General features: G+C 44.0%; 1 protein-coding gene across 1 annotated transcript; it reads right to left on the reverse strand.

Moving 5' to 3' along the window:
- Positions 1–29,055: 29,055 nt before the first annotated feature.
- On the reverse strand, positions 29,056–110,406 carry PLPP3 (phospholipid phosphatase 3). The gene is made up of 6 exons (XM_065877007.1): positions 109,669–110,406; positions 68,514–68,671; positions 54,098–54,378; positions 53,635–53,692; positions 42,580–42,756; positions 29,056–29,316 (listed from the first exon to the last, which is right to left on the reverse strand). The coding sequence occupies exons 1-6, from the start codon at positions 109,805–109,807 to the stop codon at positions 29,191–29,193; spliced, it is 939 nt and encodes a 312-aa protein (XP_065733079.1). The 5' UTR covers positions 109,808–110,406; the 3' UTR covers positions 29,056–29,190.
- Positions 110,407–144,179: the final 33,773 nt, after the last annotated feature.

The raw sequence follows: 144,179 nt of genomic DNA on the forward strand, positions 1-144,179 counted from the left end.
ACTACCACCTTGTGGGATAGTTATTATTGTACTCATGGTACTGATGAGGAAATTTGGGTCTGAGGAGGGATACTGGCTATACACACTATTCCCACTGACCACATTCTAGGCCTCAATTCAACTGGCCCAATTCAAATTGTCAAAGGAGCTAGCTGAGCAAAGTCACCAGTTGGGCCCAAGTTCCTTGACGTGCACAGTCCTTTACAAATTACCCTCTGACATTTCCATTTGTTCCTCACTGACAGCCTGAAAGTACCCAAATAGGATAATTGTCTTTATCTGACAGATAGGCAAATCCTAATTCAGGGAGGTGAGCTGAATTGCCCGGGGTCTCAACAGCCGGCAAGAAGAGCAAGGGCTCCCAGCTCCCTGCTTTTTCTGTTCATGGTGCTGCCACCCCACCTCACGGACCCTCGGAACCATATCTTAGATTCTTGGACCTAAGAGGACTCGGACTTCATCTAGGCCAACCTCTTATAGACAAGGAAGGAGTAGCTCAGGGCTGGCAACCCCCATGCTCAAAACGCTTCCCTCAGGCTGACCCCACTTCACTCGCTCTAAGAAAATACCAGAGAGATGCTACTTTGTCCAAAGACAACAGGAAACACCTGCCCTTTAAAACAAAAGGAACACAACGCAAAACAAAGGGAAAAGGGAACTATTATCTAGACAGAACCCTAAAACCTGCTTTTCCCTGAGAACGGCACTCTTCATCAAAGCCCCTTTAAGACCATAAGCTTTTCTGGAGGATTAAGTTGGAGGAGGACAGAGTAATGATAAATCCACGAACCACAGCGGCCCCTCCATCAGCCCTTTAATGAGAAACACGTGGAGGTGGAGGGGCACGGAGGCAGGGACGGACAGGGTTCACACTTGCCGCTGTGGATGGAGAGTGGTTGTATCTCTCCAATGGCTCCACATTCCTAGCGGGAAATGGTAGGGTGTAGGAGTCCCACTGAAGCCAGCAGCCTGCGGGGCAGCAAAGGTGACTGGTGACTTCACTCCCACCGTCCACGTTTCCCAGCAGCTCTCTGTTCCGTTCTGGGCCTCTGTGCCCAGTTCAAAGTTATGGATTCAACCCAGAGAGGTCGAGGTCAGATCCAGGAGGTGCAGGCAGCCCCAGTCCGCCATGTGAAGAAAATCAAGCTTACAAAGCATTTGGGGGTATAACATCTCAAAAGTGGTCTAAAACTGAAGGCTCTTCTTACCCCAGGAAGCCCGCTTCCACTCCTGTGTTCTCAAACACGCCAACAATATCCACATTCAGCTGGAAAAAGCCCAGCCCCTTCGTTCCATCCTTGGATCGTTCCCATAGTCAAATGATGAGCAAAGGCAGCTGACCCTGCTTGAGAAACGTCTCCCCAGGCGCCCTTCGTCCCCATTCCTGGAGCACCTGGCCCAGGTCCGGCCTCATCACCTCTTGCATTGGTATTCTTATTGGAGCAGCCCCTCCCTCCCCTGACAACCTACCCCATCTGTGGGCGTGATCTTCCTGCACAATTAACCTGATCAGGTCAGACCCCTGCTCCAAATGCCGGGTTCCTGTTTCCCTTGAGATACATCCGGACTCTTCATCAGGGAACACGAGGCTCCGTGTAGCTACAACCAACCTCACCTCCTTCTCTCCTACCACCTCCCATTTTTCTCTCCGGCAGCTCTCAACTGCTTGTAGTTACAGCCATACTGTGCCATTTACATCTCCATTCATTTCCTCATGTTATTCCCTTTTCCTGGAATGACTCTCTTCCCTCACCATCTCCCACCCGCTACTGCCCGGCCTTCCTGCTACTCATTCTTTGAGGGCCGGCACAGGTAATCACCTCCTGGAGGAAGTTTTGCTAGTTTTCCCTCACACCAGGCCAGCCACCAAGCTGGGGCAGGTGCCTCCTCCATACTCCCACAGCCCCCTCTGGCTACACTGTGTACCCAGAGTGACAGCCACCTGTTTATGTCCCTTTCTTCTGACTCCTCCTCAGGGGCCAGGGTTCTGTTTTACTCATCTCCACATCACCAGCTGCTGGTCAAAGTCAGAACTCCAGAAATGTCTAGGGGATGAATGAATGAATGGTTGATGGACTTGAAGTGACTCATGAAGGAAAGTAAGGAGTCCAGGAGAGTTCCAGGTCAGAGACTACAACAAGGGGCTGGATATTGATGCTTTTCATAAGATTGGAAATACAGAATGAATGACGGTTTAGAGAACAAAGGGCTACCCCCATTGGGTAGAGACATCCATTAGGCAGTTAGATCTATGTACACATCTGGAGTTCAGGAAAGAACTTATCTGCATGAGGGGTATCATTTGGGGAATCACTGCAGTGGGAAAATTGCTCAGAGAAGGGTCTAGAGTGAGAAGAAAACAGGGGAGGAGAACTGGTATTAAAACATGGGCAGAGTCGTGCTTTGTGACCACCTAGAGGGGTGGGATAGGGAGGGTGGGAGGGAGACGCAAGAGGGAGGAGATATGGGGATAGGTATAGCTGATTCACTTTGTTCTACAGCAGAAACACAGCATTGTAAAGCAATTATACTCCAATAAAGATGTTAAAAAAAAAAAAACATGGCAGAGAAAGATAGTTCCATATAAATAACAGAGGAGACAAGGCCAAAGAGGTAGGAGCTACTCCATCAGGATGTGATGTCACCCAGACCAAGGGAGGAGCGCATTCTGAGAAGAGGATGACCAGTGCTTCCAAACGCAGCAGTCACTTCTTAAACGATGGGCAAGGCCCTTTATAATCTAGCCCTTGCCTAGATTTCCCACCTCATCCCCTCACACCATAGATTCCAGCCTGTCCGCATGGCTTAGCGTTCCCTGAATATCCTATGGCATTTCACCTCCCGGTACCTTTGTTCATTCATTTCCTCTTCCTGTAAGGTCCATATCCACCTATCCTGAAATTGTCACCACCAATCAAATGCCATCTTAAGCTTTTCCTCCTACAAAGCTTGCCTAACCTGTTGACCACTCCTTCCTCCAGGCCTCTACTCTTCTGTGAACTTCGCTTTTACACATCACCTGTAAGACTATATTTTTATTGCCATGCCTCTCTTACCCCGAAGATTGAGTTGTCTGGGGGCACAGGCTCTCTATTTCTTTCTACAATGCGGAGAGCAGATACAGGTCTCGCATAAAGTCAGCAGCTCATATATTTTACTGAATGAGAAAGACTGAACAAAATACTTTGCACGTCAACATCACTCATAGAACAAATCAGTAGAAGTGCAAAAATCAAGATCCAATTAATTGAGGGTTTTCCTTTGCTGGGTTTTGGTTAACTGAAGTTCCCCTGGGTTAATGCCTAGATTGATGTTATACAGAATGCATTGAATTTTGCCCTGGCCTATATGAGCTCCTGAATATAGTTGCAAATGAACTAATCTGGGGAGGAGGGATCACCTTCGTGGGGTTACATAGAAACATCTATTTGTGTTGAGGCTGCCAAATTGGCTTTCCCTTAGCCCCACTGCACAGAGGGTGTCTCATAAATGTTAAATAATCATATTAACCGTGCTCAAGGGGGTGTCAGTGGTCATAAAAGCTGGATTTTATGGATGCTCCTCTGTATCTCCTGGTGGGTGGCTACAACTTATACAGGCCTGGTGGCCAGAGGTCTCCATACAGCCTGCATCTAAGAGACCTGTACGCTTGGGTGGCTTGGATCCAATCACAAGCTGGGACGCCCAACCATTGATTGATTGAGGAAGGCCACCCACACTGAGCCTTCTGGAATCCATTGGTGAGTCACGGGCCAAAGGATTATGTCTTCAATATGGGCCATCAGGCCTGATACCAAGGCATTTCCTGCTTATAGCTTAGCAGAGCTGTCCTTAATGAGGGTGATGACCTGTAGGTCCAAGAAATAACCAGATGAGAGGAAAACCCTAGCCTCATTTACACCTCATGGGACATGGCTTCCTAAGCCTTTTCTGTTTGATTCTATATTCTCCAGCAGACCTCAGTTTATACTCATGCTATCATTTATCCGTTGTATTCATTCATTCCATGGACATTAGTTGAACACCTGGGCTAGATAGATGTTAGAAGTACAGAGATGAATAAGACACGGTTCCCAACCCTTTCGGTTAACTGTAGAGAGATAAGTAAGAAACCATTGCCATGCAATGTGTTATGTTTATATGGCCGTAAAGGTATGTACAGAGGGAAGAAAGGGGACCATGGAGGTGACATTTGTACTGAGTTTTAAAGGATGAATAGAATTCCAGCTGGCAAGTAAAAGGGAAGAAGTGAGGGTGCCAGGTATCCAGGGGGGTGGAGGAGGCATTTTAAACAATTAGATACATAGAATGAGCGGGGTGCTGAAGTGGGGGTCAAGAGCAGGATCTCTGCCTTGATAATTCCAGGGATACGACTCACATCAGAGTCTACAGAGTAAGCTGGTGGTTACACGCCCCTCATGGCCCTCGTCGGGAGGCTTGGGTTCAATGCCTGACTCTGCTACTAACCAGCTGTATGACCTTGGGTGATTCTCTTCCTGTTCCTTGCTCCCTTCAAAAGTGGAATCAAGAAACTGAACTGGGGCTTCCCTGGTGGCACAGTGGTTGAGAGTCTGCCTGCCGACGCAGGGGACACGGGTCTGTGCCCCGGTCCGGGAAGATCCCACATGCTGCGGAGCGGCTGGGCCCGTGAGCCATGGCCGCTGGGCCTGTGTGTCCAGAGCCTGTGCTCCACAACAGGAGAGGCCACAACAGTGAGAGGCCCGCGTACCGCAAAAAAAAAAAAAAAAAAAAACAAAGAAACTGAACTGGATGGTATCTAAATAATCTCTTCTCTCTAGACTCCTCTATGAGTCTGTGAATCCAGGGTGAGATGAAATGACGTAGGAGTTAAAGCTTGTCATTTCAGGACTGAATTAGGCATTGTCCTTGGAAATAAAACTCTAATCTTCTCCAAACTCTTGATTTGTGTACATTTTTTACATAATGTTAGTTAAACATTGACACATAAAATATGAGCACTAAAAGGGAATTTAAAGATCATTTAACCCAAGTGGTTCAGTTTTGAGAAGGTGAGACTGAGGCCCAGAGACAGTAAATGATCCACCCAAAGGCACATGGTGGGTTAGGTCAGGACTAGGACTCGACCAGATTCTTTGCCCCAAATTTGACCCCAACTCCTTCCAAGACATCAGGTTTATTAAAAAAAAAAGAAAAAGCAGCAGTATTCTGTTAAGAATCATAATGTTGGCTGCCTGCTGATCTTCCCCTGTGCCTCTTGGACACCCTATTCCCACTCTGCTGGCTCCCAAATATCAGAGCATCCAGTTGACCAAACCTGCAGATCTAGGACCATAGCACACTTCCACCTAATATTTCTTTGAAATACAAGAATTCCAAACCCTTTTCCTCATAAGTAAATTAAATCTATGTATATATTCAAGTCACTTTACATGTGATCAAAATATTCCAAGCACCATCCACCCAGATACCCAAATGAGAAACCCGAGTATGATTCTAGCTCCTCTTCTCTCTCCCATTCTCTCCTCCTAGTTCCAACACATGCCCTCTCTCCAGCCTCACTGACCTATTTCATAGCCTCACCCTTTCGTACCTGGACTATTACATTAGTTGCCTAACTAGTCTCCTTCCCTCTCATCCATCTTCTTCCTCCTGCCACGATGATGGTTTTGATTCTGCCCTGCTCAAGGGCAAACTAGGGGTACTCCCACACCTATCCAGTCTTAAGCATGGCATCTCACATGGTTGCCACCTCCTCCCACCCACCTTCACTGTTTATCTCTGCCTTCGTACTCCACCAGAGTATGTACAGTTATTATTTACGGTTCTACAGGTATGCTGTGCTACCTCAGGCCTCCACACCTTCACTCAGGCTGTTTCCTATGCCCGGAATGCTTCCCCCATCCTCAAATCCATCTGCCTTGTACCTGCTTCCTGTTCAAGTTTGCTCAGGATACCACAACAAAATACCACAGACTGGGTAGCATAAATGAGAAAAATTTATTTCTTCACTGTTCTAGAGGCTAGAGGTCCATGATCAAGGTGCCAGCAATCTCAGTTTCTGGTGAGAGTGCTCTTCCTGGCTTACAGACAGCTGCCTTCTCTCTGTGTGCTCATGTGGGCTTTGCTCCATGTGTGTAGGAAGAGAGAGCTCTCTGCTGTCTCTTTTTCTTCTTACAAAGCCACCAGTGCTATGGGATGAGGGCCCCACCCTTATGATTTCATTTAACGTAATTGCCTCCCTAAAGGCCCTCTGCCTATATACAATCACATCGAGGGTTAGAGTTCAACATATGAATCTGGCAGACACAATTTAGTCCATAACACCTGCATTATAGCACTCATCTCTATGTATTATGATGTTTTATTTTCATGTCTTTCTCCTCCATTGGATTCTAAGTTCTTGAGGAAAATTAGAATCGTCTCTGAATCCTTATGTTGGTGAAGCCTGGTCCAGGTTTTGTGAAGCCCGAGGCTTATAAAATGTGATGGGCCTTCACTAAGGAAGGGATTAAAAGTTAGGTCCGGGGCTTCCCTGGTGGCGCAGTGGTTGAGAGTCCGCCTGCCGATGCAGGGGACACGGGTTCGTGCCCCAGTCCGGGAAGATCCCACATGCCGCAGAGCAGCTGGGCCCGTGAGCCATGGCCGCTGAGCTTGCGCGCCCGGAGCCTGTGCTCTGCAACGGGAGAGGCCACAACAGTGAGAGGCCCGCGTACCAAAAAAAAAAAAAAAAAGTTAGGTCCGAAGTGACTTGAAAAAGTGCTCACGCAAGTGAGGAGCCCTGGAGCTTCAGCTTCATAGCTTCACAGTCTACTGCCTCTGGGCTAACAATAAAAAGCTTCATTGGGTCTTACAAAGACCACAGGCTGGGGCGCATTCAAATTTCTCATGTGACTTTGGGCAGGTAACTTCATTATCCACACTTCAGTGTTTCTGTGTGTGTAAAATGGGCTTATAATACCTGCCATGAGGTTGTTTTGAGGATGTAATTAAATAACCTGAAAATACATTAAATATTTGTTTACTTGCTCATTGTCTGTGTTTCCAACTACGATGTAAGCTCCTTTCAGAAAAGAGACTCTGCCTTGGTTGTGGCTGAATCTCTTCCAAGATGGTGCCTGGAAATGGGTGGATGCTCCATAAGTATTTGCTGGGTGAAAGAATGCAGTGCCTTGTGGGACCTGAAAGAATGGTGCTCGGTAAGTTCTCCCAACTGTAACTATTGCTACTATTAATGAGTCTTAGTTAAATGAATAAGGAAGAGACATAAAATACCAATGATCAGAAGACGTAAAAAATCACTGATAGCTAGACTCTGGAGAGTGTTACCATTCAAAACCTCTTATTGTCTTAAATGTTTTTAAACTGAGAATAAGAATACATCTGGAAGGAAAGAAGGAAGAAAGGAAGTTGAGGGAAGGAAGGAGGGAAGGAGGAGAGAGAGGGAGAGAGGAAAAGAAAAAGGGAGAGAGACAGACCAAAAAATAAATAAAACAAAAGAACACTGAAAACCATCCAGGCAATGGGGAGAGTCAAAATAGGAAAGCCCCAGAAATTTGACATCGTTTCTTCCAGGACCAAGATAGCTTACATCAGCTCCTTCTGTGCTCTCCAGGGAGTAGGGAGTGTTGCTGGGTGCAGAATGCTCTCCAATCAGCCTTCTAAGAGGGGGCAGGCAACCTCAAATCACGTCAGGCCCCAGTCTCTTCCAGCTTGGAGCTGAAAAGCCAGTCCTCCAACTTAACTCTGAACTCCTCACCCCAATCAATTAAGAGAAATCCCATCAAAAACCCCAAGTAAGTTTGCTTGGCCTGACCTAGCGAAAGAGGCATTGCTCCTGCTGGAAAAATCTATCATTTTTAAATGGCTCACACTGATGGTTGAGGAATTCAGGGAGAGAGGATGAATCCCAGCACCTCAAGAGCCTAGAGGGACCCCCATACTCACAGAGGGCCCCCTTCATTAGAGATGGGGAAACTGAGGCTCCAAGACAACCAGCTACTTTGTCAGGGTCACAGAGCTTCATTATTACTATCGTTAAAGGGAATCCCTGAGATAGACCTAGCCTCCTACACAGTGCATTTAATTCTCACACTTGACTGTGTCAGTAACTCTGACTCATGGTTCAAGAATAAGACCCTCACCTCAGCTTCACAGATCTTGTTTCCGTTTCTCATTCTGCTTTGTGTGCGCTGTGGGAGCTCGGACAAGTGACTGCACCTTTCTGGGCTCCAGTCTCATCCTCTGCAATTTGTCTCACACGTGCACGGTCAAGATTAAGTGAGGTAGCATTTTCTTAAAAGCTGGTACTTTTCATGCTTAAATGCTGACTTCCCACCTTCTCCCTTCCTCCCCCTTGCCCTACCTTCTTTCTCCTTCCCTCCACTCCTCTTTCCTTCCTTTGTCCTTCATAGGTGCTACAATGAAGGCAAAGAAGTAGAACACAGGGTCCTTGATCAGAGGAAGTTCATCTCCAATCAGGCTCCAGTTTTCACTTCTCTAACACATGAAGGCTGGGATACACAGATGTCCATTCCCTGTCCTCAAGGAGCTTATAGAAAACCAGAGCTAATTACAAGGGGGAGAAAACCCCACAGGAAGCATGACATTTTATAAACATTTTCAAGCGTTCAGAAGTCATGAAGAAGGGAGGGAATAGCCACGTCAGGGTCCAGCAGTAAGGTGTCAGAGGGGGAAACCCAAGAGGTACTATAGTTCTCCTTGCCTGATGCAAAAAACAAGCCAAAAAAAAAATGTTAAAGGGAAGTAGAAGTTCACCAGTCAGGGCAACTATTTCTGGGCACCGCATTTTCTGAAGAGAATCTGGTACATACCAACTACTACAGTTTTTTTTAGTCCTCTGGGTCCTATGATTATTGAACCTCGTGGGAAAAAATCTGAACTTACATGAAACTGAAACAAGAGAAAGAAAATGAAAGGAGAAGAGGAAAGAAGAAGGAAGAAAGGAAGGAAACTACCTTGGGCTTTCACTTCTAAGTACTAAGTCCCAGACCAGTTGCCTTTATTTATTCATTCTATGAGTGACAAAAAGGAGGAAAAGGGGCGGGGGACGGGGGGGGGAAGGTGGAAGGAAGAAGGAAGGGTGGGAAGAAAACTTGGAGATGAATATTATCTTCTGTTTAAACAAGAGGAAACTAAGGTCAAGAGAAAATGCCTTGCCCAAGGCAGCAGAGTCATAAGAAGAAGAACTAGGACTGAAAGCCAGCTCTGTGTGACTACAAAGTTTGGACTCCCTCAGGACATCACGATCCCTGGGTCAGAGTCCACTTTATCCCCCAAATGATAGCATCAGCGGTAAGGTATGGTCTGAAGAGCCAGGACATCATGGAAGCAGCAATAAAAAGCACAGAGCAAAGAGCCCTCCCAGGTGCCCAGTGAATCCCACCACTCCTGCAATTACCTCCACAAGATTAACTTCTCCCTGTGCTACTGACCAAGTTAACCCTGGGTGGGTCACTTAACCTCTCTGGCCCAAAGTTGTCTTCTCTGTAAAATGGGTCCATAACATCTTCATCATTTGATGAAAGAGACTGGATTAGCTGAAATCTTGAGCTCCTGTCCAGGTTGAGGTTTTTAGATGTTACTCACATCACAGAATTTCACACCTAGAAAAAAAAGTGTAGAAATTCATGTGTCTCAAGCTTGAGAAATGGCTAGACTCTTGGCAGAGATGACCATTTGGCCCATGTGTCTGTTCTCTTCTTTTGCATAATGATAGAATTTTTAGTTGGTCACAAGACTGCCCAACTAAAGAGATTTCTTGGCCTCCCTTGAACGTAGGGGTGGCCATATGATCAAACTATAGGTAGTGGATGTGGAAAAAAAGTGATTGTGTAACTTCTGCCCTTAAAAAGAAATGGTAGGCTCTCCCCTTGCCTCCTTGCCTCCTTCCTTTTGGATGAAACGCACACTTGATGGCAGGAACTGGGGCTGCCATCTTGGATCACAGGTTGGAAGGCACATGATGGGGACTATAGAGCAACATGATGGGAAGAGCTCGGGTCCTGACGCTCAAGTAACCATCATTCTATCCCTGGAACGCCTACCTGGACTTCATATATGAGAGAGAAATAAATTCCTATCTTGTTTATGCTACTGTCTTCTAACAAATACATCTTTTTTAAGGAAAAAAAATCACAGATTGTCCAATTTGGGAAACACACTGCATGGAAAGTGAAATGGAAAACATTTTAGACTTATTCATGGTGCTGCCATAGTCATAAATAGAAAGTCAAATGGGGCCACTGAAATCTCACATCTATACATAGAAACAGAGATGGGGGGAAGGTCAAGTAGATAATCCATATTATGTTTATATGGAATGGGGAGAGGGCTGGATAACCATTTCAATGGATACACAAAATTATCACAAAACTTTTTAATTGCACTCACCCCTACCCTGAACCCAGGGGCCAGAGGAGCCCAGTTAGAGGAAAAATGATCTAATCCATTCATTTTCAAACCAAATTCCACTCTGACTCCAGGACAATATCCGGTAGCGGGAGAAGTCCAGGGAGGATGAGGCAGGACAAGATGAGATCAGCGGATCTCCAGGCCCCACCACTTACCTTAACCGTGGCATCACTGCTTTTATCTGTTTTACATACTGAGGTCCCACAGAAGAATTCAAATGACTCTGTTGTTCAGGTTTGAATAAGTTCAACCTCCTGGTTAATAGAGGAAGGAACTACTGCCCAGAAAGGGGAATTGACTTGTCTACAGCCACATAGTGAGGAAGAGGACAATTTCCCAGGCCTAGGAATCAGCCTCTTTCACTGAATCAGACCTATTTACTGATCAGGCCAGACCCAGCTTCTAGCCCGGGGATAACCCTCTCTTAACTAAGAGTCAGAGCTTCCCTTTTGTTTGTGATTTTTAAGTGACTCTCTCATCCACACCAGTGCTTCAGCCAGAAGAGAAACAGCCTTTGACCACAGCAGATGCTCATAGCCTGAGAGCGAGCCAGTGAATTCCTATACAGGCCCCAGGAAGTCACAGGCCATCCAGCCTGCTCAGCTGACCCAGAGAGGTTGGATCTTTCCTGGTCAGGATGGGCCTTGAGAGTAGAGCAAGTGAAGGCGTCACATTTCCTGTCGCATCAGGACCATGACAAAAGGTGTCTTCTTCTCAGAAGGTAGGATCAGGTGGGTGCCAGGAACAGGCCCCCAAATTCCTGGGCACAAGTGTTGGTCACTCAGATTAAGATTAAAAGTGATTGAGGGGCTTCCCTGGCGGTGCAGTGGTTGAGAGTCTGCCTGCCGATGCAGGGCACACGGGTTCGTGCCCCGGTCCAGGAAGATCCCACATGCCGCAGAGCGGCTGGGCCTGTGAGCCATGGCCGCTGAGCCTGCGCGTCCGGAGCCTGTGCTCCGCAACGGGAGAGGCCACAACAGTGAGAGGCCCACGTACCCCAAGGAAAAAAAAAAAAAGTGATTGAGAATTCCCTGGTGGTCCAGTGGTTAGGACTTGGTGCTTTCACTGCCAGGCCCAGGTTCAATCCCTGGTCGGGGAACTAAGATCCTGCAAGCCACACAGTCCGGCCAAAAAAAAAAAAGATTAAAAGTGATTATTTATTGGAATGATTCAGAAGTTCCCAGTTCCTAAAGGCCTTTTATACACATTATCTTGGTTGGGGGCTCATACAGTGCTAGAGGGGAGGTGGGTCAGAAATCAATATGGCCTCACGATGCCATCACAGACACCGGAGGCCCATCGGGATCTCACTAGAATGTGAATCCCTCCAGGGAAGGGCATTGGGTTGATTTTGTTCACTATTTCCCTAGTATTTATGGCACTACACTTGGACTGATACCCACTAACTGTTTGCTTCATAAGTGAAGAAACAGCCTCTGCCAATCTTCCCAACCTCATCTCTCCTCAATCCCCCCATTAATACACCACCCACTCGTCCCTCCAGTCACTGAACCACAGGCAACTCCCCAAGCGGAGGCAGCATTCTCTCCAGCCTGCGGGGTTTATACACACTCCTTTCTGAGCCTGAAATGGTCTCTGCCACCTTTTCCTTCTACCGGACCTTTCTATCTCAATCTTGACATTCAGGGCTGCTGTGTTCAGATACGCAAGTTGTTCACCAGGCAAGAGTGATCAGCCTAGGAGGCAACTGGGGACACAAAGATCTGCTTGGGCTCTGCTTGCCAAGCTGTACATCCAGGTATGAGGCTACATTTGTCCAGAAAAGGAGGAGCCTTTTTCTAATTTTCACAGAGCTTCCACAAGGGCTAGGGTCCTGTTGACATCAGTTCTTCCAGGGGGCATTTACCCATATCCCAGAGCAGCTTAGAATCCACTCACAGTCTCTAGCCTTGATCATTTCCCCCCAGAAGCAATGAGGTCTCCCACTGCAGAGGCTGTCTTGCTAGAAGCTGTCTCAACCATTAAGACGGTGCCAGGCCCACAGTAGTGCTTCCAGAAATGTGTAGGGAATGACAAAATGAGTGAATGAATAACGATGGGCTTAGAGAGGTGAACTGCCTTTTCCAGGGTCACACAGTCAGTCATTGGCAGAGCTGGCTCGAGCCCCCCAGACCTCCTGGGATCTGGTCCAGAGCTTCCTTCCACAGTGGAAACCCATCTTTCAAACATCCCTTCTGGAAGCCAAACCCTCAGAGACACCTTATTGAGCAGTGAAGACAAGCCAGATAAACCTAATTAATTTTGAACACTCTCATGAAGCTTATTCACTCAGTCAGTGAGGGTTACTAGTGAATGGAAATATTTGGGGAGACTCATTTTTCCACCCCCAATTCATAATTCTGTCTACTCGTCACTCTTCACCCAGATGTAAGAGGTGCTAACGCAGTTCAAGCAGGCCCCAGGCCTCCAGCGCCGCTGTCCTGACCGGGCTTTGCCCCTTGATGCTTATCCTACAAACTTAAACCAAAGGGGCTTGACCAAGTGGCTTCTCCAAAGGACCCTGGAGCTGAAAGCATCTCACACTTTGGTCTTTGGGGGATAATGTGATCCAGATCCCCTGATGACAAAGCTGCACAGGAGAAAGTGAGGAGGAATGCAGAAAATCACCTCACTGGCCGCCGGGAGACCCAGGTCCCTGTCTTGTTAGGATAGGTAATTCCTCATTGGAGAAGTAAGATTTGACCAGAGCCACTTGGCCTGCGGAGGACGATCCCAAGGCAGAGCTGTCTGGAAGATGTGAAAGATGATCAAGAGACAAGGGGCTTTGACTGCTTCTCTCTCCAAGGTGGGGGCTGTGATAGGAGTAGAGAGAACCCAGGAGTAGTCACCACTGCCCCCTCCACCACTTTATTGCTCTGTGACCTTAGGCAAGTCACTGACGGTCTCTGAACCTCAGTTTCTCATCTGAATATGGGAGATAAAAATACATACGTTGAAAAGGGTTTTTTTTTTTTTGGTCACACCCTTCTTTCCGTATCTGCTTATCACTACTAGAGCAGAGAGGAAAGAGCCTGGGCTCCAGGCTCAGACTTGCAGTGTGATCCTGAGTAAGTTACTTCCTTCAGTCTCAATTTTCTCCTTTGTAAAATACTGTCTACCTCATAGAGTTGTTCCAAGGATTAAAAGAAAGGAATACATATAAAGTACTTGTTCAGTAAGTGCTGAACAAGTGTGAACAACTCTTACATCGTGTCTTACTACTAAATTACTAATAAAGACAGACCACAGATTAAAGGGCAGAGTACTGGGGTTCCAGCCCCAATTTGGGCACTTGCGTTTCGCGATCTTAAATAATTAAGTCCCCTCTCTGGGCCTCCATTTATTCCTTCAGTAAAATGAAGGGCTGGGGTCTCCCTAAGGGCCTTCCCCCATTACATTCTGTGGATGCCAGAATCTCTTCCCCTTTGGACCTTCTGCTCCCAGGGCCTGAAATGTCCATTGTCAGCGTGTGGAATTCCCTGCTCATCCTGTAGGGCCAGGTTAAATGAACTTCCTCTGGGCATATTTCCCTAAAGGGCACAGAAACAAGCAAGCAAACAAAGTAAGTCATGGTGCTTTCCCTTGCTTTTAGTGGTCGCCTGGGGTCTGCACTTCCGGCTTTACTTACTTCTCTTGTCCTCTCCCCACCCAGCAAACCCAGTATCACTGGAGGGCATGGCTCTGGTAGAATAATAGATTATACCTGGGCTTTGAAGGCAGATCAGGGCCAAACCGAATTCTGTCCCACCTATCTAGATGATATCGGTAAATCACTTCATCTCTCTAAGACTCAACTGCCTCATCTGGAAAATGGGAGACTAATGTCGACATCACAGGTTGTGAGAATTCAATGCAGGAACCACCAAGAGCTGGGACGTGAGAATGAGAGGCAGTCACTCCAAAGGGCTGGAAGTTGTCCTTCTCTTCGGAAACGTCCCCGGGGTGTGGCACGAACGAAGCACGAAATAGTGTTTGGTGGACAGCACTCTGTGCGTGGAGCTGCTTGGAAATCCAAATCCTCCGGCTGCCAGGCCTCCCTGACAGATAAACTGCCGCCACAAAGAGTTAATGTTCAATCACCCTTCCGACCCCGTGCCTTTCAAAAGGAGGACTGGCTGGAAGCCCTGGACTGCTCCCGCTGGGTGCGTGCCTGCCCACCCGAGGAAGTCTGGAGAGGGCGGGGAGTGGGCGGGGAGGCAGGCCAAACAAAATCTGTCTCTGTGATGTCACCGCAAACACTCTCCCAGATAAATGCCCAGCTACAAAGCATCTGCATCGCGTGCCAAAACGTCCGGCTGGGCAGAAAACAAGAAATCAGGTCCCCCGTGGCCCGCACAGTCCCGCCCCGGGAGCCCGCCTCCCAGGCCCGGGATGGAGGGACGGCAGGAGCCCAGCGGCCCAGGGAGAACCGTGGCTGGCTCAGCTCTTGGCCCTCCCCGCCCCCCGGCGACAGGCCCCGCACCGGCTCGCAGGACAACCAATCAGCGCTTCCTTCTCCCCCAGAACCTGAAGGGACCGCCCGGATCCGCCGCTGCGGGAGGAAAGCCGGCGACCAAAACAAACAGAAACGCGAATGCCTAGGAAACGCACAAAGCGGGCCACGCAGGCGGCAGAGGTAATGGTGAAAGAAACCGCGACTGACCTCCTTGAAGATGTTAGAAGATATTCCACCTGTGAAAACGACGACAGAAATATTGAGGACGGAAGAGGAGGAGAATCGGAGAGTCAGTGCCCTTGGGGGGGAAAAAAATAAGACGGCTGAAATTTTAAAAGGAAAGTCAATACTCCAAACGCAGCAGTTGGCCCCCCACAGGGAGTTAATTATTCATGGATTGCATCACCCATCCCTGTGGCCGTCCTGTCCCTCCTTCCGCAGCTTAAAGTCCAGGCTCCATCATTTTAATGACTCGGCCTCAACTCCCTTGCACCCGCACCCATCAGCGTGTGCACCTGCACATTGCAAGCTGGGTAAATACAACTCTCCCGCCCGCCCTCACCTGCGTCCACCTGGCTGCACGTGGCAGAAGAAGCACACCGCCTGGCTGACTCCTCTCAACAAACTCCTGAAACCAAGCCCAAGTCCTACTGCACTTCCCGAGTGAATTCCGTTCCACTCCTCTAAAGGACCGTTCGACATCTTCTCTCTTGTCGTCCCCAACACCTCCTCCCGCGCCCTTCCTCACTGCTGCTAATCTTGCTTTGATTTTACTGAGGAAATAGACTCAGTCAGAGAGAACTTCCTCCAGCCACCACCCTGTCCTCCATCCCACACGGATATCCGCGCTTGCTCTTCGCCCATCCTCTCTGCCCTCCCTCCCGGCGTCGGCCACGTCGCTCTGCCTTGTCCTTTCACGGGCCTCACGTCTGCTGGTACTCTGTGCCCACGTCCTTCACTGCCCCAAGCCACCGTCTCTCCTCTCCCGCACCATCACTTTCACCTTCCTGGCTAAATCATTCTCCTCGGCACATAAACATTCTGTAATTTCTCCCATCGTTAGAAACAGGCGCAAACCCAAACCAAACAGGTCTTTTGAGGTTCCATATTTTCCTCCCGCTACCTACCCATTTCTCAGCATCCTTTACAGTACAACTTATCAAGGACAGTCTGCGCCCCCGGTTTTCAAACTGGTTTGGTTTACACACCCACAAAAGAATTCTGAAAAATTAGGTACTCTAACACACATTTTACACTGACGTCTAAAATTGTTCATTGTAAGTTTACATAGTTGCGAAGAAATTTATGGCAATTTGTAAATATTGAAAATTTGAAATAAAGGTACTAAGTCACTTTTAAATGATCTAGTTGAAAGTGAATATCAGTGTTCTGATGCCTACATTTACTTTAAAAAATGTATAAAAGAACTCTTCTCAACAATCAGAAATTTTAGTTTCTTTTATTCCTTGAACTCATATTTTCATTCCATTTACCTTTCCTCCAGAATCTTAACCTAATACAGATTGTAAGATTGAAAGTCTTTTATTGATCACCATATCATATATCTCCAAAATGTATATAAATGCTATATAAGATGTTTTGTTTCCTCTAACCATATGGTTCTAAGCATTAAAAAATTCCATCTGCCTTGAGTTATCATTATAGTCTAGTGTAAGTGTAAAGTGGATTCATTCTCCTGTCCTATCTTTTCTTCCATCAACCAAGCCTCTGCATCAGAATATCAAGTTGGCATCACAATCCCAGTATGCCAATTTGTAGCCCCGAGACCACCTAGTTCCGTCCTCCACACATACAGCACATCTCCAGACCCTTCCTCACAACAACCCAAACCTCTGCCCCGCTTTGATTCACTCCCTTATAATAGCCGCATAGGTGTCCGTATCTCTCATGAGATTGTAAACTTGTTTGCAAATAAGAAGCAAGTAAGATTTCTGTATCCCCAGCAGTTTAACAAGGTACTTGGCACATAGAAATGTTCAAGAGTTGTTTATTAATATTTGCTCATAGAGCTGGAAAATCCTTCATTTGTTCAAAATTATTCAAATTCAAAATAATTCAAAAATTACTGCTTGCCTACTACATGCTAAGCTTTCTTCTAGGAGATTGGACTATCACAAAGAACAAGGCAAGTTTGACCCATACTTTCATGACACGTTCTGGTTAGGGAGTGCAAGAATCAACAATGAGTAAAAAACAGTAAAAGAAATAGCAGACAGCGATTAGAATAGGGTGCTTGAGTATCAAGGGCCTGGGTTTGCACTGCTTTATCCTGGAGGGTCAGGGAAGTCCTCTCTGCAGGAGTGTTAGTGGGGCAGAGATCTGATGAGAAGAAGGAGCCCAGCAGGGGAAGGTCACAGGGAAGAGTATTCTAGGCAGAAGGAACAGAGACTGCAGAGGTCCAGAAGCAGGAGAGTTATACCGATGCAGGTTAAAGCCATATTATTCCTAGTTTAGAGATAAGACCATCAAATCTAAGATTCAGTGACTTGTCCACCTCTCACAGAAGTGGTAGCTAGACTGGGAGTTGAGTACAGTCAGAAAGTAATCATATTTAAAGGGTGTGCAGACATTTTTCAAAGCAGTTCAATCCTCTAAGCCATAGAAAAGAAATAGTTTGACTGAACTTGATCCAAAACAAGCCCACGTTTCTCATCCTACACAACCCCGCTGGGCCATCCACCTCATCCACTTCCCACATCTTTCTCCACCTCTACCATGTCCAAGCTGTTGATTCTTATAGGTCTGTCTTCAGCCCAGATGTCTGTTATGTCTATTCTGAGCTAGAGACCCTAGTCCCCAACTGGAATGCAAGCTCTATTTTGTTTTGTATACTGCTGTCCAAAACCAAAGCATTGCCTGGCACAGAGTAGGTACTCAATTAATATTTGTTGAATGAATGAATGAGTAACTAAATGAACTGCAGGCCTATTTATCCAACTATTTACTGGACACATCTATCTCAACATTTTACAAACAGGTGAAGTTCAGCATATCCCAAACAGAGTTCCTCATCTCTACTACTCTCTCCTCCAAACTACCCTTTCCCCGTTTTCTCTCTCTCTGAGATCACTACACACTCCACCTGATTGCCCAAGTCAGAAACCTGGGCACCATGTTTGATTTCTTCTCTCTGTTTTCACCCATATCTAATAGGCAATGAAGTCTTCTCAATTCTAACTCTTTATATTTCTAGAATCCGCCCTCCTGCTTGTACATCCCTTCTGGCTTTGCCTTGGCTAAAAATCTTATCACTTCTCTCCTGGGTTATTGTAATAGTCAACTAACTGTCTCATTTCTTTCTGTCTCTCCTACATAAACCTCTATTCTATACAATGCCCGTAAGAGTGATCATTTTTAAAAATATTTTTAATTTGTGAAAGCTACATATTCATTCTAAAGATGTGGAAAGTACAGAAAAAACTTGAAAAAGAAAACAGAAATCACCAATATTTCCACTATGCAAAGATAACTATAGTTATTTTTTGGTTTTGGTACAGCTCCTCCCAATAGTTTTGCATATTTATTCATTTGTTTATTTATTTTAAATCAAAACCAGAATCACTGTATTTAAGCTTTGAATTCTTCTTTTTGGCTTGGCATTTCATTTTGAATGCCTCCCTATACCTTGAAATATTGCCAAATGTACTTGAATGCTTTAAAATATTGCATCAACTGGATGTATTGTGATTTATTTAATCGTTTTCCAATTAGTCAACATTTAGATTGTTTCCAATTTCCTTATGTGCCTTCAGCACACATTCTTGTACATAAACTTTTGTCTTTATTTCTGATTTTCTCCTTATGATAAATTCCTAGAAGTAACATTAGTAGAGCAAATTATATGTCCATGCTAAGGCTCTTAGCACTTTTGTCAAGTTGCCTCAGAGAAACTTCTTAGAAATGCAAATCTAATCATGTTACTCCCTTTTGAAAAGCTCCAGAGATACTAGTTCAGACTTCTTAGGTAGGTATACAAGACTGCATGATTTGGCCTCAACTTACCTCTCTGACTTCATCTGCCATTGCTTTCCCATGCGATCCCTTTATTTCAACCACATCAAGCTATATATCAGCTCATGAAATGCGTCAGCCCTTTGGACATGGTTGTGTTCTCTGCCAAGAACGCCATGCTCCCTTTTCTTTATGTAGCCATCTCCTACTTCTTGTTTCAAAATTTAACATTAAGCAACATCTATATAAGATAGAAAATATCTTCAACTTAAATGCTTCTGGTGAGTTGGGCTCTATACTAAATATCATTTCATTTAATCATTATAACCATTTTGCATAAGTATTATGTTATCTCCAACATCCAACTGAAGAAACAGAGGTTCAAGAAGTGAGGGGTTTATGTAGTTAAGTGGCAGACTGGAGATTTAAACCCAAGTCTATCTGACTCTGAACCCATGTTCTTTACAATTTGCTTCCTCTCTGATCTTCCTGTCATTTAGATTCCTCTTTTTTGGGTTTCCAGAGTATCCTGGGCTTACTTTTGTCTTTCTGTTTGTCCATCCATCAGTCTCCCTCGTTAGACTGTAAATTCCTTGAGGACAAGAACTATGTCTTATTCAAAGTGTAGGGGCTCAGTGAACATTCACTGAATGAATGAGGAATGGATAAACAAACACTGGCTGTACTCTTATAACTCTGACCTCAGTTTTCCTTAATTTCCTTTGCTGTCACTGATGATGATTTTATGAGCTTGTCTCCTTGGGGGATCACCACTCATTTCCTCTGATGTCTTGATTCACGCTGGGGTCCTCCAACTGAGCAGAGGTGACATCATGGTCGTGGAACTCCCCTACCAATCAAGGTGGACCCCCAGACAGCCTCCCGTGAATCAGGCAGAAAGAGAAAGTTGTCGAGTGAGAGTGCCAGTAGAAAGTTTCTGTTTGCCCACACATGCCAGAGTAATGAGAGGGAAGGAAACACAGAAATAGAAGGCAGAGGCTTAATGGGATGGAAAGAGGCCCCGCTGTGAGGCAGGAACTGGCCTTAAAGGATTAAAAAGAAAATGAAAAGTGAAAACTTGGCACATAGCTTCTACTGGAGTTAAAGAGATGAGGTCCACAGGAGTCATTGTTCACTGAGGCTGTACCACTGATGTCAAAACTCCTTCCAACCCCTCGTTCCAACACCCTGAATTCAAGGGCAGTGCAGTGCTTACTTAGGTACAATGGATTCCACCCCCCCACCCCCCATAAAAGGCACCTTCCATGGGGCGAGTTTCTGAGAGCTGCTTGGACCACATATTCCACAGTTTGGGCACCAAAGTGGCAATTATCCTTTATTCCCCTTCTCCGCCATCACCACAAACATCATAGCATCCCCACAAATGCCACCTAAGAGTTTGTGTCACCCACTCAGAAGAAGCAGAGTGAACACTCACGTACATGCATATACTTGGACACACACACACTTGCGTGCATGCCCAGAGATACACAATTGTGTATTGGCAAATACGTGTACATCCTTGCATATATAATTCACACACACACACACACACACACACACACTTCCAAACATATACTAAAGAAGGGACTCTCTAGTCATCTATTCAATCAAAAATAATTAATTGAGTACTTACTCTGTGCTAGCCACTGTGCTCCATCCTAAGGAAATGAAGGATAAGACATTGTCATTGCCTGCAAGGAGTTCACAGTCAATAGGTGAGATAGTTGGACTTCTAGTCAATTGCAGAGCAAGAGGACAGTGGAAGGCCAGCAAAGCCATCCAACACAACCTCTGGGCTCAGAGTTTTCCCAGGTAGGTGGAGGCAGATCTGATTCTTGACAATCACTAGGAAGAGGTAGCTACATATGCAAAAGTGAAGTGATATGAGTTTGGGAGAATTGCAAGCAATTCAGCATAGCTGGATTTTAGGGGACAAGGGGAAAGGTAGGTGTATCACAAGAAATAGGGGTTGAGGGATAGGAAAATCCCAGATCATGAAAGGAATCCCATGCTGAAATTCCAATTCTAGCGACATGGCAGACTTCATGAACGTAGAACTACCTCTCCCAGAAAAAACACATAGAAATACTGAATAAAATATAACAGTTTTCTCCACTGAATATAGTTCCCTTCCTCTGTTAATACATGGACCAGATCAAAAGACATTCCATGTATCAGAAATAAAAGGAGAGTATAAAACCAAGGTAATAACTTCTGGCTGAAGTTGAAGTTGGAGAGGCACATAAAAGCCAAATCACACAGTCTTATATATCCATCTAATAGGACTGAACTATTTTCTGAAATCCTTCTTTAGAAAGTTTAAAAAGAGAATAACATAATTTGATTGCATAGCCCAGGGTCTATGAACCCCCTGGGATTCCTTCCTGGTGGCAGCAAATACAAAACTGCTTTTTAGAGACCAGGATGCCTGGGACTCCCATAGACAACAGAAATCCTGCTATAGATAAGCTCACAATAAAAAATTATAAACCACACACACTCAACCTATTTAGTGTGTAAGATGAAAATTAAAATTCAGAGGGATTTTACTTATCCACACTTATCAGATTGTTAAAATGTTAAAGTCCAACAGTACCAGTTGTTGAAGATGGAAATCAAATAGAAATTACATATGCTGCTAGTGATAGTATAAATTTGATACAACTACTTCTGAGAGCATTTTGGCAATAATACCTGTTAAAGTGGTGACGCATATACTCTACCATCTAGCAATTCCATTTCTTTGTGTATTGGGACTAAAGGGAGAAATACATAAAGGAGTCTACTTCTGCACCGTCTGCAATAGCAACAAACTGGAAACAATCTAAACGTCCACCAGCTTTATAGTGGATTAATAAGGTGTGGTTTACCCACACAGAGATGCTAGTGTTAAATGAACATTACGGATCTGTGTGCCATCATGTATAAATCGCAAAAACACGATGTTCAGTGATTAGAGCAGATTATAAAAAACATACTACTTTGATACTCTTTATGTATATGCTTATTTAAAACTCACTAAACAATTCTATATAGGGCTCATGGATGCATACATATGTTGGGTCAAGTAAGAAAACCTGATTTGAAAGGGCACGCACCAAATTCAGGATAATAGTTACCTGGCGGAGAGACTGTGTGGAATGAAGGGACTGGGCTAAAATTGTATCTCAACCGCTTCTTTCTTAACAACAACAGTATCTGATCTGGAACAAATAGGGCAACATGCTAATCTCTTATAGTTGAGTGGTAGGCACACGGTTCTCGTGTTATTCTCTGTATTGTATTACATTTTTTGAAATAAATTCAAATTTAAAAAGAAGAATAAATACCATGTGAAGGATTTTATTCCCTGAGCAGGTGAGTGGCATGGTCAGATTTGTGTTTAGAAGGTTCCCTTTGGCCGCTGTATGGAGGAATTCTTACAAGAATGTAGACTGAAGCAGTGATACCTGGTAAAGAGGCTATTGCAGTTGGTTAAAAAAGACTTAATGGGGCCTCACATAAACAAAGGGAATAAAGGAAAGGGATGAGTTTGAAAGCTATTTAGGAAGTAAAAATTGCCAATATCTTGTCAATCTTTTTATTTTCCTTTGGTATTGAACAACTTTCCTTCTGTTCCCTTTTTCAGTTGAAGTGTGACATAGCAATAGACAAATACATGAATCGAAATGTACTGCTTAATAAATTTTCACAAAGTGACTACCACCCACACTAAGTCCACCTAAGGCACTGGTCAACTGCTCTGTGAGGTTCTGGCTTTTTCCTTATGGCTGGCAAGGTAGCTGCCAGAGCCCCAAACACCATACCCTCACAGCACAATGCCGAGGGAAGGAAGCAGCAATAACCAGAATAATGAGACATCTCAAGTGCTTTCCTGTTTTCTCAAATACATAGAACATGATCAGCTGAATGGGGGCTGGGAAAGTCAGTGATCCCCTTTTTTAGAATCTGTGATAGGACATGAGTAGAGAAAAACAAGGTTGAGTATCATTATGACAGTCAAATAATTTCCTTGGTTTCCTACCAGGCCCGATTCAATGCTAGGAATCAAGTGGTACAAATATTTATTTTGGTTCAAGTGTGTTTTTCTGACCAAGGTATAATCATTGCTCTGGAATTTTCTGCTCTTACTGAACTCCTTGAAATGTATTGTTTTTGCTTGCTTGTTTTGGGTTTTTTCTTTTTTTCCCCAGTTTTATTGAGATATAATTGACGTACAGCACGGTATAAGTTTCAGGTGCACAGTATAATGTTTGACTTCCATATATTGTGAAATGATTACCACAATATGTTTAGTTAGTATTCATCATCTCTTATAATACAAAAAATATATATTAAGAAAAATATTTGCTCCTTGTGATGAGAACTCAGGATTTATTCTCTTAACCACTTTCCTATATGCCATACAGCAGTGCTAACTACATCATCATGTTGTACATTACACCCCTAGTTCTTATCTTGTAACTGGAAGTCTGTACCTTTTGACCACCTTCATCCAGTTCCAGCTCTCCACAACCCCTGCCTCTGGTAACCACAAATCTGATGACTTTTTCTATAAGTTTGGTTTTTCTTTTTCTTTTCGTTATTTTTACATTTCACATATAAGCGAGATCAAACAGTATTTGTCTTTTTCTGTCTGACATTTCATTTAGCATAATGCCCTTCAGTTCCATCCATGTTGTTGCAAATGTCAGAATTTCTTCTTTTTTATGGCGGAATAATATTCCATTGTATCTATATTCCACAACTTCTTTTTAATTTATTTTATTTTTTGCGGTACACGGGCCTCTCACTGCTGCGGCCTCTCCCGTTGCGGAGCACAGGCTCCGGACGCGCAGGCCCAGCGGCCATGGCTCACGGGCCCAGCCGCTCCACGGCATGTGGGATCCTCCTGGACCGGGGCACGAACCCATTTTCCCTGCATCGGCAGGCGGGCTCTCAACTACTGTGCCACCAGGGAAGCCCCTCCACAACTTCTTTATCCATTCATCTGTTGATGGACACTTAGGCTATTTCCATGTCTTGGCTATTGTAAATAATGCTACTATAAACATGGGGTGCAGATATCTCAACACAGGATTTTCATTCCTTTCAGATATATACCCAGAGGTGGAATGGCTGGATCATATAATAGTTCTACTTTTATTTTTTTGAGGAACCTCCATACTGTTTTTCCACAGTGGCTGTCCCAGTTTACCATGCCGCCAGCCGCGCACAAGGGTTCCCTTTACTTCACAGCTGCACCGGCAATTGTTATATCTTGTCTTTTTGATGTTAGTCATTCTAACAGGCATGAGGTGATATCTCATTGTGGTCTTGATTTGCATTTCCCTAATGATTAGTGATGTAGAACATCTTTTCATGTACCTGTTGGCCATTCATATACTTCTTTGGAAAAATGTCTATTCAGGTCCATTGTCCATTTTTACATTGGGTTATTTGTTTTTTGCTATTGAGTTGTATGAGTTCTTTACATTTGGGGATATTAACTCCTTATCAGATATAAGGTTTGCAGATATTTTTTTCCCATTCAGTGGGTTGTCTTTTCATTTTGTTAATTTTTCTTTTGCTGTGAGTTTGCCTGTTTTGAACTTCATAAAAATGAACTCACACAGTATGTATTGTTTGTGCCTGGTTCCATTCACTCAATATTCTTTCTGTGAAATTCAGTCATATTGTGCATTGCAGGGGTTTGTTCATTTTCATTGCTAAATGGTATTCCTCATGTGAATATTTAATTACACTTTTTAATGATCTTTTTAATTTTCACTTTTTAACTCAATTGTTGATGGGGATTTGAGTTGTTTCCAGTTTTGGTGAGAACACATACATCCCTCTGTTGGGTGTATATTTAGGAGTGGAATTTCTGGGGGATGGGGTATGCATATTATTGGCTTTAGTAGATACTGCCAAAGTTTCCAAAATGGCTGTACCAATTTATATCCCCACTTGCAGTGAATGAAAGTTCAATTGTTTCACCTCTTCACCAACATTTGTACTGTCAACGTTTGTACTATCTCACTGTGATTTTAATTTGCATTCCCCCATGACTAATAAAGCTGAGCACACTTCTGTGTTTATCTACCACGTGTATATCCTCTCTTAGAAAGTTTAAAAAATATGTTGTCTCTCTTTTTCTTATTCATTATTATTTACAAACTGTTTGGGTATCAAAAGAAAACTACCAAAGCCTCCCTAAGCCTATATTCATCTCTGACAACTGGGGCCATTCATGCCTCATCTTTTCTCCTAAGGAGGTGAGGAGAATCCAAATGTGATGTGTGCACTCAAGTTTTTAGAAAACTGCAAAGGGCTGTTGAAGGCACAATTATCGTCATTGGAAGGGTTGGTTCATGCAGAAGCTGGAATGTTTTTTCAGGGTTGAATGTCCTAGAAGGGATGCTTACCAGAGATAGGGAGAGGGTCCACATGGAGGACGTCAAAGTCTGACTCATTCTACTTATGACCCTGCAACACCTCCCCTCCTCCCCTTATCACACTACCGTAATTACTTGTCTCTTCTCCTAGACCTACATCTGGCAGAGCTCTTTTCATTCATGTCATTGGTGTAGATAAGTGGTACACACAGGCTTTGGCCCTTGGTAGATCTCAGAAAAACCACCATCAGATAGGACAGAGTCCTCCAAATGACGTCTCTCATAGCTTCCTGTATTCTTTCTTCATGACGCTCTTCTTACTTCTTAATTACCTATTTGTGTGATTAGTTGTTTTTTTTTGCATTCTTCTCTAGCCCATAATTCCCTTGAAGCTGAGACCCCGTCCCTTTTATCCACTGTCCTATCTCATGTGTTTACAAGTGCCCGGTACAGATTACTTAATTAGTATTAATCAACAAATAACTGAAATAATTTATATCTGAATCCCAGAGCTGCGCCATACTATGGCACAGCCCCATCTTTCCTTAAGCGCCCATGAAATGGCGTTCTCCCTCCTTGAGACTAGTTTAATTCACCAAGTGTTATTGGAAAGGTATAATGGGAAGACAGGGAGACAAGCAGTATGGAATGACCTGATTTGGTCTCCCCGGCTCCCCCACTAACTTGCTGTGTATCCCCCTCCTCCTGCCAGGAAGTTATTTCGTCTATCTGGAACTTTGTTCCCCTAGATTTGAAGGAAAAACTTTGGACTCTGGCCTTAAGAATCTCCCTCGCTGCATCGTGGGGTCCAAAGTTACAACTCCACTTACAGGAAAATGCTGAGTTAGGACAGGGACCTGAGTGAGGCTTGTGTAGCAGCGAAGAGCAGGCTGACCTTGGTGGCAGAAAAGAAGCCACAAGCCACATGGGTTTATTCCCAGGCCCTGAAATCAAATGGGAGTTTGCCTGGCTGCATTTTAAAATTGCTTGAGACCAATGATTCCCTCTTTCCTTCCATTTTCTCTTTTGACTAGGAATGTCTACAACTGTTATTCTATGCCTGAATTTTGGGAGCAGATAACTTATTTCTTAAGTTTCACGGATTCATAGATGGAGAGGAATTGTGCCTCAGGATGGATTAAACCCAGAACCTCATCCTTACCTTATTTAGATGATGTAGTTTGATAATGAGATTTGAGATTTTGAATTGATGCTATAATGTGTTGAGACTTTGGTGAATGTTGGGATAGGGCGAATGTACTTTGCATGTGGGCTGGATGTGAATCTTTGGCGGCCACAGGTAGGCAGAATAATGGTCTCCTCAAAGATGCCCATGTCCTAATCCCTGGAACCTGTGAATATGTTATGTGACATGGCAAAAGGGGAATTAAGGAATTAAGGTAGCAGATGGAATTAAGGTTGCTAATCAGCTGACTGTAACCTCCAGGAAATGGAGCCCCTAAAGACTCCAGAACGAGAAGATAGTACATTTGTGCTGTTTTAAGCCACAAGTTGGTGGTAATTTGCGACAGCAGCAAAATAGGAAATGAATCCAAGCTCTGGCACGCAGTTTACTCCTCTACGACCTTAAACATCATCTTTGCATTCCTTAGCAGTCCTTATTTCTCAAAATAAGAACTGCTGGAAGGATCAAAAGTGACAAATAGGCCACAGCGCCTGGCACGCAGGTGCTTAAACAATGTGAGTGAACGTCCAGCTTCCCCTCTTCTTCCAGGCTGGGGAGACACAGGGAAGGAAAGCAGGGGGCAAATACCATTCTTAGCGGTGCAGCCTCCTTCCTTTGATGTCGCCGGCTGGGTGAAGGACTCCCTTTGTTACCTCCCGAAGCACACCTTATCTACAGCCTGCTCCTTGTCTGCTTTCGGGGACCCACAGCTCCCCCTGCCCCGAGGAAACCCCCCTTTTGATTACAGAAGCTCTTTAGAAGACCCTGAGAGGAGAGCAGGACCGGAGCTCTCTCTGTTCACTCTGCAAACAGGCTCTCAGAGATGAAAGAGCTTGGGGCATCCCTATCGACAGTACCATGGCCACCATATTTTCCATTGAGAGAATCCCACAGTGATGCCCTAAGGCGAGGCGAGGCCCCTCGAGGAGCACAGCCTTCAAGTCCCCCTCCTCCCACCCACCCAAGACCAACCCCCTCAATCATTCCGAGCTTCCAACTCCCTCCTTAGTTGTTATGAGCTTTTATTTAAAAAGCACCTTTAATACAAGTATAGTTTCGCAGATACAAGTTTTCACTTTGTATTCTACAAAAGTCTTTGAATATTATTCTCTTTACAAAATGGAACCTTACAAAAATACTGACAATTTAATGTTTTTATACAGTTTTCTCTAGTTGCAGTTATTTCTTTCATTGTAAAAACAATGTCTAGCACAGAACTACAATATTTTAGTTGATATTAAAAAAAAAATGAACTCCATGCTTTTGAAAGCAGCTAATGTAAATAACACAGGTCGAGACACAGTTTATAGTCATAGTGGATATAGCTAAAATTGTTTCAGAAATAATATTTTACATAGTTAACTTTTAATGTTTTATACATTATTTATATAACATTTATATATAAAAATCATAGCTTGCTATAAGTTGAAATGAAAGGACGGCTTCTGTTGTAAGGATGTACATGTGGTTGACCCATGTGGTTACATTTAGCCCTTTGAAAGGTTTGCATCTGAGATCTGAAAGCATTTCTTCCTTCCTCCTTTCCTCAAAGGTTCAGTAGAAGCGGTCCCTGTCTGCTGCCTCGAGTGGGACCTTGCTTGGAAGGGCACTTACGGAGAGAGGATGAGGAAACTCTACGGAGATTTAACCCACGTGTTCTGCCCAGCAGAACCTACCAAGAACTGCCCTAGAGATCAACCCCAAGACAATAGTGCTTTACACAGCTTAGCAAGAGCGGCTCCCCCAGAGACCCCCACTTTATCTGGAAGGGCAGCCTCTGGGATGTGAGACTGTCTGCTACTCTGGCTCATTCAGACTTTGAGTAGCCAAAGGGTTGCTTCACTTTTCATTCTGCCCCCTCCACTCCTTCATCTCTTGCATGGAAGGCTGCTTTCCATCAGCTGATGGCAGACCACATCTTTGCTCGTCTCCGGGCACTCCCAGGCAATCCCGGTGGGCACCCAGCAAGGGTTTCCAGGAAGAAAGCAGTGACCGAAGCTAACCATCACTACTTGAGCGTGGCAGTGCCCTGGTGATTGACGTACACAACATCAGCATCCTGTAATTGACATCACAGGCTGGTGCATCAAGAGAAGACACGGGAGGGCCTGTGCCCTCGAGCGCTTCTGAAATTGTGCTATTTGTGAAATTCACTCATCCACAAAGAGTCACCTAATCACTAAAGTGAGGGACTGTGGTTGCTGGCCTACCGGCTGAGGAAGTGAGTGATAAGGCTTCACAACTGGAAATTTGGATTCAGGATCTGATCGCTTAACTGAGCAAACGTGCTCTCTTCTTATAGTTAAAAACAAAAACAAACAAACAAGATTCCTGAACCAAAGTCACAGTGGAGAATCGAGTGGTGTGGACAGAGAGACACAACAGGGGAGCCCCCGATGGCTATTTTCTTGATTCACTGCTATTTCTGGCATTGTGTGCTACAAGGTGAATTTGAGCTTTTCCAACAGGCCTGGGATTCCTCAGGTCACACAGGTGACCGGCAGGCTCTACTCAAATCATCTTAGTGTTTGTTCCAGAACAAGCCTGTGTTCACTAGAACATGAACACTTAAACCAACTGCACATCCAGCATCCCCGCACTTGCTGTTACTTTGCTGTTGTTTCCATATAGGTGAACACTACCTATTTTGGAAGGCCACAAGGTAAGACTTTTTTTTTTCCTTTTTAAAAATCAGTCGGGCAAAAAGTTTTTCCCTACATTCTACTGTCTGATGAGATAGGAGAGCAGCAAAAACTTGCTGTCAGCAGTCATTTTCCAAAAACAGCTCAGGAGGTGGGTAGTACCTACACCATGTTGTGGTGATTGTTCCTGTCGATAATGTCCACAGGTGAAAGGATGTCCTTCCTGATAGCAGGAGGAGGCAGGGAGAGTGTCGTCTTGGTCTTGAAGAGGTCAGACACGAAGAAAACCTAGAAGCACAAAATCAGAGATCCCAATCAGTCACTGACATCTGAGCCTTGGGGAGAGGCAAAGGCAAGACCATAGGAGCATAGACTTTAGAGAAAGGCGCCCCCAAACTGTAGATCTTTGAATACGGAAGGACCAAGGAGACCACAGAGTCCAATTCTTCTTGTACAGAGAGGAAAACTGAGGCCCAGAGAAAGGCACTGACACGCCCGACGTTGCACAGCCATGGCAGGGGCAGCCCGCACTTCCGTGGGCTCTCAGTCCAGTGCCCCCTATGTGCGAGCCCCACTTCCTTATTTCTCAAGGTAAATGAGTAGCAGTGAAAGATAAGTTCTCACACAAAGGAAGCAAGTCATAATTAGTCACCATCACTAGTCCGTGATACTTTCCCTTTCCTCACAAAGGAATCTAGGGTGTAACCAAAAGAGATCAGCCAGTATGAATTCCTATCGGCAGGCGCTGGAGCAAGGAAGCAGTCGCTATCACCTTTTCCTGAAAGCCCAGTGATGTCAACAATTTGATGAGGGTCGAGAAGCCAGGGTCTCCTGACTGAAGGAGTCAGCAACTAACCCTGTGGAAAGGTCAACAAAAATTCTCCTATCGCTTATTCCCAACCTCCTTCCTCCTCCTGAGCAAGTGCCCTCACGGAGTCGTTCTTAGAATCGCTGAGAAACGTTTACTTGAACGCTCACCCACAAGGGTATAAGGATGGCTCGGGCAGAGTTCCGGTCTCAATTAGCTTATGATGAAAGATTCAAGAATTTGCTAAGTTACCAGAGTAAGAAAAATTTATGCTTCGTATTAGGTGGCAAAATAAATACACAGATATCCATTTGAGCCATTAAGCAACAGGCGTTTGTACTAAGTAGCCATAAGAGGCAGCTGTCAGTCATGTAATTTAATAGGAAACATATGGCTGAGTTTAGCCACTAGTGTTTTAATGGCTAAAACACTTCAAAGGTCCTATGGCTAACGGCTCTCTGGATGGAAGAGTCTGTCCTGCAGATGGTCACGTGCTCACTAATAATGACGGCCCTGTGACTTCATTCAGGGCACATTATAGGCAAGAAAATGAAGTTCTTAATAAGACTGCACCAATACCAAGGCTCTGCAGCCAGGGCCTGGCCACAGAAGTGACTTGGATCCTTTGCTGAACCAATTTCCACAGTGTTCTCTCTGTAGATACAGCCATCAGCAAAGTGCAATCAAAATCACAGCAAGACACAGGCGATGCTGGTCACCCCAGGAGAATGGGGTGACTAGAAGGCAAATGGGAAGCAGAGGCTTATTTACTGGCCACCATAAAATCCTTTGTATTGTATGTTTTGAATTTTTGTACCCATTATATATATATTACTTAAACATTTCATTACTAGTTTTTGATTAAAAAAAATATATATATATATATATATATATACAGAAAGAAGGCTAGGCGATTTCTATCCTACAGCAAGAAAGTGAAGTGTTAGCCAAGAAATGGAACATTTTAAGACATTTGCAGCCTGAGTGCTATTAAATGTACCATTTTGCAAAGGAAAAAATTAAGCCTTTTGTCTCTTTCTTTTCTAAGGAGGTGTGAACAGTGAGAACCGTGGCACAGAAAGGTTTGTCTCGTAGCCAGGGCCAGCTTGAGAACCAGGAGAGAAAAGGTTTGTACCCAACCCTGCCAGGAGGCCCTAGGCTCCCCTGCACGGGAACCCTTTACAAACAGGTGGGGAAGGGGGGTTTCAGGTGGCCCCAGTATAAGGAAATCTGAACAAACATGATTAAAGTTATAGGAGATCATTAAACTTTTCAACTCTTCTCTGACAGGTGGAGAGCCCATGTCCTCATCTCTACCTGGAAATTACCTTCCCCTTCCTCCTTCACTTTGTCCCCGAGGAAGAGATTTCGGTCAATCTCTCCATCGCTGGCTCTGAACTCCACTTTCTCCAGCCTAGCAGCGAGCACCACCAAATAAGGGTTCTTACGGATCTCATTTCTTAGAGATCTTTCTCCCAGCCTGTGTGCCATGTGCTGAGGGCAAAGATGGCAGGGGACACCCTCACACAAACATCCCTCCCTTCAAGATCCCGATACCACCTCCATCTACTGGCTGACTTCCCAATTTAATTTCCTGAGCTCATATCCACTACATGTTAAGAGTTTCCGTTTCCGAACTGCAAGATAGGAATGAAATGAAGGTTAAAGGCAAGAATGTACTTGATAAGAACTAAACCTGCATCTGGCACATAGTTCAATAAAGGCGTTCCTTGTGTGGGTACCAAGGTCGTGTCTGGGCCTAGAGTAAGCCACGTCCTCTCGTGTCTCCAAAACTTTGCCCATCAGTCTTTCTTCCTAATGAGAGGCTTCCTGAGGATGCAGCCCAGCCCTAATCATCCCACATCACCCACAGCCCTTTGCATTGAGCCTTGCACACACCAGGAGCTTATAAAATGTTTGCTGTTGAATTCCTCCATTTCTTTCCACTGGAAACAAACGCTCTGGCCTTGGATCTTATCGGCAACGGAGAACGCCTACGGATGTCAGGGGGACCACACCCTCCCACGCCACATGCACACACCCCAGCGGCAAGATAAAAAGTGGAGTCGGGTCCAGCAGGATCCCCCCTTAAGCTGTATTTTGCCTTCAGCATGGCCTGAGGTTACGCAAACACTTTTTGGGGGATCATGAAACACGATCCCGTCAAGACTCAAACAGGGCTCCGTCTTCATGCTTGAACAGCAGAATACAAAAAGAACTAGGAAAGGCCAGTTCTATTTCCTGCAGAAGATGATTTCCACCTGGAAAGAAAACCCAGAGGCCCAGGCTGGGAAGGGTCTATACGAATTAGGTGGCTACCCCAGGTCTGAGGGACAAACCCACTCCCAGCCCACAGCCCCACTGCACAGACCTCCTCTGTGGTGTGAAAGAGCCGATCAGACGACAGTCTTGGCAAACACGAAATCTAGGCGTGAAGCACCAGGGAGAATTTTAAGTTCTCCTATCCTGAGCATATGCTTTCAATTCCATTTCTCTTCTCCTCTACCTTTACAAATTGCTTTTTTGAAAAGTGCAATCTGTAAACACTTATTGAACATCTGCTCCGTGCCAAAGCCCTGAGATGATAAATATACAGAAGAGAGAGAGTTCTTTGCCCTCCAAGAGCTCACAGGGCAATGAGGGAGAGATCCGGGTAAATAGAGCAGTTACAATAGTGTTCTGAGGATTATGACAGAGGGAAGCCGGGGTGTTAAAGCAACACAGAGAATGTGGCATCTAACCCAGGCTGAAGTGGAGGGGAGAGGGCCTTAGAAGGCTTCCCCCAAAGGAGGTACATTTGAGCTTAGCTTTGAAGGATAAGTAGGAGTAAGCCAGGTGGTGAATGCCAGGAATGTTATTCTAGGCAAAGGGAGTAGCGCGTGCAAAGGCACAGGAGTGAGGGAGCCCAGCTCGTTCAGGAGCCGCAGGAAGCTCAGTATAGGGAGGGCTGAGCGGTCAGGGAGGCTGGAGGGGGAGCCAGATACTGAGAAGGGGTCTGGCACAGCCCGAGGAGCCACTGTCAAGGCTGAAACAGGGAAGCAGCACGTTGGGAAGACTTGCATTAAGATCATGATTACCTAAGAAGGAGAAGGCGTCAGAAAGGGAGCAGAGGGCCCGAAGACAGGGGTCCCGGTCAGGACACTGTTGCAGAATCTAGGAGAGGATGAGTCCTGTAAGATCACCATGCAGTGAAGACAAAGAAGAGATGGGTGTTTGAAACGTTGAGGACACAACTGCCGGTGATGGAGGCGGCATGTATGTGTGCAGGGGGACATAATGCTTTCATTTCTAGTTTTGTTTTCAACTCTAGAAATCTCTCACTTGTTCCCAGCGAAACTCTTAAAGTTTGGGTAACTACGCTAGGGGGAAAATGACAGCTCTGCTTTCCTCTGCCTTCTAAAATTCTGACTCCCTCAAATATTTGCTTGGGAAAGTGGTTCTGACCTTCTCGCGAGTCAGAAAGGCAAGCTCTTCTGTGATCTGAGGGTGTAGTAATCTGATTCAGACAAGCACTCAAGACAATGAAGCCCTTCCACCAAGAGCAAACACACAAACAAGGCAACTCCTGGCTGGAGGAATCCTGTTGGCGGTAATGAGATGAGAAATGTACAGGAGTCTCCTTCTAAATGGCGACTCTTGTTACTGTGCCATTGGGTCACCACCTCCCACTCTCCATCCTACACATGTAGCACAGGCTTTGCTCTTGGTAGTGGGACAGACTTGTCTTTAAATCCAAGTTTTGCCATTTTCAGCAAAATACCTGAATGAGGGATATAATGCCTACCTCAGAGGTTTACTCAAAGGATTATATGATGTCACAAAATGAGCAAGTGGGGCTTGTTAATAAACAGAGCAATGATCACTGGCTTGCATGTTCAGTGCCTACCCACATCAAGTCACGTCTCTTCCCCTGCCCCTTGGGTGGAAAGAAAAGAAACAAGAGAAGGAACCAGAAACAAGGAAAATTAGAGAGGGGAAAATTGAAATGATTGAGAATATGGACAAATAGGTGAAAGCCTGTATAGATTCAAGCCAGACATGAGATGGGAGTTTTCCACAGGGCAGATAGGATATGCTCTCAAAGTCCAATAATTTCTGGGGCTATTTTGGGGAATGAGTCAGCACAATCAAAAAGGAAGATGCTTCCAATGTCTCGTTGCCAGCATTCACCAGCTCTGGAGATGCCCAGAGCACACAGCCCAGCCTGGCCTAGGTGCTGCCTGCCTGGAGCTCACCAAGAACCACTGGCCAGAAACAAAAAGTCTCGTCTGCAGCCAGGTTTCCACTCCCATTGCTGCAGACTGCTGAGTCAGCAAGCCCTGAGTGTCATTTTGTTAAGGGCAGATTATGACAACAAAATTGTCCTTTAAATATTTCTGGAGTCCCTGAGTGTTTCAAGTCCTGAGAACTCCTTGAGAGAATTCCTTGAAGACAGGCACCACATCCTTATATATTAAAATTTTTATAAGCCCTCGTTGAGCTTAGATGCCAACACAGAGCAAATAAACATAAGAGTGGAAGAATTTTGGAATCTCAGAATCAGAACAGAGTTGTCTATTCCAATGTTTCTCAAGGTACAATCTTCAGATCGTCTATCTCCGAATCAGCAGGGTGCTTCTTGAAAAAGCGGATTCCTGGGCCCACCCAGACCTACTAGAAGTGTGGCCTAGAATCTGCATTGAACAAACACTAGTGGTGTTTGTTATGTAGGCTCGAGTGAGGAGAGCCATTAGTGGACAGTCCATGGAGATGAACAGACGGGCTCAAGCCATACACTTGCCACTCACTGGCTGTGTGTCTTAGACATCTTGTAATCTCTCTGAGAGCAGCTTCCTTATCTATACACTGGGCTCCATGAGCCCTATCCTTAAGCTGCTCGAATCTGCTCTCTTTGGTACCCATGCTGAACTTTTAATGAACTTCTGTCTTCGCATGAGGCCTACAGGCTCGAGTGCAGACATAATGCTATAAATGCTATGTCATGCTTCCCCTTTAGACAGTGAGATACTCAAGCAAATGAACTGTGCTCAGAGCCCAGCAAGCGTAGCCTCAATGAATCTAGTCCACCCCTCTGTGAGGACAGAAACCATGGGCTGCCCCTGTTGCATACACCCTGATGCCCTGGTCTTGGGATATCCTTGGGGCATCCTGCTCTACCGTAATAAACAATCTCATTGATTAAGGAATAATTTTCTTTGCCTTGGGTCTCAGCTCACTCTCATGCCCTACGTATAATAAGTGCCATCTAAAGAAAAGTCATCTTTGGCAGCCCTGTCTTTTGACCAAATGGGAGTTACTTGATTGCAATAATTAGTTTTTGACCTCAGTAGAGGCCTTTCAGTGATTTTCTGGCACGGGAACTTGTCAGTGTCCATACTGAGTAATTTCCTGGTATATCTGAAAGGGCACTTGATGAGGTAGAAAGTGTCATACGAGGAGTCAGGCAGCAGGATCTAGTCCCCAAATTGCTACTGCTCTATGACCCAGGCCAAGTCACACTCTCGTCTAGACTTGCATTTATGCAAAATGAAGAGGTTTATGATTTCAGAGGATGGGTCTGCCCTGCATTTGTGTGCTACCATTATTTAAAAATCTACCTTCTCACAGTTTCTGTCAGGCTTAAATGGAAGAATTCACATGAAAATGCTTCTTACCTATAAAGAGCTCTTCAAATCCTCCCTCAGTTACCATCAGTCATGACCATCACTGCTACTGAGGGTCATGAAGGGAGCTGGTCCCGTTAAAAGAAGGAGGGTTTGGAGCAGCAGAAGAGAATAGGCGTCTGAGCCCTGTAAGGAGTCTCACAGGAAGGCACTTCTTGGCTAATACAAAGGAGGGTTTCTGGTAAGGAGGACCCAGAGGGCTGATGGCAGTCACTAAGATGCTAGATCCAGTATTAGCTAGAGTTCAGGAACACGGTACCCAAGAATAACAGAGGTTAGAGGAAGGCAGGGGCCTACTTCTAGAAGTCCCACCTTTTGAAGCTGAAAGGGTAAAGAGATCTACTATCATTGACTTCCCCCAAATATTCCACAAGTTCCAACATTCTGAACTTTTTAGGGTCAGAAGACATACCACGTTCCCATCCATCTCCATGTCTTTGTGTTATTCCTTCTGCATGAAATGTCCTTCCTTATCTTTTGTATCTCAGAAAATATCCATTCATTGCTCGAGATTCTCCTCCTCCAGGAATTCTTCCAGTCTTCCAGCACCCTCAAGAAGAATGAGCTCTCCCCTCTCTCAAGCCCCCACTGTCCCCAGGACTGGATCCCATCCTAATGGCTGTGCCCTTCTACCGCACTTGTGTGTTTACGTGCCTGTCCCCAGTAGCCCAGTGTTTTTCAAACTGCATGTCACAAGTCATTAGTAAGTTTAAAATCAATTTACTGGGCGGTTACTACCAGCATTCTTAAGGGTTAAAGTTAAAATGTTAGAATGTATCACATACAGTAAGCCTAAGTCTTATTTTGTGAAATATTTTAGTTATGTGTGGGTACCTCTATTGGGTTATAATGTATTTCTTATTACGGATCATGGCTGGGAAACTACTGCACTCAAAGCCCTTTAAGGACCAATTCTTTTCAGCTGTGAATATTTAAAACAAGGCGCCATACTTAACACGCAAAACACATCTGATCAATGCGTTGCATGTGTCAAGCATGAGGCACCTTTAATTCACTGAATCCTCCATCCAAAGATCAGGTGATGTTAAGACGTATCATCCCCACATCGCGGGGTGGGAAAAGGCAGCTTGAGAGGAAGTGACTTGCCCAATGAGTGGCAGGAATACAACTCCCCCTTCTGAGTCTGCCTCACCATCTACCCCATTCATCTCAGCAGGGGAATGAGAAAGGAGATTTTAGAAGAACTGTGCAAATTGTCATTATCTATTGGGGGGCAAAGTTTACCCCCGCCTCTGCTTCCTTCCCTCTCCCACACCCAGGGGTTCCTGGCACCCCTGCCCACCTGAGAGTAGAGGCCCAGGATGACAAGGTCAGCCCCAGGGCTTCTGGGCAAAGAGCTAGGCTTTTGCAGGGCAAGAAATGATTCGGGAGGTCATTTCATCCATTCCCCTGTGCCCAGGCAGTAGTGGAATGAATCCACTGGAAATAGATGGGAATCTCCTGTTACAGAAGATCTCACAAATTCAGGGCATAGACTACACGTGTTTGGAGTTTACTAGTTTAATCCTTTGAGATAGGATCAAGAGAGCCGAGATCTGGTTCCTACTCCGCCACCATGAGTCCTTGGGTGTGTCCCATCCTCTCTCTGTGCCCCATTTTCCCCTTGGGGGGCTGTCATCACTGAACCCTTCTTCCATTCACATTCTCACTTGTCCTTTCTCCCAGGGTCACCTAACTGCGGCAGAGACAAAGAACATCCTCGCCCTTCCCCACATCCTGGAGGAAGATAGCAGCACACAAAAGAGCGACTGCTGGCTGAGCCACACACCCTGCAAGAGGAAAACCAGGAAAGACGCTGCTGCATGTTTATGAAATTCACGAGCAGCTGCTTCCTCTGTTGCACCCACAGCAATGGCGGCCTGGCCCTGCCCTGACCCCTCCCAGGGCCCCACAATCTGCCATCTGTTGGAGGGTCAGGGAGGAGGTGGACAGATAGTCAAGTTGTCACCAGATAGGAAATGAACCGAGGTCTGTCGCTTCGTCCAGGTCCCTGGGTTGCGCCAGGGGTGGGAATGGTGAGCCCAGCTGTAGAGTTCACATCTTGGGAGGGGTGGCTCTGTGTGTGTGTGTGTGTGAGCATATGCCTGTGTTTGCCTTGGCCTGTCTGTGTATCTGTGATTCTGAGTGCTGGTGACGGAAAGAGGATGGATGTCTGTGTCTGGGTACGACTGGGTCTGTCCCCGTGCCTCTGTCCTGTGCACCTCCGTCCACGTGTGTGAAGATGTACATCAGTGTGCCTTCCCTTCTGCCCCTGCGTGTCCGTGTCTCTGTGTTGAGTTCACGACACTGTGTAGGTTTTTTTTCTGTGTTGGCTGCCATTGCCCTCCTCCTCTGGAAAGCGTTCAGCTAGTAAGCAGTGAGGGAGGGGACCAAACCCTCTCCTGTTTGGCGTGTGATTTTTGTCTAGACACGTCTTTTTGCTGTGACAGGACTTACTCTCAACAGACCCGGGTAAAAGTGCTTGGCTGTCATGGCCTGTTGCCCAAGGCTCTGCAGTGGCTGAGCCAACATTCTGGACTGGTGCACTGTACTCCCTGGGGACTTAAAGACATGTCATGATCCCCAAATAGAGGTCACCTACATGGACATTGCATGGAGACAGTTCCGACTGAGAAGGCGGGTCCAGCTCAGTTACTACGAAGTCCAAAGTTGGCTGTGCCTCGGAATCTCTGTGGGAGAAGGTCATGGAGCTAAGGGCCTCCAAGATCAATTCAGATGAGAAAACTAGGCTCAAGAGGAAGTGTCTTGCCTGGGGTTACAGGCTAATTCATCACTCATTCTTTAGCCAATGCTTATCAAGTAGCTATTGTGTGTCAGCCACTGTACCAGGCACTGATGATGAACAACGAGAGGGTTAAGCCATGGATTCTGCTCTTAAGGCACCCATAGTCTAGTTGGGGAGACAGACATCTGAACAATTATGACAGAACCAGGCTGAATGTCATAGCAGGAAAAACATGCAAAGGACTATGGGAGCATTAGAAGACAGTTAGGCAATCTGTCGTCAGAAAAGACAGAAGAGAAGGTATGCTAGACTAAACAACAGCCCCCCAAAGATGCCCACGTCCTAATCCCCAGGACCTGTGACTATGTTACCTTACATGGCAAAATGGACTTTGCAGATGTGATTAAGTTAAAGATTTCGAGATGGGGAGAGTATCCTGGATCACCCAGGTGGGCCCAATGTAATCACAGGGGTCCTCGTAAGAGGGAGGCAGGAGAGTCAGAGTCACAGAAGGAGATGTGAAGATGTAAGCAGAGGTCAGAGAGAATGAAAGAGAGATGAAGATGCTACGCTGCTTGTTTTGAAGACGGGGGAAGGGGCCACGAGCCAAAGAATGCCGGCAGCCTCTGGAAGCTGGAAACGTCAAAGAAACAGACTCTCCCTAGAGCCTCCGGAAGGAATGCAGCCCTACCAACACCTTGATTTTAGCCCATTGAGACCCATTTTGGAATTCCGAACTCAAGAACTCTAAGAAAATTAATTTGTGTCATTTTAAGTCACTAAGTTTGTAGTAATTTGTCAGAGCAGCAACATGGGGAACTAACACAGGTTTCATCAGAGACGGGGTGAAACTGGAACAGTGTGCTCCATCAAAAGGGGACAGCTGTCTAAGATAAGAGCTCAGGGTGTCGAAAAATCTTGATAAGTTTCATGTGCCTGGAGGTGAAGGGACGTGAGAGGGGCAGGAGATGAGGCCTTATAAGAAGAGTCTGGGGTCTTCAGACCTGTCTCTGCTGGACCGCCCTGGGGTCGACCCTCTACCCTCTACCCTCTCCTTGTTACTTCATCCTCCTTAGTCCCCGTTTTCTCATCTTTTTAGTGAGGACAGTGATGGGTTCAAAATAGGATCTTTGGGGGCTGGAGATGGTCTATGTAAAGTGCTTAATGTAGTGGCTGGCACGTGAGCTCTCAACGCACGTCAGCAAATATGATTTCCCCGTTGACGGGGGTCCATCGAAGCTTGGCTCAGGAGGTTATCAGGCAGAGTGGGAAATGGCTTCTGGGTTCCTTGACCTCTGTGCGATGGCCTTGTACCTCACTGGGCTGCCTTTTCTTGGTCCTCCTAACCAAGCTCAGGTAATGTCCCTGTGTTAAGATCCATTCATAGCCCCATTCACGGGCGAGAAGAGAACTTGGCTTTGCCTGGTATGTGCCAGGACAGCCTTGATTCTTGGGGGCAAGTTCTGTTTCGAGACACAGCAGAGCAGAGACCGCAGGCTCCTGCCTAGGCTGCAAGCTACCCGGTACCGCTCTGGAAAAGCACCCGATAAAGCTGCAAAACCCGTGAGGCAGATGCCCTTCAGCCACCTCACGGTCCCCTCCCCCAGCACGTGGTGTCCTCAGATGGCCTCTTGGTTCCCCAGACCCGTCTCTGGCTCAACTCAGGGTCTTGATCCTTATACTTCCTTTGATGGGAAGTGACCCACTGCCTTCTCTTCCCCAAGCTGAGCATCCTCAAGCTCCTAGGCTGACTCCAGTGTCTTGCCCTGGCCTCTCAGGTGGCTTAAATGAAACGGCTCACTCAGCGCGGGAGTGCTGAGCCAGCCAGGACCATGAGCCCCTGAGGACCAGGCTGGAAGTCAGGCACTGGGAGAAAAATGATAAATATCGAGTCCCTACCTTCATGTGTTCACAGCTAAGCGGGACAGGGAAAGATGTTTGTAACCCTTTTCTAAGCCATCTTGACACTGTAAAACAGGCTTTCAAACTGAAAGCAGCAACTGGATCAGCCCGAAGGGTTGGGAAGGCCCCCGACACCCTTAAATTCCGCTCTGTAGGCAGCTGCCGAGGCTGCTTATGCCTCGGGTGACTCCGGCCGCTTCAGCTCCGGTGACCATGCCTCCTTGCCAAGCACAGAGGGCAAAGCTTTGGAGTCAGTGATCATCCCGGGAGCCGCTGTCGACTAGCTCTGACCTCAGATGACTCGAGTCATCTCTCTGAGCCTCAGTGACCTCATCTGTAAAATGGCCGCAGTATACAACGGCTTCGTGTCCCTAAAAGGAGCCGATGAGTAAAGGACCCAGAGCAGAGCTAGCATAGAGTAGATGCTTGACAAACACCAGGACCAAATTCCTATCCAGTGCTCCAGTGCACCCGAGCCAAACAGGATAAAAGTCAGACCCATCATTTCCCTTCTCGAAAATAAACCATGGTCCTCCCGGACACTTTGTCTCATTGTGCGTAGAGAGTGCTCTATAAAAGAGGGGAAGGCTATGAAGGACCCCCCCAACCTTTCAATTTTTTTAACTGGGGATTCGGGAGACTTTAATTAGGGCAGTGGCGCCGAGAAGGAAACACCACAGCAGGTCCCCGTGGGCTGACCTCCTGCCTAGAGCAAAGCTCAGAGGGCACGGTCAGCAAAGGGTTACCCTGTCGTGCAAACACCCATCCCCCACTGTCACTTCACATTAAAGGGCCAAGCTTCAGAGAACAAGCTCTCAGTGACAGCTGCTCTCATTAACGGTCTGCTCCCCCAATTTCTCTCCCTTCTAGCCTTGACTGAAAAGAAAAATGAAAGAAAGCAATGAATAAAGCCCTCAAAACAGCCAGTCCCTAGACTAGGGTTCCTGGGATGAGGCTGGCCGGCAGCTCAGATGCTACTTTCTTTGTGGTGTCCACTCTGATCGCCCCAACTCCCTGCCCCTCTTCTTGCCTCACCTGCCTGCCGAAGTGCCCTGGCCAGTCCCCGTGACAGTCCCTCGTTGTACTGTAGCTCCTGTGCTTGGCTTGGCTGTGAGCAACTAGACTGGGATTTTTTTGGAAGTAAGGGCTGTGCCTTATCCATCCCTCTGCCTTCAAGAGAACGTTCTCAAGAGTACTAGCTTTGTGTTGATTACACACGCATTTCACTTACTCTGAGCTAGAATCTCTGAGAGGCCTTGGTGACACAGGGAGAACAACATATATGTTAACTAGAGTCCCTGTCCCTGAGAAACAATTGAAAGGGAGACACACGTCCACAATTTCAACACAGGGTGACGAATGCAGGAAAGCAGGGAGGTTATTGCAGGGAGACATGGGGCTGCAGCCAGGCTGGAAAACCAGGAAAGGACCAGGGGCTGGCCTAGATCTCACTTCACGATTCTTACTGGGAATGAGCAACGGTTAAACTAACAATACAAGCTGCACTTGTGGTACTCGAACACGGATTCCTGCCGGACCAGGGTGAGTGCCCCTGAGTAGGGCCCAGGAAGGCACAATGTCAGAGGAGGTGCTCAGTTGTGTTTGCTGAAAAAAAACCCTCAAAATTTTAGCGTGAAATGTAATGTTGTACAGATTCAAAAAAAAAAAAGTTTCTCTGTTTGACTCTTAAAAACAAAAACTTAGCAGGCCAAGAAAAAAGCAGAGATTCCTGAAGAGATAGCGCCTCAGAGGTGGAACGCCTCATCCCCCCTCACTGGGAGTCAGAGAGGAAGTACGTGAGGGGTAGGTCATTTGAGGCCAATCGGAATGTGGTCCATCCCAAGGCCATTCTCTAGGAAGCTCTGTGACTTGATTGTACAAAGCCCTCAGGCTAGGAGCGGGCTTAGCCTTCGCCATACTCCCACCTCCCCAGCCAACACCTAGTTTAGGGTCTGACCAAGTCCTGTAAAGGTCACAGTGGGAAGGGTAGATGTTTTCCAAGCAGCTGGGAAGTGCTTCTGAATAGTAAGTGATCACCAAAGCAGCATGTGAACAACCTATGCATCAGAGACTTAGACTCCTGACATGTGACCTGAGGCAAGTTTCTTCCCCTCTTGAACCCTGACTGCCCGCATGGATAGAGTGAGCGAGTAGAATAATATCTAAGACCTCTTGCTATTGCAACTATGAGCACGAACCTTCCGTATTTCTGGAGAAAAGGATTCACAGAATCTGTTGGATTAAAACTCCCAGGCTGGAAAGAAGCAGGAATTATCCTCATTTCACTGAAGGGCTGCTGGGGCAGGATGGCTCCTCAGACACCAAGCAGAGAAGAGGACTGAGCTCCCTGGCTTTGGTCACTGAGCTGGAAACATTTAACAAGCAAGCCATCCAGGGCCCTGCTTGTGTGCTGAGGACAAGAGGCTACTTACTATGCAGCAGGCCACCAGGGCTCCTTGAGCAAACCCCGCCAGGACATCACTGGGATGGTGCTTGTGGTCAGACACGCGGGACAGTCCTGTGTAAAAGGCCATCATGATCAGGGTGAACTGCAGGAGGGGCCGGAGCAGGCGGGCCCCTCGCCAAGTGAAGCGGGCCTGCAGGTACAGCTGGAGGGAGGAGACAAAACGAACAGACACTGAGTGACTGGCCGCTCCCCTGCATTCTAGCCCCAGGTTGACACACGGGACATTGCCACACATGGAACGGTCTGGAAGAAAGGGCATTCAACTTGGACTTGACCTCAAGCCCATGTTTTTAAACCTTGAGCCTTAGTTCCTCTACTAAACACTAAGAAAAATGGAGCTTTTCTAGGGAGGTAAGCTAATAAGAGCCAAGGAAAAGAATTCATGAGAATGGCCTTAGCACGCTGCCTGGCATGTACTAGACCCTCCAGAAACTTGAGTTTCCTTTTATCATCTTCTTGATTGAAACCAACTAAAGAATAGTAACTGGGGTTAGTAAAGGTTTCTTTTTACAATTGATGACAACTCATTCAATGCGCATGTGTGTTTTCCTGGAGATTACGGCTATACAATCCCTACACTACCTGCCTCTCAGGAGTGTCATGGAAACACAAGCATGATGATGTGGTGGGGGAGGGTGGTTTATTATGATAGTCACAAGGGAATGCTTCTGCTTCAAAAGACAGCAACTCTATCAAAGAACAAGCTTCTAAGTCACCACTTGGAACTAGGGATTTTGCATTAGAATATGAGGAAACACATAAACCAACCAGACAATGCCAGAGAGCTTTCAAAGAGAGGTTGACAGAGACTGGACTGGGTGGGGTAGAAGAGTAACCTGAAGAAAAATGGAAGAAAAAAACCAAAAAGCCGCTCTGGCGGAGGCAAAGAAGTTGCAATGACGTCAGCTGGGCATTGTCCCTTGGAGTTATCTTGATGCAGTTTCCGTTCTAACCTCTGGGCACAGCAGACTTCTCAGGTTCCTGTGGGAACTTGGGAAATGAGGGGGAAGACACAACGGGACGAGGGGAACTTCCGACTACAAATCAAAGCAAGGCACTGGGAGACCAGAGAGAGGGGAAGAGAGCAGAGGGAAGGGGCTGACAGCCTAAAGATAGACCTGGACAGTGGCAAGGGAGTGACTCTGCCCTTCCTGAGACAAATGGACACCTTCCTTTGGGTGGTCAGGATTGACAAGCCAGCAGTAAACCTGAGGAGATAGAAGAGTGGAAGATTCCAGAGTCACTCTTGCCCGCGTAGGAAGAACCTCTAGCACTGAAACCTCAACGACTTGGAAGACAACTGCAAAAAAAACCCAGGCCCGGAAAACAGCAGGCAACTTTATAATCACTACGAAATTATATAAATGTATTGTTGGGAAATGTAAGAACAAATAAAAAATAATAAAGAGAACGCACTGATGATGTTGGCCACTAAACAAGTGATAAAAACCAATCGTTTTGCAAGAATAAAAAATACCCAGTTAAAAATCTAAAAGAAGAGATAAAATCATCATAATGGGGCCTTCCTGGTGGCGCAGTGGTTGAGAGTCCGCCTGCCGATGCAGGGGGCGCGGGTTCGTGCCCCGGTCCGGGAAGATCCCACATGCCGCGGAGCGGCTGGGCCCGTGAGCCATGGCCGCTGAGCCTGCGCATCCGGAGCCTGTGCTCTGCGACGGGAGAGGCCACAACAGCGAGAGGGCCGCATACCGCAAAAAAAAAAAAAGTCATCATAATGGCCAAGATGATGCTATAAATAGTTATTAGCTTACCAAGAACTGCATAGAGCCTTTATGAAGCCAAGGACATAAAGGACAATTTGAATAGATCGCTAGGATTTTTATTTATAAGAACACCCATTTATAAGAACCCTCAACTTATAAACTCAAAAGTTAATATGTAAACTTAATCAGATTCCTAGGAACATCCTAAAAAGGTTTAGAGAAAAAAACCTTAAAAAATTATTCTAAAATTAACCTAAAAGGCCAAACCTGTGGAACTAGCCAATAAATAAATAAATAAACACACACACACACACACACACACACACACACACGCACGCACGCACGCACACACAGCTCAATAAATAAGCCAGGCACTATGATAGGTGCTAAGGACACAGAAATGAGAAGTTATAATTCCTGCCCTACGAGCATACAGTTGGAGGAACATATGAAAACATGTAAGTGCACTTATGGGCTTTATAGAAACTAGGAAAGAAGTTGGGGGGACCAAGGTCAGTTACTAAGGGGAAGGTATACTTGACTTGAATCCTAAACATGAATAGGTATTTTCTAGGAGTTAAGGGGATGGTGTGTATGAGGGGGTGTGTATTCCAGGCAGAACAAAGGCTTATGAGGCAGCAATCAGAGCAGCAGAGAACTTCTTGAAGTTCTGTTATAGCAGAAAAGGGGGTATGGGGCAGGGGATGGGGGATGGGGTGAAACACAGGGCTACAGAGGCAAACACAGGCAGTTCATGAAGGGGACTGGAGGTCAAACTAATGAACGTGGCCTTTATTTAGTAGGTCAGTCTTTCCCAAACCATACTCTATGGAATACTAAGGGTCTTTTTAAAAAAGATTGGTAAATACTAAATGTTTATTTTCATCACTTACAAGACATTATTTTTACAGAGTATCTACCTAATGAATCACAATTGGGAAATGGTACCGTAGGCCATGGTGTAAAATGATTTTAAGCAAGGTACTCAGTCCCAGAAAATAATCTGCAGGTCAAAGGCTACTCCCTCATTTCTGCTGAAATGACCCAACAAACAGCAGATTCTACAATCACGAATCAAAGAAATCTCTTCCTTTTTGAGAGTGAGAATGATGTGGATAGCTCCAACTCAACCCGGTCTCTAAGACACTAGCAAGTTCAGGGAAGAAGGACTAGGCCCTATGTAGCGTGACCACCATGGTCTGGCCTTCCTCCAGCCAGTCTTGGCCATGGACAGGGGCGGGGTGGGCAACGGAAGGGGCACAGGTTTTCACCAGAAAAACCTCATTGGGGAATTCCCTGGTGGTCCAGTGGTTAGGACTCCATGCTTTCACTGCTGAGGGTGTGGGTTGGATCCCTGGTCAGGGAAGTAAGATCCCTCAAGCTGCGGGGTACAGCCCAAAAAAAAAGAGAAAAACCTCATGGAGCCTCAGTTTTCGCCCATGTGAAATAAGTGTAACAACCACTGTTTCACAGGCTGTAGCACAGATTGGTGCTAAGTGCCTGGCACCATGTACTGCTCAAAAAACAGATGCTTTTATCCTCTAACCATGGGTTTTTTTTCTCTTAATTTGGACCTAATAACCTCAAGGTTTTCTCATTTCCCTCAATTTAAAAATCTGCAGGTCCTCAAAAAATGACTGTTCAAAATCCTCCATCTCTCCCTGCCCCCTCCATGTAGACTTTAGGTCACGGGCCCTGGAGATCAGGGTGGGACAGAGGAAGGGTGGGTTTCCCAACCGGACGAGGCACACATCTCCCCTTCCACTGACTCAGATACTGAAGGCTGGAGCTTAATATAAGGAAAAAGCAAATACATGAGAGGAACTTGAGGAGGGAGGAAGAGACTTGTCATCAGAATAGCTTCAGAAAGGGAATGCTCAGGAATAAGAAAGAAGTGAGGGGCCATCTTGGGGAAAGAATCCCTTCGGGAAGCAGTCAGGCACGGAATGAGTGGGCAGATGGAAGCTCGCGCCCCCAAATCCATCAGCAACTGACACATTTATTGAGAAATGTCTCAAGATCTCAGGGTGGATCCTGGTGTCTGTAGCTGGGGCACAGCAGTAGCAAAGTGAATTTTGGGGTGAGACAGCCCTGATTCCAGTCCCAGCTCTACCACTCACTAACTTCTCTAGGCCTCAGTCTCTTTCTCTGTGAAACCGGTAGGACAACATCTTCCTCTTAGGGTTGCCAGGATCAAATGAGACATCACAGGACCCTGCCTGGCGTGAGACAGGGACTCCAGGCACTCTTTATAGAAATCGATGTCACCCTTTCGCTTTGATAGATGAGATTGACTCAATGACTTTGTTCATTTCACCAAAACAAGCGAATTACTAAAGAAAGCGATTGCACAATGACCTTTCACCCAAGGACTACTTTAGATTTGAAAAGTCAGCTGAGGGCAACAGGCTTTGAGGTTGACCAAAGGATCTGCTAACACCCTCTGCCCTACCCTAATCTAAGTGCTGAATGGATTGGATTTTGCCAGTTGAAAGCCCAGTTCACAAGAGCCACTCACTCCAGGCCAGAGGCTCGGGCCTCACCAGAATCAGTGAGTACATTCTGGAACACCCTGCTCCCTTGGAAACCTGACCTGGGGATACTATGTGGGTCAGGAGGCTCCATTCATTCCCACTCCACAGGGGGCAGGTAACCCTTACTCAGGAGAGGGAGTCAAACCTTGTGGCCCCAAGGATGTAATGCCCTGTCCTAGACCAAATAGCAAGGAGCCTCTCCCAGAATCAAAGCTCCTGCAGGGGCTTCAGCAAAGTCCCAGGTACCCTGAAACGGGTGGTTAAGAAAGGCGTGAGCACAGCTGGACCTCTCCTGGCCATCTGCAGCCCTGAGGTCCTGTCCTCTCTGTCTTCAATTCCCCACCTGTGTGAAGGTCTCTGTGTTCAGAGAATCCACTTCCTGTGTGTCAGTGCAATGCCACAGAAAGTGCCTGACTTGCAAACAGAGCAACTGGATTTGAATCTTTTCTCTGCTACACACCAGCTGTCCGACCCTGGACAAGGCACTCTGCGTCTCTGGATTTCTGCTTTCCCATATGTCACATAAGGAGATTCGTTCACTTAAAAAAAAATACTGTGAGCATCTATTCTGTTCAAAACTGTGAAAGACACAGACATGAATAAAACAAGTTCCTTCACACAAAAAAAGAATATAATCTTTCAATCCCTTTCTGGGACTAAGATTTTTCTTCCAGTTGCTAAAATAAAACTGCTGATTGTAGATATGGAGTTTACAATAGAAAGGTGTATGTCTGTCCCCCCCACCGCCCCCCGATGTATATGAAAGTCCTCGGCACACAGAACTCACTCCAGAAATGGAGCTCTCTTCTTCCTGGTCTGAGCTTCAAAACTGGGATCCTGTGGAATTCTAACAAAACCTCCTTAGAAAGATCTGGCTGAGTTCAAGCCAGCTTGGGGCTGAACCAGCAAGTCAGACTGGGGTGAGTTTCACTGGGTCTTGCTAAGTCATTTGTGTTTCATTACACAATTTGCATACTGGTGAAACAGGTCTGTACTGTCCTCTGGCTTCATTTCCATTGCTCTTGGGAGCTCTCTGCTAAGAGTGAGAAGGAGGCTTTTGTCCTTCCCCTGTCCCTGCCCTCTTTCTTCCTGGAAGTCTGTCCAAGATCGCTGACACCCATGGGAGAAACTTTCTCCCTTCTCCCATCTCCTCCATGGCTCAGGTTCACGTGCCTGGTGACTCTACGTGGTGCAGAACTGGGAAGTTATTCAACTACGTTCAGGACAAAGAGGAGTTTTTAGTTGACTTTTCTCCTCCTTTAGAAGGGAATCGGATCTTGTTTTCTGCCACTATCAGGGGGAGAAAAAGAAACTACTGGTTTGCTGAGCTCTTCGACACCGAGCGAAGTGCTTTAAATTATATCCCCTGCAATTGTTACAACCATCCTGGTAGGCAGACACCATTGTGCCCATTTTACAGATGAAGAAAGCAAGGCCAAGAGAGGCCATGTCACCTGCTCAAGGTAACAATGGGCCATGATTTCCATTGAGTAAGATTTGCCTCTTTTAAGTCCATGCTGTAACCACAGAACCACCTGGCTTCCTTAGGGAATTAGTGCTTTGCATGTCAAGTATTGGTCTTTTGTATTGGACTTCTGTCTCTGGAGAAGCAATCTGAGGGGACTATACAGGCGTCATGGACTAAAGGACAACCCGAATGGGACATATGGAACTTCAGGCTCCTCTAATTCACCTGTCACACACTTTTATAGCACGCACGTCTCAAACACAGGTGTATAGCTTTTGTAAGAGTTAGAATAGAAGAGTCTCTTACCAGATCTTAAGCTCAGGAGAGCCTGTAAACTGACTCAGAGCAGAGTTAATAGTCCTTTCCTCCGGGCTCCGATCCCTCAGTCCACCACTATCAGAGAACTTAGCCAACTGATTTGCAACTATTTAAATATTTTTCAGGCTTTCCTCACAAAATGTGAGCTCTTTTGGTGTCCCCAGGTGCTCACACAAGGTCTGGCATAGAACAGGTACTCAGAAACTGCTGGATGGATGGATGGATGGATGGATGGATGGATGAGGCAGGCAGGAAGAAGAGGAAAAACATCTGGTGCTGTGGTTTATCCCCCCTTGGAAACAACAATCTTGTTCCCGGAAGGGGTTTCACCAGACACTCCCAGGATCTGTGGGCATGTGTCGTGGGCATACCAGACCCCACTGCTCCAGGATTCTAAACATGTTGAACAAAAGCCCAATGACTAACAACCAGAGGCCAGAGAACATGGCTATCAGAGCACAGCCACTTCCCTGGTACCCAACAAACCCTCTGACACATCAACAGTATTCACGGGCACCACAGTGAAGAGTCCAAAGGTAAACAGTTCAGCAAAGAGGCAGCAAAGGCCTTCCCTACATCACACAGGCCCTTTGTGATCTATCAAGTCAGTGATGAGGAGATGAACAAAGTTCTGATTGGAATGGAAAAGGAGCACGGCCTGGGAGTGTCAAAAGACGCGGGATTCATCCATCCATCCATCCATCCATCCTTCATCCATCCATCCATCCGTTCATTCGTTCATCATTCATTGCATACTTAAGTATCAGACACTGGGAAGTGAGAAACAGCAGTGAATCAAGAGACCAAAAACCTCTCCTTCATGAAGCTTATAATTTATCTGGTGGAGATACACAGAGTATGTCAGATGGTGAGAAATTGGGGGAAAAAATAAGGCTGCAAAGGGAGTTAGGGAGTATAGGAGGGGGCGTCCAGGGAAGGCTCCTCTGACAAAGTGTCCTGAGGAAGGGGAGGGGCGAGGTGCAATTCCCAGGAGAGGAGCTCGGCAGTCCAGGAAAGGGCTCACTCAAACTTGCTGTTGCCTGATCTGAGTTGCAAAAGGAGGAGCCGGGGCTGACGACCCCCAGGGTCTTCTCAGCTCTCACTGCACCCTCCACGCCCTGCTTCCTACCAGCCATCAAAGCCCTACTCAACTGAACGCCTGCAGATCCCACATCACCATCCTCCTTTCCACCTGTGCACCTGGCAGTCCTTCCAACCCTCCCACCATCCCGTGACTACCTAAGGGAAGCCTTCCCCGGCTTCTGCTCTCCACTCCAGCTTAGCCAGGGTGCCACAATTCTGAGCTTCCATAATAACCTATACACCCCGGGCCCTCCTGTAGCATGGACCAGACTATCGTTACTGTCCACCTGTTCCTCTAGACTGAACTCCCCAAGGGCCATGCCCATGCCTTGCCAATCGCTATATCCCCACCCCTGGCATGGGGCTTGGTGCATAATAGCCACTCACTAAATACATGCTGAATGATGAACGTTGAAAGCATAGGTGAGCTCCTTGAGGGCAGGGCCCATGTCTGATTCATCTAGCAGCCCCAGAAGGCAGCAGCATGCCTGGTACAACAGAGGTAACTCCAGGTGTGCTATGTGAATTGGTGCCTGGCTCCTGTGTTGCCATTTTATCCAGACAGCCAGGCCATCCTCAATCCCTGACCATGGAGGCGCGGGGCCAATCCAGATGTGGTCCTCTGGAGTTCAGACCAGGGCTCAAGGGTAGGAAGCACCGTTTATGTTTATATAGGCTGCGGGATTTCTCTGATTAGAATTTGCATTAATCTCTGACAGGCCTTAACCTCATCCTTAAGCTTCCATGCCCAGAGATAATTTGGTGTTTGGAGCATGGTTTTTCCAAGCTATCCATTTTACAAATCAAAACCTAATATGGAGCGCCCTCCAAAGCCACGGGAGGCTCTAGATGGTGGCTGGAACTGAAAGGCCTGGTGAAGGGATGGCTGGCGCTTCTGGTCCGCCACTCTCTGAACTCCGTGGGAATCTGGGCAAAACTGTCTCTGAGTGCCTCCCATCTTCTCTTTCAGCACGTAGTCCAAACTGCTTTTAAATAGAACCACAGAGATTGAGAATCAGAAGACACCTTCTAATTCCACTCTTACATTTGACGGATGGGGAAAGCAGGGCCCAGAGAAGAAAACTGGCAACAACTCTGCAAAAACAGACACAATTGTCTCCCCTTGACAGATGAGTATACTGAGGTTCGAAAACCTAAGTAATCAACTCCCGGTTCCACAGCTAGTAATTGGCATGGCCAGAGTCACCCAGGTCTGTCCGACTCTAAAGGCAAACATTGTCAATGCCATGCCCAGCTGGTTCAAACGGGCTTCTCCCCAAGGCTCCAGAGAAGCTGTGGATCACAGGCTGCCTTCATAAAAGCCCACGGGGCTCTGTGGGAGGCCAAGTGCTGCTCCGGCACTTCCTGCAGCCCAATATAAAAGCCCTGTCGGAGGAGTCTAGGGGCTTCTCTGATGGACTGCAGGATTTCCCACTTCCCCAGACAGGAGGCAACGGTGTTCTTCAAAATTCCTTTAGAAAGCTTTGCAAATTGGACTTTCAAAGAGTTGAGATTTCTGTGTAATATCACATAAAAAGGAGCCCTGGTGAAGGGCACTGTCCTCCTTACTTCTTAGCCCTTACCTGCAGAGGTTGTTTTAAGACAAGATAATCTTCGAGCTAACAGGAGAGCCCTGTGTTTGCACGTTGTATATGTGGGTGTCTGTGAGTTGTGAATGTATGTTCGCAAGAGCTCTGAAGAGTGTGCGGTGTGTGCACGGGGGAGTGTGTGTAAAAATATGCTTCAGAGATGAAGGATTAAGGAGGCTGTCTTCTTTCTTCTTTCGTCCTCCCCTCCCTCCCTCCCTTCCTTCCTTCCTTCCTGGAATATAAAGGCACTATAATTTTTTCCTCCCTCAAAGATGCAAATAAACATTCAATCACAATCTACTCCTCACCCATCACCCCCACAGAGAGCTCTTGCTATGATCATAACTTCCAGGAGGTGATGGGTGCTGGGGGGAGGGGGGCATCTCACCCATTAAAGTAGATCTGAAGAAAGGCAGGTCACCTTCAAGCGACATTGAAATTAGGGTTGGAGCTTATATTCTGTAAGTCTATCCTGCAGAGGTTTGTTTGGCCTTATTTTTTGTCATGCAGCACAATGAAAAGAACATACAACGATGCTGGGATCATGAGGACCAGCCTTCAAATACCTCTTAGATTCAGGTTTGTTTGTTTGTTTGAAACTGAAAACAGTGTAATCAAAACGCATCTCATGGGCTTCCCTGGTGGCGCAGCGGTTGAGAGTCCGCCTGCCGATGCAGGGGACACGGGTTCGTGCCCCGGTCTGGGAAGATCCCACATGCCGCGGAGCAGCTGGGCCCGTGAGCCATGGCCACTGAGCCTGCGCGTCCGGAGCCTGTGCTCCGCAACAGGAGAGGCCACAACAGTGAGAGGCCCACATACCGCCAAAAAATCAAAAAACAAAAAACACATCTCACCGGGTTATTGAGAGAATCGAAAGGTATAGCTTGAGTGCGACACAGTGCCTGGCACCTAGAAGGTACCAGAAACCTGTCAGCACTTTTACTTTACAAAACACTGAATTATATTTTGTAAAATTGCTTCCAGCCCTGGGTAAAATATAAATGGAACAGGAAACAAAATATTGCTGCTAAATTGTCCTTCCTAAGAGCAAAGCAAAAACTAAAACAACAACAAAAAATGAAGAATGGTGGGAAGTGCTCTCCATGAATTTTTAAAATCCACATTTAATGTTTTTAGAGGTTGGGGCCTACCTCTTAGCTCTGTATCCTAGGTAACAGGAAGCCTGGAGGCCTCCAGACTTGGAAAGGATTCGGGGGAAAAAAAAAAACAAAACAAAACAAAAAAAACCTCTCTGTTGATTTTCCAACTCCTAATTATGCTTTTCAAATAAGTTGAAATCAAAATGTTCTTTTTCCAAACAGCTTATGCTCCTCTGAGCTACATCTGACCTTTCAGCGCCTTCTCGCTCTGAACTCCATCAAAGCAGCCAAAAGCAGGAAGTTCTTTGGCACACGGACCTCATTCAAGGGGAAAGGAACGGCAGTGGGACCATATTTAATTGACAAAAAGAAACAGACCAGCGGCTGTCTGTCTGTGTGGCAGCTGGAGGGGAGCAAGGCGCTTCACCTGCACCATCCTGGCATCTCCAGGAAGCATGGCATGGCGAGGGCAACAGGGGACTTCAGACCATGGCTCTACCACTATCTGAAGGTCCTCCAACACACTACTGATCCTCTCTGGGCCTTGGTCTCTGGATCTGAGCAATGGGGCCAAGGATTTCCTACTTCACTGTGCTATTATGAGGTCACATGTGCTCAGGGATGCAGAAGGATTCTGTAAAACTCAAAATCACTCTGTAGTCACATAATGATTTTTAAAGCCCTTCCATCAGTAGAGGGTGGGGGAGGAATGGCACGGAGAACATTACGAGGAATTCGAGCACAAGGCATGGATTTGAGTGATAGTTCTGGTGTCTACGTAAACTTTGGCAGTTTGCTTTAATTCTCTAAGACTTACTGAGTAATTCTTTCCCACAGTAGAGATAATATTACTTATAACATAAGGCTTCTGAAAGGATCAACTGAGTTCATGGATTTTCAGAAAACGGTGCTTATTACCATAAAATGTTATACAAGTGTCTTTATCACTTAATCATTCCAAAATGGGTGCTCAATCCTTATCAAGCAGCCATGGTAAATATTATTTTTATTTGAAACATGGGAAAAGTCTGGAAAGTGAAACAACTTCTGCTAACTCAGTGGCAGAGCTCAGAATAGAAGCTAATTCTTCTATCTAACTTCTTTTTCAAAGATTTCTCAGTGAAGTCTGTCCCTAACAATTCTGATGGCTCTTTGCACAGACAGGATTGAAGCTGGGGCTGGACTCCACTGGAATCAAAGTACTTACCACCAAATACAGCATGGTGTACATGGAGAAGGAGGCGTGGCCAGAGAAGAAGGACCTCCTGTAAGAGCAAGAGAGGGCAGTGTAAGGGCCGTATTCATATCCCCGGTACATGTCTGTGCATCTTCCCTCCCTAGACAGTGACCCCGAAAGCAGCACTGCCTTGTTCATTTTTGCATCCTTGGTAGTGGTTTGCCTGGAACCTAGCAGGCACCCATGAATGTGTGAATAAACGAAACAAAGAAAGAAAGAATGAACCAATGGACTTAGCAATGCTCTATTGCAACTGTTTATTTACTATCTGTCTCAATCATCTGACTGTGAGTTCCTTAAGAATGTGGACTCTGCTTTATTCACCCATCTAAACCGGGGCCCAGCTCTGAACTTGGTACCCTACTAAGTAGGTGCTCACTGAACTGCCTACAGCAAAGGCATGGACACAGTTCCACGGGAGGTGGGGTCTCACCTGGCTTCCTGGACTTTGCTGTCGTCGCCTCTGCATTTGTAGTTTTGAATGTAGCCCTCGGAGCAGTTGATTTGACTGAAATCAGGGTTGCAGACGTTCAAGAAGTGAGGACGCAGGCGCCCTATGGAGACTTTGGCAATGTCTGTGAAGGACTGACTGATGGCACAGCCAAAGAGGAAGCAGCCCACTTGCTTATAGAGGGCTGCCACATAGGGATTCTGAATCGTGGACCGGGACTTCTCCTTCAGGTAATAGATGCGGTAGAATTCCCCTGTGATGATCTGAAAGACAATGGATGGGGGTTAGGCAGTATCAAGACCCATCAACAAAAGTGAGGCGTAAAGGATATCTACTGACATAAGAGATATTCAGTACATAACTCCAAGTTATAATCTAGAACATCCCAATTTTCTATTTAAGAAGTATACAGACATAAATATGCACAGGAGAAAAGATTAATGTGCTAACACAGTCATTTTTTCCTTGTTTTAAAAAGTTCTACATGGCCATATAGTAGTTTTGTGACAAGAAAAATATGCAGTTGAATTATTTATATGCAAATATATAATATATAAAAATACATAATATATATAAATATATTATACACACACACGCATATATTTTAAAACAAAGAGAGAGACAAATAATGACTTAGCTATTGAAGAATCAAGGTCATGGTCTGAGGGCCTAAGCAAATTTCCGGATTCTGGGATTTGGGGTAAAGGATCACCAGCAATGATCTAACTTTACACCGGGCCTCAATCTGTGCCATGTCGAGCCACGGCCAAGGTTTCTGTGGGAAAGGGCGAATGCCCCCAGACCCAGTCCTGGGTTTGAATCCAGGCTCTGCCACCTACCTGGCGTCCTTCTGAAATAACTTAAATCTCTGCAGTCACTGCTGGAAAGGTGGTAACATGGATGGGAAATGCCCTGTTGGGTCATAGAAAGTGATTCTTTCATTTTACTCTTTAGAAGTAGCGCATGATGAAAAGAACACTGGCCTACAAACCAAGAAACTTTTATACAAGGCCCTTCAGATCATACCCTTCCTCCATCCCACAGTGCCTACTCCTTAATGCTCAGGGGCGAGTTATCACTACTTTAAAGAGAAAAAAAAAAAAGAAAAAGAAAAGGGCCACCAACTATTGATTATCTATTGCATACCAGTATTTATTTTTTATACACTTTATTTTATGAACTCCTCAGGACCACCAGGAGGTGGACTGAGGCTCGGGGAGGGAAAGCACCTTAACCAAAACTGTCGGGTTTTACATTAAGAACGGGGGGTGGGCAGCTGACTCAAAACGCCTCTGCTGCCTACACAGCCGAGGACCAGTTCTGCGCCAGTGATGTACCACCACACAGCCTGCTGCCCTTGTCTTAACTCCACGGCACAGCCCTGGCCACTTCCTGGATGCAACCAGAGTCCAGGGACAGCGATGTTCAACTCACCACTCACCACAAAGTCCCTTTCACACTTCCTCACGGGGTTAGGCCACACTGATGAGACACACTTGCCCTTTCAGGGAACAGAGAACATGTTCACAACCACAAGGGAAGCAATAGATTGACACATCCGGGCAGTCCTTCTCAAAGTGTCCCGTCATTCTTTTACAGCTAGGGAAGGCGTCGAGGCTAGGGATCTGATCCAAGTCCAGGGCTCCCAAGTCTCGGGGGAGGATGGCCACGAAATTCCAGCTGGGCCCAGGGGCGAGCAGGTGCAGTCGTGACAACAGCTACCAGCACCGCTAACATTTATACAGTGATTCTGTGTTTACAAATACTTGATATTTCTAAGTGCTACCCTTTGGTTTCCTAGATCATATTGAGTTTCCTAGATCATATGACTCTATATTAGAGAGAGCTGATCAAAGGCCAGTCTGGTCTGGCATCCTGGCGTAGCCACTTAGGACGATCAGATGAAGGAACAAATGAATGAAAGGGAGCAGGATGGTGGTCCTCACAGTTGCTTTATTGCAAAATTGGAAATGTCATCTAAACATTACTAAGAGTCCTTTGACAACATGCTGCAGAGATTAAAATCTGAGAAGCCTAGCCGGTCATAAATGAAAGGCTCCATTATATACGGAAGAAACCGAGGTCCAAATTAACTCACATCTAAAGATTAGACCCAGGTGTTCTAACCCTCCACCCAGCATTCTTTCCTACCATTCATGGTCTAATTCCCCTTTTGAACCTGTTTATACTTTTACCCTATGTAACCTTACAGGCTAACACATTCCAGATGTTTGTTACCACCATCATGTTCTCTCTTTCTTATTCTTCTTTATTTATAAATCACGTGATGTTAGACATGGGGGGGAAAAGCACTAAACTAGGAGGCAAGGGGCCAGGGCTCGAGTCCCTACTCACTGAGTGACTTGGGATAAGTTAGTTTCTCCATTTGCAAAACGAGGGCACGAGACTCCGTGATTCATTCCTTCATAACGGCAAAGACATTTATTCCCAGCTCTCCTGTGCCACCTCCGCCAGTAGCCTCCCAACCAAACAAAGGTAATAAGCAGTAGCAGAGGAACGGTATACCCTTCCCTGGAGATGACACCACAGGCAAGGAGCAGAACCAAAGCCCCATGAATGATCCCTGCCCTTGGATTGCTCCTGAGTTCCTTGAGCCATCCACTGCCACAGATTAAGAAACTGTTTCTAAATCTGCATGGCCTGAGCGTGATTTCCTATCTGATGCTGAAAAAGAACATGTGGGTTCCCACTGCGTATCAGCATCTCTTACATCATTTTATTGATGAATCTCAGGGGAGTCACCTCTCTGCGTCAGCCGTCTTAGGGAGAAAGGGTTTGATTACACCTCAAGGACTGTTTTCAGCTCTAACATCCCTTCATTCTAAAACTGCAGTTTTCAGTGCCACAGACTTGCAAATAGCAAGCTGCTAATTAAAATGCTTCCTCCTCTCATGGGACGATGAAAAAGAGAATATGTGATGGCCCCTCAAATTCCCAATAACAACCCTAATAATACTAGCAATCGTTTATGTTTCTTTAGTAACTTACAGTTTCATTTAATCTGCAACCTGTGAAGACAATACACCCAGTTTACAGGTGGGAATACTAAGGCACTGAGAAATAATGACTTATCTGAAGGACGTGAGGCTAGTAAGGTTACAGTGTTAAGAACAGAGCCCAGTTATTCTGACTCTCAAGTTGAAAGACACACAGAAGAAATACATCGAGATCATTTTATTATTTCTATTGTTATTAAAAACAATTTCCACTGTAGAATGGCAACTGCGTATTTTCGAGGACAGGACCAGGCTGAAGCCATTTAGCAGACACATGACTCCAGGACCACATGGCTTCTGGGGCAGCCCTGACAGATCTTGGAGTTAATGAGCAACAAATTATGTATTTTCTCCATCCCCTTGTACAGAAGGGTCGGGGAGTCGACAACACAGCCATAAATCATCATTATGAACCAGCCGGGTTTGGCTTCTTGTAATCCTAACCCTTAAAAGACCATTTAATGAAATTCGGGCTGCCCAAATACCTCGCTTCTGCAGAAGAGGCGAGGGCTTAAATTGTTCTCCAACACGTTACACACGTAACTCTGGAGTTCCAGATTTACTGCTTTCGGACTTTATTCATTACTCACAATGTTTTTATTCCCGGGGAATAAAATAAGCCCTTCCCTCCCCCTCCCTCTCCCCCCTGCAAAGGCTCTGTCCCCACTCGGGCCCATACTCCTGCCCCTGGAGCCCTCATTTCTGCTTCAGTCAGCAAGGTTATGATATGTAAATTTCACGGCTGAGAAAAATGCCTTCAGTGTGGATCCCTTTCTGAAACAGCAAGCAACAGATTCGGGGGGTGATGGCAGGCTGCCAGCGAGCAGAGAAGAATTCTCCCCTACCTGCCTTTTAAAGCGCTTGGCACGGAATCTGGAAACTAATAAAGTGGGAAAGCATTGCAATTAAGCTACGAGTGGAGAGAAAGGGATCCGTCAATCAGTCCTTGCCCGAGAATGGCCGCAGTCTGGAGGGAGGGAGTCTCCAACTCTCAGACAGCTCCTCTTCCTGTCTTTTCTGATGTACAAGAGCTCAACTGGCCACATATTCACAAATATTGAACTGTTCCGGAGGGGAAATTTGGAGAAACATTAGGAGAGACATTTTGGAAAGAAGAGAGCACATGGTGGTGAAAGAAGCACTGACTGTGGAGCCAGAAAAACCTTGGTCTGAATCCCATCTCTTACCTTGGACCTAGATAAGTGACTTCACCTCTCTGGGCTTAGGTCTCCTTGTCTATGAAATAAGAGTAATATCTTGCCATGTACACACTACTATAGTTAAAATAGATAGCCAACAAGGACCTACTGTATAGCACAGGGAACTCTGCTCAATATTCTGTAATAACCTAAATGTGAAAAGAATTTGTAAAAGAATAGATACATGTATATGAATAACTGAATCACTTTGCTGTACACCTAAAACTAACACAACATTGCTAATCAACTGTGCTCCAATATAAAATAAATTTTTTTTTAAAAAGTTCAAAAAAAAAAAAGAGTAATCTCTACCTGACAGGATTGCCAGGGGATTCAAGAAGGTGGTATATCAGGGGCTTCCCTGGTGGCACAGTGGTTGAGAGTCCGCCCGACGATGCAGGGGACACAGGTTCGTGCCCCGGTACGGGAAGATCCCACACGCCGCGGAGCGGCTGGGCCCGTGAGCCATGGCCGCTGAGCCTGTGCTCCACAATGGGAGAAGCCACAACAGTGAGAGGCCTGCGTACCACACACACACACAAAAAAGAAGGTGGTATATCAAATGCCTAGCACCTAGCAGAAGAGCCATGCAAACATTGTTCTTTTTTTCTGCCCTTGGAAAAAAGAGAAACAAAAACTTAACACAGGCATACCTCATTTTATTGTGCTTTGCAGATATTGTGAGGTTTTTTTTGTTGTTTGTTTTGTTGTTGTTGTTTTTTACAAACTGAAGGTTTGTGGCAGCCCTGCGTTAAGCAAGTCTATCGGCACCATTTTTCCAGCAGCATTTGCTCAATTCGTGTCTCTGTGTGTTACGTTTTGGTGATACTCGTAATATTTCCAACTTTTTCATTATTTCATTATTTCATAATTATTTCATTACTAGTATATCTGTTATTGTGATCTGTGTTCAGCGGTCTTTACTGTTACCATTGCAAAAAGCTTATGATTCCCGCAAGCCTCAGATGATTGTCAGCATTTTTTTAGCAATAAAGTGCTTTTTAATTCAGGCATATACATTGATTTTTAGAGATAATACGATTGCACACTTAATAGACTACGGTTTAGTGTAAACATAACTTTTACATGCACTGGGGAAACAAAATTTCGTGTGACTCGCTTTGTTGCAATATTCACTTTATTGCGATGATCTGCAACCGAACCGGCAATATCTGTAGGAAATGCCTGTACTTTTATACAAGACATCTTTTCCAAGATAGTTCTGAGAGCCCCTTGGAAAGGAACATTCCACACTAAAGAATGTGGAAGTACCACCCCTCCAGGGTAGAACCAGAAAATATGGGTGTGGAGATGTTGGTTTTGACCATTTTATCTAGGATGTCTCTTTCAGGGGAACAAAGCAGAAGGGAAGTCTAAAATCCCAGGCAGCGAGGGCTATTTACAACAGTCCCCTCTATAGATTTTCCCAAGAAAAGACTTTTGCACACAGTGTCCCAACAATCCTTCTTTCAGAGCCTGAGAACTCATCTTCTTCCCCTGCTGAGTTCGAAGGACAAACTTCCCTATATTCTGATCTGCTTGAATGATAACATCTGCACAGCCTGTTATGGCTTACAAAACATTTCCCTATCCACTGTTATCTGCTTCTCACAACACCCTATGGATTACTAAATTATTATCCATACTTTATGAGTATGACGAAGGCCAGAGAGGCCATTGAATCACCCTCAGGTACAAGGCAACGGGCAGTGGCAGGGCTGTCGCTGCAGCCTGGGCCTCCCGTGTTCTGTCCAACGGCGTCAAGCTAGCTTTCTCTTAGAAGCCCTAGCAGGTGGTGGCAGGATGGATGTCTCCAGGGGGACAGACGTTCCTTGAGCACCTGGGAAGGTCATGTAACCCTGTCAGGCACGTGCACGTCTAGATCCCTGCCAGCCACAGAGCACCAAGCTCCCCCTTCACATCTCAGCTCTGTGGATTAATGAACTTCTCTCAGTCCAGAAGAGATTCATTCATTCAACAAACATTAAATGATGGAGAATAATGGAGAATCCTTTTCTTCACATTATTTCTCAGTCCCAAGGGAAAGGAAAAATGTAACGTATCTGGGTCCTGCTTCTAAGGATGGAGATACATGTAGCTGTGCTTTCTTTGAGCTGAATGCTCCATCTACCACAATAAAATGCAGTATCTTTCGTGACGAGAAATAACTGATGAGAAATTTAATATCCCATTCTTCTCCCACTAGGTTGTCTTCAACCTCTTGGCAGGAGATCAGCACCTGACAAATCGGGAAAGGCAATGGGAACCTAAAGCTGTCCGAGGCCACCGGTGGAGATTCTGGGCTTTATGGGTAGGTCAAAACTCCAATATCTAGAATAATGGACAGCAAAGAAGCCAGAGAGAGGTCACCACAGAAGCTATGAATGGTTGAAATCAGTAGTGGCTGCCCTAAGCCCACAAGCTTTACAAGGCAGGCAGTTTGAAGCATGAAGCATCGTATTTTCCAAAGTCAGGGACTCACGGCCATGTGTCTCCTAGATGACCAGCTCTGCCTATCCATGCACGAGTCTCCCGACTGTTCTCTCTGTAACGTTGCCTATTGCCTACCTCTCGTTCCTCTTGACCTTGAATTTCCTAACGTCCTTAATATCACCACTGTGCTTTTCTTCCTATTTCTCAAACACCCTTCTTCTTCCAGTAGCTCCACTTTTGGGTTCTACCAGGTAAAGGTAGGTCTTCCTAGGGTTGTATCCTTGCCTTTTCACTGTGATCTCAGCTGCTCCAATAGCTTCAATGATTACCTCTGTGAAGATGACCTTCAAAAGGGCACCTTTCTCTCTCTAGTTTCAGCTTACCATTTACCCCTATCAGTCTTGTTCCAATCTTCTGCCAAATCATCCAACTAGTTAGTTATCAAACCGATGTTATCAGCAAGTCAACCTGACCAAGGCACACTCATTGCAACTTCTGCCCCAAACCTCACTTCTCTTCCCTTCATTTCTACTCAAGATGCCACCAAACATAGAACTGCAAAGACAGGAAATCTTAGACCCCTCCGTCTCCTTTACCCCACTGTCATCAAATTCTGTTCATCTCACGTCTGCAAGGTGTCTCACATCCATTCTTGTTTCTCTCTTCCCCTTGTATTACCACCACTGTGGTTCAGGCCTCATCCTTAACCTTGGCTGGAAAATTGGCCCAGTAGGCTGAAAATACTTTCATCAATCTCTAGGCAATTAACTGGAGTAAAAACTCCTCAGCACTCAAGGAGTTTCACAGTCTTGCAGTTATCTCTTCCTACTTTATCTTTGTCTACTCCCTTACACTCTAGTTCTCCAGCCAAACGGGTCTGGCTCGACTACTCTTGAAAACACCCTATTGTTTCGGTCATGGTGAAGCCATCCCCTCTGCCTGGAGTATCAGGATCTCTGATGAAAGTCTCGCCTCTGCTTCAAAGTAGAGCTCAAGTGCCGACTAGTGCACTGGGTTAGAGTTTGGGCTCTTTTACTCAGGAGTCTTGGACAACTGAGCTCTATGACTCTCAGCCCTCTTATGTGTACACAGGGGGATGATATGATGACAGTACCAAGAGCTCAAGGGTTGTTGTGATATTAAATGGGACAAGTGTTCCATGAAGGAGGATGATGATGAAGCCTTCACCAATGAAAACAACCCTCAGTGATCTTCCTCTCAACTCCCATAGCACTTTATTTACACCTTAGACCATCTATAGCATTTGGCCTGTTTTGTCCTTGAAGCTCTCACCTCTCTGGGGCCCACCCACCCTGCACAGCCCTGACGCTCTTCTAGTTCTCAGACCAATTCTTTAGTCTCCTTGAGGATCTAATGGTACAGTCAGTCTTGTACTTGCCCTGCTTCCCCTTTATACCATAAGCTCCAAGGACAGTATCTATGTCTTGTCTATCAGCTTCTAGGCCAAGAGGAAGCCTAGAAGCTGCCTGCTTGTTCTAAGGAAGGTCTCACCCAGAGATTCTGCACAAACCACTCGCTACAAAACACCATCCCACACTGTCAATCTCGGGCAGTCATCTGCCCGGTGCTCTAGATGTTTCGTCTTCCTCTATACATTGAGCTCTCTACACCAGGAACTAAAGATTTTCTAGCTCACTAAATAAAGAACACTCTGCATAGCACCTAGCACTGAGGGGGTCTTCAATGTCAGTTCACACGCCCGGCTCTGAAGCCAGACAGACCTGGGTTTTCATTCCTGCTCCCCATTCATTAAGCAGAGTAACCTCACACTAGCCACATCCCCCTTGTAAGCCTCAGGACCTTCCCTCATTTGTAAAATGGGGTAAATAATCTAACTCACGCAAACAGATTTCCCAGCCCCCTGAGCGTTATCACTTAAAGTGGAGAATATCACCACCTTCATATTTGATACATATTCCAAATAAACCTGAACCCTTAAGAGTGATAGTAACTAAGGAAGAATTTCTGCAGAGTGTGGGGTGTGGAGGGGAAAGGGAGAAACCTAAATCCTAACCTCCATGCCTGTGTTTGTTACATTGCAAATAGGGCCCCTCCCCCCACCGCACCCCCAGGGGTAAGAAGGTCTCAGAAGAACTCTGTAGCTGTCTGATCCGGGATGACACAGTTGAAGGATTAACACGGCCACTCTCTGTTGGTGGTCTTGGTAATTGCACAGATGTAGTGGATTGTAAACTGGGGAACTGGGTCTCCCACCAAGGCACCACTGGGCCAGCTCGACTTCATGTTTTTCAGAGTTGAAGACTCGACTAACCTTTAATGAGGAAGCAATCTTGGGGAACCTTGTTTTCTTGGCAGTGCTCTCTCAGATAAAGGGAGATGGGGGGGTGGGGAGGAAGTAATGAAGTCCAGATGTGGGCAAACTGAAGCCTGATCCTGAATAAACAAGTCTCGGAGCTATAAGCTCTTCTTCTTGTCTCTCCAGCTAGAAATGTGCATATGGTAGAGAGCAGGCCCCCACGTGCATCACGGACCACAGAAAAGATTTTAGGGAGATAAACAGGACACTTGTCCCTGCTTCCTAGGTCCTCTGACATCTTTTGGCCTAATGCTTGTGAGTTTCTGCCCAAAATGCATGACCTCCTCTGTGATTTTTACAAACGTGTATATTGAGCACCCAAGTCTGTGCCTTGCACTAGCAATACAAAATCAAATCAGACCAGTCCCTACCGTGATGCAGCTAGCAGGATAACGAGGAAATAGACAATCAAACAGACATGACAGTTCAGCAGTGACTGCAACGATAGCGGTGGGCCCGGGGACCTCTGGGACCTTTGGAAGGTCGGGGGAGGAGGCAGCCAAGGGATGCTTCCTGGAGAAGAGGTGATATTTGCTTGGTGTTTATTTAGTACTTACCATGTGCAGGAGGAAAAGACCTGATCCCTGCCTTGCAGGAGCCTGTTATCTAGCTGGGAGACAAGATGTGGACACATTACAAGGCGATGTGTATTGAAGGTGCTATTCGTCTGCTTGAGATGGGGCAGCTTCTGGAAGTTTAGCGACAAGAGACAACACACAGATTGTTGGGCTGAGAGGTTCAACACTGCATCCCCAGCACCTGCCACGCCCTGGGGGCTTGATAAGTAATTGTGGAAGGGGAAGCAGCCTTTAGAAGGTAGCAGTGGTGTCCTTATTTTTCTTAAAAGCCTCGCCTTAGGATCCAGAGGACTACTGGTCTGGCCCCGCCGCTCCTTAGTTATGGGAAAGTCACTTCATATCTTGATTCCCAGTTGCCTTAGCTGTACCAATCTACCCCCTAGAATCACTACCAAGTACAAGTAAAAGAATATGCGTACGAAGGTTACTTTGTATGCACAGTACAAAGGCTACGGTACGACACTACAGAAAAGAAAAGGCTGATTCTCACTGACGACACACATAATGTCACTTGATTTGACTCCCAGAACTAGCCTATGGAGTTGGTGAACTCCTGTCACCAATTTACAGTAAAGGAAGGTATAGCTCTTTTCCAAAGGGGTCAATGGATTGCTCGAAGTTGACGGACAAGTCACAGAATGGATAAGCTCAGAAGGTAGGCCGTGAACCTCAATCAGAAGATGCCAAAGCCTGAGCTTTTTCTCTAGTTAGGAATGTCATGACAGAGGTCAAAATCAATGGGATCTGAGGAAAAGTAGTGCTTTTACAGCCAGAGGGAGAAGGGGATTCACTCGGCATTCATCATGCTTCAACTCCTAGATATCAAGAATCTTTATTAAACCCCTTTCAGGGTCTGACCAAGGCAAGCACTGAGCTCATGTTTATTTAAAAAGAATATTAAGCATTTTTCCATATTAAGATCTTTGCCCGTAATTCTCTTCACAGCGCGGTACAAGGCAAATCGAGAGAAGGCTAGATAGGAAATGATATGTACTGCTTTCGCTCCTGATCTCACTGCTGTAGAGTCATTAAACCCTTACAAGGCAGGGATAGGAACCACTGCCTTGTGGATTTAGAAGGAATTCCTATTATGCTATAATTCCAGAATCTGCGATACATCTGAAAAAGAGGTCAAAATGACTAGATTTTTCCACATCTCCTGCCATAGAAAGGTGTCTGCTTTCTCTATAACTTCTGATTCGTGCATCTCTAAACCACACTCTAAACCCCACTGGCATGCGATTCCTTTGTTGTGGGGACTCAGACTGGAACAAGGGCATCCTAATCAGTAAAGGCTTCTCGTGTTGTTTTAAACAAACCTGACATTCGGTGGGAGGAGACCGGGGCAGCAAGTAGCAGGATGATTAGATTTCCAGCTCTGGGTACCCCCTCCACCCTCCCTGACTGTCATTCACGCCCTCTGATCAGAAGCAGATTCTGGCCGGGGCCAGCCAGGCTCTCTGGCCAGTCACAGTGGGAGAGAGTGCTATCGTTGTTGAATTCTAGTCGTATAGCTTTTCCAGAACTGAGAATATATATGAATGGGAATTAGTCACTTTTCCTCCGAGGTCTTTGCTTTTCCTTTTTCCCCTGAGTGCTCCGGTCCTTAATGGCAGGTGAGCAGGCAAGCAGACCTCATTAGGAGCCCACCTCTCACACATGCCTCCAGCTGAAATGCAGGGGCAGCTGGACCAGGAGGTAAAAGTTTTCTTGCAAAGAGCACTGGAACGAGAGTCAAGAGCCCCGGTTTCTGACGAATAAACTACAAGGAAAGAGCGGGAGATGTGACGAGTGCAAAGGCTGGAAGTCATTTCCTGATTCCACTTATACCGGGCATAAGGTCTTGGCTAAGTCACTTCACGACTTTTTGACTGTTTACTCATTTACAATAAAAATAGTGAACATTTACCTACTATACCGCTTGTGTCGGGCCCTAAGTGACTTTCCATACTTTAGCTCATTTATTTCTGAAAACCTTCATAAGTAGACATATAATGTCCATTTCACAGATGATCCCACTGAAGTGCAGTGAGATTCATTAATTTGCTACACGTTCCATAGCAGAGGAGCTCAGGGATGAACCAGCGCTTACGACTTTAACCCCATGAGAAACTGAGACACCAGAAAACCTCGTGTCAGGGTGGCGGGGCTTCTATGAGGGCAAAAGGCTTGAACACGGTCTCAGGTTTCCATGGCACAACAGTAGCCCCTGACAAAGGACACCAATTATTACCGCATTTGCTTGGCTGGCCTTTTTCAGAACCAGAGGGAAGCCCCACCAAACCTATTTTGCTAACCTTGTGTGGGAGAAGGAAACATCGCTGCCGCCCATCCTATATAACCAAGGCCACAGCACGTGACCATTTCCAGGAAACCTGGGAGGTCAGGGAGAATTTTAATTAAAACATCCACGTGACATGAGGAGAGAGGCCAGCCACAGCTAAGCTCTTCAAAGCAGATTTTTCTTAGAAACACTAGCATCTCGTGAGGAAGAAGGGGCTCTTGGCAAACAGCAGGGAAAGAGCTGCTGACCAGGAATTTCGCTTGAGGAAGGAAGGATGGAAGAGACACGTGGACCTCAAAGAAGCCACTTGAGCACGCTGGGTCCACCCAGCCCACTGCAGCCGAGCATGTACCCACGGAAGGGATGGCATTTGAGTCCCACAGCAATCCCCAGGAGTGAAGTCAAAGAACACTCTCATTTTACAGACGAGGAAAACGAGGCCTAGAAGAACCAGCGATTCACCTAATTCACGCAGCCAGAGGGGCCCAAGGCCTCTGAGGAGTGTCTCTCTCCAGGGCGCCACGTCTAGGAGCAGCCCACTAGGCAAGCCACTGATAATCGCACGTAAAGAGTACGAAGATCACAGAACATCCCTGTCACTGTGCTATTCTTATCTCAAGCCCTCCCGGGTTAGAGTCGGCTTCTAAAAGCATTCAATTAACGGAGCCTCCAAGTGTCAAAAGACACCTGTTCAAACCTTAGCACAAGATACTGTATTAAGTATTCGAACGCTTTTTCCAGGCAAAGCCATTCTTCCCAGAGAACTCAACCCCGCACTGTTAATTTGGAGTAAAGAGTAAAATTAGATTTCATATTTCTCAGCTTTTGAACACAAAGATCCTTAGTCCACCTTTAAGAAACTACTGCAGTTGCCAAATGGACTGTTTTTCTTCTAAAGGCTGGAAAGAATTCTACTAGCCTCCCTGCCCCCTCCCCAATGTCAAACTGTCGATTGCGCGCCTCGTTTACGATGTTATTAAAAAACAAACAGGGGTCTCAAAGTTATCACAAACCCCCAGAGTGGGGAAGTCAAAAGAAAAACTTCATGCACTGTGCTCCATGACCATCAGCAGCTTGCATTTGATGCAGAGAAGGCAACAGTCGCTAACTGCCCATCCCACTGAGCACTTGGATAGGACAGCCAACCTCCAAGCCTAAATCAAGCCTGCAAGATGGACAGAGGGTTTGGGAATAGCCAGGTTTAGGCTTGAATTTTTACTTGCTTTACACTTTGAGCATGTCACTGAATCCCTCTAAGCTTCTGATCTTCCATTTGAATGAGGAGGATACTAAGCCCTTATTTCACATGCAGTGTTCTTAATATTAACTCCTTCCTTCTTGGCTTGCTGTTACGGGCCAAAGATAAGCTTCCAGGCTAGGATGAACACAAAGATGGCTCAAGGATTTGAAACAAAGATTTTCGATCTTGGTGGATGTGATGCCTATCCCTTTGCCCATTTGGCTAAAGTTCAAGGACAAAGAAAAAATTTAGAAAGTATTGGAGGTGTGGAATGGATGGCTGTGAAAATGTATGAACTACAAATGATAAGACTGGAACACCCTCAGTTACTCTCCCCCTCCCCTGCCCTAAATGGACACATCTGAAACAGGGCAGTGACCAAGTAAAGCCCAGATAGACCATACCCTGATTCCCATGAGGCTACCATTGCTCAAAGTAATTCTGGACCTTGTCAAGTCGGTGGCACATTCTGGCATCTTCAATGAGGGCTTCATCCTCTAAGGGAAGATCTGGACGTAAGTCTAGATTTTACACTGGTGTATGAGCAACCTGGCCGGAAATTAAGAGTTTGCCAGTGACTTCAATATTCACGATCTCTTTTACTTCTGACTGCAAAGTTTTGAAGCAAGATGGTCACCCCAGATTTTAAAGACGTACAGCACTGGAACGAGATTCTAAAGACGTACAGCTTGGCAGTGGAGGGCCAGGTCTAGAACCTGGGTCCCTGGATTGCAAGTCTCCTTCTATTTTCACTTTGACACTACAGTCCCTGGATGAGAGAATTAAACAATATGCCAGAGAATGTCAGTGGTATTACCACTGTCAAAGCAGCACCACGAGAGTGTGGAAAGAACACAGAAAAGGCCTGAGATATTTGGTAAGGTATTACCCCCGTCCTCTGGGGCTCAGATTTATAGAACAGTGGCTAAGAGCTCAGACTCTGGGGTAAGGGACAATAGGTTGAAATCCCAGCTCAACCACTCATTACCTAAGTGACCTTGGACAAATTATTTTTACTCTGCGGACCTCAGCTTCTTAATTTGTAGAAGAAAGATAAGAGCGATATCTAGACTTTGTTAGATTGTTGTAAGGATAAGGTATGCAAAGCACTGTAGAAGGCTGCTTGGCATACTTTAATAATACTTACAGTATATATATAAATATATATTTAGTATTTTAAAATACTTATAGTAATAGTATTAACTGCATGAAACAGTGTTAATCAAATGAAATTCTACTTGATCTTCCAAACCTATACTAGCTCGGACAGTCCACGATGGGCTTTGCACACGGCGGTCTGGGCGCTTACCGCGAGGATGGCGATGACAATCCCCACGGCGCAGAGCACAGCATCATTGATTGTCTCACCGGTTTTCAGCGGGTACTTGATGCTCTCGTCATTGCAGTAAAACCCCCGGTGGTAAGGCTTGATGGTGCTTGTCTCAATGATGATGAAGGGCAGGCCCGCTGGTCCAGATGGAACCATCATCGAATATACCAGAAAAAAACAAGAGAGAGGGAAAAACATCAGTGCGAGGAGGCCAAAGAAGAATGACCTACAGCAAAGACCACCCCAGATAACAACATCGACGGCAATGTTAATTCCTTGCATTTGATCTACAGCCTACAGAGAGCCTTCTCTACATGCACCCCCTTTCCTCCTTTAGTTGCCACTAAGAAGGGTGTGGTGTGATCCTCTTGCCTTGTCCAAGAGCACAGAGGGAGGCGGTGGAAGCGGCAGGGCAGGAGCTTTTCCACTGCTCTACAGCATCCTGCTAAAAATCAAAGCCCGATTTGTAATTATTCCTAACAAAGCCCCAAATCTAATGATGCCTCCAAGTGCCTTCCTCTCTTAAATCAATCATTTCCCCCTTGAGAAGCTCATCCCAAGACTTTGTGGCTTGGAATTCTGAAGACTCTGGAATCAGACAACCTGAATTTGCACCCCAGATCCACCACTTCCTAGCAATGTGACTTCTGGTTCTCTCTCCATCTTCCTGAGCCTCAGTTTCCCCACAAATGAATTGTGGTGATGACTAAAGGGGAATAGGAAACAAAGCACATAAAACTCCTAGTACAGTGTTCGCACATAGTAGCTGCTTAGTGAATGCCATTTCCAGTGCTTTTCTTTCACTGTTCAAAGAGTCTTTGACAAGACTCAGCAGAGCTGAGCTGGGCCCTCCTGCCTACAGACCTGGAGCAAAGCCCAAGGGCATCAGGGGTACCGAGGCACTCTTGCAGCTGCTGCTAGTTTATCAATGTCCAGCTCAGATGCCATTCTCTTAAAGGTCATGGAAAATGGATTCCATCACCTGCCAGGAAAGGCCCTCATAAGCCTGAAGCAAAAAGTGAAGGCCCACAATATCTCTTTCTTGGACACGGCGGCAGCTTCCAAATTGGTCTCCTGGCCTTCTGTGCCTCTTACCCACATCCACCAGTCTGCTTCCTGACCGTAAGTATGTCATGGCCACGCTCAAGCTTCTTCAATGTTTCCCCATTGCACAGGACAAGATGACATCCCTAAGTATGACCTCCAGAGTTCCCCACGACCTGAACCTTGATACACCCTCCAACGAAACAGGACACAGAGCCTCTGTCTTGGTTCATGGTCTTCTTTAGGCTGGAAAGACACTTCCTCCCCTATATCCAAATTCAATACCTAGCCCCAAGGCCACCTCACAATGGTGAGTAAAAGGTAAAGTAAAAGTGCAAGGTGAGCCACTGAATGTCAGGCTAAGGAAGACCATGAAAACCATCTTGTCGATGATAGCAGCCCACCACTGCTGTGCACCAACAACAGGTGACGTATTTTGCAACCATTTTTGCATTGACTCATCCAACAACCCTGAGCAGTCATTTTAAAATCACTTGAGCGCTATCACTCATCTGCCGGTGGAGAGAATAGAGGCTCAGAAAGAATGCTTAGCTCGCTCAGGGTCTCTCAATCCACCCCGAAGTGCCTAAATCCCTAATTTAACTTTGCAAATTGGTTTCATCCATATATGAATTTTATTAGTGGAAAAAAAAAAAAACCCACGATAAGCAGCCGTTTAAAAGATAAGATTCCATTTTCATGTTTTTCAAAAAGAATTAAGCTCACGTCATGTGGCTCGAAGGCCCGAACGGCCTCTTAAAGAAAAAAATATATATACCGTGAACTCTGCAGTTTTTCAATGACTTTGGTCCTGACTGGCAGCGATAAAAATGCTCACTTTCTAAAAAGTGTATTTATGTATCACTGCATACACACATGGATTTATTTGGTTTTATTCTTTGGATTTATTTGAATTCTACGGCTATTTATTTTGTGACCCCCCCCCCCAACTGCTTCCTGCTAGAACAACAATTTACTTTATCAAATTCATACTGGTGCTTTGAAAAGAAAGCCCAGCCGCACACCACAGCGTTGTGCGGAGAGTAAACACAGAGGGGCCCTGGAAGGCAACAACTATTAGCTCTGCGATGGAGAGAAGGAAGAAAGGGAAACGGGGAATCCATTATTCTGGCTTCGAGATGGCAAGTGTAGTTAGCTGATCTTCTTGGGTTGGGGGCTGGGAGAGAAAAGATATCACGTGGGCCTGAGCCGTCTTCATTCCACTGCCTAAACATTTTGAAATGTGGCCAAGTTGGCTATGAAGAGGAGCTGTGAAGCCAGCAGCATGATATTAATAGTCCACTTTTAAAGTTCCACACATCGTGATAAACACCGTTAGCTTCACATCTGAGCCCGGTCACAGTCTCTGTGGTGCCAAGGAGCCAGAGCGTTGCTAATAAAAGGAAGGGAACAGACCCCAAGTTCCTTACATTTGTGCTCCGCTCCTAAGGCCCCCAGCTTCTATTTTTACTAGTGTTCACATGATAGGCCTGTAAAACATATGTTCCTAAGGACAATAAAACACATATAAAAGAGCTGTGGAGTCAGACTGAACTCGGTTAGTGATCTCAACTCTGCTCCCTACTACCCGAGCAAGTTACTTTTCAGCTCCAAAACCCCCCTCTCATCTGCTCAACGGGAAAAACAAAATCTTGCTTTGGGATTGCTGGGAGGATATAGTAATGTATTCATTCATTCATTCGCTCAACAAATATTTATTGAGTCTTAAATATGCCTACTAAGTACGAGAATTACAAAGATGACACAAGCCCTGCCCTCAGGAAGTTTACAATCTAGTAGGGGAAGACACATATCATGGAATAAAACCAGTACAGGAAGTTGTTTTCGTTGGAAGAAACCAGGCAGCAGCACGGGGCAGTGTCAGCACCGAGTCTGGCACACACTGTGGACACTCAAAAACGCTAAAAGGAAGAAGGAGGGGAAAGTCCCACAGAGAAGGTTAGGAAAGAAAATCTGTCTGGTCAGTTCCTCTGTACTCTTAACCTGGGAACAATCCAAATCCTTTTCCTTCCTTCCTTGTCCAAGGCCTGGGGAGGGTTTCCGGTTCCAATTATGTGGATGATGGCCACAAACAGACAAGAAGTTGGATCGGAATATGGTCCATTTTATTTTCTTGAAAGGCGTGGAGACGGCATTTAGAAAACCCGGTGGCCTTTTCTGTCTCCCCTACAAACTTGTGGTATGATTGGGGGTGATGCCAGTCAAATCTTGACTTGGCTCTGGGAAAAGAATAACCTCAGATCCCCTTCAGTTGATGGGAAAAGCATGAACATGTCCCCCCAACGGGACAGCCAGTCCTCAAGAGACATAACACCATGCCTTGCCTCTCCACGACAGAGACGAGGCGTTCTTTTCCAAAACGGGATCTCCATTTCCAGCGTTGGCACCATCTTTATTACCAACCACTGCAGTCCCTGATCATTTCATTATAAGACCATTCCCAGGGCTAGACGCTGGGAATCAAGGGGTCAGTACATCAAAGTACAGTACCTGCCCTCAAGAGGTGCATCGTGTTGTAAGATCATGAAAACAAGTGCACTAAAACGTTTTTAGTGTGAGGACTGATGGATGTAGAGAGTACAGCACAGGCACAAAAGAACACTACTAGAGATACTAAAGATGGCCCGGATGGGAGGCTTAATTTGACCCTTATGTGAGTCAGAGGTTTTTCTGGGGTCCAGGGGCTAAATACACTCATAAAAACAGTGTAGTTTAGGGACCGCAATAGGGCATCAACAAAACTGATGGCCACTGCCATCACGAGAATACAGTTTTAAGTTTGGCTACAGAGCTGGGAGAGATACACAAGGTACCGAGGATCCCCACGTAAACTGTGGCAGATCTGACAAACCTGCTGCCTGTTCTGTTCTCAGCACTGATGGGGCTACTGAGTTGGAGTCCCAGCCTTCCAGTGGCCCAAAGGCCAACAGGAGGAGCAGTCATAACAGCTGACACGTTAAGTCACCCTAAGGTTCAAAGGGATTAAAGTGACTTACCGGAGTCCCCCTGTCCGTGGTAGTGGTGGACAGGGCTCCTGGGTGCTTTCTAAAGTAAATGAGTCACTTAAAAGAGAGGGAAGGAAGCACCTATGAGTTTAATACATTGATTGAAGCCCAGCAAATCTCATGGGCTTTGAAGAAGAAAATACTTTGTTTGGAACAGTCAAGGCAGCAGCACTGGCTCCTGCTCTCTGAACATTCACTGTGCACCACACACGACAGTACTGAATATAATGAAGACTCCGAAGCCAATATCCTGGAATTTAGATTTATCTATAATGAAAGGTACATTACAAGCTTTCTGCTAAGCAGAACCAAAATGTATGTAAATAGACACGCACGCACACGCACACACACGCACGCACACACATGCACGCACACGCACACATGCACGCACACACACACGCACACGCACACACACGCACGCACACACACACACGCACGCACGCACACGCACGCACACGCACACACACGCACGCACACACACGCCCCATCTGGTGATGCTAGACCTCAACTCAAGCATTTCTCCTTCTTTTAATCAAGGATCAATTAACTTCCTAAACCTCCAGGGACCTCTTGGGATGTGTAGGCTGCAGAGGAGGTGAAATACGAACTCACTGACAAACACTTAATGGGCAGAAAATCAAAGCATGAAGAAAAGCCCCTGTGTTGGGTTCAGGCCTTTGAAAGTTCTTGGGCTTCGAAAAACGAACACTTGGGCAGGTTGGGCGGTTTGGGGGTGGGGTGTAAGAAAACATGGGATAAGTTTCCGTGGCCCACCCATTGATAAAGTCATGTGGGAAGTGTTACCAAAGTGACCCAGCCCCAGAGCCCTGCTCCCTCCAGCCACAGCTTCAAGTTTGTGCAAAATTAAACACAGCCTCCTGCTCTCAAAGTGCTTTTTAGAAAGCTCTTGTGAGGGTAGGAAAAGAGTGGGGGTGGGAGAGTGAATGAGAAATTTTTGCACTTTTGCGTGACCGAAATCAGAGCATCGGGGAGAGATTTTCCCATCGCTCCTATGGACCATGCCCTTCAAGTACCTTTTCCAGAGTTGTCCAACTTTCTACTTCACCCGAGCTGTAGTTACCTTAAAATAAGCCAAGTTCAGCATCTGTGTAAGTGATAATTAAACTAATATCTGCAGAAAGCCTACATATCTGCTCACAAAATAACACTGGATATAGAATCTGTGTGTATCAAGCACAGTCTAGTTGCTCAAAAGATTCTGTGACAGGAATTTATGCATCTTACCTACGGTATAGAGTTCTACCAACTTTACTGTTTTACTCACTTTACAAGTGAAAAATTGAGGCTCAGAAAGTTTAAGCAGCTCATCTGAAATCAAAGCGAGCAAATGGCACCAATATGGACCAGATGTGAGAAGCGTAGGTGGACGCCACCGGGCTTCTGATTTCAAGGAGTTTAGAATCGAATTAGGAGTTCGTGTATTTTCATCACCACAACAGCTCTGAAAAGTTACGGGCCATTATTTTCATTTGTACCCAACAGAAAACTGAAACCAGTAGTTTTGTAACGTGGCCAAGGTTCCCAAGTGAGTCAATTGGTTGCTGGGATTTGAACCCAGGTCTGTCTTTCTTTGGGCTTATGTTTTCTTACTCCATGACCTGACCCTCCCTTTCTTTATAAATGACTTCCCTGTTAAAATATGACCAACTGATTTTTTTTTTTAATCACTTAAGGCCAGAATGGTCAACCCAGCTACTACTTAGAGGTTCAAAATACAAATATTTATGTTGCTTGTAAGTGACAAGGTTTCTATTTAAAGTAATTAATTGCTACTTGTCTTAGAAGTGTGCAAACTTTCTTTGGTTTACGATATTTGTCCAGATTTCTAGACTGGCCACAATCCAGATGAGACAAAACTAAGTTTACTATGAAGGCATTTCCCACCTTTGAAAGAGGCTGCCATGAAAAACGCTTGCTGTTGGCTGGTGTGAACATGCAGTATTCTGGGTCTAGAGGTTCTCTTTGACAAATGCTCAGTCCTTCGGTACTGGAAAGTTCAGGCCCTTTCTTTACAAAAAGAAGACTGTCAGAACTTAAAGCAACCACATGGTAGAAATGAAGAAAGGAATGGCAGATCCAATCCTGGTCCCTGGGTTTCCTGAGCCCAAGTCCTTGGTCTTAGCTGGATTCCACAGGCATGTATAGACAGTTCCTGAGTTTAGTTTCTGGGCACCGTGTGAGGTGCTCAGGATACAACCTTGAGCACTGTTTTTGAGTTCCTCAACTTTGGAAAAATCTCAGATTCCGTGACAAAGAGACACCTGTCTTTAGTCTAATCGTGGGTATGAAAAAGGACTTAGAATGATCTTTCTTATTTGAAAGGGCTTAAAATAAACACATTTTATCCTTTAAAATAAATAACTTCAGCCACCTTAAAACCCCCAGCTCTGGTTGTTTCGACTTTTGTGCAGTTGGATTTTTAAAGGGCTGCCACATCCACCAAGAACTAAAAACTCAACCAACAGCCCATGATTCACACCTTTCACTGAGAGAATTCCAGACCTCTTTTGTTGCCATTACGTATTTCACAAACAAGATATTTTATTTCTAGTACTACACAACTACTAGAGCCTGAAGGACTAACGATTCCTCTGCTCCAGGTCAAACTGGGTCACTTCCCAAGACCTCCTTCCTCTCTTCTCTTCCCTCTTTTAAAAGAGTGAGAGTAAATTTACATTCACTGGGCACCTATTATGTGCCAGGAGGTTTGGATATATCAACTGATTTAACTCTCCAAACAATCCTCTAAATTAATTATCAGTATATAGCCAAAGCACTGAGGGTCAGAGATTATAATTTGCCTCAGTGCCCACTATGCTGATAAGAGGTGTAACCAGGGTATTCAATAGAATACCCTGACTCTAAAGTTCATTCAGAGACAGGGCCAGTTAGCCTTTATTCTTAAGTATACATGAACTCTGTCTATGCAGATTATTCACAAAGCTACAAAGCTCCGGAAAGTGTAGGTTGACCTTGAACAAGGATAAAAAGCAAGGCTCCTCCTCCTTAGATGCTGAGATGGATTTGTACAGATCCGGCCACTCTCCTGCCTCAGTCTCCCTAATGACCCAGATGTGTTCATTGGCAATACACTGCCCAGAACTAGTACAGAGAAAGAATCACATGCGTGCACAGGGTTTTACAGCTCTTACATAAATGATCACCTCTGATCTTCCTGACAACTCTGGGAAGTAATGTTTTTAACATCTGGATTAAAGTACCACTGGCAGACTCTGATTCAAGACCTAAATATAAATATCTTTTCTACAAAGGAGTCACTCAGCCACGTAACCCACTCTGGCAGAGTTACTTTTTTCCAATTTAACCAGGAACTTTGGAGTCAGGCAGACAGGATTCCACTTCTATCACCTGTCATGCCTACTGTGTGACCTCGGGCATGTCAGTTTACCTCTCTGAACTCCACCTGCATCATTGTGCAATAGGCCTTTGTGTAATAGTTCCCAACGTAAAGAGTGGACTGGAAGGACTAACTGGGACAATTTATAAAACAACCAGTAACCGCTGGGCTCCATAAATGTTAATTCTTGCTTCTGTATGTGACAGGAAGCCATGGAAAGCTTTTAAGCAGGGATAAGATGTGATCAGAGTTCTGTCAAAAGCCACGGGCCCACCAGCCTCTTCCCCAGTGCAATCTGATCCCACGGGAAAAGCATGCTCATAAAATCCCTTAATTCCAGGGACTTCTAGGGATTGTGTAAACAGAATGGGCTTCGATAGTGGTTAGCAGGACCTGGCACCCTGACACAGAGAAGAAATATCACAGCAGGAACCCTGCCCCGCATTCTCAAAGATCACAGGAGGCTGAATGGGAGGTAAGTCTATAATAAGGGTGAAAAAACATTTCTTCTTATTTTTCCAATAGTTAAACATGCATTCGTCAGCAGTGTGCTCCCATCCAAGCCGTGCTATCCAGGTGTACACCAAACACCAGGTTCACGTGGCGGTAAAATAAACAATATGGGGACTGGCAGGACATCAGACACCTGGGAGGGTCAAAGCTCGAGACAGTCAAAAGGCAAGACCGGAGCCAGATGCAGTGCCAAAAATGAAGAGCTGAAGCATTACTGGAGGCCTCACAAGAACAAAGTCATGCTGATAGGAAATCCAAGGCCGTCAGGGTATTCCAAGTTAACCCATCAGGCTACACGGTCCTACCAAGTTCTAGGTTGAAGGTGACACATTGGCAGTGCATGCCGAACCTGGCCTGCAGAGATGTTCCGCTTGGCCCACCCAGTGTTTAAGATTTTTAAAATTCGTTGTCAACATTTAATAACAAGAGGTCTCACATAACATTCAGATTTCAGCTTCTTAAGCCATCTCTACCGCCCTGTGGCAATCAATGCAGGCAGTGGTAACTGGCTACACAGATTCTCCAGGGCACCACCATGCCCTATTGTCTCCCTGAACCAAGGCTGTCTCTCAGTTCCATTCCCATTGAGCTTGTACTGTCAATCTTCCTATACCTGGTCTACTTCAGTCATTTATGTTAACTACCTGGCCCCTGGAGACGTTTGGCTCTTCCATCCCTACTCTAGAGAACATAAAGTCCTTGGCTGAAGTCATAAAAATAGAAATAATGAACTCTTGATTCAACAATGTCCGCCATGATAGGTAATGGCTACATTAGACATATATGGATGAGTATGTGCATGTGTGTATGTCTTAAACTTAACCAAAGACTGTGCCTCCTATCAACGTTTTCAAATCCAAAACTTGTGTCAAGTCATCACTGCAAGGTGGTTAATAACATCTGCATTTCAGACGTGAGGAAAGTGAGGCTCAGAAGCTACGTGACTTGCCAAAGGTCTCACGGTTAGTAAAATGAATGAGGGCTGCTCTTGAACTGTTGGTGGGAATGTAGATTGATACAGCCACTGGAGAACAGTATGGAGGTTCCTTAAAAAACTAAAAAAAGAACTACCATACGACCCAGCAATCCCACTACTGGGCATATACCCTGAGAAAACCATAATTCAAAAAGAGACATGCACCACAATGTTCATTACAGCTCTATTTACAATAGCCAGGACACGGAAGCAACCTAAGTGTCCATTGACAGTTGAATGGATGAAGAAGATGTGGTACATATATACAATGGAATATTACTCAGCCATAAAAAGAAATGAAACTGAGTTATTTGTAGTGAGGTGGATGGACCTAGAGTGAAGTAAGTCAGAAAGAGAAAAACAAATACCGTATGCTAACACATATATATGGAACCAAAAAAAAAAAAAAAAAAGGTTACGAAGAACCTAGGGGCAGGACAGGAATAATGATGCAGACATAGAGAATGGACTTGAGGACACGGGGAGGGGGAAGGGTAAGCTGGGACGAAGTGAGAGAGTGGCGTGGACATATATACACTACCAAATGTAAAATCGATAGCTAGTGGGAAGCAGCCGCATAGCACAGGGAGATCAGCTCGGTGCTTTGTGACCCAGGGGTGGAATAGGGAGGGTGGGAGGGAGACGCAAGAGGGAGGAAATACGGGGATATATGTATATGTGTAGCTGATTCACTTTGTTATAAAGCAGAAACTAACACACCATTGTAAAGCAATTATACTCCAACAAAGATGTTTAAAAAGAAAAAAAAATGAATGAGGGTTGGAAGCCAAGGCTTGTTGAACTACAAAGGCCTTAGCAAGCTTATTCCATGAAGCCGGTGGTAGGGCCAGAATGAATCTGCCTTACTGGCCAGTTAAACAATGTGGACGTGTTAATAAATTACATGGTTATGCTTCAGAAGAAAGAAGTGGACCCAACTTATACACGTCTATGTGACAGAGTGTTCTATTTTTCAAGGCAACAGTATTAAAATGAAAACAAAGCCTCTTTCTGATAGAAGCTCATTCATTCTAAAAAGTCAAAGCCAAGTGAGAAGGAATTTACAAGTTAAAATCCACTAGATAATTGTTGGTGTTACAAACCTTACTCTAGTGGAGTCAGGAACGTTTCGGTAATACGCTGGTAAAATTTTGGAACTACAAGAGATCTGAGGTGTCATTTATTCCATTTACTAGATGGGAAGGCTGAGACCCACCACCCCCTAGCACTGTAATGACTCTTTTCTGGTAAGTCTCCTCACTAGCTGAGAGTCTCTTCAGAAAAGGGTCCATATTTTATTCATCTCTGTATCCCCAGCACAAAGAAGAATTCCTGGCACTTAGTGGGTGCTCAACGCATGGGTACTGAATAATTGTATAGGAAATAGACTAAAATTCCGAGGATATGGCTCCGCCCCCAGTACACTCTATGATCCCCCCCTTAGATTCTCCCCAACACCTCCCCCTGTTTCTGAATTTAACCTAATCTCTCTCATATCCCCAAATCCTGTTTTTTTTTTTTTAACACAATCTCCCAAAGCAACACAGTACCACATACCCTCACAAAGAGCAGACAATTGCACCAGGAGTAAATTATGGAGAACCCAACCAGCTTCAAGTCTCAGAGGAGTGGTTGAACTGGATGATCTTTAAGACGCTTAATCTTCAGAGTTCCCCAGACATTTAGGTAGTGAAACTATCAGAAAATACTTGGAAGGGGTAAACTGAGGAGGCTGCTGCTCAGTGATTCAGTGCCACACCCACCCTACCTCGCAGGCCAAGGGCTAAAGGATCATTTTCAGCACACCCCGACCTAACCCACTTGCTGTGATCCTCTTGGGAACCCCTGCCGTGAAGAAAGTTCCCAGTAAGAGGAAGAGCACAGATTTGAAGAAAGCAACAGGGCTTCCCTGGTGGCGCAGTGGTTGAGAGTCCGCCTGCCGATGCAGGGGACGCGGGTTCGTGCCCCGGTCTGGGAAGATCCCACATGCCGCGGAGCGGCTGGGCCCGTGAGCCATGGCCGCTGAGCCTGCGCGTCCGGAGCCTGTGCTCCGCAACGGGAGAGGCCACAACAGTGAGAGGCCCGCGTACCGCAAAAAAAAAAAAAAAAAGAAAGCAACAGACCTGGATTTGAAAACCAGGTTTGCCACTTATCATGTAGGCAATCTTCAGCAAACTGCTTAACTTCTCTGAGCCCCAACTGTAAAAAGAGGACGCCAAGAGCCACTCTGAAGAGCTGTGAGGATGCAATACCATATGGTAGGTATTTAACAAAGGTTCGTTCCCCGCGCTCCCAGTCTGAAAATCGACTCTCCGGGACTGTTTCCATGCCAATCAACCGGCTTGACTGGTTTCCTCAAGGAGGTCACCTGACCAACCTGGACACGGCTGTGTCAGCTCAGACAAGGACTGTCACTCGAGTTGCACAAGACTGGAGCAATTCCAGTGTGTAGCGGAGAAGACAGCCCTCACCCCAGGAGCACACTCCCCACTCCCAGCCCTGTCAATGTTCCTTTTGTAAAACACAGAAACCTTCTTCAAATCTGACAGCTGCCACCTGCACAAATAATTCGGGGATGTAATTTTGTAACTGAATACAAGCCCTGAAAGCTGAAAAGTTTGAAGTCCAAAATAATCCCTTTGACCTTCTGCCTAAACACTCACTAATCACTTTTTAATTTGTAGTTTATTTCCTCTCTCTGTGCTGTCCTTCTAGGCTATATTTTCATTTTAGACATATCCCGGGAGTGAATGGCATTACAGAACACCTGATTAAAGTACAAGTCAAACTTCTCTCCCAGACATCTGAGGCTTGGTGCATGCCCCACTGAGTTCTCCAAGTTGCAATGGGTGGCAAGAAAGTGAAGGAGAAAAAGCCTGCTTTGATGGAGGAAACTCCTCACTGAGAGAATTATGAGCTACAAAAATTAATAAGAAGTGGTCCCTGCCCTCTAAGAAGGCACACTCTGGGGACAACTGCCCATGATGCCACATGACGGGAACTTCCACGTAGGCATTTCTAAAATATTCAGGGAGCATGGAAGATGCCCTTTAGCACATGACTCAGCAGCCGATAGGTATGCAATACCGGTTTATAGACTAGCTCAATAAATGCATTTCAGATTCCTTGCTGTTATTTGAATGCTAATGATGTATTTAAAGCAATACAAAAAAACAAAAAGAAAAATCCAGAACTGGGAAGTCTCCCCCACCCCCAAAAAACTGCTTCAGAGCTTCACCCTCATCCCCTACCCACCTCTTACTCTTGAGGCAAAGTGAGAAAAGTAGTTTGAGGGAGCCTATCTAATTCCTAACACACAAATGCTGAAAAGATGCTAAAAAGGAAAAACTGAGAGGTAGAAATGTTGTTCAGTTCAGAAGAAATTTCTTCCTTGGAGGAAAATCTAACTTAATCATCACTAGATCGCTATAAATTATAGTAAGTTGAAGGCAGATAGATATATTGGGGTCATTCTACTTTGTGTCTGTTCTAATAAATTAGCCAACCTTTCACCTACTGAGCAAGAAAGTATCTCAAGTAGTCTGCGCTGGGTCAGCTCAGCCAATATCCTGGAAGGAAAATGATCTCCACACTAGTTTTTGATTCAGTGAAGTAATGCCTGGTAGCAATAAGATAGCACAAGTGAGTTTGGGGAATTTAGTCAAAGTTTCTCTAGCCAAGGACACCTTAAAAACAAATACTAACCAGTGGTAACTGATAATAAAAACTTGTATTCGTCAGCATTAACTCTGCTGCTAACTAACTATATCATTGCACTTCTGCTCTCTTGGGCTCTATTTCTTCATGTGCAAAATGAAAGAGGTGGTCTTACCAGGTGTCTTATGGACCTTCCAAAGTTTTCACCTTTATCCAAGGAGTGCAGGGCATCTTCTGAACAAACTGAAGGCTTTCTTTCCATGGCATCTTTACAGAGCAGATGGGCATCACCTCCTGCCCACTATCCCAGCTGGGGTAACCGGGGAGCAGGCTACTTTAAGTTTGTGAAGGTAGCCTGGCCAAGCAAAGCCTTCCAGGGTTCAAAGATGCTCATTTATAAAGAACAGCCCCAGAAAACATCCCCAAATCTGCAAACCTTCAGATACAAACCAAATTCATGATTGCCAGCTCTTGGCTCAAAGAAGTAGGTATCTATCAGCAATACTGCAGTGTGTGTTAGAGGCGGAGGGGGGGGGCGGGAATTAGCATCAGTTACTCCTGCAAACTGGATACTATTCTAGGCACTTTGAGCTGGCTCTCATTTATCCCTCCCAATAATCCTTTCCAGTAAGCAGTACCAGCTCGATTTTGCAAAGGCCAGAACAGAAGATGAGAAATAAGGTCACAGAGCAGCAGGGCAGAAACGCCGCCGGGTCAGGCTGGCTTTGCACAGTGCCCTGCAGCCATCACATTTCCTACGTTTAGGTGCCTTTGACTGGACCTCAGAAGGGGTACTTCTCGTAAATGGGTCAGCCCTCCCGAGATAGAGACCCTTGTGTTCTGGGGCCGCCCTTGGTGGCTCTGGCAGAGAGCCCCGCCCCTTCCCCACCAGGATCAGGGAAACAAAATGTGGTCATCCAGATGCACGTGGGAGAGCGGGCTGCAGGGAAGGACTCCTAGGTGGCTTGCTATAGGAACCCTATTGTTCCAGAGGGAAGCTCTTTTGCCAGAACTCTCCAGGAAGCCACTGCTCCATGATGCATTTTTCAGCTGTGGAGAGAAAAGGGTAGTTCCTGGGATGTTTCTTCCACGGTTCTGGAAGCCAGGCCCTTAATCCTTGCAAAGCAGCAAGGAGCCAGCTTCTCTCCGAGGGACAGAACGTCTAGAGCCCTTCTTCCAAATAAAAACATAAAAACTCCTCAACATCCCCTTTGCAACCTCTCAAAGTGAATGAATCAGGGAAAGGGGGAGGAGAAGGTATTGAAGCCCAAGGAGGGGGCTTTGAGGCCTTCCCTGCAGCCTTCCTCTCTTCATGACCCTGCCCACCTGACCTCTCTATTGCAGGAAGTTACAAAGCCCACACTGTTCTCTCTGCCTATCCTCTCCCGCCTGTCCATCCGCATCACCACCCCCGACACACACATACACTTTCTGAAAAGGGCGGAATGCCAAATAACATTATTCTCCATCACCATAGTATCGCCATGAGCGCTGCCTGGTATGTCTGCCTGAAAAATGGAAGGTTTTCATTGAAATCTCGGCCTCCACTACAGCTCTCCCTTTGTGGACATGGACTTGGAAAAAAATGGAAGGAGGCCCCCCTGGAACCTCATTGGGCCGACAAGAGCAGAGGGCAAGGCCCCTGGAATTGCTCAAAGGCCCCAGGCATACCTGACTGCGCCCTTGGCAGCCAGTCAGAGGCCTTCGCACTCCTGCAAAGCCACCCTCTGCGGCCCCGCTCGGTCCCTCCGTGCAGCATGGCTCTCTGTGATGGCAGCCTCACCCCTGAGCAGGGACCCTATTATATGATCTGAGGAGGGAGGTGTGTACTTACAGTACATATATTACCCAGGGATGCAAACAAGTATTCCCCCGCAGGATGTGAGTCTCAGAAAAACTCTTACACTGCCCAGATTCATCAACTGAGCACCAAGAAAAATTAAAAAGGATCTTCCAGCTTTGGTTTGTTTGGTTCGGTGGCAGTTTGCAGCGAGCAGACCCAGGTGCGAGTCCCTCCCCTCTCCGCCAGGTGTAGTGGCGTGACCCTGGACTAGCGAGTTCTCAGGATCTCCACGTCCTCATTGGCAAAACGCGTCATGTCATGCAGTTTGGAAGGGCTGCTGTGAGGATTTCCTGAGATGGTGTGTCACTCAGCCCAGCTCTAGCAGATGCGCTCTTAACGTTTCTTCCTTCCCCTGCAAGCGCACCAAGGGGAGGGGCACAGATTCCTAAGGATAGGACGGGATGCATGAGAAATCATGTCTCCTATCATGCACCAAGGACTGCTGAATGCAGAGCTGCATATATGGGCTCCAGCCTGTCCATCAAGATGACAGAATGGGTCTTGGGGAATTAATTATTGAACAAACTCGTCCTTCACAAATCCCATCCAAAGGAATGGTTTGATGCCTTTTAGTACACTGACTATACAAAATACTGAAAGAGCAGCGCGCTTCAAAAGCCTCACAAAAACCCAGGCCTGGGTTTGGCAGGAGTTCCTCAGCCACTGGGTTTTTCTGTGTGTGGTTTATAATAACATGCAAACCTGATGCCAGGTCCTAATCTATTAAGGGACTGCCAATTAGCAGGAGGCTTAGAGCTGCAGGTTTGAGCACTGGGGAGGAGGTCTAATTAGGCTTGCAAATCACTTCTATCCATCGCCCCTCTCCATCTGACCCCGGCTATACTGGCCAATTGTTCTGCATATAGCCTTTCTGTATTCCTTCGCACACAGCTCTTTGTGTGTGTGTTTGTTTTAAGGTTCCAGGCCTGAAGGCCAGTGCTTATTTTCATGTCTGTCTTTAAGGGTGACATGGGGGATCGAACAACGTTACCCTCTGGATACTGACTCTCCGATTTGGCCAATCATCCAAACCATCAGGGGCACTTATTAAAAAACACATTCCAGGCACTGCTCAGAACCCACTCAATAACTCAATCAGAAGTTCTGCGGCGAGGGCCTGAGAATTCTCCTTTTATAATAAGACCTTGAGATGATTCTATCCCAAGGCGATCTGGGAATCACTACTCTAAAAAGTCAAGACCATTTCACGTTTGAATTCAAGGGGTTTTACAATGGACTTTTTATATGCACACACCAAATAAACAAAATTTTTAAAGCATATTGAATATCAAAGGTTTACTGAGCGTCTATTTTGTGTTGGGAGTGGGAAATACTGAGATGAATAAACCAGGGCTCCTGCCCTCAAAGAGCTCCCTATTTAGGGGGCTGGTAACATTCCCATAGAAACCCCGTCTTTCCTACTAGGGCTCCACACCTGCAAGCCTCCTCTCACTTTCTCTTCTGCCTCGTTGTGAACCTAGCTTTCCAACGTCTTTGCCAAAACAGCTCTGAAAAAGAAACAGAACGATTTCAGACACCAAACACCAGAGGCCTATCTTAGAAAGGGAGAAAAAAAAACCTACCAAACATATGGTTTCAAGATACAGGAGAAAATATGTGGTTTAGGACTGCCTGGTCTGAGATAGAAGCAGAGCGGGGAGTAACATTAGGGGGCCAGTGCAGCAGCATGAGCCCAGGGCTGGGTCTTGGAGCCCAACATTGGGTTCTTCGGTGACATCAGAAAGTCCCTTTTCCTCGCCAAGCCCCCTTATCTATTAAAGAGAGGAGCCTGCACTACTTGGTTATATCCCAAAGCATATTTGGCACAAATTGTTCTCCCTGGAGACTTCATCAGAGTTCACTTTTGAGTTTCAACAGGGAGATGTACAACCCAGAAGAACCACAGTTCTCCAGAGCCCTTGCTAAGGAAAGCTAGCCTAAATGGTCTCTAACCAGCTCCAAAATTATGTTTTGAGGGTATGGCTTTCCAACAAGACTGATTTCCTAGGCAGCGGGGATGGTGTTTCTTATTCATCCTCTACACATTGCTGGGTGCACAGCAGACACTCAAAATAAAGGAATATGTGTGGGGTAGACAGTATGGCCAAGTTGTGTTTGAGGGAGAGCACCCTGGCGGCCATGGGGAAGAGGGACTGGAGAATAGGACTTTACATCTAAAGCTCCCTGCTCAGTGACACATGACAAGCATCTTCCCAAGGAGAAACCTTCTACATTCTCTAGACACATCCCCATCCGCCCTGAATAAGATGTATGAAAGCCTCTCACAGCCTGGACGCCAAGCTAGGTCCAGGACAGCACAACTCGAATAAACACTGCCTGCTCTCCAGGAGAGGCTGGGCCTGTTCCCCTCCTTGCTTCCTACACCTCTCTGAAACTCATTGCTAGTCTCAGACTCTCTCAGGTTATCTTAACGCACAGCACTATTCAAAAGCATTACTAGGCGTATACGAGAAGTATGAGGCTAAAGGGGGTGGCAATCCATCTGTTGGCTACTGAAGCACATGGCAAAGAGTAGCATGGTACAGCTCCACGTGTGTGTATTCTGGAGTCAGACACACCTGGGTCCTGTCTCCACCTTAAACATGCCAGTTAACTTCTCATAGGGATATGACATAAAAAAGATACTGTATGAGAAAATGTTTCATACAATGCCTAGCACACTGAAATGCTCAATCGGTGTTACTCGTATCATGAATATGGGATGGTGTGTCTTCTGTAAGAAGGAGAGAGACAAGTGTTATCTCGGCCAATAAAGAAGTCTACTATGTACTTCACAGAGAGTTACTGAATATGTATCATGAACGTCACCAAGCCTTTGGGTTTTTTATGAGATGGGAGCGGGTGACTGACAATACAGACTATCAAGAAAAGCACGGGCTTTTGGGATTAAATGGATTTGCTTTTGAAGTTTGCATCTGCCTCTTTTTAGTCCTGTGACGTTGGGTAAGCTGCTAACCTCTCCAGGCCATCTGTAACATGGGGCCAGTGGAGGGGTTACTATGAAGTTTACATAGAGTGCACTCAATTCATGAAGCTATGGTTATGGCTCATGGTTTCCCCACAAAATACACTGGAATGAAGCGAGATGACTAGGGTAGCCCTATGTGCCCACGTGGCAGTTCTTCCTTTCCTTTAAAGCAGGCAAGGGCATCAGCATATGTGGAGTTTTCTAAAATTCCAATGTCTTTTCAATGTTTGATTATTTCCAGCTAAAGGAAAATAACTGGGGATTTTCTCAGCACTTCATGTTGGTTTGAATGGAATGTCACTTGGATCTTCCTTAGTTCACGCCACACTACGGATACTATGTGTTCACTTTCTTGTCATTCATTTTTGTCCAACAGATATTTATTATGCACCTACAATGAACAAAGCACAGACGTCAGAGCAACTGGGGAGATGCAGTGATCGTAAGTTAAATCGTTTTCTTTTTTAATTCATGTGGGGAAATTAAGAAGAGTAGTGATTTGCCCAAGTGCACTCAGTGACAAAGAGACACAAGTACAGGTATCCATGAGCTGTACAACTGCACCATGACTGGCTACATTAGCCGGTTATTGTTATGCTGGTTCTAGCCTTCCCTGGGGCCTAATGGTGTGTGTGTGTGTGTGTGTGTGTGTGTGTGTGTGTGTATACACATATATGTGTATATATATATATATATATATATATATGGGGTGCAAATGTGTGTGTGTACATGTGAGTGTTTGTGTGTGGCTTGCCACAATCACTAATGCAGGAGAAGGAAAATGAAGAACTAAAAGGAATCTACAAAAAAGAGAGACAAACAAGATAAAAATTGGTGACCAATATCTAATACTGATTGGTTTTGCTATAAAGTGTGATCCAGTTGCCAGGGAACTGATGGGATGCTATAAAGCCTACAGGTCACTGTATTATAAATACCAGTACTTATCTGGTACTTTCAGATAAGAATGGAAGAGTCTGTGCAACAGGCTTAGCAAATGCTTTAGAGCAATAAAACATTTTAACTAAGTATGGTGTGCTGTACTTAACTTCATTTTTAAATAACATGATTTACACAGGTTTCAAATAGTCAAACTCAGTTAAATTTAGCAGTTAATAACCATCAAACATTGTCTCACACTAATTAAATTCAGATCAAAGAATTTTTTTTCCCTTTGTTCATGGTGTTTTCAAGTCATGGGGAGAAGACAGGATGCGATGACAATGCGTCACTCCAGATTCACTCAGGCCAAAATTAAAACCTCCAGCTACTTGGCCTGGGTCTCAATCTCCTCATATACAAATGCGGGGTGTTAAGGATTGAATTATGCCCCACCTCAAAAATTTCATATATTGGAGTTCTAACCCCCAGGACCTCCGACTATGACCTTATTTGGAAGTGGGGTCTTTACAGTAGTCATCAAATTACAGTGACGACATTAGGGTCAGTCCTAATCTAACATGGCTGGTGACCTGCTGCAAAGGGGGTATTTGGACAGAGAGACACGCATACAGGGCAGACAGGGAGAATGCCATGAGAACATGAAGACGGCCATCTACAAGCCAAAGAGAGCGGTCAGGAACAGATCCTTGCCCCACAGCCCACAGGAGGAATCGCCCTGCATCACCTTGACTTCAGGCTTCTATCTGCATAGCTCTGAGACGATACATTTCTGCTCTTTAAGCTATCCAGTCTATGGTACTGTCACAGCCATCCAAGCACAACAGGGGCAATAGTACCATTCCCACGGTGAAGAGAAGAGAAAGGGAGTGAAAGAGAAATCTATGTGTGATTAAAGGGTGATGCTTAATTCTGAATGATCATAAAGGGTCATATGGTCAAGCAAAAACAAAATAATTTTCATTATGGTGACTATTAGCAACATAGAAAATTGTATGTAGGACTTCCCTGGTGGCACAGTGGTTAAGAATCTGCCTGCCAATGCAGGGACACGGGTTCGAGCCCTGGTCCAGGATGATTCTACATGCCGCGGAGCAACTAAGCCTGTGTGCCACAACTACTGAGCCTGAGCTCTAGAGCCTGCAAGTCACAACTACTGAGCCCGTGTGCCGCTACTACTGAAGCCCACGCGCCTAGAGCCCACGCTCTGCAACAAGAGAAGCCACGACAATGAGAAGCCAGCGCACGACAACGAAGAGTAGCCCTCGCTCACTGCAACTAGAGAAAGCCCGCACACAGCAATGAACATCCAACACAGCCAAAAATAAATAAATAAATAAATAAATAAAATATAAAAAAATAGAAAATTGTATGTAGGACTTCCCTGGTGGCGCAGTGGTTAAGGATCCTCCTGCCAATGCAGGGGACACAGGTTTGAGCCCTGATCCGGGAAGATTCCCACATGCCACAGAGCAGCTAGGCCTGTGCACCACAACTACTGAGCCTGTGCTCTAGAGCCAACGAGCCACAACTACTGAGTCTGCATGTCACAACTACTGAGCCCACGTGCCTAGAGCCTGTGCTCTGCCACAAGAGAAGCCACTGCAGTGAGAAGCCTGCACACTGCAACGAAGAGAAGCCCCCGCTCACCGCAACTAGAGAAAAGCCGGCGCACAGCAACGAAGACCCAGCGCAGCCAAAAATCAAATAAATAAATTAAAAAAAAGAAAAAGAAATAGAGAAGTAAAAAAAGAAGGTCCCTGCCTCAGATTTCACTGTCAAGGTTCCACATAAACCCTCACTTATTCTCTATACCTCTCCAAATATACATAGGAATACAGTATTTTCCCCAAATTGTAATCTACCATACAAATACTCTAATTCAAAAAGCAAGAGAGAGAAAAAAAAACTAAAGAGCAAGAGAAAAGCTATGTGTGTGGCCTGGTATCTGTAAACACACCAGAAAGTTTTCTTCTGAATGTTGTTCAATCAACCAATCAGACATTGTCACTTCTCTGATTAAGTCCTGTCATCAAAAACACCACCTTCAGTGGGAATCAAGACATCCCTACATCTGATGACAACATCCAGCTAATATTAGGGGAACCTGTATGCAGATTCAAGGCCCCAGCACCTCTGAATTCAAGAATGTTTGCATTGGTTGATCAAGCCTACGTCTGTAAAACTACTGTGTAGGAACAATCAGTAGTAAACTGGCACATAAATAACGCTACAAGGCAGAGACTGAGTAAGCTTGGATTCTTGACTCTTGGAAGACGAACACATGGGCTACATTATCGATACACATTTGGGGCACAGAGCAAACATCTAAGATCACTAATACATGAAAGGTTGTCCCTTTTTGCCTCACATCTTTGAGCCCTTTCTGTTCCAGAAAAATCAGTTTTCCAAATGTACAACCCAAAGCCACCGCGCTTCTTCTACGGCGACGGGTTCCAGCTCCCAGGCTCTCCAGCGTAAGTTCTCTTGCCAGTGGTTCTGCCAAACCCACGCTTTTCCTTCTGTTGTTCCTACTCTTGTGTTTCCACTCCCCTCCCTCCGCCTCACCAAGCCTTTGACAGGAAGTGGGTCTTTTCTGGTCATGGAAGTTTGTGCTTAATAGGTGAAGTTTAGATATATCAAAATGAAGAACTGGGAATTCCCTGGTGGTCCAGTGGTTATGACTCGGTTCACTGTCAGGGCCCAGGTTCAATCCCAGGTCAGGAACTAAGATCCCACAAGCCGCATGGCCAGAGAAAAGAAAAAGGAACAGGAAAAAGAAAGAAAGAAAAAAAAAACACGAAGAATAGAATCCATCAGAATTTAAATTATTTTCTCTTCCTTAAGCTCCATCACTGAGCCTTCCCCCGTGCTTACAGCCCTTCTCTACCTGAACTGGACTCCTTCTGTTGGTCAGGGCGCTGCTGTTTAGAATACCTGTAAAGGTGAGTATTCGAAGTTTCACTGCAGGGAAGGTCAAATGTAAAATCCTGTGTGCGTGATGGAGGAGAGGAAAGTCATGTGTGCGTGCACACATTGTTAAGTACTTCAAGTTTTGGTTTACTAAATGTTGAGCTCCTTGAGCAGGAATTGTGCTGTTTAACTTTATACCTCCATCAAGCTAGCACGTAGCAGGTGATCAGTAAATATTGCAATTAAGTGAGTGAATGAATGAATCCACGAATGTGGTTGCTTTGGGTCTTGAAAGAAAACCACTGGTCTTCAGGTCAGGCATCTTGCTAGAATGGGAACGTCCCCATGTACCTTGGAGGCTCATTTTCCTTTTCTGCTCAAAGACATACCATGTCGTTAAGTCCACATTTTAGAGGCATGCCGATGAAGCAGACAGAGGAAAGATGACAGCTTCCGAAACCAACTTTCAAGGCTTTGGAAAGAAAGTCTCACTGTATGGAGAAACTTTATACTTCCTCCCATCGGTCTCATAGTGCCTCTTCTCCTCAGCGAGTCCTAGGGCGCTTTTCCAATCCCACACTGCTCTGTGCTGAAGCCAAAGCCCAGTTTCCTGCTTCAAAAGGCCCTTTGTTTGGACTCTATTTCCAAATCAGCGCATCCTGAGCTTGAACCATCTTGCTTTTGAGAGCTCTGATGCCTTGGCAGCAGAAGCCTTTGCCAGCAGGTTTGTGGTCCTCACAGCTTTCAAAATCCTCAATGTGAAGTTATGTCTATAGCTAAAAACTCTTTTCATGAGAGGAGGGGCAGAGAAAGTATTATTTTAAGAGTTGCAAAAACAACTGCAAATTGACTCTTTAGTCTTTAATTGCTACCAGAAGACTGAGAACTTCTTGTTCCATTGTATTCAATTAAGATGATAGTTTTAATGAACTTTAAATGATATTGGTTCATAGGCTCTGCTCAATCTCTTGGGCAAGTTTTGCCTCGGAACACTGGAATGCATTAAAGATGAATTTCCAACACGTTCTCTCCAAATTGGAAAACACCTTCCTTCAGCAAGCGCAGACAGAAAGGTAGCTACATCTGTACAGCTGCTCGATGATTCCCTGGAAGGTCTCCAAAGTTACTTTTGGCAGATCAGGTAAACTGCATCTAATCCATACTGTGTACACTGCACGTCCTATCAATCCAGGTAGCACTCTCTCTTATTCCTTGTGAAGCTTGCCAACTGTGACAGAAAAGTTTCTCAACAAAAAGGTTTTAGAGAGTAGGGTAGAGATTAATGTGGAAGAGGCTACTGTCTGTATCTCCCAATCTTGGGACACTCTGTCAGATAGGAACTGTTGTCCTTATTTTACAGATGAGGAAACTGAAGTTCAGAAAGGTTACAACCCTGGCCTCGGGTTGTAAGCTAGCAAATGGTGGAGCCAGGATTTGAGTCCAGAACTGTCCCCCAGGACACATCCTCTTTCCATTGTGCCATATCGCCTCTGAAAGTTTAAAACTTTCTAACTCTTGAGCTCAAACTGTGGGAACTTCTTAGGGTGAAGCTCTTTATCTCTCCTCTTATGTCGCAACCCTGTACAGGATTCAGCAATTCAACACGGATCAAGACATCTAATCATGAAGCAATGTCCTAAGTGTGGAGTCTTTTATATTTGATGACCTCAGCAGAGCTTAAAGATCATCTAACTCAACTGCCCCATTATTTAGGGAAGGAAAGTTAACCCAACAGAAAGTAAGTGATTGAAGGTCGCTACCTAGTGTCACAGCTGGAAGGACTTGAAATGAGGAGGTGAAAGTTCCCCAAGGTTGGGGTAGTGAGGGTACAGGATGAGCAGAAACCAGACTAGAGATGAATACTCTTTCCCACAGGCAGAGAAGAAGGGGAGGGTGCTCTGAAGAGCAAAGGCATGATCCAGAGCCAGAAGGCAGACATCTGTGGGGTGTGTCCAGGAAACAACCAATATGGATGAAGGTGGATGCCAATCAGAAGACCTGTGTATTCAAAGTAAGGCTGGCAGGAACTACAACTGTTAACAGCAGCTGCCTCTGGGGAGTGGAATTTGGAGGGAGGGTGGGAGGGTTATCCACTTTTAACATAATCATATTTTTGGAATATTTTTTTTACTGTAAGAGTATATTGCTGTGCTTTGGGATGTTACGTTAAGGTTTAAAAGGCTTTATGACACATGGGGTCATTATCTGACTTGCATAATAACCAAATCCACAGCATAAAGGGATGCTTTAAAATATGGCATGTATTGGATTTAAACTTGAACCTGCACAAGGTAAGGGTTTTACTTGCTCTGGAGTTTACTCATTTTCTAAGAGACTGAGCTTCTCTGAGCCTAGTTCTCCCATCTATTCAATAGGAGTGGGCAGGGGAAAACGACTGATGCTTAGGCCCCTCCACTCCTGCATTCTAAGGTTATTCTAAAGGGTGGTCATTGTACCAATGGTTAGAGCTGAGGTGCAGGAACCACTCTGCTCAAGAAAGGTCTTCAGTGCAATGCCTTCTCTGACAATGGTCCCTAAGAGCGTTCTCCTGAGTTGCCCATCCCAACAACTGTGACGAGACTGTCCCCAGGGCCCCCAGTTCGATCCTGTTACCTCTGTACTGTGTCTGTGTTGTATTTCTAGAGCTGCATCTGACCAGTGTCTCCTCTAGAAGACCCTAGAAGAACTGCATCCAATTCATCATTAGACCCCAACAGCAAGCACAGTACTTGGTACATGAAAGGTGCTCAATGAATGTTGCCTGAAGTGACGTATCACCACCACTTATTCAGGAGCTTTTAATTATGAAACTGATCGATATGATTATCAATGTTAATAACAACTTACCAGCAGAGTACTAAACTTAGCCGATGCTGGGTTAAATTTATAGAAAGGTAGATTTTATATTAACATAATATTCTGAACAATTAGAACTGCTATAAAATTTACCATCCCTGAAATTATTAAGCAGAGGCTTGACACTAACCAAGAAAAGATGGTTTAGAGGGATTGCCCCAGATGTGGGTGAAAGTGGGAAGATTGATTAAGTGGTCTTGAAGCCTGAGTTTTGAAATAAGATACACAGATCTGGGGTTAATTCCTAGTAACTAACCTCTTCACGCCTCAGTTTTATCATTTATAAAATTGGAGTAATCCACCCATTCCACAAGGATATCACAGGGATCGAATAAAACACATTAGGTGCTCTGTACTGTTAGTTCCTTTCTCTTCTGAATCAGACATTTTGGTACTACAATCTCAGCCCTCTCAAAATTATGAAAAGCAAGATTAACCCAGATTAATACCTAAAAAGGTAAACATACAAATGTACAGTGTCCTAGTATACAAGGGGATTGTTTTTAAGTTTTTCCAATGGTAAAAGCTATGAACCAAATACTTTTGAAGGGACAGAATTAAGAAAAAGTACAGCAACATGATCAAACAGAAAAGATTTGAAAGGAGAAAATCCTTCCCTTCCTCCTTCAATGTGAACTTTAAAATATTTTAAGGAACGGAGATAGAGATTTCAGAGGAAATGCCAAGTTGGACAAAAGAACAAGAGAATTCTCCATGCTGGAAGATTTAACTGTCCCATTTCACAGATGAGACAACAGTGTCACAGAGAGGAAAAGTTACTTGGCTAAAGTGACCCAGTAAGTTAATAAGAAAGTTAAGATATAAACCTAGATTTCGTAACTCTCCGCTTGGGCATCTTCCCCCAACAGGAGGCGTCTGCTCTTCTCATTCAGAGCCACTCCTTAAGGCACGACTAGGATGAGAAAAACCACTCATCCTAAAATACAGCCCTGGCTTTTAGGGTAAGTTCAATTATTTTTTTTAATGGAAGCTATTATGGTTAGTACAAATTCAGTCTGTTGACCAAGTTCAAAACACTGCATGAAATGCAAAATTGAACTTAAAATATCAAGCTGCCTTTAATTAGCTACATACTCCCAATCTCTCAGGTTAGTTAATACTTTATTATGGGCTGTTATAAACTCTAGAAAGCGAAGGCTTTTTTCCATTCCATCACACTGATTTGCAGGAAGTATGTCTTAAGCATCCAGTGTTTAGCTTTATAATTATACTTAATAATAATTCAGCCATTTATAGAAAGAAGAGATACTGTGCCCATGGCTACCTTAGGACTATGGTAGGATAAGCAACAAAAATTTTATTTTTCCTTTTGCTTCTTGTCTATATTTACTAAAATAATGTTTTGTTGACATTTTCTTCAATGTCTTGACTTTAATAAAAATTTTCAAGCACCTGTTATATACAAGGGAATCATAATCTATTAAGATGGAACTGTACAAAACCATAAAACAAGCCAAAAAATTTGACACAAGAAAGGTCAATACAAAGTGCTATGATAGCCCAAAGAGGGGTTAATTCTGCCCAGAGGAAATCAGAAAAGTCTTCACAGAGGGGGTGGCACTTGAATTGATTATAAGAAGTGAGTAACACGTATCAAGCAAAGAGAAATGATTTGGTGGGAAAGTTCCTGGAAGAGCCACAGAATGGAGATGTCTGGGACAAGGGCATAAAGGGGGGAAGTGGAGGGGCATGGGAAGGGAATGGGGAGCAGAAAGGGTTGGTTGGGGCCAGATTCTGAAGGGTCTCAAATATACTAATAAGTTTTATTCTGTAGTCCACGAGGGGTCATAAAAATCATGAAGAGAAGGGCCTATGTGATCCGAATTACAGTTTTGAGAAACGATTCCTGTATAGTTAATGCATAAATAATATACGGGAGGACACTATCCCCCTAAAAATAAGATCTGTAAAGGAATGTTTTCAGATCTAGGTGTATGACAGCATGCACTTAAAGTGGGATAGAAATAGGGAGAATGGAGGAGAGCAGATTCAGAAGACTCTCTCTCTCTCTCTCTCTCTCTCTCTCTCTATATATATATATATATATATACACACACACTGTACAAATATGACTTCACAGTTTCAAAGCATTTTCCTATATATATGTGATACCATACCCTTGGTCTCAATAGCTCCATGAGGTAGGCAGGGAATGAATCATCATCTCCATTTTACCATTCCTAAAGTGGCAGTGATATGCCAGGGATCACCCAGCTAATACAGCAAAGTTGGGAACACAGCCCAGGATCAGTGTGGAGCTGCCTCTTAAACTTTCTAAGACTCTTTAAAATTTCATTTAATGATCAGCTCAAGACACCTGGCCATGTTTTCTCCAGGAATGAATGTGTGCCTATCTTCTCATCTTCTCTCCTACACTTTGAGGGCAGGATCTGCCTCTAGTATTTCTTTGTTATCTCTTCGTATTTATCTCAATAAATACCGAAGGACAGATAAGATGGACAGCTGAGTCCCAGGACTGTTCTCATCTGTAGTTTCCCCCGACCACAGAGAATGATAAATAGGCAATCATCCATTTTCCCCTTGCTTCTGTGAGCATTTCCCATTCATCACCAGTCCACAGTGGAGGAACAGCGCTTGCCATGACTCCTGTGATCTAAGCTGCCTCCTGCCAGCTGCTCTGCATTCTAAGTGTGAAGGATCTGGACAAAATGCGCTTGCTCTCAGGCCTGTTTAACTTTTCCATCGGTCTGTGTTTGTCAAAGCTTCATGCCAGCTCTGTCAGAAAAAGAAATGCCACAAAACTTCTTTGAGGAAAGGGAAAAAAAGACCTACTTTATACACTTGCTCTCATGCAAATCACACTCCCATTCAAATCCCAGCTGAATAGGAGTCCTGCAATAGCCTGGGAAATACACAGAGCCTCTAACCCAAGTGTAGGCTGCTTCGCTCAAACTGTTGCATTTCCCTGCCCTTTTAACTCCTTTGGAGAAAACCCATAGGAAGAATTAACAATACAAATCCGAAGTTGCTATCCCCCAGAGTCATTCCATTTCTGTACGAAATCGGCAAAGTAGTCCCCTGCCACGGTTTTCTGCCCTTTTCTTCTCAGGCTCTACAGAATTGGAGTTGGGATGCTCTGTGAGCATATTTTCAATCAAAGTGGATGCATGGTCCAAGCTACCAGCTCCAAATAGATTCTAGCAAAGCAGTTCCCCGGAAATCTTAGTAAAGTCTCTGCTAGTGATGAAGTAGCTGAATTATTAATACAATGTGTTACGCCACCCACCAAAAAGAGTTGAGACAGGCAGAGCCGAGCAGGTTCTGAGAAAACTGAAATGAACTCCAGCCCCCTCCTCCTCCATAGGTTGTTGTGAAATTCAAGCCAGTTAACAAGCCCCTTGCATGATTGCCTGCCAGGGATGTACAGCAAAGTTCATGCCCTTCCCCCTTCCAGCCCAGACGTTTTGAGTCTAATATCTATCCTCTAGGAATTTACAAAGAAACAGGCAATACTAAAAGGGGCAAAAGGCTTTAACCCCCAAATCACACTTGAACACTTTACAAGGTCTAGTCATTTCATTTTAAAATTTTCTGGCTGGCTTCCTTGCTTCATATGCTTATTATTGAAAATAGCAGTCAGGGCAAATTTCAATGCGAGTCTTCACTGTGGGAGGAAAGAGGAGACATAGGTGCTGGCTGGTTCTTGTCCCAGGCATTCCACCATTTTCCAGATGCAGGATCCCCAGCAAGTTCCTCGACCTTTCCCAAGGGCAACTGCCACATCTGTAAAATCAGTTACAGCGATATCTCCCCTCCATCGTTGTAGCCTTTGATGAGATGCGTGAATGTGCAAGGGTTCAAAAATGTTCCTTTCCCGGACTTTTTCCTGTTGACATTTGGAGAATGATATCCTGGGTAGGGTGGTTTGGGTGTTTTGTTTTGTGGGCTTTTCAGGGCTGGGGAGCTGAAGAAAGAGCTAGAAAAATGAATTGAGGCAAGAAGAATATTTACGTTCAAATTCTCAGATGTATATGCTATCATTTGGTAGAACTGTTCAATGAAAGGGATTATTAATTAATAATAAATGTTTGGATTTCACAGCTGAGGTCAACACAACCACAAACATCCAATTTAAAGCAAAATTATAATTAAAGGGTCTTCAACTCCGTCAGTGGCCTTCGGAAAATTAAACCCTAAAATCAAGAGGGCTTATTTTCCCCTGGGATTGAAAGCCCTGTATTTTGAATACTTTGACTCAAGAAGTATACTTTAATTTCCCAGCCAGTCCCAGAGAATTCTGCATTCACACAATGCCTACAGTATAGACCGTCCAAAGCAAAGGTTTACTAGAGTGAGTGGGACCCATCATCCCTCCTGCCAGGGCATTGGAGCCACTCTCTTCAGACAGATTTAAATGAGAAAACTGCTATACAAAAGATTCAAGTATAATAACCCCCCACCTTATTTTCAGGAGATACTTACAAGAGCTCCAGTGGATGCCTGAAACTGTGGGCAGTACCGAACCCTGTACGTACCATGAATTTTCCTGTACATACATCGTTATGATAAAGTTTAATTTACATTAGGCACAGGAAGAGATTAACAACAATGACTAATAAAATAGAATTACGATAATATACTGTAATAAAAGTTATGTGAATGTTGTCTTTCTCTCTCTCTCAAAATATCTGCTTGTACTGTAGTCTCCCTTCTTCTCGTGATGATGCAAGATGATAAAATGCCTACATGATGAGATAAAGTGAAGTAATGACGTAGGTATTGTGACACAGCGTTAGGCTACTACTGACCTTCTGATGATACGTCAGAAGAAGGACCATATGCATCGGGTGATCCTGGATCATCAAGTCATAACAACGTGGACGGTTGGATGTCAGTAGCTGACCATGTCACCAGTTGGGGATCCTAGCGAGAGATTTGATCACGCTACTCAGACGGCATGCAAGTTAAAACTTATGAATTGTTTATTTCTGGAATTTTCCATTTAATATTTTTGGACTGAGGGTAACTGAGAACATGGAAAGGGCAACAGCAGATAAGGGAGGACTCCTGTAAGTTGGTGACACCTTTGGAAATATTCTTAACTCTCAGCCTGCTAGAAGTTCCTCCCTTTGATTGCGATACATATGGCTGCTTCAAAAGAAGACACTAGGCATTTAATCAAAATATCCACTAAGGCGAAGATGACAGCAGGACACATGCAAGGATGAGAAAGAATGTGTTAGGCCATTCCTCCCTAGAAGCCTACGAAAGCCAAAATGACCAAAACGGCTACTTTGGGCCAGTGTCTAATGAAATCCACTGTGTGGCTGGAAGCACTCCTGCCACTTCCTGTCAGTGGTTGCTAACTTTACAACAATGTGGGTCATTTGTGGGGAAGAGGCTACTGGGGGAAGTTCTATTTACTGCATTTAATGAAGATGCCGCATCCACAGCCACTAACCAGAGAAGCTCACAATTTCTCAGCGTGACCCAAAGGTTACACCAAACCACCAAGACAGCAGACAGAGCCCACGGGACAAACAGGGTCACTAACAGAGAGACCCATTACTGCTCCCTGATATGAGTGACAAAGGCCTTGTTCAAGTCTCTCCTTCCTTTAAGAAGCCTTCCCAGGACCCAGCGGGCTTCCTCTGCCCTAAATCCAGAGCTGCTTGTCCATTCTAGAATGTCCAACCTTTTCACCATCAAAGATGCCTTGCAGTTCCTTCTCGACCCTCTGTGACATCTATAAGATGTCTTTATTTACCAGGTAAACTATATTTAAATCATTTCTCCACTTCCGTTAATCAAAGCACGGGAAGTGTCAATCACATCCCCTGATGAGTGGAAATAACCAGTGAGACCAGAGTGATCTGCCAGTGTCATTCCACATTCAGATCACAAGCACAGAACGCCAGTGCTGTGACCAGTCCAGGCAGAGGCTGCTGTTCTCAGTCTAGGCAAGTTAATCATTGAAAAACGTACAGGACATGTTAGGTATTTCTGAAGTCCTAAAAAGAGCACGAGATGCCCTGTGATTGCCCTAACAGACCTTGGCAGGTCCAGAGAACCCAGGGTGAGAATCACGAGTCTAACTCATTTTGGACAATTCATCACGTGTTGCTGATGTGAAAGCTGGCAGGGAATAGTGGGGAAAACTTGGGCTTCAGGCCTCAAAGCAAGAGGGAGGGGGTATGGGGATACATGTATACATATAACTGATTCACTTCGTTATACAGCAGAAACGAACCCAACATTGTAAAGCAATTATACCCCAATAAAGATGTTAAAAAAAAAAAAAGGCCTCATGAGACAGACTTTTCAGGTCTGACCCCAACTCGAACTCACCTGCTGCGTAACTTCCGGTGAGTTATTTTTTAACATCTCTGAACCTCAGTTCTGTCAATGGAGATAATAGTAATGAAGACTTCATAGGCTCATTGGGAGAATGAAATAAGAGAACGCATGCACACTGCTTTGCCCAGTGAGAGGTACATACTTGCACTCAATAAATGTTAGCAACTGTCATTATTTAGTCAGGCTTGCTTGAGTCCAAATCCCAGGCCTAACACATATTAGCTGTGTGAACTTGAGCAAATCATTTACCCTCTCTGAGTTGCAAAACCGGTTATTGACATCTACCTTATTTTGTTATTGGAAAGATTAAGTGAGATATCAACTAAAACTCCTAATAATAAAGGTTGAGTGCCTTTTCCTCACCTTCTTGTATTCTATGTGGTTTAATTTTTCACGCACTTATAGCTTAATCTTCATTGTAATTTTCAACTTGACACTCCAACCAGTTTCTAAAGATCTGTGTTTGTGTCTTATACTCTTTAATATCGCCCAGCATCCAGCACATGAATCTAAAAGATGCACAGTAATTTTGTTTTCAAGATGATAATCGTGTATACAGCCATATCTCCAGGGGGGAAAGGGGATGGGGGAAAAAAAAAAAAAAAAATCAACCTTATCAGGAACTACAGTTCTATTTCATGGTCTTAAAAATATTGTAAAGCTAATCCAAGGAATAGAGATTTTTAGTATTTGTACTTTTAACTGTTTTCAGGGTACTCTGAAGATCTAAGGCTGCTTTTCATTTTGCTGAAGCAGGAATCTGCTTGTCACACACCCTGGTTTGTGGAAGTATGTTACTCAGCGGGTGAGGGGGGTCTAGCTGACCACCCAGCATCTATTCCTCAGGCAGCTTTATTGTTCTCTGCTCACTCATCGTAAACCCACTGACACTGCTAAACTGACTGAAAACTGTTTCTTTGCGAAATATTCTCTGACAAACAAAGCAGCTCTAGAGTGGTTTCATGAATATGTTAATTCCAAAGGTCTTCGGTAAACCTCTTGTATTTTTTCCATACATATTTTAATTAATCTTAAGATACTTCCAAAATGGTGTAGGCACCATGGAAAATAGTTTGGCAGTTCCTCAAAAAGTAAAGCACAGGAACCATATCGCCCTGCATGTCCACTCCTAGGTAAATATAACCACGAGAATTGAAAATCTATGTCCAATAGCACAGGGAGATCAGCTCGGTGCTTTGTGACCACCTAGAGGGGTGGGATAGGGAGGGTGGGAGGGAGATGCAAGAGGGAGGGGATATGGGGACATATGTATACGTATAGCTGATTCACTTTGTTATACAGCAGAAACTAACACACCATTGTAAAGCAATTATACTCCAATAAAGATGTTAAAAAAAAAAAAGTAGATGAAGTACTAATACCTGCTGAACACACATGCTGAACATACATGCTACGATATGGATGAACCTTGAAAATATTATGCTGAGTGAAAGGCAAAGAAACAGAAAGTGGATCAGTAGTTGCCATGGGATGGGGGGAGGAGGAGGGTAAATGCGGAGCGAGCTAATGGGTACAGTTTTTTTGTTGCTGCAGTGATAAAAATGTTCTAAAATTGATCGTGGTGATGGTTGCTCAACTCTGTGAATATACTAAAAGCCAGTGAATTGAACACTTTAAATGAATCAATGTTATGGCACATAAATTAGATCTCAGCAAAACTGTTTTAAAAATACCATTATAACTCAAGGAAAACCGTTTCTCTAAACCAAGAGGATTTTCAACGGCCCATTTATTTTAAGGGGCTTTGAGAAATTTAAAAATTCCAGAGCAAAATATATATTAATTAAATAAATTATGTATATAAAAAACTTACAGCCTCATCTTTCTAATAAGGCTATGAACATAAAGAAGCATTTACTAATCCTATAATACAGGCTTCATAGGTCTTCTACAAACACTGCCTTTAAAGTGTTCGTGGAGAGAGAGGCATCACCATGGTTCAGAGGCTCCCAACCAGGAGATCAGGAACCCCCCCCCCACCACCCCCAATCTCCTTTAATCTCCTTGTCACCCATCCTTCTCCTCTCTGTCCCCTGTACCTCAGGTTCATTTCTAATCTGCCTCCCAAATGATCTCCCTCCTTGGCCTCCAATTTCCCTCCCCTCAAACACAAATCAGATTAAATTAATCCCCTCTTAAAAACTGCTCATGAATATGTTAATGTCAAACACTGCCTGTAAAACTTTGGTAATTTTTTTTTTCCTTACACATTTTAACTAACCTTACGGTACTTCTAAAATGGTGCAGCTGCTATGGAAAAACAGTTTGGCAGGTCCTTAGAAAGTTAAACATGGAGTTACCGTATGACCCAGCAATTCCACTCCTAGGTGTATACTGTGTTTGGTTTCTGTATGAAATTTTCCATAATAAAAAGAAAAATGAAAACGAAAATACAACCTCATTCGGTGGTCCTCCAAATTAAAGTTCAAGTCCCTTAGCGGCCTGCCATTTATAGCTCCCCTTTTTAATCTGGCTCCTAACTATCTCTCCAGCCTCATCCCCAACATCCTCTTTCCCCACCAACTCAATGCAAATACACAGCACTTACACTCCAGCCTCCAACCACTCACCCTTCCCAAAAACGTTCTTGTTTCTAAGTCTCAGTATCCGTTGCTCCCTCTGCTGCAATACCCTTTCCCACTCCATGTAATGTAGGCTATTATTTCTCTAACAAGACCCAGCTCCAAGCCCTCAGGCAAACTCATTGCTTTTCACTGTGCAGCTATAGCCCCTCCCTTACCATGCCCAAATCAGCAGCACTAAGTGTGTAAAATTACGCAGAAGTCTGTTACCCTTTCCCAACATGGGAATTCATAAAGCACAAGGAACCCCACCCACCAACCCCATCCCAGGGGAAGAAGGGAGTAAGGGGTGTTGCACATAGTAGATGCTCAAGAAACAACTGCAGAAGACAAGACATACCTGAAAGACAGGTACAAACATAGACTTAATTAAATAGGCTCTCTAGAAATTACACTGATTGATGCTAATTTGGGGGCCAGATATAAAGAAACCATCAGTGAGAACAGCTTCCTTCGTGTCAATATAATCATGTGTATTATGTGCTTTAGGGATACATAAACAGGAACAAAAGCATACTGCTTATTATGACAAGGCGCTTACACTGATTTGCATTTCTCTGCAAAACTCTCTAAGCATATAATTTTGTTAATTTGTGACAAACCTCAAAAACACACTTCCCACCAATACTCTGATTGCAGTGTATACTCTCAAAGCACACAGAAATCATCAAGTTCCTTTCATAAGGTGCCAACTGGATCTTATGTGTGTTGTTTGGTTTGGTTTGGTTTAAATTTGGGAATTTTAATGCAGATCATAATTTATAATTTAACTTGGACCTAAAGGAAGAATAGTTTCACAAGGATGTTTCAGAAACTGACCTAGCCTTCTTTTTATTGCTTTTGTTTTTTGTTTTGCGGTACGCGGGCCTCTCACTGTTGTGGCCTCTGCCGCTGCGGAGCACAGGCTCCGGACGCGCAGGCTCAGCGGCCATGGCTCACGGGCCCAGCTGCTCCGCGGCACGTGGGATCTTCCCGGACCGGGGCACAAACCCGTGTCCCCTGTATCGGCAGGAGGACTCTCAACCACTGCGCCACCAGGGAAGCCCCTAGCCTTCTTTTGAATGTTGGGACCACCAACTCATGCATGACCTTGAGAAAATTATTTCGTCTGAGACTCAGTTTCCTCCTCAGTCAAAAACAAACACTTCGAAAACGTGGGCTTCTCTTTCTTCTCTCCTGGGACACATCATTTGAAAAAGATGGTGTCTGTTCAAGTTCAAATAGGTCAGCAGTGATCTTTGGTAATAAGCACCTTCTAGAACAAGGGCCAGTGGAAGAAAAGTGATATATCAAAAGAACTGCCTAGTCCTTCAAATTTGCCCCATGTGTCTCTGCCCTCACTAAACTATCATCCTCTGATTTGGGTTAAAAGTTAAACCTGTTTGTCTTGTTCCTCTTTTAATTGACCCAGGAAAGAGAAAAATGAGAATAGGGCTCTCTGGAGAACTACCTCATAAATGATAATCAAGTTTCGAACTGACAAGTAGACATCAGAAAAGCAAAATGGTATAAAGGCAAGACCTTGGTTCTAGGTTCTGCCCTTTCACAATCACCAGACAATGACTAACCAGTCCAAGCATCCAAGTCTTCCTATGTGAATCAAGGGCACTGACTAGGACGTGGTGACAAAGACAACAGCAGCTGGTGAGTGCACAGCGCCACACACTATACCAGGCATCGCCTCACAACTTCACAACACATATTATCCCATTTTACGAATGAGAAAACCGAGGCCTCAGAGACAGTCACAACTTGCCTAACCACGTACAGCTAATAACCCTAAGCAAACTCCCACCTATCTGTCTCCAAAGCCTGTGCTTCCTCCTTGGACCTCCCACCTGTCCCCTGTTCAAAGAGGCCTATTTTTCTGACTGAGATAAAAAAATGACTTTGTATTGTTGATAATGAAATCCCCAAGGTACTTTCAAATTCTAAAGCATCCATGAATCTAGGCACTAAAGAATTGCTCCAATGGAATTTTCTTTATTACGTCCACCGAGAGGCTCAGTCAGCACACTCCAAGCTGTTCTGCAACTATTTATATTGGGCCCTGCAGAACGTATTTGTACATATTTGGACTCAAAAAAATGGAAATAAATGAAATGGAATGGAATAGAAAAGAGGAAGCCTTCACTGCATTGACTGCATTGAAAAGTGGGCAGCAAGGTAAGCCGACAAGAGTTCTGGAAAATTTAGTGACTACTAGCTGGGCACCGTTGTGCAAGTTACTTAACCTCTCTGAACTGCAGTTTCCTCCTCTCTAAAAGGAATCTACTATCTATATTACATGGTTGACCTGAACAATAAATATGTTCACTACCACAGTGATTCCCTTCCTCAAGCGATATGGAGAGTGCCCTGGATGACAAGCATTTTGATTATTTTCAATCATGTTGCTCTTTTTAGTTATTTTTTCTTCCTCTGGGCTTTCAAAAGACACATATAAGAGTTGAGACTAAAATAGGCCATTTGTCCAAATTCCCTCCCCGACAAAGGTGTATCTGTCTTTCCCTTAAGATGATATAGCCATGTCCCTTCCAGAGGGGAAGAAGGTAACCACCAAAGACTCTTGAGGTTCCTGCACTGTGACTTTTCCCAAACCTGCCACTGCTTTTCTCTGGCTAATAGAAAACATTTGTGTTCCCTCTGTCTGGTTTTTTCTTGGGATTCTCTTCACAATTGTTTCCCCTAATATATTTCAGGCAACGCTGCTGCCAAAATATTAAATTCATAGAACCATCGAGGAGTAAGGACACCGGGAAGGAAAGGAAAATGATACTATTACTGTGAATAATAGCCACATAATACGCGATAATGATTTAGTGCTTTTTACCTCTTCGAAGTGCTTTCAGATTTGTGATCTCATCTGAGCCTCACCATATACGAGTGTCACAGGTTTGCTTTTGTATTTTACAGATGAGGAGACTGAGGCCTGAAAGGTTAAATAATTTTTGCCCATGTCACCTGTGTAGATGACTTTATGTCAGGATTCAAACCCAGACCTGGGTGAATCTGAAGCTTGTGTTGTTGCTACAATACTTTGCCAAGCTAACTTTGATCTTTTAAAGGCTCTCTTCAGAAGTCTCATTCATTCATTTCACTGTTTACTCATATACAAACTTCAATATCTCAAAAGAAAATATTTATAGAGTTAACACTTCATTTATCCAAAGTGGTCACTTGGCCTACAACACTACAGAGAACTCAGTTTAAAAATAAATAAAAATCCCAGTCTCTTAGCAGTTAGGAGACACCAGCAAGTCCTTGCACTAAAAATCAGACCTTCAGGCCAGCACCCAGAGGTAATTTTTCCTTCTGAAAGGATTCTAACAGTCTTAAATATTTTTTTTTAATTGGAGTATAGTTGATTTACAATGTTGTGTTCGTTTCAGGTGTAAAGTGATTCGGTTACACATATACCTATATTCATTCTTTTTTATATTCTTTTCTCATATAGGTTATCACAGAATATTGAGTTGAGTTCCCTATGCTATACAGTATGTCCTTGTTGGTTATCTATCTTATATACAGTAGTGTGTGTACGGTTATCCCAAGCTCCTGATTCATCCCTCCCCTCCACGTTTCCCCTTTGGTAACCATAAGTTTGTTTTCCATAGCTGCAAGCCTGTTTCTGTTTTGTAAATAATTTCATTTATATCATTTTTTAAAATTAGACTTCACCTATGAGAGATATGTGATATCTGTCTTTGATATTTGATATGATATTTGTCTTTCTCTGTCTGACTTCACTTAGTATGATAATCTCTAGGTATCTTGAATATCTTTATTGGAAAAGACAGGTGTACTGGCCACAAACAGAAAGGAAAGTACAGACAACCTAACAATTCAAAACGTGCCAGAACATGCGATCCCTCTACATAAACCAACTGCCCTTCCTCAACTGCCTGTAAGACATTAGCTATTAAACAACACAGGGATTCTCAAATTGGCCTGATAAGAATCACCAGAAGCTTTTCTAAAACACAGAATCCTAGGCCCTGGTCCAGAGCCTAGTGAATTTGAATCTCCTGGGAAGGAGCCTGAGAAATCTGCATGTCACACCAGATGGGTCTCCCTATTAGCTGAGTTGGTGAAGTACTGACACAGTAGGCATCCCCCAAATTATCACTCCTCAAATAATGTGTACCAGGTTGACATGACACCTAGGGCAGGGTCTCTCCATAAACATAACTGCCTACATGGGGAAGAAGCCCTCAACTATGGTATCATTAGCATCACGCTATGAACAGGGCTTGCCAGCCCAAACAACTGCACAGGAAGGGGGAAAGAAAGAATCTCAAATTGACAGGAAGTCAAAATGGCTAAAAGTGGAAAAGGCCACCAACTCTGGCTTTAACAGTCTCCCACAAAGGCAGCTATAACCCTATGGTATATCTCAAGTATAAGAGAAAGGGATGGAAGAGCTAAGGAGAAAAAAAAACGAAAAACAAAAGAAACTAGCCAATCCAGACGATAAAGGTTTTCAACCATCCTGGAAGAGTCAGCAGGGCTGACTCTGCATGGGTTGGAAGGAGGCACTCAGTAGATATCTGGGGAGGGGGACAAGGAAGAGACAGGGGACAGAGCAGAGAAGCTCCACGTGGATTTACCAAATCTCTGCATTTGTGCTACAGCCGTGCACTGCCATTTGTGCTTTCTTTGGAACCACTGTCTCATGGGGTAAAAAGGCGCCCTCAAAATTTGGGAATTACTTAGTGTTAGAACGACCCCAAATCAAAACGATACCTTGGGGAGACGAGACCGTATCACTGACCAGAAGAGTTGAACCACATTTATCCATCTGCTTTGGTGCAAATGACTAACTGGAAAATGTGGAGAGGCAGGACTTTCTGCAAACCGAGCTTTAGAATTTTCTAATGATCTGAGTTTCAGGGTTCTTCAGATGAGGGAAGAAAAGGGGGATGGACTCCAGTCATGCTCACTGAGGATTAGAGATCAACTCAAATTGACTTCAGTGTGTACCTCAGTTTTCTCATCTATAAAATGGAGATAATCTCATCATCAGAGTTGAAGTGAAAAGGACATAAGCTCATTCATCTGAAAAAGAGGCTAACAGAGCTCAGAAAGACAGTAGATGCTCATTCCTTCTTGCCTGGGAATATTGTCTGCTGCTCTCTTGTAACCTGGTAGAGCAGAAGGAGTGCATAAAAAAACAGAAGGCCATACTTTTATGCAACTGAAAGGAAAACAAAATCGATTTCAGAAAAACTACTATGCAAAGATTCATAACTGTGTTTATAAAAGCAATAATCGGCAAAGATGCTATTTTCTGAGACATAAACCTCCATTGGTGATTCTCTGACACCAGATTCCTTTGGTCCTCAAAGGAGAGTGGACTTCTGTTTTTTCACCAAGAATTTAACATTCCAAAAGGTATGTGAAACAAGTTAAACTGCTTGCATATTTCCACTTACATAACACGCATATTGCACATCAGCTTTTATTTTTTCCAGACACAAGGAGAGGAAGCTTGGTATATATTCCTGTGAGAGAATAAACAGAAAAATGTCTCCCTTTTTCATATATTAGGGCCTTGTAATCCAGACCATATGATCAATACACTATATAAAAATTAAATCATACTGACAGTCCCAGGCAGAAAGTGAACCAAGTAGAAACAATTTTTTAGGACTGTGATGTGTGGAATATTAAAATCACATGTTGTGTTAATAATTTTCTTTTAGAAGCCAATAGAGTTCTCCTGCATAAATTTCTCAAGTAAATGTTTACCTTACAGTGTTTCCTATTAAGGGTGGTTGAGAGGCATTAAATTAGTGATATTGTAATTTGGCCTATGCATAGGGCAGACACTTTGAAAATGACTTGGTTGACATTATGTTAATGGCAAGGCACATACCTTAAAACGGATAGCTATGTGCTCCTTATGGTAAAATAAAAGGTCCTGGTATCTTATTAACTTTTTTTTTTCAGTAAACAAAAATCATTTGCTCTAAGAGGCCAATAGTGAGTAAACTTAACAAACAGCTAGCTATAGAATATTAGCTTTGAAGGGGACACAGGGAGAGTTGGGGCAGATGAAGAGCTGTAATGTGCAAACATACACCTTACTTAACACTTTCAGTGTACAACAGTATCTTGGGATTTCTGCGTCCCCCGCTAAACTATAGCTGATAGGTGTGTCTTTTTGCAAATTCCTTCACACTTTTTCCTTTGATAAGATACACCATCTCGTGGGACTGCCTTCTGAAATCAGAAGAGTGGAAAGAGGAGGGGAGTACAATAAAACTGTCCGAAGGCTGTCAAGTGTGTTCTAGCTCTGCTTTCCTAATCACCAAGTAGGAGGTAGGAGGGTACAGGGAACAGACAGTCTTGAAAGAATTCACCCTACCACCAGGGAACAAAACACATCAGTGAATACTGGGAAGCCCCAGACAAGTTTACAGCAAACAGCTTCAATGTGTTTGTGTTCCTGGTACTCCCCCAGGACCAGGGAAGGTCTCTTAAACATTCAATAGCTTGGCAAGGGGACTTTTAAGTACTCAGCTCTGCACTGTGGATAATAAGCCAGTGGCCTTCAGGAAGGTAGGCCCCCCAGTGACAATTCCTTTACATAACATCTTAATGCTGAATTCATACGAGGAGGTGGGAATGGGATTTGCCACCTGAACTACAGTCACCTTTCCTCCCTTCCGCAGAGCACAATTTGACCTTCAGCTGTCTCTGCATATCTAAAGGGGGCCATTCTTATATTTAAACTCTAAGAGTCCTTTCTTTCTTTGACTCTCAAAATTTACTATGGACAGTCAAGCCAAGGACAGATGGACCTCAGTAAGGATCCTGCTACAGAGTCATGAACACAGGGTCATTGGACTCCAGCCCAAGAAGTCTCTGGTTTGCACACTCTGCGCGGACAACTCCATTTCAAAGGGACTTGAGCTTCCGTGCAGGAGTTCTATTTTAAGGGGAACAGGGAACACAGATGTTTCTTCAGTTAGCAGAGTTCGCAGAACAGCTCCTGGACCAAATCCGAGTTCTTAATGCAGGAAAGGGCCTTAGAGAGCATCTAGTTCAAGCCACTCACTCAACTGATGAGGAAACTGAGGCCAGAGAGGCAGTTAGGTGGCACCCCCGGCAAGTGGCAGAGTGGTGGTGTCCTGATGACAAGTCCTGCACGCTTCCCATAACACCATGATTCGCTTAAAAAAAAAAAAATCTACACTTACTTCAATCTTGGAACTCCTGTAGATTCTTGTCAATAGCCACCCCCTGCCCCGGGGGCGAGTTCATAAATCCTCCTCTCCCTCCCACTCCATTCCATTTACTCCTGCTCTTCCAGCTGTGCTTCCAACTAGTTTGGAAAACAGAAGCGGGCTACAGCCTCAGCTTTCTGGGAGTACAATTAATTGTGGTCCCGATGCATGAACCGTGGCTAGCTTTCCCAGTGCCTCAGTTGCCTCATTGGTGAAATGGACCTCCTCGCCCGTGTTGCACCGAGTCAGGGAGAGGCAGTACTCCCTGGCACACAGTAGGCGCCTAAAAAGTGACTGCTGGATCGGTACCCCGCATCACGCCCCTCGAGAGCACCCTCCCAACCCCCGGGGGGCGTTCAGGATAGCGGCATGAGAAAAGGCCCAGGCAGCCCCGGCGGAAGGGCTGGATGTTTACATTCGGCCGGGGGAAGGCAGCGTTCTACAGGCTGGAGCCCAGCGCTCCAGGAGATCCATCTTACTTGGATGGAGGGCAACCAGCTCTACGCCGGCTCCGGGTCCTGGTTCCACCGATTTCCCCTATCCTAACAGGCCGAGCCCACGCCTTTCGTGGGATTCTGGCCGGGCTTCCAACCGGAGGTCGGCTTTTAGGATTCGGTGTCCAAGTGGCCCGCGAAAGCCTACAGCGCTCCCGACACTCCTTTACAGGCCGGGGAGGCGGCGGGAACGGGGAGGGCGGGGACCCGGGGACAGGGAGCGGCGCGAAGGCTCCGCGAGAAGCCTGCGGGCGGCCCCCGGGGCGGACTGCGCGGCGCAGCCGGGAGACGCGGCCCGGCGCGCAGCCCCGGTCGGGCTGGGACGCGCGCCGGGCGCCGAGGGCCGGAGGGACAACGGGGCTGGGCTCACCCATGAAGAGGCAGAAGAGGTCCAGGCAGATGAGCAGCACCCGCTTGCTGCCGCCCTTCCTCGGGTTGTTGTTGAGCGCCGGGCTGCCGCCGTTCTTGCTCTCCGCGACGATCGCCTTGTCGTACTTGTAGTTTTGCATGGCGCTGGTCAAGACGCCCCGCGACAGCAGTCACACACCCAGACGCCCGGGTCGCCTCCCGGCCGAGGCTGCTCGGGGCGCGGCGGGAGAGTGCGGCCCCGCTGCCCGCTTCCAACGGCAGGCGGTGGTGCTTTCTGCTCCCCTGGGGCTCCTCTGCTTTTCCTGCCTCAATCCCGAATCGTTCGAAAGTCCAGGGGGGAGAGAGACAACTCCCGAGCAGAAACTTCTGCAGCGCCGCGCTGCCCCGGACGCGCGGGGCTCCCGTTTCTGTGTGCAAAGCAGCGAGCGGGCAGCGCGGGCCCTCGACCACCTTTCTCCGCGGCTGGTTGCTTAATGAATGGGAGCTGCGCGGAGTCCAGCTGCGCGGAGCCCAGCCACGCCGAAGCGCTGCCGCAACTCTAACTTTCCTCCTCCTCCTGCTGCTGCTGCTGCCGCCGCCGCAGCTGCCGTTGTGATCGCCTGGATTTGTTTTCGGCAGTTTTATTTCAAGAGGTCCTTTAAAAAGAGAGAGGGACCTCCTTACTTGGCTCAGAAGAGATTCCGAAAGCACAGCCCCTTCCTTAAGCAGCCGAAGACGTAGGATAATTAAGGCCACATTTTCCCCCACCCCTTTCCAAAAAAAAAAAAATCCTAAAAGGAAAAGTTACTCTCAAACCAGAGAATCCGGGAGCCCCTAGCGTTCAGAAACACTAAATTGTCACAAAAGGAAAAATAAATAAATAAAAGAATAAAAAGAAACATTTTCTTGCCGGCCTTGGGTCAGGCAAAAGTTGAGGCAGTGCAGCTCGAAAGCATTTCTCCTCCCTGACACATTTGGGGCTTTCAAGTCTTTATTTTGATTTGAATCGTATTATCCCCAAAATACTCAAAGAAAAAAAAATTTTTTTTAAAGATCTTAACGCCCAGCACCGGGTACTGGGGTAGATTCTGAGGATACGAACAGGAAAAGGACTGCACGACTCTGGAGCTAGACCCTGTGGACTGGAACCTTGGCCATGGCTCTGTGCCTTGGTTTCCCCATATGTAAACTGGAGATAATAACTGTTTCTCCTAAATAGAGTAATTGTGAAGACTTAAATAGCTAACCCATATAACGCCTAGAACAGTGCCAGGTATATAGGTGTTAACTATGACTTTTACTCCTGTTTCCAGGGTGAACGAGTCCCAAGCCCTACAACCCCCTGCTAGTTCAGCTGGCCCACAGCCTGCTTGTACAACTACGGGGAGTAGTTTTGGGGGCAATCTAATGCTTTGCCTTAGAGGTTGTCATGTGCTTTTAAATTAATTATTTTATGTGAATTAATTTTTCTTCCAGGTAGACTATAATCATTTCCAAGGCAAGGGCCTTTCCTTCTATCTTCTGTAGTGCCTAGCAGAAAACTGGGCACACAGTACAATAAACAGGCATTTCTTCCAGATGTCTCTTTTTGTACATCCAGAAATAGAAATAGTTGTAGCTTTTTTATATGTTATATTGTTCATGTTCTTTTTTTATCCTGACTTGTTATGGGGTTCAGTAACCCTATATCCAGCCACCTCCAGCCACTTGACATTTCTCCAATAGTCCTTTCCCACTCTACACCCCGTCCTCCTTTTCCCTCTGCCTGTAATGTACATCCATCCCTTCTCTAACTAGCAAAATTCTTCTCTTGCTTTAGGGTACTCTGAAATGTCACCTTCTCTCTGAGCCCTTTCTCGATCTCTAGACAGAATTAACTCCACTTTCAACACTTTATTTATAACACTCTTGTGGCACTCATCACAGTCTGATTTGGCGTTATGCTTAGTAAAGACTAGTCCGCTCTACAGATTATCAGCTCCAAAGTATCTCCCAGGTACCTCGCACAGAGTCTGACGCCTGCAGAATTAAGCTTAAGTCCAGACTGCACAGCAACCATTGGGCTGGCAAAGAAAGGCAAAATCGCTGTCTTCTGGAAGCAAGAGTAATTGAATCTCTGAGACAGTTTTGGAGCTGCAGTATCTAGCTGCAGGTCAGACACAGCATTCTCAATCAAATAGCAGCAAGTCAAAGCCAGGGAAACCAGAAGAACAAATTCCTTAGACGGCTTTATCATGAGAAATACCTTCTCTTGACATGTTAAAATAGCAGAAACAATACAAAACCGATTTCACCATTACTGACATTCTGAAAGGAATTCTGGGCTCCTGGTGTCTTCCCTTTTGCCCACTCAGCACTCCTTGTCATGATAATCACCCTTGAAGTTCTAAGTCACCAAGCCACATCTTTGGAATCCCAAACGAAAAGTGAGAGCAAACCCCTGAAACTTCAGCAGCCCACTCTGATCTTTCCCTCCTTTGAGTTTCAAAAGTCCTAGGGCATCTGTGCCACTGACAGCCACGAATATTCCACTGTAGAGTCCTCTGTTCTATTATTTGAATTTTATAGTCACCTCCCTTTACATTTCCTGTCTGTTTTTCCTTCTCTGTGAAATGACTTTTATTAATTTAAGAACAGACATTTTTAAAAGCCAGACTTTTACTGTAGTTAACTGGTATTATAACTCAGCAGTCACTGTTGGGCTCTTTAAAGTTACTAGGTAAGATTGATGGTAAACTTCAGCTGGCACTGGATTGAATACTAGGAACCTTTTTGGCTTCAAAGGTTCCCTGGATTAAATTCAACTACTTATTAAGAAAGATAAAAATCTGTTATTCCAGGAGCGAATAAAAGGGAAAATAAATGGATGTTTAAATAAGAGCTTTATATTTCCATTTACAAGGCTCTGGGGGCTATTTTTTTCATAACAAAAAGATCATAGTGTTAATTGGTGCATGTAGTTGGGTGCAAACAATGATTACATTTGGATAACTCTTCAAGGGAACAGAACACTGCAGATACTCATTAAACTGGACTTGAACTAGTCATAAATATAGTGTCAATATCATTCTTTATGTAATAGGAAATAAAACAGCCTCCCCAGATGCATCTGAAGGCCTCTTTGCTTTAAATCCTAAAATTGAAGAGTCCAATTAGCAAGTAAAATGCAACAGAACAGACTGGATAGTTTAGAATGGTGTCATTTCAAAGTAATTACATAATTTAAACTCCTGGTAAACATAGCCCACCAGAATGCACACCTGAAAATGACATCCATTTCACTCAACTAGTCTGTATAAAAACTATAACATCAGCGGGGATAAATGCCTTTTTAAGATTAACTTATTATGTGTGGCAACAACAGCACATCATTCTTAAATAACTGATACCTCCCAAGAGATTTAAAAGGCCTTCATTTCTAAGATCTCTCGTTACCTCATAATTTTATTTCTCTCTCTTTTTAACCCCTAACATTTAATAATTAATCATTTTTTTATTTTTTGAAAAGGTATGAATTGGCTCTGGAAATACTTAAGGGAAAGGTAACTGAGTTCCTTTACATAAAATTGTGTAGTCAAAAGGTCAGAGCCCAAATTTCCCAAGCCATTGAAATTCACTTAAAGAAACCTAAGTTTGGGCTAACAAGTACCCATTTATCCAAGTTCTTTAAAAGTGTTCCATTCCATCTCTGGTTTTTACTAAACAAAACTTGTTGGCCTGCTGCTCTAAGTGTTGGTTTCAATATCACGAGTGCTCCCACTGGACTGAATAGAGGCCTCCAGAGTGTTACTCTGGAGAAAAGGCAGGAAGGAGCAGAAGCTTTGAGGTCTGAACATCTTGATGTGCTGTTTGATCTGAGATATGCTCAACAACCTCTCTGAACCTGAATTGCCTCAACTTTTAAATGGGACTGACATTTTTCTCTGGTTCTGGGGACTAAAACATTAATAATGAAATAATACATTTGAAAATACCTAGTACACAATAGGTAGTTGACAAATGTTAATTGAATGTTAATATTTTAAATGAGCACTTTATTTCTACAATATACCTGTTTTAAACACAGATATTAAAAGTTATTCAGTATAGATTAAGGATTAAAGTCTTGGTGCTTCTTGTATCAGACTGCCTAGGTTGCAAACAAAGATGTGGCAGAGATCTAAAAAGGTGTTTATCCAGTACTAACTCTGAATGTACCATTTAATTTTATTTATTTTTCCCTAGATGCAAAAACACCTTCAGCATCTCTATATCTATCTTTTTTTGAAATGTGCAATTTCTTGAGAATTCTGAAGGTATTGAACCAAACAAGCTTATTTCTTTTAGACAATTTAGTTACAGATTATTTCCTTCAGGATTGTTTGTGAAACTCAAGAAAAGCTATTTACTTAAACTAATAATCTTGTACAAGTGGGAGTACTTTCATTTTAAAGGCACTTTCACACCTATTATTTTATTCTTACAGTTCACCAAAGTAGGTGGGGGCGGGTTGCTATCGTTAGCCCATTCTATAGATGACAAAACTGAGGCAAGCCCATTTAACTGGATAGAAATGGTTTTCCTCGAAGGTAAAATGGAAATGATTCTAACATTAGCTCATGCGGAGTAAAATAGAACCCTTCACAGTTTATAAAGGCATTTACATTCACTGATCTCATTTCAGGTAGATAAGGCCGAGATTATTATCTTCATTTTAGAAATGAAGGTAATGAATTTTTGAAAGATAAGAGATTTGCTTAAATTTGGAGGTAAGGAGATTCCTGAAGGACTAGAATTCCAGATCTCTTAATTGCTAAACTAAAATTCTTTTCTGTACATCCTCAAAAGTGCTCAGAAATTTCTGCTGCTCAACCATGGTTCACAGAGTAATTTAGAGGGACTGCAGAATTAGCCTCGCGTCTTTACTAAAAAGACGGAGAAGTTTTATGTTGTTTTGTATTTTCTTATAGACTTGGAAAGGAACAACGTTGTTGCACCTTGTGTCACTGAAAAGCAAGAATTGGGTTCATTGTTTGTCAAGCAGTTATTTGTTACAAAAAGGGAGCCTGAGGACACAAAACAGTAGTATAGTAATGTACAGCATTTACTGTACAGCAGCCTCAGTTCATGTCAATATGTTTACCTTTCTACAAGCAGTCATCTTTTCTTTAGCGAGAAATTATAGCAGTTAAGAGCTAACTTTATGATAATTCAAAGAGTGAATGCTGTTCATTAATTTTAAAAAAAAAAAAGCAGTCTAGAATGGACAGAGGAACTTGCAAATAAAGATGTGGCAGTTCGTCTCCAGAATTGGGTAATACTGGAGCATGGCTGATAACTCAAAAGGAGACTGATGCTGCCACCTTGTGTCGCTGTAGAAAAATGCTGGGACTCCCAAAGTGAAAATGGTCATAGTTGGGGGATGGGGAATGGCTGTAATGGGAATTCAGAATTTTTATATCATATGTGAAATAATAATAGCCCAGAGTTTTTGATATTTTCCTGATCCAGTATTTATCATTCATGTGACAGGTATATATTGAGTATCTGATATGTACCAAACAATTTTAGGAGCTAGGGATATGTCAATGAACAAAGCAGACAAGAATTACTGTCCTCATTGAGGACGGATAATTAGGTCTCTAATTATCTCATATGTATGGATTCATTAAACAACTCTATGGGGAAGGTTTCGCCATTTTACAGATAAGGTTACTGGGGCACAGGGAAGTTAAGAAACTAGTCTAAGATTATGAGGTTAATGAGTGGTAAAGCCTGGATTTGAACCTGGGCTGTCTGATACAAGAGCCATTGAGACTTTAATCATTAATCCACACTGAATAAATTTGTCCTCTGTCTAAGGTACACAAGGGAAAGATCAGTGGTTTCTCCAAGTGACACTTTAGCTGTGTGTGTCTGGGAAGAAGGGTAGAAAATGTGAACAGTTTTGTGTTTGTGTGTGGGTATACACATACATATATATTTACGTGCATTTACTGAATTCATATGTATACATATTCTGTATACCTATTCACATACATTATGTGTGTATTTATTCACTGTATATACATGGGTGTTTATTCATTTGTTTAATCACTCACACATTTTCATGAACACCTGTTCTACACTAGAATTCATGCTAGATGCTAGAGATAATCAAATGAAAAGCTTATGGTCCCTTTCCTCAAATGACTCATTTTTAGTAGGAGAAAAACATAACCAAATACTTGCAATATTATCCTGACTCTCATCACGTTTTATTATAAAGACTTAATTGGTTTCTTCAAAAGCCTGTACTCGGGCTTCCCTGGTGGCGCAGTGGTTGAGAGTCTGCCTGCCGATGCAGGGGACGCGGGTTCATGCCCCGGTCCGGGAAGATCCCACATGCCACGGAGCGGCTGGGCCCGTGAGCCGTGGCCACTGAGCCTGCGCGTCTGGAGCCTGTGCTCCACAACGGGAGAGGCCACAGCAGTTAGAGGCCCGTGTACCGCAAAAAAAAAAAAAAGCCTGCACTCTTCAGACAAAAGCCAAACCTTTGTGCTTAGCATGGTACATAATAAGTCGTCAAAAAGTAGTTGTTGAATAAAAGGCTAGCAGAGAGTTATAAGTTCCACATAGGGCCATGAGGGAAAGTTTCACAAAGCAGATAAGGCAGGGCTGCGTAATAAGGCTGGAAAAGACATGTAATAACTTGAGTACATAGAAACAAAAGAGTTGAACCATTCATAAAACTTAATCCCAGAAGGATCATTGATATAAACATGAATGATAAAATGCAGCTTTTAGAATCAAACAAAGGAGAACCTATTCATGACTGTGGGGTAGGCAAAGATTTCCTATATGGGAATAAAAAACAATAATGACAAAAGAAGAGATACAAATTGGAATATTTTAAAATTAAGAACTTATATTTATGAAGTACATCCGAGGTCACCAAACTACGGCCTGTAGGTTAAATTCAGCCCACTACTCGTCTTTGTGCAGCCTGTGAGCTCAAAATGGTTTTTATGTTTTCACATGGTTGAAAAAAACTCTAAAGAAGAATATTTCATGATATGTGAAATGTATATGAAATGCAAAATTTTGGTGCCCATAAATAAAGTTTTATTGGAACACAGCCGTGCTTATTCATTTAATTGTATGGCTACCTACAGCTGCTTTTGTGCTACAAAGACAGAGTTGAGTAGTTGCAACAGAGATCACATGGCCTACAAAGTCTAAAATATTTTCTATCTGGCCCTTTACGGAAAATGTTTGATGACAGCCAAAATACACAGGTAAGAAAGTGAAAAGGCAATTAGGACAGATTAGGAAAAGATGTATATCTGCAAACAGGATTTATATCCAGAATGTATAAGGAACTACAAATCAATCAAAAATACGACAACCCCCCAAATTTTTAAAGGTTCAGGGGAGAGGAGCGAGTCTTGAATAGGCACTTCATGAAGGAGGATATATGAACGACCAATAAGCATAGGACAAGGTGCTCAACATAATTAGACATTAGGGAAATGCCAATTAAAACCACTGTATATCTATCAGAATGGCTACAATTAAAAGTCCTGACAATATCAAGTGTTGATGAGGATGTGGACCAACAGGAGGGAAAACTGGTATAGTTGCTTTGAAAAATTCTTTGGCAATATCTACTAAAATTAAACATATGCATATCCTATGACCCAGCAGCCCCACTCCTATGGATATGCCCAACAAAAATAAAGGCATATGTCTATCAAAAGACTTGTACAAGAAGGTTCAAAGCAACTTTATTCATGATAGCTCACAAACAGAAGCAACACAAATGCCCATCAAAAATAGAATGACTAAATAAATTAGGAGATATCATGCAGTGGAATACTATGCAGCAGTGAAAAAGAATGACCTGCATCTACACAGAGGAACATGGATGAATCTCTCAGGCATAATGTTGAAAAAGAGAAATTGACACACAGAAGCCCTAAGAAACTAATACCTTGAGTTACTGAGTATATTATTTTCTTCAGTCCAACAAAAACTTTCTTTCTTTAAATGTTAGAGGATGGGGAAATGGGATACAGAAGGTAGAGACGGGAAGATGCGGGACCTTTGCACTGAATGTTCCCTCTGTTGTAATGTTCCCCTCCTTCAGCCCTTTATTCACCATGTCCACATCTCTCCTGATGCCATTAATTTATTTTTCTCCATAGAATTTATGCATCTTACTTGTTTCTTTCCTGTCTTCCTCCACCAGACTTCAAGCTCTATTAGAATAAGAACTTTTGTCTTTTTTCACCTTGTGCTAAGGATTTAGCACCTGGCACTTAGCAAATATTTGTTGAACTAGTAAATAGTCAACTTAGTAACTAATTGAATTACTAAATAATCAAACAAGTGAGTAAATGAATGAATGACCAGCTGGGATGGCACACACGAACGCTTTGGGAAGAGTTAATGATAAGTTTAGATATTGTCAAGTCAGAGTCCTCACGGGAGGAGGCCTGCTTTATTGATGATATTCATCAGATAAAAGACACAGCTGTGGAGTTTCATCTCTTAGCAGCCAGTGTCCCAGACCAGCCCAACTCTCCTTTTTTCAGGAACTATAGTGTCTGCTTCACTGTTTAAGCTGAATTCCAAATTTGCTAATTGCATTCTATCTTCCCAGCCTGGACTGTGCCTCCTCTCTTAGACATTCCTTTATCCATTGTCCCCTCTTCGGCAATGTTAACCGGGCTTTATCTCCCATCTTACATTGTTGGGCGGTATAGTGGGCTTTCCAGTAGGAGAGGGTGTCTCGGGTTAATCCAATCTGGATAAAAGCTTGATTAAGACAAAATTCAGGTGGAAAAATAAGGAAAGAAATTTTAGTCCCATTCTTTGAACATCTATTACACACTGGTGTCTTTCATGTATATTATCTCATCTCTTCATGTTAACGCTGTGAGATAATAGTAATAGTTACCACTTATATCAGGCTTATATGCCAAGCCCAAAGCACTTTGCTTGTATTATCTAACGCAGCAGTCCCCAACTTTTTGGCACCAGGGACCGGTTTCATGGAAGACAATTTTTCCACGGATGGGGTTGGGGGGAGATTCAGGTGGTAATACAAACGATGGGGAGTGGCAAATGAAGCTTCACCACTCACCTCTTGCTGTGCAGCCTGGTTCCTAAGAGGCCATGGACGGATACCAGTCTGCGGCCCAGGGGTTGGGGATCCCTGATCTAATGCATGTACTATTTAATGCCCCTAGGAGATAGGTGCTTTTATTAATGAGATTCAAAGAGGTTAAATAACTTGCCCAAGGTCACACAACAATAGTCATGGTGGAGCCAGGATCCAAAACAGACAGTTGGGGTCCAAAGTCTGTGCTCTTAACCAACAAGCTGTAATAATCCAATAGGCTATTATTTGACTCTTAGAGGGTATTGCTATCTCCTGATGAAGGAATCAGGAAAAAATAATTTTACTCAATGTCACAGTGCTAGTAAATGGCAGAGCCAATATTTGAACCCAATTTAGACTTTATATCAAACTACCTATGTACATAGACGCTTTGTTGTTTTCAGATGTATCTCAAATTTAGCATGTCTGGAAATATACTGTCCCAAACCACTCTTCCTCTAGGGCTCTCCACCTAAGTAAATAGAATCTCCATCTACCAACATCCTTCATGCCCTACATCCAACCAGTCACCAACTTTCATTGCTTCTCCCTCCAAAGTAGATCACAAACTCTATCTCTTATCTCTGCCTCAACATCAACCATCCTTTCTTCCTCATCTATTGCAATAACCTTTTAATTGCTCTGGTTCTACATTTGCCCACTTCTAACTCTCCACACAACAGCCAGAGTGATTTTTGAAATGGGAATTTGCTTATGTCACTTATCTGCTTAAATCCTTTTTAAACTTTGAGGCTTATGATAAAATTTAAAATCCTTCATAATGTGGCCCTTAACTAATTCTCCAGCTTATTTCCCACCTTGTTCATACACTCTGGGGACACTGGCTTTCCCTGTATTCCTCAAAGATACTAAGTTCCTTCCCAATTTGGAGTCTTTACATATACTGCTCCTCTTATTATGTTCTTTCCTCCCTTCTATTACCTTCCATTTTTTTTTTTTTTTTTTTTTTTTTTTTTTTTTTTATGCGTTACGCGGGCCTCTCACTGTTGTGGCCTCTCCCGTTGCGGAGGACAGGCTCCGGACGCGCAGGCTCAGCGGCCATGGCTCACGGGCCCAGCCGCTCCGCGGCATGTGGGATCTTCCCAGACCGGGGCACGAACCCGTGTCCCCTGCATCGGCAGGCGGACTCTCAACCACTGCGCCACCAGGGAAGCCCATTACCTTCCATTTTTTAACAGCTTTATAAAGATGTAATTCACACACCAAAAAATATGCCCATTTAAAGTGTACAGTTCAGTGGTTTTAGTATATTCACAGAGACAAGCAACCATGACCACAATCAATTTTAGAACATTTTATCATCCTCAAAAGAAACCTGAAAAAAAGAATACATATATAACTGAATCACTTTGCATAAATTAACACAACATTGTAAATCAACTGTAGTTCAATAAGATAAAATTTAAAAAAAGAAACCTGTACCCAATTAGCAGTCACCTCCCTATTTCCTCCAATCCCTCCAGTGCTAAATAGTCACTAACCTATTTTCTGTCTCTATGGATTTGCTTATTCTGGATATTTCATATAAATGGAATCGTATAATATATGGTCTTTTTTGACTGGCTTCTTTCAATTGGGTAATGTTTTCAAGGTTCATCCAAGTTGTAGCATGTATTAGTACTTCACTTTTTTTTTCTTACCAAGTATTATTCCACTGTATGGGTACACCACATTTTTGTTTATATACCCATTGGGTGACATTTGGGTTGCTTCCACTTCTTGGTTATTATGACTAAAGCTGCTCTAAACATTTGTTCCACTGAGGGACTTTAGCCTTTACTCAGAATGAAGTGGAAGACTATTTCAGAGCTGGGGTCAGAGGAGTGATGATCCAACTTGACTTTTAAAAGAATCATTCTGGATGTTTTGAGAGTAGACTGGATGTGGGCAAAGGTAGAAGCAGGACGTCTAGTTTAGAGACTATTGCAGTAATCCAAGAGAAAGACAATTGTGGGTCAATTTAAGGCAGTGCTGGTAAAGAAGGTGATGACAGAGGTCAGATTCTGGAGATATTTTGAAGGTAGAACCAACAGGATTTGCTGACAAAATGGATGTGTGGTAGGAGAAAAAGAGAGATGTCAAAGATGACTTGGAGGTTTTTAGCCTGGGTAACTAGAAGGATGGAGTTGCCATCCCTAGAGGTAAGAAGAACTGAGAGGGAAGCAGGTATGGGGAGAGAAGACGAGGAGTTCAGTATTGGACATGGAAAATTTGAAATATCTATTAGTTGTTCAGGATGTCAAGTAGACAGATGTATATTACAGATATCATTTTATTTGTCCTTATATCATCAAATAACATACTACTAATTTAATTTTTTACTCATTCAGTGAACAATTAGTGAAAGCCTAGATGTTTAAGGCACACCTGTAGGTATCCAACAAAGATAATGTAACTCTGTTTATGCCTCTGACAGTATTCTACATACTGCCAGTGAATCAGTGAAAGTAGCATGGGGTGTGGAGACAAGAATGTTAGCTCTGTCTCTGTTGCAATTGATTATGTGACTTTGGGCAAGTATCTTCATTTGTTTGTGCTTCAATTTCTTCAACTTTAAAATGGGGGGTTGGATTTCCCTGGTGGTCCAGTGGTTAAGAATCCGCCTGCCAATGCAGGGGACACGGGATCCATCCCTGGTTAGGGAAGATCCCACATTGCTGCGGAACAACTAAGCCCATGTGCCACAATTACTGAAGCCCGTGCACCTAGACCCCATGCTCCGCAACAAAGAGTAGCCCCTGCTCGCCGCAACTAGAGAAAGACCGCGTGCAACAATAAAGACCCAGCGCAGCCAAAAATAAATTTTAAAATAATGGGAGGTGTGCAAGATGATAGCCAAGATCCCTCCCCAACCCCAGCCCTAAAAATCCTTCAATTTGCTTACCTTAATTGAAATCTAGTTTTCCCCAGTTTACAACATTTCCTTAAACTTTGCTGAGGAAGGCAGCTACTTTTCCTTCTGTTAATTCACTGAACAAAGAAAAACAAGTTGGTCTATATATTCCTGATTCTTCATGGCCACTTCCATACCTTTGTTTCTCTTTCATAAATTTAACAATCTCTTCTTTAAAAAACAAACAAATGAATCTTTTTATTCTTATTACAAAAGTAGTACATATTCAATGTAGACAAAAATTTAAATTTAAAATTATGTTGCATCTTCTTTCCCTTTGCTAATTTCTTTTTTTTTTTTAATATTTAAATTTTTATTTTTTTACATCTTTATTGGAGTATAATTGCTTTACACTGCTGGGTTACTTGCTGCTGTATAACAAAGTGAATCAGCTATATGTATACATATATCCCCATATCCTCTCCATCTTGTGTCTCCCTCCCACCCTCCCTATCCCACCCCTCTAGGTGGTCACAAAGCACCAAGCTGATCTCCCTGTGCTATGCAGCTGCTTCCCACTAGCTATCTATTTTACATTTGGTAGTATATATATGTCAATGCCACTCACTCTCTCACTTCGTCCCTACTTCCCCTTCCCCTTCCCCATGTCCTCAAGTTCATTCTCCACATCTGCGTCTTTATTCCTGTCCTATCCCTACATTCTTCAGAACCTTTTTTTTTTTTAGATTCCATATATATGTGTTAGCTATACAGTATTTGTTTTTCTCTTTCTGACTTACTTCACTCTAGGTCCATCCACCTCACTACAAATAACTCAATTTCATTTCTTTTTATGGAGTAATATTCCATTGTATATATGTGCCACATCTTCTTTATCCATTCATCTATTGATGGACACTTCAGTTGCTTCCATGTCCTGGCTATTGTACATAGGACTGCAATGAACATTGTGGTACATGACTCTTTTTGAATTATGGCTCTCTCAGGGTATATGCCCAGTAGTGGGAATCCTGGGTCATATGGTAGTTCTATTTTTAGTTTTTTAATGAACTTTCATACTGTTCTCCACAGTGGTTGTATCAATTTACATTCCCACCAAGAGTGCAAGAAGGTTCCCTTTTCTCCACACCCTCTCCATCATTTATTGTTCGTAGATTTTTTGATGATGGCCATTCTGACTGGTGTGAGGTGATATCCCATTGTAGTCTGGATTTGCATTTCTCTAATGATTAGTGGTGTTGAGCATCCTTTCATATGTTTGTTGGCAATCTGTATATCTTCTTTGGAGAAATGTCTGTTTAGGTCTTCTGCCCATTTTTGGATTGAGTTGTTTGTTTTTTAATATTGATGTGCATGAGCTGCTTGTAACTTTTGGAGATTAATCCTTTGTCAGTTGCTTTGTTTGCAAATATTTTCTCCCATTCTGAGGGTTGTCTTTTCATCTTATTTATGGTTTCCTTTGCTGTGCAAAAGCTTTTAAGTTTCAATAGGTCCCATTTGTTTATTTTTGTTTTTATTTCCATTTCTCTAGGAGGTGGGTCAAAAAGGATCTTGCTGTGACTTATGTCATAGAGTGCTCTGCCTATGTTTTCCTCTAAGAGTTTTATAATGTATGGTCTTATATTTAGTTCTCAAATCCATTTTGAGTTTATTTTTGTGTATGGTGTTAGGGAGTGTTCTAATTTCATTCTTTTACATGTAGCTGTCCAGTTTTCCCAGCACCACTTATTGAAGAGGCTGTCTTTTCTCCATTGTATATTCTTGCTTCCTTTATCAAAGATGAGGTAACCATATATGCATGGGTTTATCTCTGGGCTTTCTATCCTGGTCCATTGGTCTATATTTCTGTTTTTGTGCCAGTCCCATACTATCATGATTACTGTAACTTTGCAATATAGTCTGAAGTCAGGGAGCCTGATTCCTCCAGCTCCGTTTTTCTTTCTCAAGATTGCTTTGGCTATTTGGGGTCTTTTGTGTTTCCATACAAATTCTGAAATTTTTTGTTCTGGTTCTGTGAAAAATGCCATTGGTAGTTTGATAGGGATTGCATTGAATTTGTACATTGCTTTGGGTAGTATAGTCATGTTCACAAAGTTGATTCTTCCAATCCAAGAACATGGTATATCCCTCCATCTGTTTGTATCATCTTTAATTGCTTTCATCAGTGTCTTGTAGTTTTCTGCATACAGGTCTTTTGTCTCCTTAGGTAGGTTTATTCCTAGGTATTTTATTCTTTCTGTTGCAGTGGTAATTGGGAGTGTTTCCTTAATTTCTCTTTCAGATTTTTCATTGTTAGTGTATAGGAATGCAAGAGATTTCTGTGCATTAATTTTGCATCCTGCTACTCTACCAAATTCATTGATTAGCTCTAGTAGTTTTCTGGTAGCATCTTTAGGATTCTCTATGTTTTTTTTCTCTGTGTTTTTTTCTTATCATGTCATCTGCAAACAGTGACAGATTTACTTCTTCTTTCCAATTTGGATCCCTTTTTTCTCAGATTGCTGTGGGTAAAACTTCCAAAACTATGTTGAATAAGAGTGGTGAGAGTGGGAAATCTTGTCTTGTTCCTGATCTTAGTGGAAATGGTTTCAATTTTTCACCATTGAGAACAATGTTGGCTGTGGGTTTGTCATATATGGCCTTTATTATGTTGAGGTAAGTTCCCTCTATGCCTAGTTTCTGGAGAGTTTTTATCATAAATGGGTGTTGAATTTTGTTGAAAGCTTTTTCTGCCTCTATGGAGACTATCATATGGTTTTTATTCTTCAATTTGTTAATATGGTGTATCACATTGATTGATTTGCGTATATTGAAGAATTTTGAATTCCTGGGATAAACCCCATTTGATCATGGTGTGTGATCCTTTTAATGTGCTGCTGGATTCTGTTTGCTGTATTTTGTTGAGGATTTTTGCATCTATGTTCATCAGTGATATTGGCCTGTAGTTTTCTCTTTTTTGTAACATCTGTGTCTGATTTTGGTATCAGGATGATGGTGGCCTCATAGAACAAGTTTGGGAGCGTTCCTCCCTCTGCTATATTTTGGAAGAGTTTGAGAAGGATAGGTGTTAGCTCTTCTCTAAAAGTTTGATAGAATCGCCTGTGAAGCCACCTGGTCTGAGGCTTTTATTTGTTGGAAGATTTTTAATCACAGTTTCAATTTCAGTGCTTGTGATTGGTCTGTTTATATTTTCTATTTCTTCCTGGTTCAGTCTCAGAAGGTTGTGCTGTCTATTTCATTGGCATATAGTTGCTTGTAGTAATCTCTCATGATCCTTCGTGTTTCTGCAATGTCAGTTAATACTTCTCCTTTTTCATTTCTAATTCTGTTGATTTGAGTCTTCTCCCTTTCTTTCTTAATGAGTCTGGCTAACTGTTTATCAATTTTGTTTATCTTCTCAAAGAACCAGCTTTTAGTTTTATTGATCTTTGCTATTGTTTCCTTCATTTCTTTTTCATTTGTTTCTGATCTGATCTTTATGATTTCTTTCCTTCTGCTAACTTTGGGGTTGTTTTGTTCTTCTTTCTCTAATTGCTTTAGGTGTAAGGTTAAGTTGTTTATTCGAAATGTTTCTTGTTTCTTGAGGTATGATTGTATTGCTATAAACTTCCCTCTTAGAACTACTTTCGCTGCATCCCATAGGTTTTGGGTAGTCGTGTTTTCATTGTCATTTGTTCTAGGTATTTTTAAATTTCCTCTTTCATTTCTTCAGTGATCTCTTGGTTATTCAGTAGCATATTGTTTAGCCTCCATATGTTTGTATTTTTTACGGTGTTTTTCCTGTAATTAGTCTTATAGTGTTGTGGTCAGAAAATATATTTGATATGATTTCAATTTTCTTAAATTTACCAAGGCTTGATTTGTGACCCAAGATATGATCTATCCTGGAGAATATTCTATGAGCCCTTGAGGAGAAAGTATATTCTGTTGTTTTTGGATGGAATGTCCTATAAATATCAATTAAGTCCATCTTGTTTAATGTATCATTTAAAGCTTGTTTTTCCTTATTTATTTTCATTTTGGTTGCTCTGTCTATTGGCGAAAGTGGTGTGTTAAAGTCCCCTACTATGATTATGTTACTGTCGATTTCCCCTTTTACAGCTGTTAGTATTTGCCTTATGTATTGAGGTGCCCCTATGTTGGGTGCATAAATATTTACAATTGTTATATCTTCTTCTTGGATTTATCCCTTGATAATTATGTAGTGTCCTTCTTTGTCTCTTATAATAGTCTTTATTTTAAAGTCTACTTTGTCTGATATGAGAATTGCTACTCCAGCTTTCTCTTGATTTCCATTTGCATGGAATATCTTTTTCCATCCCCTCACTTTCAGTCTGTATGTGTCCCTATGTCTGAAGTGTGTCTCTTGTAGACAGCATATAGATGGGTCTTGTTTTTGTATCCATTCAGCCAGTCTATGTCTTTTGGTTGGAGCATTTAATCTATTACACTTAAGGTAGTTATTGATATGTATGTTCCTATTACCATTTTCTTAATTGTTTGGGGTTTGTTTCTGTAGGTTTTTTCTTTTCTTGTGTTTCCTGCCTAGACAACTTCCTTTAGCATTTGTTGTAAAGCTTGTTTGAATTCTCTTAGCTTTTTCTTGTCTGTAAAGGTTTTAATTTCTCTGTCAAATCTGAATGAGATCCTTGCTGGGTAGAGTAATCTTGGTTTTAGGTTTTTCCCTTTCATCACTTTAAATATGTCCTGCCACTCCCTTCTGGCTTACAGAGTTTCTGCTGAAAGATCAGCTGTTAACCTTATGGGGATTCCCTTGTATATTATTTGTTGCTTTTCCCTTGCTGCTTTTAATATTTTTTCTTTGTATTTGATTTTTGATAGTTTGATTAATTTGTGCCTTGGTGTGTTTCTCCTTGGATTAATCCTGTATGGGACTCTCTGTGCTTCCTGGACTTGATTGACTCCTTTCTCATATTAGTGAAGTTTTCAACTATAATCTCTTCAAATATTTTCTCAGTTCTTTTCTTTTTCTCTTCTTCTTCTGGGACCCCTATAATTCGAATGTTGGTGCATTTGACATTGTCCCAGAGGTGTCTGGGACTGTCCTCAATTCTTTCCATTATTTTTTCTTTATTTGCTCTGTGGTAGTTATTTCCACTCTTTTATCTTCAGGGTCACTTATCCATTCTTCTGCCTCTGTTATTCTGCTATTGATTCCTTCTAGAGAATTTTAAATTTCATTTATTGTATTGTTCATCATTGTTTGTTTGCTCTTTAGTTCTTTTAGGTCCCTGTTAAATGTTTCTTGTATTTTCTCCATTCTACTTCCAAGATTCTGGATCATCTTTACTATCATTATTCTGAATTCTTTTGCAGGTAGACTGCCTATTTCCTCTTCATTTGTTTGGTCTGGTGGGTTTTTACCTTGTTCCTTCATCTGCTGCATATTTCTCTGTCTTCTCATTTTGCTTAACTTACTGTGTTTGGGGTCTCCTTCTCCCAGGCTGCAGGTTTGTAGTTCCTATTGTTTTTGGTGTCTGCCCCTAGTGGTTGAGGTTGGTTCAGTGGGTTGTGTAGGCTTCCTGGTGGAGGGGACTTGTGCCTATGTTCTGGTGGATGAGGCTGGATCTTGTCTTTCTGGTGGGGTGGACCGTGTCCGGTGGTGTGTTTTGGGGTGTCTGTGAATTTAGTATGATTTTAGGCAGGCTCTCTGCTAATTGGTGGGGTTATGTTCCTGTCTTGCTAGTTGTTTGGCATTGGGTGCCCAGCACTGGAGCTTGCTGGTCATTGAGTGTAGCGGGGTCTTAGTGTTGAGATGGAGATTTCTGGGAGAGCTCTTGTCAATTGATATTACATGGGGCCAGGAGGTCTCTGGTGGACCAATGTCCTGAACTTGGCTCTCCCACTTCAGAGGCTCAGGCTTGACACCTGGCCAGAGTACCAAGACCCTGTCAGCCACATGGTACTATATTAAATTCTCCCAGTGATATCTTGTTCTTGAATAGTTGTTTGTGTACTGCTTCTCTTTCCCAGAAGAGAATGTAAAATCCTTGAGTGATGTTTCCTAGTCTCCCTGATACCTGCTGGTCTTGGAAGGTCTCCTGGGAGGCGGGGAGGCAGCTGTTCATCAATTCACTCAGGCCGGGGAGGAGTACAGCAGCCACGACTGGGGTGTACACAAAGTGCCTGTGGCGGCAGAGACCAGCAGGCAGTTGCAACAGTCTCCTTTGCTAATGTCTTGTAACACTGTGCTCACAGCTCTGGTAGCATCTGTAACATTTTGTCTGCTATTATAGTTACTTGTGTACTAGGAGATTGTACATCTCATGAGGTCAGTGATTGTGTCATACACATTTTTACAGTTCTCATAGTGTTCAGTTCATTGCCTTGTCAATAACAGACACCCCAAAAATGTATACTGAATTAATGAGCGAGTCAATCAACCAACTATAACAAAATAAAATTTAAAACATTTAATATACAGGGGCTTCCCTGGTGGTGCAGTGGTGCAGTGGTTAAGAATCCGCCTGCTAGTGCAGGGGACAGGGGTTCAAGCCCTGGGCTGGGAATATCCCACATGCCACAGAGCAACTAAGCCTGTGCACCACAACTACTGAGCTACAGAGCCTGTGCTCTAGATCCCACAAGCCACAACTACTGAACCCCCATGCCACAACTACTGAAGCCTGCACGCCTAGAGCCCGTGCTCCACAACAAGAGAAGCCACCGCAGTAAGAAGCCTGCAAACCGCAACAAAGAGTAGCCCCTGCTCACTGCAACTAGAGAAAAGCCCACGCACAGCAACGAAAACCCAACACAGCCAAAAATAAAATAAAATAAATAAAAAACATTTAATATACAATAAATAAAATTTCCCAGAAAGACCATTCTGACATCTGTGGGTAGTTTTTCTGCTCTTTTTGAGTTTTTATGTAATATCATTAAACCCCCTTTGATTTTATATATACCTATGAGATCACTGGAATTATCTCTGGCACAGGCAAGATATTTCTAATTTTTGAAAAAAGTAGCATAATGGAAATATCACAGCAAGTAGAATCAGCAATTTGAATTCCAATCAGTCACTAAGTAGCTGTGTGAGTTTGGGAAAGCTGCTGTCTCTTCTTAAACCTCAGTTCCCAGTGTGAGAAAGCAAGAATTGCAGACCTTATATTCTGGGTTGATGTGGAAATACAATGAGATAATTAATGTGGAAATTCTTTGCAGACTGAAATGACCATATTAAAAAAGTCATCTTTAAAAAAATTAACTTCTGAGAAGATATACTATTATTACATTATTTTTACTGTTAAAAGGATCATAATTCTTCAATGGAATAGGTTAGCTAACTCCTAGTTTAATGCTAAGATTTGATAGGGATTTTACTGGAGAGACATGTTTTGTAATTTTCAAATAAAGGGACAGAGAAATATGTCCATAAAGATTTTGGAAATGTATAAAATCTTCAGGCCACCACACGTAGCTACACAATTCCAGGATCTCCGTCCATGTGGACATATATGAAGGCCCCTGGTCTTGTATAGATAGCATAGCAGTCCTGGTAGTCAGCCATGTGGTTAAAAAGCATGGAGAGCCTTAGAATGGAGCACCAGATAAATTCTGTGGCTATTTTCAGAGATATATTTATAATTTATAGATGTTTAAGCCTCAAGGAAAAAAGGTGGTGGGGGGGAGATAAAGACCATCTCTAATTTTTATGGGGTAAAATCTTGGGGTAAGAAAGACTTAAGACAGCTTGGGGCTCAATATGATCGTTTGACAAGAGGAATTGTTCTAAGCAAGACATTGAATCACTGTCAAATATGTTTCATTCCAGCCAATGGGGAAAAACTTATAAAGCCCTTTGTGAGCCAAATTCAGAGCTATGAATGCTGGAAGGGGAAGGCCCTTATCCATTCCCAGTGATACCAGGAAGGGAAGCAGCAGCAGTTTTGGAATGAGCCCAGCAAGTGTCAGAGAAGCAGGGAGACTTGGAGTAGCTGTAGCATCAGAAAGAAAACTTCATCCAGGACCCCATGGGAAAGGCAGCCACTTGGGGGCTTGGGATCCCAGTGACCTCACTGAGAAAGTTTAACAATATTAATGGTGGTCCCACAGTAACAAAAAGAAAGGGTTAACACAAAGGGACTTGTCACTCAATCTTTTATAAGAATGATAAGCCTGTTCATCTTTTTTTTTTTGTCTTTTTTTTTTACAGTATTATTTAAATTCAAATTTTCTGTTTTTTAACCCAATTCGTAATATAGTCATAAAGAATATTATCTCACAGTTGAATCTGGGCAAAGTATTTTGTCTATTTCCCTAATTTGTGAGTTGGAGTAAAGGTTAAAGGTCACTGCTTCAAGGTAATCACACATAAAAGTTTGTGTTCTTTCCTTGAGTATTCCTTTTAGGTCATAATCAGTAGTTATTCAGGTTTCAGGATTTGATACAGATACTCTCTCTTAAAATAGGGCAGGGGGCTTCCCTGGTGGCGCAGTAGTTGAGAGTCCGCCTGCCGATGCAGGGGACACGGGTTCGTGCCCCGGTCCGGGAAGATCTCACATGCCGCGGAGCGGCTGTTCCCGTGAGCCATGGCCGCTGAGCCTGCGCTTCCGGAGCCTGTGCTCCACAGCGGGAGGGGCCACAGCAGTGGGAGGCCCACACACCGCAAAAAAAACTAAACTAAAATAAAATAAAATAATAAAATAATAAATTAAATAGGGCAGAAAACAGGAGAAAATATTAGGACTAATGTTTGAGCAAGTGCCTTAACCCTTAATAGGCATGTTTCTGAATTTTTTTTTTTTTAATTTGGAGGATAATGGATGTCTTCCTTGAATTACCTAAATGATTCATTTGATTGAACTCGATATTATGATAGTACAGAGTCAGGATGAACTATTTACTAGCACTTGTGACCACAGGCAATTGACTTCAGCTCTCTGTCTCTAGAATTTCCTGATCCGTAGAAGGAGGAGACTAGCTCTGCTTTGAAGTGTTCCTGGGCAGACTAAATAAGGAATGTATATAAAGTCCCAAATAACATGCTCCATTCACAGTAAGTGTTTTATATTTCAGCAGTGTAATGGGAGGACTCCCTAGAAACTACATTCTGTCATGAAGGATTAATGCTTCACATTGGGTAACTAACTGAAATTTCTAAAATGTATAGACAAATGAGAAAGGAAACAGTATTCTAAACCAGGCAAACAGATTCATCAAAACAGAAAGAGAGCCAAGGAGGAAAACAAGACTGTGAGTTCATGTAGACCAATAAAAATCTTCCTCTGAAAAAGCCTGGGAGGCTGTTGAAATTCTTCCTAGGCTTTGTCATCTGACCTCTAGATTATTTGATTGTATCTAAATAGGAAGAAGGGTGATAGAATCTACACTCTTCCCCTCTGCAATTTACAAGTTGCAAAACTGGTCTGTGACCACCTTTGCCACGGAAATAAGGTATCTCAGCAGAATTAATTCTTTAATGCATAAACATCATCAAATTTTAGAGCCATAAGAACTCTTAGTTGTCGTTTGGACCTCATTTTATAAGAAGGAAGTTATTTTAGGAAAACTAAGGAACTTGTTTAAAATAGAGAAAGACCAAGATCCCAGATTTGGGGTGATCTGTTTTTTGTTCTTCTGGTTTTTATGTTTTTGTTTTTCAGTTTAAATGAATTGAATTTTTTTAAAATCCCAGATCTTCTCATTCTTGGTCCTGTGCATTTTTCACCACACCACATTGATTTTGTTCCTGTTTTGTTTTGTTTTACATGTAAAGGATTCTGTTTCACCAAAGAAATTGAGGGGAAAAGAGACTTTACATTCATATACATATTCCTCTGCCTCCTAATCCATAACTCTTATACATGTGGTTTTCAATCAGAGATATTTAGAAACATAGGATGATATTTTTTAGTAGTAGTGCTAAAATAACTTAGCACTCTTTTTAAAAAGACATCAAAATTGATACCTGGCACCATAACATCACAATGTCTAGATTCCAGTGAAAAATTGCAAAGAAGCAAAGAAACGTGCAAAGAAGCAGGAAAATGTGACCCATAACTAGGAGAAAAATAATATAAACAACTCAGAAATGACAGATGTAGGCAGGAGCTTTAAAACAGTTCAAGAATTTAAAGGAAAATATAAATACAATGCAGGGGAAATTAAAAATTTGAAAAAGAGTAGAATGGAAATTCTACAGTTGAAAAATACAATATCCCAAATTTTAAAAATTCACTGAATGGATTTAACAGCGTAGGTACTACAGAAGAAAAGATGAGTGAATCTGAAGACATAGTAAACTGAACTATCGCTAAGTGAAACACAGAGAAAAAAGACTGAAAAGGAGTGAGCAGTTACAATGGCTTGTGGGATAACACAGACATATCTCGTTTTATTGCACTTTGCTTTATTGTGTTTTGTAGATATGCATATTTTACAAATTGAAGGTTTGTGGCAACCCTGCACCTATTGGTGCCATTTTCCCAACAGCATTTGCTCACTTTGTGTCTCTGTGTCACATTTTGTCAATTCTCCCAGTATTTCAAAACTTTTTCATTATTATTATATTTATCATGGTAATCTGTGTTCACTCATCTTTGATATTACTTTTGTAATTGTTTTGACATTTATTGCAATAAGGTATTTTTTTTTTTTTTTTTTTTTTTTTTTTTTTTTGCGGTACGCGGGCCTCTCACTGTTGTGGCCTCTCCCGTTGCGGAGCACAGGCTCCGGATGCGCAGGCTCAGCGGCCATGGCTCATGGGCCCAGCCGCTCCGTGTCATGTGGGATCTTCCCGGACCGGGGCACGAACCCGTGTCCCCTGCATCGGCAGGCGGACTCTCAACCACTGCGCCACCAGGGAAGCCCAACAATAAGGTATTTTTAATTAAGATATAGACATTGTGTTTTTAGACATAATGTGATTGCACATTTAGTAGGCTACAGTATAGTATAAACATAACTTTTATATGCACTGGGAAACCAAAAAATTTGTGTGACTCACTTTATTGCAATACTTTATTGCAGTGGTCTGGAACTGAATCTACAGTATCTCAAAAATATGCCTATTTGCCATGTAATATATACGTAATTTGAATCCCAGAAGAGGAATAAAGGCTGAAAAATCTCCAAATTTGATGAAAACTATAAATCCGCAGATCCACAAAATTCAACAAATAGCAAGCAGAATACACACACACACACACACACATACACACACACACACACAACAAAGGCACATCATAAACAAATTACTGAGCACCAGTGTAAAAAGAAAATCTAAATGCAACCAGAGGAAAATAGACATATTACACATATGAGACATTGTCAGAAAAAATTCTAGCCAGAAAAACATATAACAATATAATGAAAGTTTCTTGGGAAGATGTCAATCTGGAATTATATACCCAGGAAAAATATCCTTTATCAATGAAAGTGAAATATAGATTCTTTCAGACAAGAACATGAAATTTATTGCCAACTGACCTGCACTACAAGAAATAATAAAGGAAGTTCTTCAGGCTAAAGGAAACTCATCTCAGTGGATTGGGGCATGGATTGTCCCTGATCCAAGGTTGTGGCCAATTGCTAAAACCCATAGGTGGTGGCTTGAAAGAATGTTCTGGTGAAGGGGATTCCTTGGTTGGTGTAATGATTCAAGCATGGGAGTGGGAGGAGATGCATACAAAGACAATGTAATTGGCTAGTTGTTACTAAGCTGTATCTTACAGGTTCTCCCTCCTACAGAGGGATAATGGAAAAAGCTGAGGGCAATTAACAATGGAAAATTAATCGTGAAGGCCAGAGATCCTTTGTGATATCTTAGAAAGAGTCCTGCATCACCTGCAGTGAGAAGCAGAAAAAGTTAAAACCAAAAAGAACTAGAGAGAGTTCCTAACTTCAAAGACGATCAAAGACAATTGAACACATAACCAAAGAAGGTCCACCACGCCCATGTCAGTGCCCTGGTTGGGAAAGCCTAGGATCCTGACCCATGGAATAGAGATAACTGCATATCCCCTGAAGATTTTTGCTCCCCAGACTTATCTAAACCCTCGGAACCTACAGAGGTGGCCTACCCTTCCTCACTTAGAGCCAGCATGCTCTTCATAGAGGAAGACACTCGAGGGATCTCTTCTTGACAGGGCACCTGGACCCAGCTGCCAAGCCAGTCGCTCCACAGAGTAACGGCATAAGCCAGCTGAGTTCATGTTGAGCCTGGTAAGAGAGGATAAGGTTAGTACTCCAAATGCACTGTGAGAATTCATAAGCATGTTCCAGGTGGAGCCAGGGGTTACCTGTGGTACTGGATTTTAGAACATTTTATCAAAGGAACATAAACCTGAACAAGGGAGTGTTTATTAACTCGGTGGGAACTCTCTTGAGATATTGAATGTAACTCTCTTGAGATATTGGATGTAACACCCTTCTAAGACACTCAAGCGACAGTGCAAACTCACTGCAAGGGTGGCTGCAAGAAGTAATGGCTTATGCCAAGATAAATAGAAATGCTTGAATTGCTGTGTATATGGTGGGCAGAGAGGATAAAAAGTTCAGGCAATGGACACGCTGGGGTAGACATACCATGTAAGGCTAAAAGACCAACCAGAAGACTTTATTCCATGGAAGTCCCAAAGATCATGCAATTTACCAAGGCCATCAGGTATACACCAGTGAGAGAGGCACCTGCATCACCAAGAAGTTTAGTGGTGGCTTTCCTCTAAAGGGCAGGTCTGACAGTAAGAGAGGTATGAGAACTTAGCTCATTGTTAGGAAAGGGGATGAGGCCAACAGGTAGAGTTTAACCACCAGAAGTCAAAGGCTCACAATGGTCATAATAATGGGCAAAGTTGATGTAGCATCTAAGATACTGACCCACAGAATTGTAGAGATGGTTAATAGAACACAGTGTCCCTGGAGGCAAAACAGATGGGCAGTCAAAAAAAGGTACTGCTTTATGCCTCTAGTAAAAACAAAGCAAGAATAGATAAACAGGGAGCTGAAAACAGTGGCCTCAATAAAAGTTGATGATTCCTTGATCAGTCTCTGACCTGGGGCAGATACCAAACGTGGAGGCCAATTTTTTCAGTCTGGGTCCAACCAGGAGATAGAAACCACACTGTGATTTAAACAAGGGAAGTTCAATATAAAAAATTATCAAGCAATGGTAAAAGAGTAAGTATAAGATATAAGTATACCTTGGGGCTGAGGGAGAGTAACCAAGAAAGGACAAACAAGTACAGGAGTTCACACCTCACTGGAGAATGTGTAGCTGCAGTCCACTAGATGATGAAAAATTCTCTGATTTCCCAGACCACAGCTGGTCCACAGTCGCTGGGAAAGCAGGAAACAACCCTCTGGAACATAGGCAAGCCGAAACCAGTTGGCATGCACAGGTTGTAGGAGAGAGCTACTTTCCTGAGTAAGGGAGCTGAGAGTTAGCTTGAGTTTGTCATTTTTTTCTCTGTATGTGCTGAAGTGCTCTCAAAAGAATCCATGCCAGGGCTTCCCTGGTGGCGCAATGGTTAAGAGTCCACTTGCCGATGCAGGGGACACGGGTTTGTGCCCCGGTCCGGGAGGATCCCACATGCCACGGAGCAGCTGGGCCCGTGAGCCATGGCCGCTGAGCCTGCGCGTCCGGAGCCTGTGCTCTGCAACGGGAGAGGCCACAGCAGTGAGAGGCCCGCGTACCGCAGAAAAAAAAAAGAATCCACGCCATACCACAGTCCTTAGTGTCGTCTGACAGTCACAGTGGTCAAACACAGTAGACACTCAAGTTTCCAAGGCTCATGCTCCATCTGGCATTTCATCACAATCAACCACAGCTGGATTAGTTGTGATGCCATTGCATGTCATGGGTTCCTAGCATCCCATTTCCCATTACCAACGTGCTCAGCACTGCACTCAAGCCCATGAGCTACCCAATCCCCAAATCCTAAATTTCTGGGACCATTCCCATTCTATATCAGTCTAAGTCCAATTAAGAGACGGAAACCACACCATAATTTGAAGAGGGAATGTTCAATATGAAGAATAATTAAGCTATGATAAAAGAGTAAGTACAAGATATTAGTACCCTAAGGCTGAGGGAAGGTACCCAAGAAAAGACAACTTGTAAAGTGGGAGGTCTCTCCTAAAGACTGGGTTCAGATCTTGCTGGAAAAGGTATAGCTGCGACACATTGACTGGCAGGGACATGTGCTGATTTTCCCAGGCCAGGGCTGGACCAGTTTCTGGGCAAGCAGGGAGATGACCCTTTGGGAGTGAGGATGGCCTGCAGGGGGAGTCAGGGTGCCAGTGGAGATGCCATGTCTGGAGAGCACAGCATCTGTATCAGGAAAGCCACACCATTGCCGGGGATGTAGAAGAAAAATCTCTGGTGGGGAGGGGTGGAGGCCAGAAGGAGGTGGGGTGCTGGTGCAGGCAGTATGCTTTGAGGGCACAATGTCTGTGTGGAGAGGGCTATAGGAAGATCATCAAGCTAGGCTGGGGCCGTTCATTCGTCTTAGTGATACAGGTGCCTCTCACTGGTGTATACCTGATGGCCTTCGTAAATGGAGCAAGGCTGGGGCAGAGGATGGCACTGAGCAGCCAGAAATAGTGAAAGAAGCCCTTTCCTCCAGCAATGCCTCTCTAACGCTCTCTACTGAGAAAGCTGGAGGGGTGGGATAGGGAGGGTGGGAGGGAGGGAGACGCAAGAGGGAAGAGATATGGGAACATATGTATACATATAACTGATTCACTTTGTTATAAAGCAGAAATTAACACACCATTGTAAAGCAATTATACTCCAATAAAGATGTAAAAAAAAAAAAAAAGAGAGAAAGCTTAGCATTTTGCTCACTGTAAAGAACAAATGCTTAAAAGGAAGGATTCTATCCATTTTCATAGAGTATGTATTAATGTGTAAATTTAAAGCTGGAAGATAATAAGTTGATAACTAGTCCACCACTGAATAAAGAGGTGATTGTCTTCAGGAAGAAGGATCCTGAAATACCACACTAAGTATATACTCAGATGTCCCAGACCTTTCCCAAAGGGACCTAGGGCCACTTGCTTGGGTGACTTGTACAGTGGGGAAAGAGAAATACCAATACATTTTTTAAACTATTGGAAAAGGGTCTGACTTTTGACATCGATACTGTGATGGTTAATTTTATGTGTCAGTTTGGCTAGGCTGTGGTGTCCAGATCTTTGGTCAAATACTAGTCTAGATGTTGCTGTGAAGGCATTTTTCAGATGTGACTAACATTCAAATTAGAAGACTTTGAGCAAAGAAGATTACCCTCCAAAGTCTGAATGGGCCTCATCCAATCAGCTTAGGCCTTAAGAATAAAAAGATAGGTCCTCTGTAGGAAAAAGTAATTCTTCCTCTAGACTGCCTTTGGACTTGATCTACAATAGCAACCCTTGCCTGTGTGTCCAGCCTGCCAGCCTGCCTTGCAGGATTCAGACCTACAACTCCCTGTAATCACATGAACCAATTCCTTCAAATCTCTCTTTCTCTCCATACACATACACACACACACACCATATTGGTTTTGTTTCTCTGGAAAACCCAGGCTAATATAGATACCTAGAAACCTGATGTCATCCTAAACATCTGTACAGTGGATGCGAGAGTGAGCCAAGCAGTAAGTGGATTCTTGGCCAAAGTATGACTTAAAATCTGTATACTAGGCCTGTGCACCCACCCTGTGGTTATTTCCCCCATCCTTGAATGTATAATTGAGATTGACATACTTGGCATTTGGAATAACCCTCAGCCTGTGGGGTAAGGGATATGAAGGTAGGGAAGGCCAAGTGGAAGCCTCTGAAGCTGCCCCATCCCCACCCTTTAATCAAGATAGAAACAACACTGTATCCCAGGGAGGATGGAGTGGATTAGTACCACTCTTAAGGATCTCAAGGATGCAGGGGTGGTGATCCCTACGATATCTCCATGTGTCCAGCCAGTCTGGCCTCTGCAGAAACCAGATGATAGATTCTAGAGAATGGCCAGTCTGTCCTCTGCAGAAACCAGATGATAGATTCTAGAGAATGACTACTGTGAGCTCAACCAAGTAACAACCCTAATTTCAACTAACAGACTAGACATAAACCTTTATAAGAGCACATTAATTATGGCCTTAGGTGTATGGTATGTGATCATTAACTTGAAGGATGTATTCTTTTCTATTCCAATCAAGAAAAAGGACCAGAATCAGTTCACATGGAATGGACAACTACGTACATTCACAATTTTGTCCCCAGAGCTACCTTACCTCTTCTGCATTCTGACATTAATACAGTCAAGAGAGATAAGGGCTTTCCTTTCCGGATGTTCCACAAAACATCACGTTGATCCATTGCAGTGATGACATCATGCTGATTTGGCAGGATGAATAAGAAGTAGCTAGCACACTAGTTATTCATGTTCTCCAGGAGCTGGGAGATATATCCCATGATAATTAAGGGGCCTGCTATTTTGGTAAAGTTTTTTTAGAAGATGTTGGGGGTAGGAGTTTATTAATTAATTAATTAATTAATTTTTGCTGTGTTGGGTCTTCATATCCGTGCAAAAGCTTTCTCTAGTTGTGGCAAGCGGGGGCCACTCTTCATCACAGTGCACGGGCCTCTCACTATCACGGCCTCTCTTGTTGCGGAGCACAGGCTCCAGATGCACAGGTTCAGTGGTTGTGGCTCACGGGCCTATTTGCTCCACAGCATGTGGGATCCTCCCAGACCAGGGCTCGAACCCGTGTCCCCTGCACTAGCAGGCAGATTCTCAACCACTGCACCACCAGGGAAGCCCTCGGTAAAGTTTTTAAAGCTCCAGTGGTTAGGTACTTGCCAGAACAACTCTTCCAGAGCAAAAGACAAATTGATGCAACTTGCACCTTTCTATAAAGATGGAAGCACAATGCCTGCCTGATAGGTCTTTAGGTTCTGAAGGTAGTACACTCCACACCTAGGAATACCACCCATATGTTGGTGTCATGAAAGTCTGTCAGCCTTGAGTTGGGCCTGGAATACGAAAGGGCTCTGCAGCAGATCCAGACTGTAGGGCAAGCAGTTCTGCCACTTGGGTCAGACATTTGGTAGATCCTATGTGTTGGAAATAGTGGTGGAAAACATTTCCGTGTAGAGTTTGTGGAAAGCTCTAGTTGTAGATTCACAATGCAGGCCCTAGGGCTTCTGGAACAAAGATACTCTATTCACAGCAAAGAACTATGTGCCTTTTGAAAAAGAGCTCCTGACATGTTACTGGCTCCTGCTAGATGTGGAATGACTTAGGTCACTAAGGACTTAAGGACCAGGTGTTCAGAACTGCCTGTCATGACTTGGGCTCTGTCAGACCCACCAACTTATAAATTTGGGCAATCCCAATAGTAATCCATCATAAGATGAAAGTGTTACATCTGAGATCAAGCATAAGCAGAACCAAAGGACACAAGTAAACTGCATAACTGGGTATCCCAAACATCCAAAGAACCCTGGAGGAGATAGTCCCTTGTGACTGCATGACACAAGAGGTGGACTGTAGTGGTCATAGTGGTGCACCACTTAGCTCTCCCTTCAAGAAGGAACTTGTTGTCCAGCCACAGTTGCAAAGAGTGAAGTCAGTTGACAGCTTCCAGTTTCAGTGCCTTCAGGATTCATTTTGGCTTTTGAACTGAGAACTTCCTCTTTCCAGGCGACACCAAGCCAATGACTAAACACAGTGGAGGTGTGTTATGGACTGAATGTTCATGTCCCACTTCTACCAATTCATATGTTGAAGCCCTAACCTTCAATGTGATGATGCTATGGTCTGAATGTTTGTGTGCCTCCCGAATTCATATGTTGAAATACTAATGCTCAGGGTGATGATATTAGTAGGTGGGGCCTCTGGCAGATGCTTCGCTCAAAAAGGAGAGGTTCTTCAGTCCTCTGAAGATTAGTGTTCTTATAAAAGAGTTCACTAGCCCCTCCTGCCATGTGAGGACACAACACAAAGTCTATGACACAGAAGTGGGCCCTCACACAACCATGCTGGCACCCTGGCCTCAAGACTTCCATCCTCCAGAACTGTGAGAAATAAATCACTGTTATTTACAAGCTACCCATTCTGTGGTATGCTGTTAGAGCAGCCAGAACAGACTAAGACAGATGGTACTTGGAGATGGGGACTTTGAAGTTAATTAAGGTTAGATTAGATCATGAGGGTGGGGTCCTAATGGTGTGATTTGTGGCCTTCTAAGAAAAGGAAACTAAAAGGACATGTGAGGATGTTGAGAGAAGGCAGCAGTCTGCAAGCCAGAAAGAGAGCTCTCACCAGGGACTGAACCCAGTCCAACTTTGATCTTGGGCTTCCCAACCTCCAGAAATATGAGAAAATAAATGTCTGTTGTTTAAGTCACCCAGTCTAATGGCCTTTTGTTATGACAGCCTGAGCAGACTAAGTCAATATACTACAGCCTGGCCATTTATGTCCAACCAGAACCCTGAATCTTTGCTCTAGAGCTCCTCATTGGATTGATTAAGACTTTGTCAGCTCTGCATTTCAGTTTTATGCCCCTGCTTTATTGGTAACTATTCAAGACATATATGGTTTGCAATTTTGTTTTTTCATATAAGCAAATACTAATATATATAGCTGAATCCTCCCCTCCCATTTTTAGATAAGTGGTAACATACTATATGTTTTCTCCTCCTTGCTTTTTACACTTAACACTATATCCTGAAGGTAACGCCATAGTAATATATGTCTTTATTCCTTTCTTTTTACGTTTGCTTGGTACTCTATTATATGAATGTGCTATAGCATGCTCATCTAATTCCCTGTTGATGACACTGGGTTGTTTTCAGTATTTTGTCATCAGTTTATCTTTAGGATAGAGTCTTAGAAGCATAATCGCCAAGTCGAAGAGCAAATAAATATGTAATTTTGCAAGATATTAACTGGTATTCATTCTTTAATTTGCCATGAAATCCATTTCTGCTCTTTAATTTACCATCTTCCCACAAATAACCTCTCTCTATCCAGTCGAGCAAGTCAGACTTTTGGAAATTTCCTCCAACCTTCCTTTTATTCCCTGCCACCATCAAAATAGGTATAAAATTAAAATAATTTTGCTTTCCAGGGAGGTTTCAAATTGGGTTCTGACTTTGAATCCCTAAAGCCACTGCTTTCATTCAAACCCTTGTAAACTGTTTGGACATGTTGTCTCTTACATCATATTATTGGTGTCTTGGTGCCTAGGATGGAGTGTACAGTAGGCATTTGACTTAGTTGGAAAGTCGGAGAATGCTTGCATTAAAAAGATGATTTCTAAAATTATACCGGAAGACTGAACAGACATTAACTAGAGAAAGGGCATTCTAGGCAGAGGGAAAAGCATATCCTAAGGTACTGTGGTAGGAGGGCGCATAAAGATTGTGAGGAACTGAAAGAAAGCCAATGAGTTAGAAGCACAAAGCAAAATAAAATAAACTGAAGAGGTAGGTAGAGGCTAGAACATGCAGAATTTGTAGGCTAGATTATGGATTCCTTGTTTTATCCTAAAATATATAGAAACAATTTAAAGATTTTAAGCAACCGGGTGACTCAATCAGATTTGGAAATTTGAAACATTATTCTGGCTGCTGGGTCAACAAGAACTGGAGTAATCCAGGCAAGAGATACCAGACTGGTAGCAGTGGTGGCGGCAGAGCAGACAGATTCAAGAAGTATTTTTAAATAGATTTAATGGCAATTAAATTAATTAAAATACTTAAAAACTCTACAAATAGACATGCTTACTGATGGACTGGTTAAGGGGGTACTTCCCCCTTAACCACGTTCCTGCTTATATGACTTGATGGTCAGTCACACCAATCACTGAAACAGAGAACACCAAAAGACAGCCAGGTTGGGTAGAGTGGAAGGTGGGTTGGAAATAGTGAGTTGCTTTTTTGGACATACTGAGCCTGCAGTGCATTTGAGATTCCAAGATAAGATAATAAGCACAAAATGGAAATAAGGGTCAGAGGAGAGTTCTTCATTGATGAGATATACTTGTGAGTCATCTGCAAATAACATAATTTGAAATTAGGAGTGTATATAAGAATGCCTAAGTATGTAATGAGGAGGGAAGAGGCCTAGGCCAAGTCCTGAGGACTCACAGCATTAACAACCAGAAAGAGGAGGAGAGCACAAATGTAATAGAAAAATGGCAGCGTGTAAGTGGGGTTAAAAGGAGGCCAGGGAAAGAGAGTGTTTAAAGGAGAGAATGCTGAGTTGTGTTGACTGCTGCTTGAGACTGAGTTAAAATGAAGCCATCAATAAAGATCATTAGATTGAGCAACAGAGAAGTCCTAGGTAACCTTTATAAGGGCAGTTTTAGTGAAGTGGTAGACGTGGAAGCCCAATTGAAGTGAGTTGAGGGGTGGATAGCAGGTGAGAGAGCAGAGACAGCTTTCCCCATCGACTGAGAAATGAAGTACAGAAGCAGTAAACGACTACGTGCAGTAAAGGGTTGTCTTTGGAAAATGAGAGAGCATTTTGAATGCAGTCGAGTGAAAGAGATGATGGTTGCAAGGAGGAGGGAGAAATAACAAGGAACCAAGCCTGGGAGAAGGCCAGAGGGAATCAGATCTGTATTGAGGAACTGGCTGCCAAGAGGAGAAGGGGCACTTCATCAGATGAAATGGGAGAGAAGGAGGAGATGTGGGCAGGGTTTGTTGACCTAGTGATAAGATTACGACAGAGGGCCCATCTGATGGTTTCTATTTTCCCCATTCAATATGAAGAGAGGTTATCAGTTGAAGGTGATAGCAACGGGGATAAGAAGTTGGAAGGTAGAGATTCTATGGAACAGATATCTCAGAGAATATGAAAGTGAGCTTATGAGAGAAATGTAGCCTTATGGTTGGAAGGTGCTGACAGCTCGTTTTACTTGTCAATTGGCAACATTACTGTTCTTCTCAATTTAACTTCCTAGCTTGTAAAATTAATCCAAATTGATCTCTGCAAGAGTTTGGTCTGAATTAACCAGATGATGGTTTGAATTTTCCACTTTATTTATGTCCTAGCCTGGATCTCCCAGAAGAAGAGCCTGAAGCAGAGGGCTTAGGTGTTCTTATTGTGTTAAGGAGTGCAATCCCAAGGAAGAAGAGTGGAGGGCATTCTTAGGAAAGAATGCAGTAGAAGAGAGGACGATTTTAGCCATTGGCTATAATCTGTGAGATCCTTGGTTCACCCCCTGTGCTTCCAGGTCTTATATGTCTGGATGTCTGCACTCTAGTAGGGTCCAGAAGGGGCTGTAATACAAAGAAACCCTGGGATGGGAAGGGAGAGGCACCAGGCAGGGCCAGGAGGTGAAATGCTTCCAACCTGGACCTGTGTGAAGTTTGTCAGAGCCCATGCAGAGCTGGTTGGCCCCATAGCAGCTAGAATAAGAGACAGGTACGTCCAAAGAAGTATCTGATACAACTGGGAATATGGCTTCCTTGATTTGACTAAACTCACCTAATACTTTATTTTTTTAAGATTTATTTATTATTTATTATTTTATTTATTTATTATTTTTATTTTTGGCTGCATCGGGTCTAAGTTGTGGTGCGTGGGATCTTTTGTTGCTGGCGCACGGGCTTCTCTCTAGTTGTGGCGTGCAGGTTTTCTCTTCTCTAGTTGTGGTACGCAGCCTCCAGGGCGTGCAGGCTCTCTAGTTGTGGCATGCGAGCTCAGTAGTTGTGGCACGTGGGCTTAGTTGCCCCATGGCATGTGGGATCTTAGTTCCCTGACCAGGGATCCAACCCGGGTCCCCTGCATTGTAAGGCAGATACTTTACCACTGGACCACCAGGGAGTCCCTAAACTCACCTAATTCTTTAGAAACACAGACAAAAATGCAAATCAACTAGTCTGTTTCTAAAGTCATGATAAAGTCCTCTAATCCGGATGATGAGCTGACTAGAGATTTTGAAGACACTTTCAACGTAGCAGGAGGATTTCAGATTTGCATTGGGCAGAAAACAACTTTAAAATTGTTATTTTAATAGGACAAAAGAGTCTTATGGATTCTGAAGGCTGACTTTTTCCCCCTTAATCATAAAGCACTCTGTCCTGCCATCTAGCGTTCACTAGCTTATCAGAGGGAAATTTGTAAGGAGTTGCTTATCTGTTTCCCAGTGGCGGCACTACCAGCATTTTGTGGCAGGACAATTTCCAGTTATGAGGGGCCACCCCAGGCATTTAGGAATATTTGTGTCTCTGCCTCCACCCCACCTCCTCACCAAATAGCAATAACCAACCCCAGTTATTGTGAGGACTGAAAACACTCCCACACGCTTTCAAATGTACCACTGCAGGAGGGGGTGACCGTGAGTCCCCACTTTTCAGATGAGGAAACCAGGGCATAGAGAAGATAAGTGACAAGGTCATGTTACAGAAAAGCAGTGGGGCAGGTGCTCAGTCAACACAAGTCCTTTTCTAACTTCCCCCTTTCCCTCTACAAAGGGTCTTGAAGTAACTTAAGCGTTCTTAGTGCATTTGTACAATGACACGATTTATTAAAAAAATTATTTTCACATGGCTGTATTTCATAAAGTGAGGTTCAGTTGTA

This window comes from Phocoena phocoena, chromosome 1, assembly GCF_963924675.1.
Source record: "Phocoena phocoena chromosome 1, mPhoPho1.1, whole genome shotgun sequence".
Lineage (NCBI taxonomy): Eukaryota > Metazoa > Chordata > Mammalia > Artiodactyla > Phocoenidae > Phocoena > Phocoena phocoena.

Excerpts from the sequence above, each read along its gene's own strand:
- PLPP3 (XM_065877007.1), bottom strand. The coding sequence starts at position 109,807 with ATGCAAAACTACAAGTACGACAAGGCGATCGTCGCGGAGAGCAAGAAC. Across the intron at positions 68,672-109,668 it reads CCTCTTCTGCCTCTTCATGG|CGGGCCTGCCCTTCATCATC; the intron begins GTGAGCCCAGCC and ends CATCTGGACCAG. Across the intron at positions 29,317-42,579 it reads CCCTGGTGGCCTGCTGCATA|GTTTTCTTCGTGTCTGACCT; the intron begins GTAAGTAGCCTC and ends TTGTGCTTCTAG.